Below are 144,179 nucleotides of genomic sequence, written 5' to 3'. Positions count from 1 at the left end.
CTGTTTTCACTGAAGAGAACAATAACAGCATGTGGATATCAGTTGTCAATGGGAATATTATGATCCTGTGTGGAACCAAAACTGTCTAGGACAGCTGGGGAGGTAACTAAGGGTCAAATAGCTGGTGGGAGTCTGCCCAATAGTAACAAACACGCACTTCCATCTTGTGAATAAAGAAAGTAAGCACTGAGCAGTTAGGGTGATGTGTTTTTACTGGTCCTCCAAACACACACACACACACACACACACACACACACACACACACACACACACACACACACACACACACACACACACACACACACACACACACACACACACACACACACACACACACACACACACAGTGATCTGTTAATGCTGTGACTACTCGGTGCTGTTTGGAGTAAGACTAAACTGTTTATCAGACCTCTCCTCTCTGCCATCGACTGACTGGACAGAACTCACATCTCTGTCTTGGCTTTAAGAAGACCACAGAGTGACTCACCCCATAATGAGGTTGATTCTGGATCCCAGAAACACACCACTCAGAAGGGTCCCTACACCACTGCATTACATAAACATAGTGATACAACCCCCAGTCCTGAAGGAGGTATATCCTGTCCTGGTTTCCTAAAAACAGAGAAACTTGGCGAGTGCTGCCTTTTCCTTGACCCCCTTCCACAACCCTGAGCCCATTCCCATTGAAAGTCCCAGTAACACAAGCTGCTTATCTATGTGTAGTAACACTATAGTTAAACTACTAACAGGTTCAGGCTACAAGGTGATTGCAGCTGGTAAAAAAAAAAAAAAAGTAAATTATACATAGAATATTTTAAAAACGGTGAAACAATATATGAGAAGGAATAAGACATTGATATAAAGTGTAAATGAAGCCAGTTCCATCAACAACACTCCAAGCCACTCCCTAACCTCAATGTAGTCTTCTGGCACTAGTCCAACCTCTCCTTTGGAATTCTGTGCTTCTATCCAGCCTCCTCCAACACCCTGAAACAAAACACACCAATAAGAGAGACTGTGATTGGCTTTGTGAGAAGAAAGTGGGTTTCATGATATGACGTGATTGGCTGATGACAGATTTGATGATGATACAGTTACAGTCACTGCAGTGACCTTTGAACTGCCGTTCCCACATGATAACAGTGACATCACGTTGGCTCATACTACAGAGAGGAGCTTTTATTGTCTATGTGATCATGTGAGATTTTGATCATGTGACTTTACAGGGCTGATGTAATTCCAACAGGACACAGAATATAGGTGAGCCAGCAAAACATGATATTTTTATACTCACACAAATGCACACAGAACTGATGATGTGCGTAGTGTGGTGTCAGGGGGAAAGATGAGAGAAAGTTAGATGGGGGGTAAGAGCCCGCACGAGAGAAAGGGGGTTCGAGAGAAAAAGATACTGTATGAGGACAAAAATAGAGACAGATGGAGAGATATGTGGAAGAGAAAGAGAGCGATAGAAAAAGAGATGGGTAACGATAGGTATAGAAAGAGAGAAACGGGGTAATGAAGGGGGGGACAGTCACGTGCTCACCTGATTGGTGATAGTGACTGTCTCTCCCTCTCTCACGGTCAGCTCGTTGTTTCCAGGCTCAGCAGTGAAGTCATACAAAACCTGTACCTGAGAGAAACACAACAAGAGTCAACACAATCAGTGCCAGGGCAATCAGGCCAAACACAGACACACATCATCGTTTATCTGCTGAGGAGTGGAGTGAGGAAATCTCTACCTCAAACAAGCTGAACTAGTTCTGCTGCCAAGGACTTCTGCTGTGCTGACTCGACCTCAGCACCTGTATATACATCTCAAACACAGAGCTTGAACCCTGATAGGCCCATTCCGACGGCCTTAACTCACCCTAGTGACTCAGTCCACTCGACCAGTGGTTCTCAAACTGTGGGGGTGGGGGTTTATATAATTACTCTTGAAAGTTGTAATAGTAGAATGCACAAGGTGCAATTTCTAAATTGGGTAGTGCATAATCAGTTGCTCTTGTCATGTCAGTCATTGCATACTTATATATTTATAGATATTGATAACTTGTCAGAAATGTCCAGATCAACTAGCCCATGTTAATGTTATTTAGCTATGATTTTTTGCCCATAGATTGTTGTAATGTTTGAGTCACTCAAATGTCACACGAATACACATTAGACTTGGAAAAATGTGCAGAATTAAAGGAAATAAGCTTTAAACCTGCTAAATGTTCTCTCTGCCAACAAGAGGGGTGTGAACAGTTTGTGAGATAAACAGAGCTTGTGCCCATAGAAATAAGCACGTGTGCAGGGGGGATCTGACAGTGGGAACAGTGCTCTTGACAAGGGGCTCCTTCGAGAAACAGTAACCCCCCCCCCAATTCCCTCTACGCCTCTCTAAGAGGGAAGTGAGAAAGAAACAAGTGATCATATCACTCCAAGATTAACCTCTTTCACTTCTTCACTGACGCTGTTTTTAGACAGCTCAGCCTGACCTCTGCACAGATTGGTCTATTGGTAACCCCAAGGCTACAGCAGTAACTACAAAGAACATTGTAGCATTTCAGTATGAAAGGCCTCGAGGAGAGTTAGGAAGCCATAGCTAGGGCCAAGAGTTATTCTTGGTTAGGTCACATGGTCAGGGAAACCTCCTGGCCTATGCTATGTACAGAAGATAAAAGAGGGGATGAGAGTCTCGGACAGAAGAGGGAATGCTATTGTCATAATGGTGTAGAATTCACAGAGCTACGTCAGTGCTTGGGCAGCTAGCGTATCGCTTAGACAGACTAAGGAAATGTCTGTGGGCAATTCCACGGTAACGGAATTAGAATGACTCAGTTTTTTCACTTTAAAATGTACTAAACAACAACAAAAAACAAACAAACATTGATTCCAAAGTTCAACAACTTAATAACTTCCACAGAAAATGTTAGAAAAACTAATTTAGTGGAAGAACTGTGCCAACGCAAACTTTGGTAATGGAATTACGGTAAAATCTCCATCAGGTTTTAATGGGACCAGATTTTTGATGTACTCTAAATTAAGATTTAAAGATGTCTGCAGAACGAATGATGTGTCAGCAATGACATGGCACCTTGAGTAAAAAAAAATATATATTTTGGTTATTGAACTACAGTAAGTGAAGTGGATTTACACCCTGCAACAGAATTACGGTAACGGAATTACATCATGGGTCCCTGATCTGTAACTTTGGACATCACAGCCCAGTGCAGCGGAGCACAGTAGAGTGCAGTACAATACAGCACAGCAGAGTAGGGTAGAGTTCAGTACAGTAGAGCATAGTTCAATACAGTCCAATAGACTGTACTATACCACATTGGACTTTACTCTACTCACTATACTGTATTGCTGTGCCCTACTCAATATTGTACAGTACTGTCATGTACTCAGTACTGTATTTGACAGTGCTCTACTGACAGTATTGTACTCAATACTGTACTTTACTCACTGTACTGTCCAAACTTGTGAAACATATAGTACCAGTCAAAAGTTTGGACACACCTACTCATTCAAGGGTTTTTCTTTATTTTTACTATATTCTACATTGTAGAATAATAGTGAAGACATCAAAACTATGAAATGACACATATGGAATCATGCTATTTATTTAACCTTTATTTAAAAAGGCAAGTCAGTTAAGAACTAATTCTTGTTTACAATGACCCTAACAACCCTGGGCCAATTGTATGACACCCTATGGGACTCCCAATCGAACCAGAGTCTGTAGTGATGCCCACATGTAGTAAACAAAAAAAGTGTTACATAAAAATATATGTTAGATTCTTCAAAGTAACCACCCTTTGCCCTGATGACAGCTTTGCACACTCTTAACCAGCTTCACCTGGAATGCTTTTCCAACAGTCTTGAAGGAGTTCCCACATATGCTGAGCACTTGTTGGCTACTTTTCCTTTACTCTGCAGTCCAACTCATTCCAAAGTATCTCAATTGGGTTGAGGTCGGGTGATTGTGGAGGACAGGTGATCTGATGCAGCGCTCCATCACCCTCCATCTTGGTCAAATAGCCCTTAAACAGCCTGGAGGTGTGTTGGGTCATTGTCCTGTTGAAAAACAAATGATAGTCCCACTAAGTGCAAACCAGATGGGATGTCGTATTGCTGCAGAATGCTTTGGAGCCATGCTGGTTACGTGTGCCTTGAATTCTAAATAAATCACTGACAGTGTCACCAGCAAAGCACCCTCACACCTCCTCCACCTTGCTTCACGGTGGGAAGCACACATGCAGAGATCCTCCGTTCACCTACTCTGCGTCTCACAAAGACACAGTGGTTGGAACCCAAATTTGAGATTTTTTAGTCATCAGACCAAAGGACATATTTCTACCGGTCTAATGTCCATTGCTAATGTTTCTTGGCCCAAGCAAGTATCTTCTTATTGCTGTCCTTTAGCAGTGGTTTCTTCGCAGCAATTCGACCATGAAGGCCTGATTCACACAGGCTCCTCTGAACAGTTGATGTTGAGACGTGTCTGTTACTCTGTGAAGCATTTATTTGGGCTGCAATTTCTGAGGCTGGTAACTCTAAAACTTATCCTCTGCAGCAGAGGTAATTCTGGGTCTTCCTTCCTGTGGTGGTCCTCATGAGAGCCAGTTTTATCATTGCGCTTGAAAGCTTTTTGCGACTGCACTTGAAGAAACGTTCAAAGTTCTTGAAATGATCCGGATTGACTGACCTTCATGTCTTAAAGTAATGATGGACTGTCATTTCTGTTTGCTTATTTGAGCTGTTCTTTCCATAATATGGACTTGGTATTTTACCAAATAGGGCTATCTTCTGTATACCACCCCTAACTTGTCACAACACAACTGTTGGCTCAAACGCATTAAGGAAAGAAATTCCACAAATTAACAAGGCACACTTAATTGAAATGCATTCCAGGTGACTACCTCATGAAGCTGGTTGAGAGAATACCAAGAGTGTGCAAAGGGTGGCTACTTTGAAGAATCTCAAATATATAATATGTTTTGATTTGTTTAACAGTTTTTTTGGTTACTACATGATTCCAGGTGTTATTTCATAGTTGATGTCGTCACTATTATTCTACAATGTAGAAAATAGTAAAAATTAAATAAAAACCCTTGAATGAGTAGGTGTGTCCAGACTTTCAACTGGTGCTGTATTTGAGATTCTTCAAAGAAAACAATTATGAGCTGAACAGTATGCCAATGGAAGGGAGGACAGTACAGGTAACCCAACTGTGGTTTGTGACTATTATGATTTCCCATTGTAGCAAATTCAGTTGCAGTAATTCCGTTACTGATTTTTTGGTAATTCCGTTAACAATTTAGTAATGAATCAGTTAATAATTCAAACAAAGAGGAGTAAAATTATCAGTAAAATTTCTATAACTAATTGGTAGGTCTACTATTACAGTGCCTTCATTAAGTTTTCCTACCTCTTGACTTGATTCCACATTTTGTTGTGTTACAGCCTGAACTCAAAATTGATTACATTTGAGTTTTTCACCAATATACACACACACAATAGCCCATAATGACAAAGTGAAAACATGTTTTAAAAAAATGTTACCAAATGTATTGAAGATGAAATACAGAATATCTAATTCACATAAGCATGCACAGCCGAGGCAATACTTTGTAGAAGCACCTTTGGTAGCGATTACAGTTGTTAGTCTTTCTGGGTAAGTCTCTAATAGCTTTCAATACCTGGATTGTGCAACATTTCCCATGACTATTTTCAAAATTCTTCAAGCTCTTTAAAATTGGTTGCTGGTCATTGCTAGACAACCATTTGTGTCTTGCAATAGGTTTTCAAGTATATTTAAGGAAAATCTGTAACTCGGCCACTCAGGAACATTCACTCTATTCTTGGTAAGCAACTCCAGTGTAGATTTGGCGCACATCTCCCAGTGTCTGGTGGAAACCACCCTGAACCAGGCTTTCCTATAGGATTTTGCCTGTGCTGAGCTCCCTTCTGTTTCTTTTTTATCCTGAAATCCTCCCCAGTCCTAAACAATTACAAGCATACCCATAACATGATGCAGCCACCACTATGCTAGAAAATATGGAGAGTGGTACTTGGATTTGCCACAAAACATTACTTTGTATTCTGGACAAAAAGTGAATAGCTTTTTACACCTTTTTTACAATTTTACTTCAGTGCCCTGTTGCAAACAGGATGCATGTTTTGGAATATTTTTATTCTTTTCACACTGTGAATTAGGTTACTATTGTGGAATAACTACAATGTTGTTTATCCATCCTCAGTTTTCAGCTATCACAGTCATTAAACCCTGTAACTGTTTTAAAGTCACCATTGACCTCATAGTGACATCCCTGAGCGGTTTCCTTCCTCTCCAGCAACTGAATTAGGAATGATGCCTGCATCGTTGTAGTGACTGGGTGTATTGATACACCATCCAATGTGTAATTAATAACTTCACCACGCTCAAAGGGATATTCAATGTTAGATTTTTTATTTATCTATTAATAGTTGCCCTTCTTTGTGAGGCATTGGAAAACTTCCCTGGTTTTGTGTAGGCCGGTGACAAAAAAAAATCTAAATTTGATCAATTTTACATTCAGAATGTGTAACAACAAAATGTGAAAAAAGTCAAGGGGTGTGAATACTTTCTGAAGACACTGCATTTGTTACTTCTATGAACTTTCATTATTGTCCCTCTTCATAAGGGCATGAAATTAGAAAATATTTTAAAGATACAGTGTGTGGGGTTTTGGTAACGGAATTTAAAGGCACAAGGCAATAGGTCTTGAATTTACAGAAGGTAAGGAATTTCTCAAAAACAAAATATAAGTGTTGATATTAGTTGACAGCGGTCTTTATCTATTTCTGATACCTTTTAAGACTTTCTGGTAGATGTTTTCTAAGACCCATTTTCCATCTGTTTATCCAGAAATCAAAGCCTTTACTTATTCCTCATTTTTAGGATGGAAAATGGTTGAAAAACATATCTATGCCTTCATTTCCCAAAAATATATACTTTCAATTTGACACCCAATTTGATATGCTCCTATGAATTTCACATGTTGGTGCTCATGGGTCCTTTTCGATGGAAATGCCCCTGTCTGTCTCGGTCTGTCTGTCTGTTTAGCACCTTCAGCCTCTGAATAGAGGTCTATTTTAATGTTAGCCTCCCAGCCAACTTCCACGAGACCGGGAGAAGACGGGGGTTAGAGAGGGAGAGGAAGAAAGAATGATACCGTAGACAGAGTGAGTCAGTCAGTTTTGGCAGCAATGCAAGTTGTCAGAAGACTTTTGGCTGCTCTTTAGCTCAGTGTCTGGATCTACAGTTAGGCTACACACTGAAGCTGATGGAAGAGAATAGCGTTGGTTAATACAACATTCCTAATGATTCATAGAATGGATTACAATGAGACGAGAGGGTGGAAGCAAATAGCCAACATTCTTTGGAATGTCTGGACAGACCATAAAAAGGAATGCAGAACTTAGGCTATATAATATGATCTATTTGATGTGGCCTTCGTGTAGCCTACATCCTCTTGCTGATGATAAAAGTACAGGAATGGCTGACATGTTTCAGTTGAATACTCCATAGAAAGGCGGAACCAAATAGTCAAGATTCCTTAGAATGTGAAATCAATTTCAATTCTGTCCTTCAAACGCTACCCCAAAAGGAAGCACGCAGTCTCAAGAGAAATCACCAAAGATGAACTCAAAAGACAGCATGTTTTATACAACGTACACCTCCATAGAATTCTAGGATGCTCCATTATAGAATGTTAGAGGAGGAAGCCAGTCCACTTCATGCCTAGCCTCATCGTAGCATTTTGCACATAATAATAACAGCTATAGATTACCTAGTACCCTGCATAGTGCAATGTTAGTAACTTGGTACCTTAGTTATCTTTAGTGGGCTTTTATGTGTATCAATAAGCGTTTAACATTTTCACCCTCTGCCACAAAGTTCTGTGCTCAAAGCACTACACTTCCCAGAGTTCTTAGCGTAAAGAAATGACCCGCACTGGAAGGGTAATAAAATGTCACAAGACACTTTTTAATGATACATATTTTCCATGTTTATATAAAAGCGTTCATAAGCCATTTTGAAGTACGAACAACAGAGAAAATAAAATGTCTTCTCCCCTGTCTTAATACCGGGGAAATAGTTCACAAATGTAACATTTCGAGGTGAGCGCCAGACTGAAAATATAACTCTCCCAGCCCTGATATTCTCCTTCTCCGACTAACTCTGGTGCTAAAATAATTTCAAATGGATAGATCGCCAGCTTTCAGAAAAAAACACTTCTGTAAAGATGTCATCCTACCTTGTTTGCCATTGTCGGTGCATTAATCTATCATTACAAAACGGGCCAAGGTTTTCGTGGTTTACAAATCCTCAGCCAGACATTTCCTCGCAGCTCAACTGGGCGAAAACAAGGTACTTCTTGGGGCGAGTCGTCGCAGAACAAATTTTAATACATCACTAAATACAAGATGCCCTTTAACCTCAAACCTGAGAGAGACAGCTGAAATGGTTGAGTGCGAAAAAAATCCGCGACAGTCAATCCCAATTGAGTATATCCAGTCAACACAAATTTGACATTTCTTTATAGCGGGTAAATAGCTGAATTGACTCCAGAGCCCGGGGAGCAAGATTCCTGTAGCCTACCGGTAGTAAGAAACCGGAAAGATAGTGGGCTCTGTCCAATGGTTTTCTCAAGACAAGCAGGCCCATAGGCTATGTATATAACAAGTTAGTTGTGTGAGTTTGCAGATCCAGGTCAGGACTCTCCTATCACTAGTAGCCTTGGCCTAGCTAAAAAACAATAATAATAATCAAACGTATAATAATAATAATACTAACAACAACAATAATAGTAAGGCCTAATAATAACATAATACTAGCGCTACTACTACGTCTACTTCTAATAATAATAATTTATTTTAATACATTTAGGTATGTTGTCTTTTATTTTGAAATTGTATTTATCATACAGAAGGATCAGTGAATAGCATTAATTGTATGTCAAATTAGAATCAAATAAGAATTGGTTAGTGCCATGATGTTTCAATATAATAATTTAATTGTTACAATGTATCCTTGTGAAAAAGTTTTGACAGTTTGACAGCACATGACATAAAGGTGTGAAGGGAACTGTTCAAAAGAGGACTAATAAAATCCAATGTCGCCATCTGCTGGACAGAAGTATGGTTAAAGGTCCATAGGCCTAATGAATTTACAGTCAGTCCAGTAGAAACCCATTCAAATTGTTTTAAGGTTGACACAGGCGTTTCTTCCTTCCTAGATGAGTTTGCTCAGGAGTTTGTCCCACTGCTTAAAATGATTTTGAGTAATAGTTATAGGTAGATTCTGGAAATGTAATACAAATCTTGGGAGGAAAGTAATTTAATAGTTGAAGTTATTCCTGTTAGAACAAAGGTTCTAGCGATGAACGTAGCCTTAATATGCTTTTGGGAAACTGAGCCCAGTTCAGTTTGTGCTTGGTGATGCCACGGGGCGGCTCAACGTTGAGCCCAGTTCAGTTTATGCTTGGTGATGCCACGGGGCGGCTCAACGTTGAGCCCAGTTCAGTTTATGCTTGGTGATGCCACGGGGCGGCTCAACGTTGAGCCCAGTTCAGTTTATGCTTGGTGATGCCACGGGGCGGCTCAACGTTGAGCCCAGTTCAGTTTATGCTTGGTGATGCCACGGGGCTGCTCAACGTTGAGCCCAGTTCAGTTAATGCTTGGTGATGCCACGGGGCGGCTCAACGTTGAGCCCAGTTCAGTTTATGCTTGGTGATGCCACGGGGCTGCTCAACGTTGAGCCCAGTTCAGTTTATGCTTGGTGATGCCACGGGGCTGCTCAACGTTGAGCCCAGTTCAGTTTATGCTTGGTGATGCCACGGGGCGGCTCAACGTTGAGCCCAGTTCAGTTTATGCTTGGTGATGCCACGGGGCTGCTCAACGTTGAGCCCAGTTCAGTTTATGCTTGGTGATGCCACGGGGCGGCTCAACGTTGAGCCCAGTTCAGTTAATGCTTGGTGATGCCACGGGGCGACCCTATCCTTACTCCTTCCAATGTGTGTGATATGATGAAATACGTGCCCCTTGTTATTGTACTGTTTGGAGAAATGTAAGCACTAAATAATAATATATATACAGTATATATATTTGTTGCCCTACGTTATATCCCTTTGATACTCATGTCATCAGTTTGATAATGCGAATTACTCCTTTGTTATGTTTATCCTGGCAGTCTCCTGGGTTGGATGTTATATGTTAAGCCAATTCCCCATAGTCACCTGGCACTACTTTGTCATGTCTGCACTTCTATGTTATGTGTTGATAAAGTTTCCCTTTTGTATCTTCCTTCCAGATCATCACATCCTTGTTATCCACATCCTATCTCCAAGGCCTTACAAGCCACCACCCCTAAAACATCCTTCCTAACCTTCCCACCGGCCTTACAAGCCCTACAAAACCTCCATTCCAAACCCTCTCCCAACGTGCCTCTGTTCGTTCCTGTGTTCAAGTGTGTTTGTGTAATAAATACCCCTAAACCTGGATTCCTGCTCAATCTCCTCATTTGCATTCTGACCAATGTGCTATGGTGGAAACAACAGTCCTGAAACTAGCTTACAGTCTGTCCTTGCCCTAGTCCTTTTCTTCACTACTACTATTTGGATAGATAGGAGGTGGAGGATAAAGGTAGATCATGTCTACAGTATCTAATTCTATCGTTGCAAGTCATTACTTGGCACTGATTCTCCTCAGTACTAATATGAGTTTGACCTAAATGTAATGTTACTGTATGAATTGCATCCCGATTCCCCACCTTTTTCCCAAAGCACACTTTCTTGTACAGATTTAGCAAAGCAATGCTGGAAACTATCCTATGCTTTTAAATCCATGACGAGGAGTGTGCAAATGCACACTTCAGGAGAAGGGTGGAGAAGAGCCCTTGTAGTTGAAGCCTACAGTGCTCTCTCAACCACCTTCTATGCCTATCCTGTATCTGAAGCCTACAGCAAAATATTCTGGATGTAAATGCTACTCTACAGCATGGTAGTGTTCAGGTTATTGTAGTCCCATCCTCCACCACAGTTCTTGTGACATTTTGTTTGCAAGTAAAGTTTCTGTTTGCGTACAGTAGTAAATATTGTCAATTGTCAACACTACAGTAGTGAGTTATTATATCTCACAGGGGACAATACCAGAGACTCTGTAAGGGGACTGATCTATGATATGGACTGTAATCAATCTGATTCTTCTGAATTTCTGTTGTCTAAAGGGTACAAAACATTTTTGGGGAAGAAAAGCCTTTCCTATATTCACTTCTTTGCTCCAGTCCAGACCTTACATGGTGCTTTTCAACTCATCTATTTTGTGATCTTACACTTTGTAAACTATGAGAAGGGAGTGGTTCACCTGACTAACGTCAAAGATCTGTAGGCCTATATAATGACGAGATGTTTATGTCTCCGCCCTAACAATGGGAATCATTGTCCCAAAAGCGGGAAGGCAGGGAACAAGCCCATAGGTCCAAAATAAGCCCATAGAAACACATTGGGCTTATTTTGGACAGATTTTTTCAAAAGTGAAACCTCTGGCTTCGCCTCTTCCTCTCTGCTAACGTCATTGTTATGTGCAGGCAAACCACAGCAGCTTTTCCAGCAGACTGCCCCCTCCTGCCTTCCAGATGCTGCTGACCAAGCTGCCCCCAATCAGCCAGGTGAGGATGCTCTCCCATGGGAAGCAAGGGCTAGAGTGGCACCAAAATGGCAGAAAAATGCCTTAGTGCCCTAAACACCTTCTTCCAATGGTCTGCACTTGTTAACTAATGTTAACTAGCTCTAGCTAGCCAGTCAGTGGCGCAGACAAGTTGAAACTCATTTAGTTTCACGCTATCCCATAAAATGTGACATTGCTAACCATGTATCAATCAGACAATAACATTTGAAAGTTTATTGGGAAGTTTAATGAATAAGTTAGACACTCACCTGACAACTTTGGTAGGTACATAGATCACTTCATTTACATTTCCAACAGATTTTTCTTCTCCCCTGACTGGTCGTCAACGGTTACTTGTCTTGAAACGCATGTGTACTTCTGGTAAACTGTTTGCCACTTGTGGCAATACATATTGTTGCCACATTTTTGCCACAGATTGAAACAGAATTTCGATAGTTTTTTTCTGGCAAATAATTCTATGTCAAACTGTTTGCAACTAGTGCCAATACATTTTATTGTTGCCAAAGGTTTGCCGCAGATTCACCACTAGTGGCAACATTTGCAAACTTATGGCAACGTTTTGTGGCACACCATTTAGTTTGCAGCAAATTTGCCACAAACTTGCTGGAAGTTTGCAGCTAAAATGTACTTTTGTAAGGGTATCCATTGCTATTGAACTGTGTTCAGTCAAGTTTACAGTGTCAATTTGTTAGCCATTAGTCACATGTTCAATAATTCTGCAAATACAGTTGAAAGGAAAAGTATGTGAACCCTTTGGAATTACCTGGATTTCTACATAAATTGGTCAAAAAAGTGATCTGATCTTCCTCTAAGTCACAACAACAGACAAACACAATATGCTTAAACTGTATTGAATACATAATTTAAACATTCACAGTGTAGCTTGGAAAAAGTATGTGAACCCCAAGGCTAATGACTTATCCAAAGGATAATTGGAGTCAGGAGTCAGCTAACCTGGAGTCCAATCAATGAGATGAGATTGGAGATGTTGGTTAGAGCTGCCCTGCAATGTTAAAAAACACTTACAAAATGTCAGTTTGCTATTCACATGAAGCATTGCCTGATGTGAACCATGCCTCGAACAATAGAGATCTCTGAAGACCTAAGATCAGGAATTGTTGACTTGCATGAAGCTGGAAAGGGTTACAAAAGTATCTCTAAAAGCCTTGATGTTCATCAGTTCACGTTAAGACAAATTGTCTATATATTGAGAAAGTTCAGCACTGTTGCTACTTTCCCTAGAAGTGGCCATCCTGCAAAGATGACTGCAAGAGCACAGTGCAGAATGCTCAATAAGGTTAAGAAGAATCATAGTATCAGCTAAAGACTTACAAAAATCTCTGGAACATGCTAACATCTCTGTTGACGAGTCTACGATACGTAAAACACCAAACAAGTGTGAACAATGATGTTCATGCGAGGACACCACGGAAGAAGCCACTCCTCTCCAAAAGGAGAGTTCGCAAAAGTTCGCAAAAGAGCCCCTGGATGTTCCACAGCGCTACTGGCAAAATATTCTGCGGACAGATGAAACTAAAGTTGAGTTGTTTGGAAGGAACACACAACCCTATGTGTGGAGAAAAAAAGGCACAGCAACATCGAAACCTCATCCCAACTGTAAAGTATGGTGGAGGGAGCATCATGGTTTGGACTGCTTTGCTGCCTCAGGGCCTGGACAACTTGCTATCATCGACGGAAAAATGAATTCCCATGTTTATCAAGACATTTTGCAGGAAAATGTAAGGCCATCTATCTGCCAACTGAAGCTCAACAGAAATTGGGTGATGCAACAGGACAACGACCAAAAACACAGAAGTAAATCAACAACAGAATGGCATCAACAGAAGAAAATACGCCTGACCTCACCCCGATTGAGATGCTGTGGCATGACCTCGAGAGTGGTTAACACCAGACATCCAAAGAACATTGCTGAACTAAAACAGTTTTGTAAAGAGGAATGGTCCAAAATTCCTCCTGACCGCTGTGCAGGTCTGATCCGCAACTATGGAAAAGTTTGGTTGAGGTTATTGCTATCAAAGGAGGGTCAACCAGTTATTAAATCCAAGGGTTCACATACTTTTCCCACCCTGCACTGTGAATGTTTACACAGTGTGTTCAATAAAGACATAAAAACATATAATTGTTTGTGTGTTATTAGATTAAGCAGACTGTGTTTGTCTATTGTTGTGATTTAAATGAAGATCAGATCAAATTATATGACCAAGTCATGCAGAAATCCAGGTAATTCCAAAGGGTTCACATACTTTTTCAATACAAAAATGTTCTTGTTCTTTCGTGAAGTTCTTCCAATCTTATGTTGTAAATCATTATCAAGGTAAACTAGTTGAAATTCTAACCTGTTTCTTGAACACCAGTGATTATTTTAAGAACAATAACAACAGTGTTACCTGTAGGACAATGTCTCTATCATAGATCTCCAAGTGTACAGTGAGGGGTACAGCCTTCATCAAATAATTTGTGATGGTTAATTGTGCAGACTGATTGCTACGGTATGGACATGACAAATCGGTATGGACATGACAAATCAATGAATTAATTGAACACTGTTATCTGCTTTATGCCTCTCAATTTCCAGTTTACATTAGCAAGGAAAAACCTGCAATTTAACAGTATTGAGTTAAGAAACAGCTTTGTTAACTGCCTCACCGAGGACTAACTCAACTACTCAAAGAATGTTAAGGCCAAGGTTATGTAATCTACTCTGATGATATTGTTACTGGATATATATTCATAGATTGATGTGTTTAGAAAAAGTTGGTTTTGGCTTTGGTTATGTTGCACTGCAGCTATTTAGCTAAATGACCACAGACATTTGTGTGAATCAACTTGCCAGCTAGCTTCTTAGCCCGTTAGCTAGCTAACATAGTTAGGGGTTGAAGATAGTAGTTCAGGGGATACAATCGACACATCTAACTTCTGGAATTAGCAATCAAGCTAATTTATATGTAGTGGACTTGAGTCGGTCATGGTTGCTCATGGTCACGCAATGAGGTAGCCCCACCTGCAACTTCAAAATCAGTGTTGGTGTCACGACTTCCACCGAAGTCGGTTCCTCTCCTTGTTCGGGCGGCTTTCGGCAGTCAGCGTCACCGGTCTTCTAGCCATCGTCGATCCACTTTTAATTTTTCCATTTGTTTTGTCTTGTTTTCCTACACATCTGGTTTTCATTTCCCACATTTATTGTTGTGTATTTAACCCTCTGTTCCCCCTATGTATTTGTGTGTAATTGTTTGTTGTAAGTGCTTGTGCACATGTTTACTGGTGCGCGTCGGGTTTTGTACCCATGTTGGTTATTTCTTTATGCCGTTGGTTTTGCAATTAAACTGCTCCGGCTATTACCTAGTTTTGCTCTCCTGCGTCTGACTTCCCTGCCACCAGTTACGCACCCCTTACAGTTGGCCATGAGCCCAAAAGGTTACTTAATAAGGTAGCCCCGCCTGCAACTTCAAAATCAGTCAAGCTAGTTCATACAGTGTGTAGCGGACATGAGTCGGTCATGGTTGCTCAAGGTCACGTAATGAGGTAGCCCCACCTGCAACTTCAAGATCAGTGTTGGCCCTTTTTTTAAATGTAAAAATGCCCACAGTCATCAAGCTAGGTAAGAGATCATTATTACATACAGTACCAGTCAAAAGTTTGGACACACCTACTCATTCCTGGGTTTTTCTTAATTTTTTACTATTTTCTATATTGTAGAATAATAGTGAAGACATCAAAACTATGAAATAACACATACGGAATCATGTAGCAACCAAAAGAGTGTTAAACAAATCAAAATATATTTTACATTTGAGATTCTTCAAAGTAGCCACCCTTTGCCCTGAGACAGCTTTGTACACTCTTGGCAAATAAAGAAAAACCCTTGAGTAGGTGTGTCCAAACTTTTGACTGGTACTGTACCTCCAGCATATTGACTGATCTAGCCCATTAATACAGATAGCCAAATATAAGAGCCATGTAAGAATCTCTGTTAATTTAACCTATTTATGAAGTTATTTTTGTGCCTTTGATATTGCCTATAGGGCGTAAAATTGCTGGGACAATGGCTGGCAAGTGAGCTCTGTCACATACGCCTAAAATAACATTGCGGGACTGTGGTTGGGTTTGGGACCAGTTCTTGAGTTAGCGGGTGGGAGTTGGACAGGAAGTCTGCGGGAGCAATATGAAAAGCTGTAGGTGCAGGCAGGTGCAGGATGAAGAAATCTCTACTGTACACCATGACAGTGAAGCCTGTAACGTTAGAGCTGTTTATTACTGTGTCAGTGTGAAAAGTAGGGCATTAGCTGGGGAAACTGACAGATTAATAACATTACATTGCCATACTGACTAATAAAAACTCACATTGCACTGAAAAAACATCACAATATCAATCTTCAATCGTTTGGCCTATGGTTTCATCGTTTGATTCAAGTCTAGTGTGATTGTGGCAAAAATAATAGCTAATGTTTGCCAACTTTTGGCCAGCTCTCTCTCTAACTGTACATCAACTGGCGAAAGCTAGCCAAGTTCATTTACTTTTGTTGAAACTGGACAAAACAAAGGATTCAAAGCATGTCCAAACAAACAACAGCTGTTAGATAGTAGTAATAGCCACCTCATATTGCTATCTGACATATAGCTAGAGGCTAGACCTGGCTGTGGTAGCTGTACTAGCTAGCGTAGCTAATTCATTCTCCCCAGTTGAGAGGGGATGAAACATTTGCTAATGTTACATGACAGTTAAAATACTAGCTCAGCGCTGTCAATAAACACTAGTTTCGTTTTTTTCTGTTAAACTTCTTCAGGATTGGTGGGTCCCTTGCGGAAGAGTTGAGCTAACGTAGGCTAATGCGATTAGCATGAGGTTGTAAGTAACAAGAACATTTCCCAGGACATATACATATCTGATATTGGCAGAAAGTTTAAATTCCTGTTAATCTAACTGCACTGTCCAATTTACAGTAGCTATTACAGTGAAAGAATACCAAGCTATTGTTTGAGGAGAGTGCACAGTTTTGAACATGAAAAGTTATTAATAAACAAATTAGGCACATTTGGGCAGTCTTGATGGAAAATGAGAACAGAAATGCAATGCATCATTGGATCAGACTAAAATTTTGCATATACACTGCTGGCATCTAGTGGCCAATATCTAAATTGCACCTGGACTGGAATAAATCATTATGGCCATGCATTTCAAAGAGGATGATGGTACAATGAAAATACAAAAAAACTTTGTTTTTTTCTTTCTTTGTATTATCATTTACCAGATCTAATGTGTTATATTCTCCTACATTCCTTTCACATTTCCACAAACTTAAAAGTGTTTCCTTTCAAATGGTACCAAGAAAATGCATATCCTTGCTTCAGTGCCTGTGTAACGGCTTTCCTCCTCCTCTTCATCAGACGAGGAGGAGCAGGGATTGAACCAAAATGCAGCGGAGTTTGTAGACATTATTATTTATTAAAGAAAAACACGAACTCGACTATACACTAACAAAACAAATAAACGGTGTAGACAGACCTAGACGACGAACTCACATAACACACGAGAACGCACGAACAGGGAAAAAGCCTACACATAAATGACACTGAACAAACAAACCGAAAACAGTCCCGTCTGGCGCAACGACATACACAAACACAGGAGACAATCACCCACAACGAACACTGTGAAAACACCTACCTAAATATGACTCTTAAATAGAGGAACGCCAAACACCTGCCGGTAATTAAGAGCCATACCAGGCAGCCCATAAACCAACATAGAAACAGAAAACATAGAATGCCCACCCAACCTCACGTCCTGACCAACTAACACATATAACAAACTAACAGAAATAGGTCAGGAACGTGACATAACCCCCCCCATAAGGTGCGAACTCCGGGCGCACCAGCACAAAGTCTAGGGGAGGGTCTGGGTGGGCATCTGACCACGGTGGTGGCTCAGGCTCCGGGCGAGGTCCCCACCCCACCATAGTCAATCCCAGCTTCCATCTCCCCCTATGAATGTCCACCCTCATCTTACCCCCACAAAATCCTTTTGGTAACATCAACAACCAGGGCAGCACCGGGACAGAGGGATAGAACAGGATAGAGAGGTAGCTTAGGATAGAGAGGTAAATCAGGATAGAGGGGCAACTCCGGACTGAAAGGCAGCTCCGGACAGAGAGACAGCTCTGGACTGCGGGGCAGTTCTGGGTAAATAGCCGCTCCGGGCTAAGGGACAGCTCATGACTGGCTAACGGCTCTGGACGCTCATGGCTGGCTGACGGCTCTCGACGCTCATGGCTCGCTGACGGCTCTGGACGCTCATGGCTCGCTGACGGCTCTGGACGCTCATGGCTGGCTGAAGGCTCTGGACGCTCATGGCTCACTGACGGCTCTGGCAGATCCTGTCTGGTTGGCGGCTCTGGCAGATCCTGTCTGGTTGGCGGCTCTGGCAGATCCTGTCTGGTTGGCGGCTCTGGCAGACCCTGTCTGGTTGGTGGCTCTGGCAGATCCTGTCTGGTTGGCGGCTCTGGCAGATCCTGACTGATAACTGGCTCTAGCGGCTCCTGACTGACTATCGGCTCTGACGGCTCGGGACAGACGGGCGGCTCTAATGGCTCAGGACAGACGGATGGCTCAGACGGCGCTGGGGAGACGGATGGCTCAGACGGCGCTGGGGAGACGGATGGCTCAGACGGCGCTGGGGAGACGGATGGCTCAGATGGCGCTGGGGAGACGGATGGCTCAGATGGTGCTGCGGAGACGGATGGCTCAGACTGCACCTGTCTGGCGGAAGGCTCTGGCTGCTCCTGTCTGGCGGAAGGCTCTGTAGGCTCATGGCAGACGGGCAGCTTTGCAGGCTCATGGCAGACAGGCAGTTCATGCGCCGTTGGGCAGACGGCAGACTCTGGACGGCTGAGACGCACTGTAGGCTTGGTGCGTGGTGCCGTAACTGGAGGCACCTGACTGAGGACACGCACTTCAAGCCTAGTGCGGGGAGCAGGGACAGGGCACACTGAACTCTCAAAGCGTGCTATAATCCTGGTGCCTGGTACCGGCACTGGTGGCACCGGGCTGAGTGCACGCACATCAGGACGAGTACGGGGAGAAACAACAGTGTGCACAGGACTTAGGAGACGCACATGTGGCTTAGTGCGCGGTGCCAGAACTGGAGGCACTAGGCTGGAGACACGCACCATAGGGAGAGTGCGTGGAGGAGGCACAGGGCTCTGAAAACGCACTGGAAGCCTGGTGCGTGGTGTAGGCACTGGTGGTACTGGGCTGGGGCGGGGAGGTAGTGCCGGAAATACCGGACCGTGAAGGCGTACTGGCTCCCTTGAGCACCGAGCCTGCCCAACCTTACCTGGTTGAATGCTCCCCGTCGCCCGACCAGTGCGGGGAGGTGGAATAACCCGCACCGGGCTATGTAGGCGAACTGGGGACACCCTGCGTAAGGCTGGTGCCATGTAAGCCGGCCCGAGGAGACGCACTGGAGACCAGACGCGTTGAGCCGGCCTCATGACACCTGGCTCAATGCCCAATCTAGCCCTACCAGTGCGGGGAGGTGGAATAACCCGCACTGGGCTATGCACTCGTACAGGAGACACCGTGCGCTCTACTGCGTAACACGGCGCCTGCCCGTACTCCCGCTCTCCACGGTAAGCCTGAGAAGTGGGCGCAGGTCTCCTACCTGCCCTTGGCCCACTACCTCTTAGCCCCCCCCCCCAAGAAATTTTTGGGGTCTCCTCTCGGACTTCCAGCCACGTCTCCTTGCTGCCTCCTCATACCAACGCTCTTGGGCTCTCGCTGCCTCCATCTCCTCACGAGCGCGGCGATATTCTCCCGACTGTGCCCATGGACCTTTCCCGTCCAATATTTCCTCCCAAGTCCATGATTCCTGTGTATAATCCTGCTTGACTTCACGCCGCTTGGTTCTGGATTGGTGGGTGATTCTGTAACGGCTTTCCTCCTCCTCTTCATCAGACGAGGAGGAGCAGGGATTGAACCAAAATGCAGCGGAGTTTGTAGACATTATTATTTATTAAAGAAAAACACGAACTCGACTATACACTAACAAAACAAATAAACGGTGTAGACAGACCTAGACGACGAACTCACATAACACACGAGAACGCACGAACAGGGAAAAAGCCTACACATAAATGACACTGAACAAACAAACCGAAAACAGTCTCGTGTGGCGCAACGACATACACAAACACAGGAGACAATCACCCACAACGAACACTGTGAAAACACCTACCTAAATATGACTCTTAATTAGAGGAACGCCAAACACCTGCCTCTAATTAAGAGCCATACCAGGCAACCCATAAACCAACATAGAAACAGAAAACATAGAATGCCCACCCAACCTCACGTCCTGACCAACTAACACATATAACAAACTAACAGAAATAGGTCAGGAACGTGACAGCCTGAGCTGCAGGCAGTTAGATTTGGGTTTGTCATTTTAGGCAAAAATTGAGCCGATCCTTAAGAGGTTTTAAGTTAAACAGCAGTTATCTTGCCAGCTACATCAGTCAACTAAAGAGTAGCCAGTTTCTGCTCTGCTTACTTTTACAACTCTGTGAAAGAGCGCAACACATACACACTGAACTATGCTCAACTCTCCCTTGCTGGTCCAGCTAGACTTCCAGAAGCTTTGCTTTCACACAGCCTATCAGCCACTCTGTGGTGTCCACTCAGTCCAAAATCCAGCCATCTCAACACTCCAAACAGCCTACCTGACCGCTCTAGGCGTCCGCATGGTCCTAAAGCACACCATTGCCTCTTTTTGTATCACATTGTTTTGATAAAGCTGGGGGGGACAAAAATGCAATTTCAGTATGTGGGGGGACATGATCCCATTGAATGTTGCGCCCCTGCTTCTCCCCATCATCTACACTAGTTGAAGTGTATTTAACAAGTGACATCAATCAGGGATTGTAGTTTTCACCTGGTCAGTCTGTCATAGAAAGAGCCGTTCTTAATGTTTTGTAAACTCAGTGTATATTCATTTTCATACAAGCTGCATACATTGTGTTTCCTGGTATTGTAAAGATATGGGTGTTTTGTTCCATGCTGTGTGTGTCGGCTACATGTGAGTGTTTCCAATGAGTGTTACGTATGTGAGTGTGTGTGTGTACTGTACAGTAGTATCCGCCCACATCCATTCAACTCACAAAGGGACAGGATGTTCTCGAAGGAGAACTCAGATCAGTAACCAACAGAAACAGAAGCACAGACAGCCACTGTCCTGAGAGTCTGAAAGAGAGACAACATAATGACAAAACATATCAATAACAATGTGAAGAATGTACTACTTCAATGGATTAGCATCTAGGTAGTGACAAAAAACCTTGAGTTAAGGAAACATAGAATAAATCATAACACTGACTGATTGGAGAATTGACTGCATGATGAATGTCTACCTCACGGAGTAATAACACTGGTGGGTTATGGTGAAGTATTTGAGAAACACAGTGACTGAGTTTATTTATTTTATTTTTCACCTTTATTTAACCAGGTAGGCTAATTGAGAACAAGTTCTCATTTGCAACTGCAACCTGGCCAAGATAAAGCATAGCAATTCGACACATAAAACAACACAGAGTTACACATGGAATAAACAAAACATACAGGCAATAATACAGTATATATATTTTTTTTTTTAAGTAAAAAAAAAAAAGTGATCGTCATTGTTTACCCAGGTAGTCAAGGAGCTCAGAGTAGGGCTGTGGTAGTCCATGAAATTGTGTCAGCCGGTTATTATGTTGCAAAAGACTAACTAACATACTAACATAAACACGTTTAGCATCTCCAGGCCTTCACACATACAAGCCGTTGATGCGCGCCTTTGGAACATCTACATTTTAAAAGTCTATTAAAGCAGTTGAATACACACCATCACAATAAATCCATTATTTATCTTAGGCAGGTCAAAACAACTATTGATTGAGAACCACAGAGTTACGGCAAGTCGCAATGAAAACAGGCGCTGCCTCCACTATTCCAGCACCATTTCAACTTCAATATTTCAACATCATCAAATCACCTCTGCTTAGTCTAATACAGTGACAACTAAAGATACCATAAACAATTTAGTCCAATCAACGTAAAGCTAAATATGATGTGGCTGTCCATGGTTCTGATTTCTGTGTGCGTGTGTGTTTGTGTGTGCGTTCATGCAGGTAGCAAGTTGACTCACCCTACTTGTAGAGAAATGCCAATGCCATCCGCCTCTCTTTCATGTTGATGAAACGTCTATCACTCTGTCATACAGTACACGCTTTTATTTGTTGTTGTCCTAGGCTACCTGGCTAAAATGCTTGCTCGCAAGCGTCTCTTCCATTCATGGGCAATGTTAGCTACTGTAGTTAACATTAGCCTTCTACATCTAGCTACATACTGAACTTCCATCCTCTGTCATCAAGGCAAAGGGTGGCTACTTTGAAGAATCTCACATATAAAATATATTTAGATTTGTTTAAGACTTTTATGGTTACTACATGATTCCATATGTGTTAGAAGCTGTTTAGAAGCCTCTTGGAACTAGACTTGGTGCTGCGGTACCGCTTGACTAGGGTGGCTGGAGTCTTTGACAATTTTTAGGGCCTTCCTCTGACACCGTCTGGTACAGAGGTCCTGGATGGCAGGAAGCATGGCCCTGGTGATGTACTGGGCCGTACGCACTACCCTCTGTAGTGCCTTGTGGTCGGAGGCCAAGCAGTTGCCATACCAGGCAGTGATGCAACCCGGCAGGGTGCTCTCAATGGTGCAGCTGTTAAAACTTTTGAGGATCTGAGGATCCATGCCAAATCTTTTCAGTCTCCTGAGGGGGAACAGATTTTGTCGTGCCCTCTTCACGATTGTCTTGATGTTCTTGGACCATGTTAGTTTGTTGGTGATATGGACGCCAAGGAACTTGAAGCTCTCAACCTGCTCCACTACAGCCCCATCAATGAGAAAGGGGAGGGGTGCTCGGTCCTCCTTTTCCTGTTGTCCACAATCATCTCCTTTGTCTTGATCACGTTGAGGGAGAGGTTGTTGTCCTTACACCACACGGTCAGGTCTCTGACCTCCTCCCTATAGGCTGTCGAATTATTGTCGGTGATTAGGCCTACCACTGTTGTGTCATCAGCAAACTTAATGATGGTGTTGGAGTTGTGCCTGGCCATGCAGTCCTGAGTGAACAGGGAGTACAGGAGGGGACTGAGCACGCACCCCTGAGAGGCCCCTGTGTTGAGGATCAGCTTGGCGGATGTGTTGTTACCTACCCTTACCACCTGGGGGCGGCACGTCAGGAAGTCTAGGATCCAGTTGCATAGGGAGGTGTTTAATCCCAGGGTCCTTAGCTTAGTGATGAGCTGTGAGGGCACTATGGTGTTGAACGCTGAGCTATAGTCAATGAATAGCATTCTCACATAGATGTTCCTTTTGTCCAGGTGGGAAATGGCAATGTGGAGTGCAATAGAGACTGCATCATCTTGGTGCGGTATGCAAATTGGAGTGGGTCTAGGGTTTCTGGTTCTGGGATAATGGTGTTGATGTGAGCCATGACCAGTCTTTCAAAGCATTTCATGGCTACAGACGTGAGTGCTATGGGTCGGTAGTCATTTAGGTAGGTTAACTTAGTGTTCTTGGGCACAGGGACTATGGTGGTCTGCTTGAAACATGTTGGTATTACAGACTCAGACAGGGAGAGGTGAAAATGTCAGTGAAGACACTTGCCAGTTGGTCCGCGCATGCTCAGAATACACGTCCTGGTAATCTGTCTGGCCCCGCAGCTTTGTGAATGTTGACCTGTTTAAAGGTCTTACTCACATCGGCTGTGGAGAGCGTGATCACACAGTCATCCGGACCAGCTGATGCTCTCATGCATGTTTCAGTGTTACTTGCCTCGAAGTGAGCATAGAAGTTATTCAGCTCGTCTGGTAGGCTCGTGTCACTGGGCAGCTCTCGGTTGTGCTTCCCTTTGAAGCTCTATCCAACAGCCCAGCTGGATAGATCTAGCTAGCTATCATACAAATGTGTAGGCTATGGATAGCTATGTTATGTATATGATTGTAACAGAAATAATAATGTACTTTCGTTACCAGCTGCAACACCGTTTTAGCTAAAATATTACAAAAGACCTCCTCCTCCACCCACCAACAAACTGTTCAAACGGTGAGTTAGTTAGATAATCACTTTCACAGGCAAGTATACAACAAAAAACAATGGGGATCCTCAGGACCCTTCACTGTAAACAGGTCTAACTAGCTAGATGTTAGCTGAGGAATGTTCACCTCTGTTCTCTTATATTGATATACATTCAGTGGCAAGTTTATTAATTACACCCATCTAGTACCGGGTCGGCCACGTTGCCCCCAGAACAGCCTGAATTCTTTGGGGCATGGACACGTTGCTCAATTGGTGTCAAGGGACCTAATGTGTGCCAGGAATATATTCCCCATACCATTACACCACCGCCACCAGCCTATACTGTTGACACCAGGCAGGATGGGGCCATGGACTTAAGCTGCTTACGCCAAATCCTGACTCTGTATGATGTAACAGGAACTGAGATTTCTCTGGACCAGGGGATGTTTTTCCACTCCTCAGTTGTCCAGTGTTGGTGATCGCGTTCCCACTGGAGCCTCTTCTTCTTGTTTTTAACTGATAGGACTGGAACCTGGTGTGGTTGTCTGCTGCAATAGCCCATCCGTGACAAGGACCGACGAGTTGTGTGTTCCGAGATGCCATTCTGCACACCATTCTTGTACTGCGCCGTTATTTTCCTGTTTGTGGCCCACCTCTTAGCTTGAACGATTCTTGCCATTCTCTCCTCAACAAGCTTTTCTCGCCCACAGGACTACTGCTGACTGGATGTTTTTTGTTTGTCGCACCATTCTCTGTATACCCTAGACACTGTCGTGCGTGAAAGGCCCAGGAGGCCATCAATTTCTTAGATACTGGAATTGGCGCGCCTGGCACTCAAAGTCGCTTAGGTCACTCGTTTTGCCCAGCCTAATGTTCAATCGAACAGTAACTGAATGCCTCAATGCCTGTCTGCCTACTCTATATAGCAATCAATGGAAACAGGATGCACCTGAGCTCAAATTCGAGTCTCATAGCAAAGGGTCTGAGCACTCATGTAAATAAAGTATTTCTGTTTTTAATTTGATTTAATTTGCAACAATTTCTAAAAACCTGCTTTCACTTTGTCATTATGGTGTATTGTGTGTAGATTGATTAGGGGGGGGAATTATTGTATAAATTTGAGAATAAAGCTGTAACGTAACAAAATGTGGAAAAAGTCAAGGGGTCTGAATACTTTCCGAACCGCCTCAATATAAGAGAACGGAGTTAAGCGTTCCTGAGTTAGCTAGTTGTTGTTAGAGAACCAGCTGTGCTTATGGCTTAACACAATTTAGTTTGCCGTGTAAAATATCAACGCTATGACAACATTCTCATGGCCAAATCAGTGAACCAGTAATATATCACACTAGCAAATACCAACGCCATATACCATGATCGAAATAATTATGAAAATAGCTAGCTTGTTAACTTCATCTATCTACGTCAGCGTCCCCAATATCAAACGACTTTGTTTTGAAGGTAACAATAACACAATAACAACAAGGATTAACTAAATAAACCCAGCTAAGCTAGCACACACTGCAATAATAACAATGCTACCAACAATAGTGAACTGTTTTTCTACGCATCCCAAAGGCATAAGTCTGACCATGCTCTCACAAGAAATCACACAGCGACAAAGGACGGTCCGGGACTGGGATCTATTTATAACCTTGTAAGAGCATGGGTCGGACCAACTGGCCAATCAGAGGCTAGAAACACTGTATGCCCATAATGTCCAGGAGGCGGAATTCTGTACAGTGCCAATGTACAGAATTTTGGTGTGAATGTTTACTGAGAAAAGATGGGGGCTGCCATCACCAGATATGGGTTTCCCACACTCGGCTCATGCCTTGGGGGGTAATGTGGAACCTATGAGCAAAGGTGCATTGTCCCAATGTGAACATGTTTGTTGGGATTCCTTCCATTCTTTTGGATCAAAACCTACAGAACTGTTCACCTGTTCTCCAACTCCAAAACAAAGGCATCCCTCCTCTCCTCCTCATATCATATATCACTCCTACGGAATATGACTCCAGACTCAGGACTTCCAGTAATCCACTGACAGTGTCATTTGTGTAGGAACAGGTTTATATGAGGGAGGAGGTAGGAACGACTAAGGAGGAGGAGAGGAGGGTGGCAAAAGGAGAGAGAACATCTCAGAAAGGTTAGAGCTAGGGAGTGTGAGTGTGTAATGACCCTGAAGGACTCTGTTGTTTGAGTGAGTGAGTGAGTGAGTGTGTATTAGAATCTTAGCGGTGCTCCGTAGCTAGACAGCTGTTTGTTTGGGAGTGTGTGTCTCTCATCAGGTAGAGGTCTCAGGGTCTATCTGTGGGTGACAAGACAGTATGATCCCTCTACTCCTCTCCCTGCTCCTGGCTTGGCCTCCAGGGACAGGGGCACAGCAGGACACACTCATGCCCTTCATGGAGAACCTCGACGCAGACAGTAACGTCATTCTGAAGTGGGGGTTCAGTGAGGTCCAGGGCACCATCATGTTCCAGCTCACCGTCAAGACCACTGGCTGGTTGGGATTCGGGTTCAGCCCAAATGGAGGCATGGCTGCATCGGACATCGTTATGGGAGGGGTCGGACCAAATGGCACCTATTTCATGGTATCTAAACTATTAACCTGTTATTATTAACTAGTTTCTAATCATTAGTATTAGACACAAGAGAATGAGTGGTAATGTATTGTAGTAGTTGTTGTTCTGTTACGTGCAGGAATAGCAGTAGTTATATTGTAGGGATAGAAGTAGGCTACTGTAACAGTAAAGTGGCTATAGTAGTAGCAGTAATCATGATCATCTAGTTCAGTGTTTCCCAACTCCAGTCCTCAAGTACCACCAACAGCACATTTTTGTTGTTGCCCTGGTGTCACACCCTGGCCTTAGTATTCTTTGTTTTCTTTATTATTTTAGTTAGGTCAGGGTGTGACATGGGGAATGTTTGTGTTTTGGGTGGTTATATGGTAAAGAGGGTGTTGGGTTTAGTGTATGGGTTTGTGTTGAGTGAATGTTTCTAGGTATGTCTATGGTTGAGTGTATGTTTCTAGGTATGTCTATGGTTGCCTGAGTGGTTCTCAAACAGAGACAGATGTCTTTCATTTGTCTCTGATTGGGACCCATATTTAAGGCAGCCATAGGCATCATGCATTTGTGGGTAATTGTCTATGTGTAGTGTTTGTGTCAGCACTATCTGTCTGTATAGCGTCACGGTCGTCAGTTTTGTTATTTTGTTAGTTCGTGTATAGTTGTTCGTTTCTTGTTTGTTTTTCTCTCTTCTTTAATAAAAGAAGATGTATTTTGCACACGCTGCGCCTTGGTCCAATCTCTCACAGCAAGACGATCGTGACACCTGGACAAGCTTATCTGATTCAACTCATTAAGAACTTGATTAGTTGAAAAGTTGAATCAGGTGTGATTGTCTGGGGTGCTACAGCAAAAATGTGCGCTGTTGGGGAACACTGATCTAGTCATATGGAGTTTTTTTAAACCTTTATTTAACTAGGCAAGAACAAATTCTTATTTACAATGACAGCCTACAATGGGTTAACTGACTTGTTCAGGGGCAGAACGACATATTTTTACCTTGTCCGCTCAGGGATTCAATCCAGCAACCTTTTGGTTACTGGACTAATGCTCTAACCGCTAGGCTACCTGCCGACCCAAAGAAGGAGTTGTAGGTGTTTTGGTTTTCAACACCTGCAAACCGTTGGAAGATTAAATGACTCATTAAAGTTACCTGTGAATGTGTTGCTCCTTCAGAAACGCCACAACATTTTTGTTTAATAACACAGAACTCTATTAACCTTCATATAGACTCCAGATAACTTCAGTATTTCTGTGTTGTCTCTCTTTCAGGATTATCATGCCACAGGGAACTCATTTCCCCTGGTGGATAAGAAACAGAGCTACACCCTCCTGTCCCTGACCGAAGCAGATGGTCAAACCACCATGACCTTCAGGAGGTCCATCCAGTCTTGTGACGAGGAAGACTTCCACATCACCGTAAGTCAACTGTTTCACACAGAGACACAAACTGTTAACAAGTAATCTGTACTAAAAGTCTTGAAAGGATTGAAGAGGAAGATCATGTTCCGTTATCATGATTGACTATTTCTATTCATAAAAGGTTATTTTACAAATATCTAAGCAACCTAAGCCGGGTTTGAGAGTTGTTCCCTTTTAACCTAAATAAATGTATTCTGTCACGAATCCCGCCGAGGATGGTGCCTCTTCCTGTTCGGGCGGAGCTCGGCGGTCGTCGTCACCGGCCTACTAGCTGCCATCGATTCTTTCCTTTTTGTTTCTGTTAGTTTGGGCTGATTGGGTGCACCTGTTTTGAGTTTAGTTTGGTGGGTAGGCTATATAAGGTTAGGTAGCTGTTAAGGCTGTCGCTTTCCTCATCCTCAGATGAGGTGAGGAGAGAAGGATCTTCTAACCAAAATGCGGGTTCAGGGAAATATGCCATCTTTATTATATATTTGACAGCAACACGAAACAAAACAAAACACTTTCAAAACTACAAAATAACAAAACGACGTAGAACGGAACCTGAACATAAACTCACATCACAAACGTAAACTCACGAACAGGAACGTTACATCAAAACACACGAACAGCCAAACAGCTCCGAAAGTGAATAACATCGACAACGACGAAGACATCACAGGAGACAATCACCCACAAACAAACAGTGAGAACGCCCTACCTAAATATGACTCTTAATTAGAGGAAAACGCAAACCACCTGCCTCTAATCAAGAGCCATACCAGGTAACCCAAAACCAACATAGAAACAGATAACATAGACTGCCCACCCAAAACACATGCCCTGACCATAAACACATAAAAAACAACATAAAACAGGTCAGGACTGTTACAGAACCCCCCCCCTCAAGGTGCGAACGCCGGGCGCACCAGCACAAAGTCCAGGGGAGGGTCTGGGTGGGCAGTTGACCACGGTGGTGGCTCCGGCTCTGGACGCTCTCCCCACACCACCATAGTCACTCCCCTCTTCTGTCTACCCCTTCCACTGACCACCCTAAAACTACCTTCCCCTAAATAAACAGCCAGCACCGGGACAAGGGGCAGCACCGGGACAAGGGGTAGCACCGGGACAAGGGGCAGCACCGGGACAAGGGGCAGCACCGGGACAAGGACCAGCACCGGGACAAGGGGCAGCACCGGGACAAGGGGCAGCACCGGGACAAGGGGCAGCACCGGGACAAGGGGCAGCACCGGGACAAGGGGCAGCACCGGGACAAGGGGCAGCACCGGGACAAGGGGCAGCACCGGGACAAGGGGCAGCACCGGGACAAGGGGCAGCACCGGGACAAGGGGCAACACCGGGACAAGGGGCAGATCCCGGCTGAAGGACTCTGGCAGGTCCTGTTTGGACGGCTCTGGCAGGTCCTGGCTGGACGGCTCTGGCAGGTCCATGCAGGCTGACGGCTCTCGACGCTCATGGCAGGCTGACGGCTCTCTACGCTCATGGCAGGCTGACGGCTCTCTACGCTCATGGCAGGCTGACGGCTCTCGACGCTCATGGCAGACTGACGGCTCTCGACGCTCATGGCAGGCTGACGGCTCTCGACGCTCATGGCAGGCTGACGGCTCTCGACGCTCATGGCAGGCTGACGGCTCTCGACGCTCATGGCAGGCTGACGGCTCTCGACGCTCATGGCAGGCTGACGGCTCTGGCTGCTCATGGCTCTCTGACGGCTCTGGCTGCTCATGGCTCTCTGACGGCTCTGGCTGCTCATGGCTCTCTGACGGCTCTGGCTGCTCATGGCTCTCTGACGGCTCTGGCTGCTCATGGCTCTCTGACGGCTCTGGCTGCTCATGGCTCGCTGGCGGCTCTGGCAGATCCTGTCTGGTTGGCGGCTCTGGCAGATCCTGTCTGGTTGGCGGCTCTGGCAGATCCTGTCTGGTTGGCGGCTCTGGCAGATCCTGTCTGGTTGGCGGCTCTGGCAGATCCTGTCTGGTTGGCGGCTCTGGCAGATCCTGTCTGGCTGACGGCTCTAGCGGCTCCTGTCTGGCTGACGGCTCTAGCGGCTCCTGTCTGGCGGATGGCTCTGTAGGCTCATGGCAGACGGGCGGCTTTGCAGGCTCATGGCAGACGGGCGGCTTTGCAGGCTCATGGCAGACGGATGGCTCAGACGGCGCTGGGGAGACGGATGGCTCAGACGGCGCTGGAGAGACGGATGGCTCAGACGGCGCTGGGGAGACGGATGGCTCAGACGGCGCTGGGGAGACGGATGGCTCAGATGGCGCTGGGGAGACGGATGGCTCAGATGGCGCTGGGGAGACGGATGGCTCAGATGGCGCTGGGGAGACAGATAGCTCTGTAGGGAGGAGAAGGAGAGACAGCCTGGTGCGTGGTCTAGGCACCGGCTGCGCTGGAGAGGAGGAAACAGCAGGAGAGAGAACCCGGAGAGACAGCCTGGTACGGGGGGCTGCCACCGGAGGACTGGTACATGGAGGTGGCACCGGGTCTACCGGACCGTGAAGGAGGACACGTGCTCTTGAGCACCGAGCCTCCCCAACCCTACCAGGTTGAATGAACCCCGTAGCCCTGCCAGTGCGGCGAGGTGGAATAGCCCGCACTGGGCTATGCAGGCGAACCGGGGACACCACCTGTAAGGCTGGTGCCATGTACACCGGCCCGAGGAGACGTACTGGAGACCAGCTACGTTGGGCCGGCTTCATGGCACCCGGCTCGATGCCCAACCTAGCCCTCCCAGTGCGGCAAGGTGGAATAGCCCGCACTGGGCTAAGCACGCGTACTGGGGACACCGTGCGCTTTACCGCATAACACGGTGTCTTACCAGTACGACGCCTTCTACCTCCACGGTAAGCACGGGGAGTTTGCTCGGGTATCCTACCCGGCTTTGCCACACTCCTCGTGTGCCCCCCCCCAATAAATTTTTTGGTCTTACTCACGGGCTCCCAACCGCGTCGTCGCGCTGCCTCCTCATACCAGCGCCGCTCAGCCTTCGCTGCTTCCAATTCCTCCTTTGGACGGCGATATTCCCCTGGTTGAGCCCAAGGTCCTCTACCGTCCAAGATCTCCTCCCAAGTCCAGAAGTTCCTGTTGCTCCGTCGAGCATTCCCATACCGCTTGGTCACTGTTTGTTGGTGGGTGATTCTGTTAAGGCTGTCGCTTTCCTCATCCTCAGATGAGGTGAGGAGAGAAGGATCTTCTAACCAAAATGCGGGTTCAGGGAAATATGCCATCTTTATTATATATTTGACAGCAACACGAAACAAAACAAAACACTTTCAAAACTACAAAATAACAAAACGACGTAGAACGGAACCTGAACATAAACTCACATCACAAACGTAAACTCACGAACAGGAACGTTACATCAAAACACACGAACAGCCAAACAGATCCGAAAGTGAATAACATCGACAACGACGAAGACATCACAGGAGACAATCACCCACAAACAAACAGTGAGAACGCCCTACCTAAATATGACTCTTAATTAGAGGAAAACGCAAACCACCTGCCTCTAATCAAGAGCCATACCAGGTAACCCAAAACCAACATAGAAACAGATAACATAGACTGCCCACCCAAAACACATGCCCTGACCATAAACACATAAAAAACAACATAAAACAGGTCAGGACTGTTACAGTAGCCCGCTGGCTGTTGTGCGGGCTTACTTTCTGTTATGTTGGTGTTGGATCGTGTAGTGGATTTTGTATTTCCTCGGAACAGTTTAGTCCGGTGTTTTTGGACTTCTTTCTCATGCGCCCGTATGTTTTAGGGCATGATCTTTTTCCCTGTGCATTGGAAATAAATCCACGTTCCTTAACCTTGCTCTCTGCGTTTGACTCCATCCACCCAGTACTCCTAGTAGCTCTGACAGAAGCCCGCACCAACTATGGAGTCAGCAGGAGCCGCGACCACCCCTCTCCCAACTATGGAGGAGCGTGTCCAGCATCATACAGCTGTACTTCATCGTATCGGATCAGCGATGGACCAGATGATGGAGAGGATGGAACGATGGGAGAGGAGTGGTCTCCCGACGCCCCTTACAGCTCCCCTGCAGACGACACAACCCACTCCCACAGGGTCATCGGCTGGGACCAGCTCATTGCGTCTCACCCCCCCGAGGGAGTACGATGGAGCAGCGGCTGGTTGCCAGGGATTTTTGCTCCAGCTTGAGCTTTACCTGGCTACCGTGCGTCCGACTCCCTCGGAGGAAGAGAGTGTAAGCCTCCTTGTCTCCTGTTTGTCGGGGAGAGCCCTGGACTGGGCCAACGCGGTATGGAACAGCCCAGACTCAGCTCGGGACCATTATGCAGAGTTCACCCGCCGGTTTCGGGCTGTGTTCGACCACCCACCAGAGGGCCGAGCGGCGGGTGAGCGTCTATTCCACCTGAGACAGGAGACGAGGAGCGCCCAGGAGTTCGCTTTAGAGTTCCGGACCTTGGCTCCTGGTGCGGGGTGGAATGACAGGGCCTTAATAGACCATTACCGTTGTAGCCTTCGGGAGGACGTCCGTCGGGAGCTAGCTTGTCGGGACACCACACTATCTCTAGATGAACTGATCGACATGTCGATTCGACTAGATAACCTGCTAGCTGCCCGCGGGCGTTCAGAGGGGGTCCTGTCCATTCCACCTCCCAGCCCTCCCGCTCCAACTCCGATGGAGTTGGGAGGAGCTGCATCTAGGGGGACCGGAGGAGGTGGCTCTTCTTGCACCTACTGTGGCCGGAGAGGACACACTTCGGACCGGTGCTGGAGGAGTCCATCTGGGAGTCGGGATGGCAGGCGGAATACTCCTCGGCCACCTCAGGTGAGTAGGCACAAGACTCACCCAGAGCTCCCTGTTGGTCATATGTTTTTGGTTATTTTTTTCCCTGCGTTTTTTCCCTCTCTTCAGCATAAGGCGCTAGTCGACTCAGGCGCAGCTGGGAGTTTTATGGATCGCGGACTCGCCCGTAGGTTGGGTATTCCGCTGGTGCAGATAGACCCACCTTTTCCCGTGCACTCCCTAGATAGCCGACCGTTAGGGTCAGGGCTGGTCAGGGAGGCCACGATTCCGCTGGACATGGTAACCCAGGGGGATCATAGGGAGCAGATCAGTTTTTACCTTATTGATTCACCTGGGTTTCCAGTGGTGTTGGGGATTCCCTGGCTAGCCATTCACAATCCCCTCATTTCCTGGCGACAGGGAGCTCTTCAGGGGTGGTCAGATGAGTGTTCAGGTAGGTGTGTGGGAGTTTCCATCGGTGCCACATCGGTGGAGAGTCCAGACCAGGTTTCCACTGTGCGCATTCCCCCAGAATATGCCGATTTGGCTATCGCTTTTAGTAAGAAGGAAGCGACTAAATTACCACCTCATCGACGGTGGGATTGCGTGATAAACCTCCAGGAGAACGCTGCACTTCCCAGGAGTCACGTGTACCCTTTGTCACAGGAGGAGACGTTGGCTATGGAGACATATGTCACGGAAGCTCTGGGACAGGGGTTCATTCGGCCCTCCATGTCACCCGCCTCCTCGAGTTTCTTTTTTGTGAGAAAAAAGGAGGGAGGACTGCGTCCGTGCATTGATTATCGAGGTCTAAATTCAATCACAGTGGGATTTAGTTATCCACTACCTCTGATCGCTACGGCGATGGAATCATTCCACGGAGCGCGTTTTTCACAAAACTGGACCTCAGGAGCGCGTATAATCTGGTGCGTATTCGGGGAGGAGACGAGTGGAAAACAGCGTTTAGTACCACATCAGGCCACTATGAGTACCTCGTCATGCCGTATGGGTTGAAGAATGCTCCAGCCGTTTTCCAATCCTTTGTAGATGAGATTCTCAGAGACTTGCAGGGGCAGGGTGTGGTAGTATATATTGATGACATCTTGATCTATTCTGCCACACGCGCCGCGCATGTCTCCCTGGTGCGCAGGGTGCTTAGGCGACTGCTGGAGCATGACCTATACGTCAAGGCTGAGAAATGTGTGTTCTCCAAACCAGCCGTTTCCTTCCTGGGTTATCGCATTTCCACCTCGGGGGGTGAGGATGGAGTGTGACCGCGTAAACGCCGTGCGTAATTGGCCGACTCCAACCACGGTAAAGGAGGTGCAGCGGTTTTTAGGGTTTGCCAATTACTACCGGAGGTTTATCCGGGGTTTTGGTCAAGTGGCGGCACCCATTACCTCACTGCTAAAGGGGGGGCCGGTGCGTTTACGGTGGTCGGCTGAGGCAGATGGAGCCTTCAACCAGTTGAAGGCAAGGTTTACTGAGGCTCCCGTGTTGGCGCATCCGGACCCTTCGTTAGCGTTCATAGTGGAGGTGGATGCGTCCGAGGCTGGTGTTGGAGCCGTGCTATCCCAGCGCTTGGGCACGCCACCGAAGCTCCGTCCCTGTGCTTTCTTTTCAAAGAAGCTGGAGCCGGCGGAGCGGAACTATGATGTGGGGGACCGGGAGTTACTAGCTATGGTAAAGGCCCTGAAGGTGTGGAGACACTGGCTTGAGGGGGCCAAATACCCTTTTCTCATCTGGACTGACCACCGAAATCTGGAGTATATCCGAGAGGCGAAGAGACTGAGTCCACGTCAAGCTAGGTGGGCCATGTTCTTTACTCGTTTTAGATTTACGATCTCTTACCGACCAGGTTCCCTTAACACTAAGGCCGACGCGCTGTCACGTCTTTATGACACGGATGACCGGTCCATCGATCCGACTCCCATCCTTCCAGCCTCGTGTCTGGTGGCCCCGGTGGTATGGGAGGTGGACGCGGACATCGAGCGGGCGTTAAGGGTAGAACCTGTGCCATCCCAGTGTCCAACTGGCCTTAGGTACGTACCGCTTGGTGTTCGTGATCGTTTGATTCGGTGGGCTCATACACTACCTTCTTCGGGTCATCCGGGGATTGAGAGAACAGTGCGGGATCTTAGGAGGAAATACTGGTGGCCCACCTTGGCTAAGGACGTGAGACTCTATGTCTCTTCCTGCTCGGTATGCGCACAGAGTAAGGCTCCTAGGCACCTGCCGAGAGGGAAGTTACAACCCCTCCCGGTTCCACAACGGCCATGGTCTCATTTATCGGTAGATTTCCTGACTGATCTTCCCCCCTCTCAGGGGAACACTACCGTTTTGGTCGTTGTGGATCGGTTTTCTAAGTCCTGTCGTCTCCTTCCATTGCCTGGTCTCCCTACGGCCCTACAGACTGCGGAGGCTCTCTTTACCCACGTCTTCCGGCACTACGGGGTGCCGGAGGACATCGTATCTGATCGAGGTCCCCAGTTCACGTCCCGGGTATGGAGGGCGTTTATGGAGCGTCTGGGGGTCTCGGTCAGCCTTACCTCTGGGTATCACCCTGAAAGTAATGGGCAGGTGGAAAGAGTGAACCAGGAAGTGGGTAGGTTTCTGAGGTCGTATTGCCAGGACCGGCCTGGAGAATGGGCAAGGTACGTCCCGTGGGCAGAGTTGGCCCAGAACTCACTCCGCCACTCCTCAACTAACATGTCGCCATTTGAGTGCGTATTGGGGTACCAGCCGGTCCTGGCTCCGTGGCATCAGAGCCAGACCGAAGCTCCTGCGGTGGAGGAGTGGGTCCAGCGCTCTAGAGAGACCTGGCGGGCAGTCCAGGCCTCTCTCAGGCAGGCCAGTGAGCGACAGAAGAGGAGCGCTGACCGCCACCGCAGTGAGGCCCCTGTGTTCGCACCAGGGGACAGGGTCTGGCTCTCGACCCGAAACCTGCCCCTCCGCCTGCCCTGCCGGAAGCTGGGGCCGCAGTGTGTGGGGCCATTTAAAGTCCTGAGGAGGATAAACGAGGTGTGTTATAGATTACAACTCCCTTCTTACTATCGTATTAACCCCTCGTTTCATGTGTCTCTCCTCAGGCCGGTGGTAGCTGGTCCCCTTCAGGAAGGTGAGGTGCCGGAGGTCCCTCCGCCCCCTCTGGATATCGAGGGGTCCCCGGCGTACGCTGTACGAGCTATTCTGGACTCGAGACGCCGGGTGAGGGGCCTGCAGTACCTCGTTGACTGGGAGGGGTACGGTCCGGAGGAGAGGTGCTGGGTAACGGGGAAAGATATTTTAGATCCTTCCCTCTTGGCTGATTTCCACCGTTGCCACCCGGATTGTCCTGCGCCTCGCCCTCCGGGTCGTCCTCGAGGGGTACTGTCACGAATCCCGCCGAGGATGGTGCCTCTTCCTGTTCGGGCGGAGCTCGGCGGTCGTCGTCACCGGCCTACTAGCTGCCATCGATTCTTTCCTTTTTGTTTCTGTTAGTTTGGGCTGATTGGGTGCACCTGTTTTGAGTTTAGTTTGGTGGGTAGGCTATATAAGGTTAGGTAGCCCGCTGGCTGTTGTGCGGGCTTACTTTCTGTTATGTTGGTGTTGGATCGTGTAGTGGATTTTGTATTTCCTCTGAACAGTTTAGTCCGGTGTTTTTGGACTTCTTTTCTCATGCGCCCGTATGTTTTAGGGCATGATCTTTTTCCCTGTGCATTGGAAATAAATCCACGTTCCTTAACCTTGCTCTCTGCGTTTGACTCCATCCACCCAGTACTCCTAGTAGCTCTGACATATTCTTTATAACAAACATAGAGTTCGTTAGTTTCTCAAGTGATGGTGGGCCAAAATATCCTTCCCCATCTGTTGCCATGGTAATAATGGTATGGTCTTTAGGCGTTCACACCCCTGAGAAATAGGATCTGCTCCTATGGCCGTTCCCATGGTTCAATGCCTAGATTAAGGTGTGATACGTTCCATTGTTTGGACCAGAATCTTTTTACACTATTGTGGTCTGGCATTTCATTGTTGTGCTTCATTGTTTGTACTTTTACATCTTCTCATAATCTCACTACAGGCCTCCATGCAAAGCTCCAGTTTCCTCCTAATCCCCTGATTCATTTATATTCTGTTCAGTGTGTTCAATCTAATGTACCTGCTGTTTGAAAGCACTCTGGAGACCATCTCTGGTTTACATGCACCTACTGATTATTTTATTTAGAGTAATTCAACACAAATAATCCGGTGATTGGAACAATGGCCTATACACAGGGATGCAGGCAAACATTTTCAAAGTGAGCAGTTGTAACCCTAGATGGTTCACAAAAACAGCATTAATAAAGACAATGGTGACATAACAAGTGTCAAAACACCAATGTCACTAAATGATGCAGACCCTACTAAGTGTCTACTGGCTTCTAGGCCTTTTCTTCACACCTAGTCTTCACTCTGTGATTTTTGTTCTTCTGTGCTCTTGTATGTTTTATGTCAATTGATGTTGTTTTGTTCCATCCCCCTCTTCTCATAGGACAGTCCAGTGAAGCTGATCTATGCCTATGGTACGTCTGATGACATAAGGTACCATGCCAAAAGAAGGGGGACCAAGGAGGTCAATCTACTCAAGTTCATGCCCAGATCCAGCCCCCCAGACAGCAACTATCTAGACTTCGTGGGGGAGAATGTAAGAGTGACCTCACACTCATGTCCTGAAGGGGGGTCATCTATTTCCTCTAGATCAGGCACAGCAGGACTTTTAGTTTGAAGTAAAATATTTTACTTTACTCCTGGGGTGGAACAGGTCAAAGATGAATGAATTAAATTAATTTGAATTAAGATTGTGATATTGAATATACAGGAGGTGGTATCTTTAGTCTACAACATGTGACTGTGGAACAGAATGGACTGGCAACACTTATACTATTAAAGTGATGCTCCAGAACTTCTGTATAATTTCAGCCAGTAGTTTTGAAAGTGGTGCTCACGAGCCAAGATGGGTCCCTGTTTTTTGTGTACTACCTCATCCATTTTGTATGATATGTTATGTCCTGCAAATTATTATTATCATCTGTTATTTTTTTTGCAATTCGTATGATAGGTTATGAATCCAATTCATACAATATGTTACAAATCTGTTGTACTTACGATCCCGGACTGCATCGTTAACACAGTAGTCCTTCTTCCATTGCAGGTTACTGTCCCTGCCGAACGTACATACTACCACTGCAAGGTCATGAAGGTGCCAAAGCTCAACGGCAAAAATCATATCTATCGGGTAAATGAGCCCTCTATCATTTCATGGTCTAATCATTTTGCAATTACATCATAAGTTTGTCATTGGAGTCATCTCTTCCCTCTCCCTGCTTCTTCTCTCTATGCCTCCTTCTCTCTCCCTGTCGCTCAGATTGAGCCGGTGATTGAGCACCTGGACCTGGTCCACCACATGCTTCTCTATGGCTGCCCCTCCTCTGTGAACCAGACCTATGAGAAGAAATGCTACACGGAAGGATCAGGGGAGGACTGCATCAGAGTGGTGTCTGCCTGGGGGGTGGGAGGAGGGGTGAGAGACTGCCCCCTTCTGAAAACATTAATATACACGCATGCATGCATGGACACACATGCTAGTCTGATCTCTGTCTCTACATTGTCTTCTCCATTCCAGGCTTTTGAGCTTCCAGAAATAGCTGGGATCCCTATTGGAGGACAGAATAATGATGAGTTCTACAGGCTGGAAATCCACTACAACAACCTGGCCCAAGAAGCAGGTAACCATTCACTAGCTAGTAATTAAAATGTTCGAATCCACTATTATAGGATTAACAGGTTTACCCTGTGCCAATCTTGATGATTAGGTGAACCATGTGCTAGTCCTTGAACAGAACAAAGCCTGCACACCCTGAGGTTCTCCAGGACTTTGATTGAATTTAGTGATCATCTAAAGCCCCCATCATCACGTCTTCTCCTCTGTCTCCCCCTGCAGGCCGGAGGGATAGCTCAGGCCTGAGGCTGTACTACACTGCCCAGCTCAGGCAGCATGATGTGGGCATCATGACTACAGGCCTAATGGTGGCCATTGGCTGGGGCTACACTATCCCTCCCAATGCACCAGCATTCCACAGCTACGGCCTCTGTAACACATCACACTTCTCAGACGTACGCTCAGTGCCCTTTGACACTAGAATGAAGAAGGATGGCTGATGTTGATGACATTGTAGAGCAGATTGTCATCAAAAAAGGAAAGAGCCAGCTAACTCTTTCCTTTCTGGTATATTATGCATAGCCATCTCTGTTTCAACAAAACAGGATTTTGCTCAAAATGACCCTGCTTTCTGGCTTTCCCCAGATCCTGCCTGACCCTGTCCCTGACCTCTCTGTGTTCTCCGTGGCACTGCACACTCACCTGGCTGGGAGGAAGGTGCAAGCTGGCCACATCAGGTGAGAGAGAGCGGCAGGGTCGCAACTTTACCTGGGACATTCTGAAATTGCATTTTTGTCCCGCCCCAGTTCTATCATTGGAATGTGATACAAAACAGTGCATATCGGTGCGCTTTAGGACCATGCGGACGCCTCCGAGTGGTTGGGTAGGCTGTTTGAAGTGTTTATCCGACTGGAAAAAACAAACAAATATATATATATATATATATATATATATATGTCCCCCCCCAATTCTAAAACCAAAGTTGTGTCCCTGGAGAGAGGACACCCCAAAATATGATCATGATACCAGCCTATGATATGACCAATACGTGGTGTCATTGTCTGGATAATTAGCGATAAGCTTTGATGATCTTTCTGGATGATTCTTCACTCTCACCACTGCTCTTGATGCTAACCTCCACAGGAATGGAGAGCAGATTGACTTCCTGGGCTTGGATGAGAACTTCAACTTTGAGATGCAGCAGGCCACCAATCTGGGAAATATTAAGACCATCAAACCAGTAAGCATCCATGTACTTCTTGTATTTCAAATGGTTGTCATGGATGAGTGGTATTGTTAGTCATTAGATCTTTCTTAAAGCAGTATCTCTTCCCCACTGCAGGGCGATGAGATTGTTGTGGAGTGCACCTATAACACAACCAATCGCAAAGGAATCACACAGTTAGGGCTTGCCACCACTGATGAGATGTGTCTAGCCTTTGTCTTCTACTACCCAGCCATCCCCGTCACCAGCTGCTGCAGCCACCCTGACATGCATGCATACATGGCCATGATGGGGAAGACAGTCAACCAGTAAGAGCCTTCACATTGTCACAGTTTACACCCACACATTTACATTTTTAGACTGGTACTGTGCCTGTTTGTTTTAGTGGCTAGTTACGCATGACTGCATGAATTAATTAATTAATTAAATGAATGAATACAATTTTATTTTTGTGTCAAATTGGCAACCCATCCCTTATGGGATTACTTGATACAAAAACTAACATTACAAAAAATCACTGTGGTAATTAAATGATAATTCTTCTTCCGGCGTTCTCTGCATTGCACATCACATAAAGGGTGAAAAAAAATATAATAAGTAAATCAATACATAATAGTAAATAAGGTAATCCAAAGAATAATTACATCCCTAGAGCAGTAAAATCATATTAATGTAAGTCGCTTGGATAAAAGCATCTGCTAAATGGCATATATTATATTAAGTTGTTTCATGTAAACCAGAATGACTTTGTGTGTGCCCCACAGAGACATTGGGGAGATGTTTAAGACTGCAGCTTGGGACCAGTCGTCTACTGCCGTGCATGAGGCCACAATGAAGACGGTCCCTCAGATTGGGTTCATCATAGATGTCAATGTAAGCATCCACTCAATAAAAATGTAAATGCTCATGCTGTCATTTCAAAACATCCTCTCCATCCATGTCATGTTTGTTCCTTCTACAGAAAAACTACACCATGTATGAGGGAAACATCCGCAACATGACGGCTACTCTTTCAGTGAGTTGCAGGAGTGATCCATCCTTACAGGCTGGGCCCTTGAAGCCATTTAACTACAACACGTCCCCCAGAGGAAGCAGTTCCTGGGTCGTGACCTCTGCTGCTGGAAGTGTCTTGCTGATGCTTTGGATGACAATCCTATAAGAATCGGTCCAGGCCAAGATGAGAAAAAACATCAACATATGTATTACATTTTGCCCTGCTCTGGGTAGGTCCCTGAATGTTTTTTTTTGTCCATTATATACATATTTCTTTTGCCCCCATCATCATGCTCTAATGATTACAATCAATTAATCAAAATAGCCACTGGCTATGCCTATTTAGCATTGTTTGCTCTTTGATTTCGCTACATTAAATCAACCAAACTTTGATTTTGATGACAGGTCTTTGTTTATTCATGGCAATAAATATTAGCCTGGAGCTTCCATGTTATTTCTGTAAAGTAGGTCTATTCAATTTTACTGCATATTTCTGTACTTTTGTGATTAGATTAAAATGTGTTTCATCACCTTGACTCTCTTTGTGTCTGTCTTCTATTCTGTTTTATCTCATTGGTCTAAAAATCAAAATCATACGTGCATTGTGGCTGAGAAAAATATTGACTCATTAAGTGGAGTAAGGCACAGATTAAAGGTGTCATCTCTGGCATCTCGTCAGACATTGATGCTTCATGGTTTATGATGAACATGCCAGGAGGGGTAGACGCAAGTCACTTGACCCAAATGATAGACTTTCCTCCTTTCTGTCTATCTGTTCCCTTTCAGGGGAAAGGGGATACCTAGTCAGACACACAACTGAATGCATTCAACCGAAATGTGTTTTCCACATTTAATCAAACCCCTCTGAATCAGAAAGTTACGGGGGCTGCCTTAATTGACGCCCACGTCATCGATGCCCAGGGAGCAGTCGTTATTGGGAGAACAGCATATTTTTCCACCTTGTCGTCCCAGGGATTCGAACCAATGTTACTGTCCCAACACACTTCACCGCTAGGCTACCTCAGTAGAACACAGAACTATGTTGAGTCGCGTTCTCACGAGCTCGACTGAAGAACTTACAATCAAGCCTGACAAGGCAAATGAAAGCCGTGCCTCGCTAGAAGCCCCGCCTTCAACAGGTGATAACACTGAGGCTCTGATTCATTCCTTCAATTCTGCTCTTCACATTGAGCTGAGCAGAACAATTCAGCTACTTAAACAAACAGTCTATCAAACTTTGCTCCAACTAATCTCTCCTTTTGTGGTTGAGCCCCCCTTTGGACGTTCTGTGCTAGAGTTTGTATTTTGTTTTCATAGTTTCCTACCTAGCAACCAATTAGTTATTCTTCTGGTTGCTAAGCCTGGCTATAGCAATGAGTGAGATGGCTAACGCGAACGAAACGACAAAGGCCAACAAACCGGGTTCAGGTTAGCGACCATGCGCCCGGTCACACCATATCAACAAAAGATACTCATGTTTGTTGTTTTGTATGTCTCGGCTTGGTGCATGCTCAGGCTGCCCTTGCTTGAACCAGGACACCCTGCCTTCTGTGCCTGCCTTGGTAAAGTGCCACTTTCCTAATTTCCCAGACTTGATCAAAGAAGGGTCCGGCTCGCCTCAGTGATCTGGTTCTATGAGACTGTAAAGACAAGGTTAGATAAACACTGAAAAGCATGTTAACCAGGCTAGCTAACTAAGGCATGCTAGCTACTGCTACTAGCTATTCCTGCCCCCCCATTGGAATTGAAGAGGATCTCTGTCTTATCGAGGTTGAGCTTGAGGTGGTGGGCTGACATCCAAGCTGAGATGTCCGGCAGGCACGCAGAGATGCGTGTTGCCACCTGAGTATCAGAAAGGGAGGATGAGAAAAGTAGTAGAGTGTCATCCACATAGCAATGATAGGAGAGGACATGTGAGGTTATGATCGAGCCGAGTGACTTGGTGTAAAGAGGAGAGGGCCTAGAACTGAGCCCTGTAGTACGAACCCATGGTGCAGACACAGGACTACACAGGATGAGATGAGATGCCCAGTCCTGAGAGGGTGGAGAGAAGGATCTGATGGATAACGGTGGCGAGGCAGTGGACAGATCTAGGAGGATGAGAACAGAGGAGAGAGAGTCCGCTTTGGTAGAGCGGAGAGCCTATGTGACACAGAGGAGAGTGGTGTCAGTTGAGTGAGCCTCCTTGAAGCCTGACTGATTAGGGTCAAGAAGATCATTCTGAGAGAGATAACAAAGGAGTTGGTCATAGACAGCACTGTCAAGTGTTTTGGAAAGAAAATAAATAAGGGATAATGGTCTATAGTTTTTCATGTCACATGGGTTGAGTGTTGGTTTCTTGAAGAGGGAAGCGGCTCTGACCATCTTGAAGTCAGAGGGAATGCAGCCAATGGTCAGGGATGAGTTGATGAGGGAAGTGAGAAGGTCTGCAGAGAGGTCTGGAGAAGGCAGGAGGGGATGGGGTCAAGTGGGCAGGTTGTCGGGCGGCCAGACTTCACTAGTCACAGAATTTCATCTGTAGAGAGAGGGAAGAAAGAGGTCAAGGCGTAGGGTAGTACTGTGTGAGTGAGGCCAGTGGACTCAGTAGGCTGAGAGATGGAGGAGGTGGAGGATTAAGGAGGAAAAAGAGGAGAAGAGCAGGGGTTGGAACCAAAATAATTATCCAATCGTTTAATTCTATATTTATTTGTTCCGTTCCATTGTTCCGAGCACTAAAACAAAGTTATGAACCAGTTCAAACCCCCAAAATTGACAGGTTGAATTGTTCCTTTCTGTTATTTTTTTTTACATTTAGCTCAACATTAAATTACTTCACAATCAGTGCGGATAGAGCAGCTTGCTATGGAGCGGGCAAGCTATTTACATGCATTGGACAGAGAAGTGTAGGGCAAGAGATGTGACTGAAATTTTGCAGTGGGGAGAGAGTGAGAGAGGATGGAGGTCATCTTGTTGTTATGACATGCATTATCTGAATTACGCCCACAGAATTATACCTACGTAGGACCGGCTTCTATGAAAGAATTTTGAATGTCATTGAACTTCAAAACTAGCTAGATAGCTAACAAGCTTGTGTGTGCACAGCGGCGCCAGAATTAAAATAAAAACACGTCTTACCTTTTTGAAGTGAATAAATCTAATGTGAAATGTAGTATACTCAACCAGCGTTGAAAAAGTTAATCCTTTCTTTTCAAAAAAAAAAAATCTCTCTTCTTAAATACTGAATCACGCTTGTAACGTCAGTAGTAGGCTAATAGACTATGCTAAAATAAGACACTGGAATACGTTTCTGAGTGACAGAGTGACTAACTGGTTTCCTTGCTTTCAAATAACTTTTATTTTCTGGAACAGTGTATATCACTTTCATTTCCAGTGCTGATTCTGTTCTTCGAAAAAATTGGTTTTCTGTTCTGTTCCCTGAACCGGTTCCAACCCCTGGAGAACAGTTTCCCAGGGTTGGAGGCAGAGACTTGAAATGTTGATTGATAGAAAACGGCTTTAACAGTAAATACAGAGGAAGAGGAGGGAGTGAAAGGATGATAGGTCCTCCGGAAATGGAGTGTTCCGCCATTTCTGCTCAGATGACTGCAGCTGTGTTCTGTGAGTACTTAGTGAGTTACTCAGCCACGGAGCAGTAGGAGAGGACCGAGCCAGTCGGGACAGAGGACAGTGAGAGTCAAAGGATGCAGAAAGGGAGGAGAGTAGGATCGAAGAGGCAGAGACAGTAGGGAGAATGAATTAGCAGAAGGGAGAAATGATAGGATAGAAGTGGAGCGTAGTGGGAGAGAGAGAGGAAAGATTGGTGCATGACCATCTGGGTAGGGGGTGAGTGGGTAGAGTTGGAGGAGAAATGGTGAGAAAAATAAACAAAGTAGTGATCAAAGACCTGGAGGAAGGTTGCAGTGAGATTTGTAGGTGAACAGCCTATAGTAAAGATGAGGTCAAGCATATTGCATGCCTTGTGAGTGGTAGGGGACTGGGAAAGAGTGAGGTCAAAGTATAGAACAAGAAGGCCCGCACACTGTTAAAGCTCCCAATTCACCGATTTACTGACAATGTTCCGATCCGAAACAGATCTTTGTCTGGTCCAACAAACTGAGTGCTCCCAGAATATACACATTTCACTCACCCCCCTTTTGACCTCCTCCTTTTCCGCAGCAACCAGCGATCCGGGTCACGGCATCAATGTAACAGTATAGCTTCCGTCCCTCTCCTCGCCCCAACCTGGGCTCGAACCAGGGACCCTCTGCACACATCAACAACAGCCACCCTCGAAGCATCGTTACCCATCACTCCACAAAAGCCACGGCCCTTGCAGAGCAAGGGGAACAACTACTTCAAGGTCCTCAGAGCGAGTGACGTCACTGGTTGAAACGCTATTAGCGCGCACCACCGCTAACTAGCTAGCCATTTCACATCGGTTACAGGTGCAAAAATGATTTGTGTATCTCTAATAATTTAATAACATTGAGATGTGTACATGTAGTAGTTCCAGAAAATAATATATATTTACAAAAATACCAAGTGGGTAAGCTGGAAGGCAAGACAAATCAAAGTGACATATTCATGTAAGAAATGGTCTGACATCAAACTCTTGGTTCAGACCTCTAGGAGACATGGTACACAAATGGTGAATCCAATACAATTCTCTTCTAAATAATAGATTATCAGTACCCCCCCAGGAGTCTAAACATGTTCGATGCCAATGTATCTCAAAGAGCTAATGTTGTGACGAGACTCCATGAAATGCGCAGCTATAGGGTTTCTCTGGTCAAGGGTCCTGATTAGAGGTGGACTGACTATGATTTTTCAACGCTGATACCGATACCGATTATTGGAGGACCAAAAAAGCCGATACCAATTAATCAGCCGATTTTTATATATATATTTGTAATAATGACAATTACAACAATACTGAATGAACACTTTTATTTTAACTTAATGCATCAATAAAATCTATTTAGTCTCAAAAAAATAATGAAACATGTTCAATTTGCTTTAAATAATGCAAAAACAAAGTGTTGGAGAAGAAAGTAAAAGTGCAATATTTTCCATGTAAAAAAGCTAACGTTTAAGTTCCTTGCTCAGAACATGAGAACATATGAAAGCTGGTGTTTCCTTTTAACATCAGTATTCAATATTCACACGTAAGAGGATTTAGGTTCTAGTTATTATAGGAATTATAGGACTATTTCTCTCTATAGCATTTGTATTTCATATACCTTTGACTATTGGATGTTCTTATAGGCACTATAGTATTGCCAGCCTAATCTCGAGAGTTGATAGGCTTGAAATCATAAACAGTGCTGTGCTTCAAGCATTGCGAAGAGCTGCTGGCAAATGCAGGAAAGTGCTGTTTGAATGAATGCTTACGAGCCTGCTGCTGCCTACCACCGCTCAGTCAGACTGCTCTATCAAAATATCAAATCATAGACTTAATTATAATATAACACACAGAAATACGAGCCTTAGGTCATTAATATGGTAAAATCTGGAAACTATCATTTTGAAAACAAAACGTTTATTCTTTCAGTGAAATACAGAACCGTTCCATATTTTATCTAACGGGTGGCATCCCTAAGTCTAAATATTGCTGTTGGTTAGGTACACATTGGTGTAACGACAGTGCTTTTTTCGCGAATGCGCTTGTTAAATCATCACCCGTTTGGCGAAGTAGGCTGTGATTCGATGATAAATTAACAGGCACTGCATCGATTATATGCAACGCAGGAAGAGATATTAGATAAACTAGTAATATCATCAACCATGTGTAGTTAACTAGTGATTATGTTAAGATTGATTGTTTTTTATAAGATAAGTTTAATGCTAGCTAGCAACTTACCTTGGCTCTTGCTGCACTCGCGTAACAGGTAGTCAGACTACCACGCAGTCTCTTCGTGGAGTGCAATGTAATCGGCCATAATTGGTGTCCAAAAATGCAGATTACCAATTGTTATGAAAACTTGAAATCGGCCCTAATTAATTGGCCATTCTGATTAATCGGTCAACCTCTAGTCCTGATATTACTCCTGTGTTCTGCTATCCTTGTTTTCAGAGCTCGTTTTGTTTTTCCTACATAGCATAGACCACAAATACACTTGATCAGGTATATCCATTTTTTATGTGAGACATGTAATGATTCCCTTAACCTTAATGGCCTTGCTCGTAATAGGGTGATTAAACATTGTGCATTTGTTCGTAAAGTTACACTGGTTACATCCGCCACATCTATAGTTACCATCCGGCACATTGTCTAGAAAGGTACTACGTGGCTCTGATGGAAGATCAGACCTTCAGACGCGCCCCCAATGATGTGATCGAACTGTTTACTAAGTGGGGAGTATTGAAGGAAGCATTGAGCCCATTGGGCAGGAGGTCGGGGAGGTTTGGGTGTGAGGCTGTCATCCTGGGTCATACTTGACACATCCATATTTTAACTTCCCAAGTCTCAATGTACAAAAGAAAAAGGTGGAAAGAAATGATTCGAAGTCAGGCGTCGGGTGGTTGAATTCGCCCAGTACGATGAGTGGTGAGCCATCGTCAGGATCAGCTTATCAAGATGTCAAGCTAATTTAACACTCCAAGGGAACCTGGTAGGCAATAGAGTGGACATGTGACAGTGACAGCATGGAATTCAAATGAGGAGATAGACAGGTGAGAGTGGGAAAATAGAAAATCTCCACTTGAGAGAAATAAGTAGCCCTGTGCCAACCCCCGCAATGATCAGATGCTCTTGGACTATGAGAGAATACATAGTCAGATAACGAGAGAGCAGGTGGAGTAGCAGTGTTCTCTGGGGTAATACATGTCTCTGTCAGAGCCAAAAGGTGTAGGGACTGATGGGCAACATAGGCTGAGATTAACTCAGTCTTCTTGACCGCAAATCGGCAGTTCCAAACGCTGCCGGGGACTAGAAATTCAACATGGGTTGTGCGAGCAGGATACACTAAATTAGAAGGGTTGTAGCCAAGGGGTAGGGAGGGTCTGTACAACCTACAGGGAGAGAAGTGAACAGGGATAGGAAACACACACACACACACTTAATAACAAAGCTACAAAAGAGCAAAATGAGATTATCAGAAGAAAGATAAGATACTCAAGTGAGAAAGTGGTGTGGAGCCTTCCTCTCTATCCTTCTTGAAATAACCAAGTTATTAATGTTAATCTGAGTCCCTTGGGGTTCACGGGTTTCAAGTGGTCTTTGTCAAATTTCAACCCGATTAAGAACCAACCCCACAGACTATCGACAGAGTAAGTTCAAATGTAATTGTATTCAGTATTTGTGACAGACAAGGGATGTTTGGGTTTTCTTCTATGTTATAATGCGTGGCTATGCTGGACAGCCTGGACAGGCAATGGAAAGCATCTCCACATTGGGACTACCTGTAAGGGTGAAGAAGGTCGCAGGCTGTGGAAATAGCTGCAGGAGCGGGTGGAGATGAGATGGTAGTAAATACTGCTCAAGTTTGAAATAAGTCAAGAAAGATCGACATCATTGTTTCTGCAGCTGAACAATATCTGGGATTAAAAGATTTCACATCTGAAGAGCTCCATGGAGTACTGTCTCAAGTAGTCCCAGTCTGAGTAGGGAAGTTTGAGTTATTGAATGACTGAAGGAGTGGGAAGATTTTTCCTGATAATACTTTTTAGTTTTTGTGAATTAATGTTATTTTTTATCTTCCTGTAATGGAATTTACTTTTAATTTATGAATGTATCCCTTCATCCCTGGTCCAGTTGGTGTGGGAATGCAGCTCTAACTTTTGTTTGCAGACTGCCATAGTACCGAAGAAGACTTTGAGGGGCCGATCTTTCGGCGTGTCATTTTGCAATTTGCAGCCAAAGATTTGAATAACTAACGCAAGATAGTTATAAAAATCTGTCATAGTGGGCCATGCAAGCACGAACTAATGAGATCCTATTGGCATTTATTCGCATATTTCCGTTAGGGAACGCCTACTTTGAAGTGTGCGTGTGCAATAACTCAGTTCGCCCTGGCACTCCTAAACGACACATTTTTTAAACTGTTTGTTACAGATTTTAGTTTCGGAAACAGTTTTGGAAACTGTATGGAGATTAAATGTTTCATCGATGAGAAAATTATCTGAATGTCGGCAAAAATCCATCTCACTCCATATTCTTCCACTGCTGACCACAGTTGTTGGGTTTATTCTCGTCCCAATATTTGGTTGTGAGTGGAAACGCCCACCGGATACTTCACATTCCTACATCCGGTGAATTATCTGGCTCTTTGTTCTATCTCTGTGTAGCAGCGGCTATCTGGAACGAAGCAAAGCAGCCCCGGCTTTTTAGACTGGGAATCAGCTGGCTAGCTAATGGCTATGCTTCAATCAGAATGATATCGCAGCGGGAACGAGGAGAACTCGCACGTTTTTATACTGTTACGGACCCTAAAAAGCATAAGAAAGGCTATACAGTGTACAAAGTCACTGCAAGGGTAAGTTGACAGAGGCTGTGTTGTTGACAGGCGGCTACCGTGACGTTAGTTAGCAGCTAGCTAGCTAACGTTATCATTGTTGTTTTATCCTGTCGTAGCTACAACTGCAAATACTATTCATACGATATGTTGTAGTTGATAAATAACGACATTGTAAACCTTATGTTGGCTGCTAATATGTGTGACATATTTCAGTTCACCTGCTAACTTGCTCCCATTATTCAGCTAACGTTAACTAACTAGCTGTCAAACTAGTGCCTAGCTTGCGCTAACTAATAACTAGCTCGTTTATGTCTGACAATGGAGATAGAAAGCTGCCTAGTTAGCCAATCTCGGTGATAACAAGATCAAGAGAGGAGATTACATTGAATGCCACCTTCTGTCATAACACTATATGCTAACTAGGTAGTTAGCTAACGTCAGTTAGCTTTATTGTCAATAACAGTTAGTTAACTGAAGTGTGCAATCATGAGACCAGTAAGAAGCTGCCACTTATAAGTCTACCTTACTGCTGCCCCAGTATCTGTGCAAGCCTTTAGAGCTGTCGACAATGAGTATGACGTGTCTCCTCTCTAAAGCCCAGGAAGCCCCCATTTCAAATTTCCATTAGATAACTCCGCATGCGTTATAATGTCAAAATACTTTAGTTACTCACCAAATATGGTGTTTCGCTGAGTAACTATCTTAATTTACTCCTGTTATGGCTGGTTTGTACTTCCAAAAAGGTCAAGCAACCGAAAAAATGTACAAGCAGCTGAAAAATGCCTCTTTGGCAGTGGTGGAAAAACTACTAAATTGTCATACTTGAGTAAAAGTAAAGATACAGTACCTTAATAGACAATTACTCAAGTAAAAGTCACTCAGTAAAATACTACTTGAGTAAAAGTCTAAAAGTATTTGGTTTTAAATATACCTAAGTATCAAAAGTAAACGGAATTGCTAAAATATACTTAAGTATCAAAACTAATAGTATAAACCATTTAAAATTCCTTATATTAAGCAAACCAGACAGCACCATTTTAATAATTTTTTTTTTGACGGATAGCCAGGGGCACACTCCAACACTCAGACATAATTTACACATGAAGCATTTGTGTTTAGTGAGTCTGTCAGATCAGAGGCAGTAGGGATAACCAGGGATGTTCTCTTGATAAGTGAATTGGACCATTTTCCAGTCACAATGTAATGAGTACTTTTGGGTGTCAGGGAAAATGTATGGATTAAAAAGTACATTTTATTTTGGAATGCAGTGAAGTAAAAGTTAGCAAAAATATAAATAGTAAAGTACAGTTGCCCCCAAAAAACGACTTAAGTACTTTGCACCACTGATCCTCGACACCTAATGTGTTGGGCTGTTGTAGACTTTCGAGCTATGCTTAACAGTAAGGTTTTTGCTCCTCAGAATCCTTGGGACGTGAGTGCTTATACAGTTTAATTTAGACCTTATTTGGAAGTACAAAGTACATACTGGCCGTGACGCTTGCAGAGCTGTCTAATGGGAGTTTCAATCAGAGCTTCCTGAGTGTTAGAGAGGAGACACGTCATACTCATTCATCGTCGACATTTCTAATACACAGATACTGGGGCATCTAGTTGCATACATTTTACTAATCAGTCTCAGTAAGTATGTCTATGCAGCATGAGAGAAACTGCAGTTTATGCAATTTATTGTGTAGCAAAAGGAAGTCCATGGCAACAACCCAAAGTTACCCATTGTGCAAAAGTAATCATCATCGTTGCATCCAGACCCACTCCCAGAGATGTTGCCGCTCTACCTTTTAGTTTGTATTTCACATCCGATTCAGAATGGTCACATCCCAGCAACACAGATGTTTTTATTATTTTTTTATTTTTTTTTCACCTTTATTTAACCAGGTAGGCAAATTGAGAACACGTTCTCATTTACAATTGCGACCTGGTCAAGATAAAGCAAAGCAGTTCGACACATACAACAACACATAGTTACACATGGAGTAAAACAAACATACAGTCAATAATACAGTGAAAAATAAGTCTATATACAATATGAGCAAGTGAGGTGAGATAAGGGAGGTGAAGGCAAACAAAATATATATATAAATAAATAAAAATATAAAAAGGCCATGGTGGCGAAGTAAATACAATATAGCAAGTAAAAAAACTATCAGAGATTATTCTCCAAAGGGAACTATATCATGTTTTTCCAATGGCTACAATACCACACAACCAGTTCAGTGTCAGACACGTGCACCTATACAAATGAAAAAGGGTTGATTTTGTCACAAAGGTGCTGATGGGAGAGAGAAATCTTTATATAATTTCCTCCGTTGTCCGTCTGTCTGGCTCTGTCACTGTGAGTGGTGCAGGAGGTCAGAACACTACAGGGTTTTGAAACTGGGACACTATCAGACAGAATGAGTCGTCAGTCTGCCCACAATGTTCTAAGGAGAGGGACAGAAAGAATGAATAAATAGATGCTTCCATACCCACTACTGCAGTTTTTTTCTGTATCAGAAATGGGCTTAGGAGGTGGGTGTGACAGGGGGCGTGGCAGAGGGCAGGGCAATGAGCATAATTGGTCGTTTGCGCGGCTACAGTTAAGAAAGAATTTGAGGCCCCCAACTTTGCGCTGTAGAGACATTTTTGCATTTAAGACAATTTCCTGTAATTCTACTATTACTCCATGGAGCTGAGATATTTAGTACATTTTTAAGTTCATTTCCTGCAGTTCTACACATTTTGCTATGCAGCTGAGAGAAAATGTAACAATTTTAAAGCTAGTTTCCTGTAATTCTTTGCATTTTGACATGTCTATTGCTGTTCTTTTGCTCGACAATAATAATAAAATGAATATTGCTAAATTGATATTTTTTTTGCATTTTCAATTCTCTGACTGTCTAGCTTTTATTTGGGTGATTGTTAGTTCTCAAATGTTATATTCCAAAAAAAGGTATATGTCCATTATCTTTTCTACATGCTTTATATCTGGTTTTAGTGGTTTAAGTTTAAACTCAGTGTTTTTCTATCCTGAAAAGTAATAATAATAATTTAAAAAACATATTTTTTTACGCTCTTTGGACTTAGGTTACCCCAAAAAACGCTAAAGTCAAAACAAACTTTATTTGTCACATGCGCCGAGTACAGCAAGTTTAGACTTTACCGTGAAATGCTTACAAGCCCTTAACCAACAGTGCAGTTCAAGAAGAGTTAAGAAAATATTTACCAGGTAGATGAAAACAAAAAGTAATACAAAGTAACACAATAACGAGGCTATATACAGGGGGCACCGGTACCGAGTCAGTGTGCGGGGGTACAGGTTAGTTGAGGTCATTTGTACATGTAGGTGGGGGTGAAGTGACTGTGCATAGATAATAAACAGCGAGAAGTAGCAGTGTACAAAAGGGAGGGGGGAGGGTCAATGTAAATTGTCCGGTGGCAATTGTATTAATTGTTCAGCAGTCTTATACCTTGGGGGTAGAAGCTGTTGAGGAGCCTTTTGGTCCTAGACTTGGCACTCCGGTACCGCTTGCTGTGCGGTAGCAGAGAAAACAATCTATAACTTGGGTGACTGGAGTCTCTGACAATTTTATTGGCTTTCCTCTGGCCTATTGTATAGGTCCTGGATGGCAGGAAGCTTGGCCCCAGTGATGTACTGGGCCGTTCGCGCCACCCTCTGTAGCGCCTTATAGCCAGGTGCCGAGCAGTTGCCATACCAGGCGGTGATGCAACCAGTGGTGCACCTCGATGGTGCAGCTGTAGAACCTTTTGAGCATCTGGGGACGCATGCCAAATATTTCAGTTTCCAGAGGGGGGAAAGGTTTTGCCCTCTTCACGACTGTCTTGGTGTGTTTGGACCATGATAGTTTGTTGGTGATGTGGATACCAAGGAACTTGAAACTCTCGACCCACTCCACTACAGCCCTTTTGCTGTTAATGGGGGCCTGTTCAGCCCGCCTTTTCCTGTAGTCCACGATCAGCTCCTTTGTCTTACTCACATTGAGGGAGAGGTTTTTGTCCTTGCACCACACTGCCAGTTCTCTGACCTCCCTATAGGCTGTCTCATCATTGTTGGTTATCAGGCCTACAGTGCTTCCTCCTTTAAAAGTTGCGAGCTTGCACTGCGGGACTTAGAGGTACCCAGCGTCCCGGCGTCATTGCTCCAGACCACCACAAGGGGGAGTTAGAGCACTCATTATGCATTTGGTCATATAAAAACCTCTGTCTGTATTTCAATGTAAAGCATCTCTTTAATAATACTTATTTTTGACCCAACCAAGTGACCTCTCACCTATTATAATGCAGTGCCCTCTGTGTCAGCCAGTTCAGATGAGGGACGGGTTCACCAAAATCGCTGATATAACTTAGAGGATTTAGGGAGAAGGGGGAGAGGGATGAAGTGAAGAAGAGGAGACTGTTATTGTGTGTGTGGTCTCACCTGATGTCCACACGAAGTGGCTGCAGAGTACTTTATGCTGAAAAACAGACATATGAGGACAAACAATAGAAGATAATGTCAATAGAAGATACTGTATGTGACCCAGACACCTATCAGAGTGAACCTGAAACATTTAAATATAGAGGGCTATATGTCTCACCACTTGGTTATTGCAATGCTAACAAACCCCCAGGGAAACCATGACTTGGCAGCAACAGATAGTCCAGTGAAAATGGCTGCGTTTATGTGGTGTAAATCTGAAAATTAGCCTATTGAAGTGTACCTATGATAAAAATTACAGACCTCTACATGCTTTGTAAGTAGGAAACCCTGCAAAATCGGCAGTGTATCAAATACTTGTTCTCCCCACTGTAACAATTTGTCTGTGAATAACCACACCTTCATACAAACTCTCTACTGTATGCAGAATTCTTGACGCACAACCGAAAATGCTACAATATCCTGCCAGCACGCCCACAAGCGAGCCACTCAGGCGCAGAATGATGAACAAGATGGGAACAACAACAATTTGTTGCAAGTTGGGGAGAGGGGATAATAGCTGAACAATAGACTATTCAAGCTTTACTAAAGAATAGTCGAGCTAGTTGTGAACCCCCCCTATCACAGACCAGATTTGCCCTGATGCCCAGGGGGTAGCTTGCTGCTCAATGTAATAAAGTAATGACCTTTCAAATAAGTTACCTTACACGTTATGTTGGCTGACAATTTGTTATGTTGGCTGACAATTTCTGACAATATAGCTACGCTGTCCTTACGAACCACAGAGCATATTACAGCATTATGTACCGGTATGTTAGTTAGCTACCTAACGTTAGTAGTTAGCCTATAGTTAATATACTGGCAAGTTTGATGTCTAACTAACTATCCAACGTTTATTGACTTGATTATTCCCGTCATTCTTAGCTTAGCTAAATGTTATAGTTGTTGTGCGTTCTCAATGGACATTCGGGTGCTTTCGTAAATCCGCTCTGGCTATCTACATCGATTTCAGAGCACTCTCGTCTGAGTGTACCAGAGTGCAGAATAATACATTTACGAGCGCTGAACACCAGTTCAATATGGCCGGAAAATGGTCAGCGTGATCTCATTTGTGTCTAGGAAGTAGCTAGCAAGCTAGCCAATGTTAGCTTGGGTGCTTGACTGCCGTTGTAAGGCCAGAACGCTCAAATCAACCTTACTCCTCGGCACGAACATCCAGTGTGCGCTCCGAGAGCGAAACGGTCTGATTTTTACAAACAGACAATCTGACAATGCTCTGAATTTATGAGCGCCACGTTGTACAGCGCCATATTTTCTGTTCCATCCTAATGGTGACCCCCATGTTTTTTTTTTTTTCATGGAATAGAAACACCATAATATTCATCAAATTAATTAAGCTTGTACAAGTCAAAAGTTTGGACACACCTACTCATTTCAGGATTTTTCTTTATTTTTACTATTTTCCACAACTATGAAATAACACTGTCTCCATTTTGTAGTACAGACTTGGCCTGCTCTCCTTTATGTAAGGATTTAGGCACTTTCCCAAGTTTACTACAGTGTGTATTGTAGACTGCACAGTAGCCTAATAAACAAATAAACACATTTCGTTAATAAAATATTGATAAAAAAATACTCTTTCAAATTGCAGATGTTGATTTAGTTATGGATCCATAACAAATTACTATGGGAATAAATATCACTGATTTACACGAATATGGGAACAAAGTTGTCTAATGAAGGTAAACTATTTAGAATCCTCCACTCCTGTAGGCTACTCTCTACCGTAACGTTGTACAGCACCATATTTTCCATTCCATCCGAACGGAAACCCTAAGGGTTTAGTTTTTAGTTTTTCTCTGAATAGAAACACCATAATATTAATCAAGTTAAGCCACATTTAAATCAATCCCATATACAATGTTATTACAAAAAAGGTTTTACGTTCTCTGGTAATGCCAATATGGAATACTATCAAATGCTTCTCAAAGATGCCCTCTGGTGGTCAAACTAGCAATAACTTGCAGTAACAGAAAAAATGGCAGACATTTTAAGGATGTGCCATAGAATTCTGTGAATTCACAGAAAGGAAAGGTGTGCCGCAGTATGACGCTACTTTTAAAGAAGGAACCACTGTTCCACTGTGTCATCAGAAAACTTAATGATGGTGTTGGAGTCGTGTTTGGTGCGCAGTCGTGGGTGAACAGGGATTACAGGAGGGGACTAAGTACACACCCCTGAGGGGCCCCAGTGTTAAGGATCAGCGTGACAGACGTGTTGTTGCCTACTCTTACCACCTGGGGGCGGCCCGCCAGGAAGTCCAGAATCCAGTTGCAGAGGGAGGTGTTTAGTCCCAGTGTCCTTAGCTTAGTGATGAGCTTCGTGGGCACTATGGTGTTGAACGCTGAGCTGTAGTCAATGAATAGCATTCTCACATAGGTGTTCCTTTTGTCCAGGTGAGAAAGGGCAGTGTGGAGTGCGATTTGAGATTGCATCATCTGTAGCTCTATTGGGGTGGTATGCGAATTAGAGTGGGTCCAGGGTGTCCGGGAGAATGCTGTTGATGTGAGCCATGACCAGTCTTTCAAAGCACTTCATGGCTACTGACGTGAGTGCCATGGGGCAGTACCAGGTTACCTTCGCCTCCTTGGGCACAGGGACTATGGTGGTCTGCTTGAAACATGTAGGTATTACAGACTCGGTCAGGGAGAGATTGAAAATGTCAGTGAAGACACTTAACAGTTGGTCCGCGCATGCTTTGAGTACACGTCCTGGTAATCCGTCTGGCCCAGCGGCTTTGTGAATGTTGACCTATTTAAAGGTTTTGTTCACATCGGCTACCGAGAGCGTTATCACACGTCGTCCAGAACAGCTGGTGCTCTCGTGCATGCTTCAGTGTTGCTTTCCTCAAAGCGAGTATAGGAGGCATTTAGCTTGTCTGGTAGGCTTATGTCACTGGGCAGCTCGCGTCTGGTTTCCCTTTTTAGTCCGTAATAGTTTTCGTGCCCTGCCACATCCGAGCGTCACAGCCGGTGAATCCTACTACAATCTTAATCCTGTATTGACGCTTTGCTTGTTTGATGGTTCGTCTGAGGGTATAGCGGGATTTCTTAAGCGTCCGGATTAGTCTCCTGCTCCTTGAAAGCGTTAGCTCTAGCCTTTAGCCCGATGTGGATATTGCTTGTAATCCATGGCTTCTGGTTTGGATATGTACGTACAGTCACTGTGGGGACGACGTCGTCGATGCACTTATTGATGAAGCTGATGCCTGAGGTGGTGTACTCCTCAATGCCATTGGATGAATCCCGGAACATTTTCCAGTCTGTGCTGGCAAAACAGCCCTGTAGCGTTGCATCCACATCATCTGACCACTTCCATATTGACCGAGTCACTGGTGCTTCCTGCTTTAGTTTTTGCTTGTAAGCAGGAATCAGGAGTATAGAATTATGGTCAGATCTGCCAAATGGAGGGCGGTGGAGAGCTTTGTATGCATCTCTGTGTGTGGAGTAAAGTTGGTGTTTGAATTTTTTTCTCTGGTTGCACATGTGACATGCTGGTAAAAAATGTGGCCAATATACCACGGCTAAGGAGTGTTCTTAGACAATCAATCAAATTGATTTATGAAGCCCTTTTTACATCAGCCGATGTCACAAAGTGCTATACGGAAACCAAGCCTAAAATCCTAAACAGCAAGCAATGCAGATGTAGAAGCACGGTGGCTAGGAAAAACTCCCTAGAAAGGCAGGAACCTATGAAGAACCCTAGAGAGGAACCAGTCTCTGAGCGGTGGCCAGCCCTCTTCTGGCTGTGCCGGGTTGAGATTATAACAGTACATGGCCAAGATGTTCATAGATGACCAGCAGGGTCAAATAATAATAATCACAGTGGTTGTAGAGGGTGCAACAGGTCAGCACCTCAGGAGTAAATGTCAGTTGACTTTTTGTAGCCGAGCATTCAGAGTTCGAGATGGCAGGTACCCTAGAGAGAGGGAGTAGAAAGCAGCAGGCCTGGGACAAGTTACCACGTCCAGTGAACATGACAAACTCGGAGAGCCTGGATATAGCTGTTTGGCCATACACCACAAACCCCCGAGGTGTCTTATTGCTATTACAAACTGGTTACCAATGTAATTCGAACAGAAAAAAGTCATTTTTGTTCATACCCATGGTATACGGTCTGATATACCACGGCTTTCAGCCAATCAGCATTTGCGGATCGAACCACCCGGTTTATAATATGCTATAATGTCTGTATAGCAGTTATTTTTTTCCATGATACCAATGACTCTTTATTGAAGGTAGCGCAAACAAATGTTTAGGTTGTCTGTGTGCCTTTTGATAAAGCTGTTTTCCTTCATCCAGCGATCTTGGAGTTGCTGCCCTTTGTGGTGTGTGTATGTATAGTGCCCTGTGCGTGCGTGCGTGTGCGCGCTCGTGTGGTGACATCTCGTTTGTGCACTGCTCCCCCACCGTGTCGCTGTATAATGTCCTCATTGTCCAGCGGCTAGAACTCTGAACCCCCCTCCGCTATCTGTGAATGACTCCGCTCTCCACAGCAGAACAGGGAATGTCTACTACAGTTCTACAAGGCCCATCCATCCAGGGTCCCCATTTTCGGTCTGTAGTGCAATGAAGAAGAATAACTTTTGGTGGCGATGATGGTGGTGGGGCTTAAGGTTGCTTGCTGATCCTAACCCCTTTTTTTCTTTCCTGCTCAGATCATCTCCAGAAAGAACCCGGAGGACGTCCAAGAGGTAAGAACTACAGGATTATCTGACAGTGATGGGACGAAAGTGAGAAAAGAAGGGATAGAGGGAAAACTTAGAACGCGTGCGAGAGAGGGGCTTTGGATTTTGCTCCTATGGCTGGTCATGTTGCAGAGGTTAGTGACCACGGTTATAATGGTGGTGACCATGTTGACCTTTGTAGTAGCTGTGACAATAACAACTGTTATCACAAACCAATGACATTTTTGGTCCACCAGCCACTTTGACAGCCACTCTGATTTTTTTTTACCAGACAAAATATTTTTCTTCATAATTACACAAAAAAATCACAAAAATGAGTATGCTTTCTAATGTATTACCAGTCAGAATAATGGGGTATATTGCTGAATTTCATTTCATTTTGTGACTTGTGTCTTTTAACCAATGTATGTTAAACCTGTCCAATGTATGTTAAACCGCCAATGAAATAGCAGGGCGACAAATACAAATCAACAGACATCTAATAAATCAAATTTCTCAAACATACAAGTATTAGGCACCATTTTAAAGATACAATTCTCGGTAATCCAGCCACAGTGTCTGATTTCAAAAATGCTTTACAGCGAAAGCTCCACAAACGATTATGTTAAGTCACCACCAAGTCACAGAATAACCCAGCCATTTTTCCCACCAAAGAGAGGAGTCACAAAAAGCACAAATAGAGATAAAATGAATCACTAACCTTTGATGATCTTCATCAGATGACACTCATAGGACTTCATGTTACACAATACATGTATGTTTTGTTCGATAAACTGCATATTTATATCCAAAAATCTAATTTTACATTGGTGTGTTATGTTCAGTAGTTCAAAAACATGCTATGATTTTGCAGAGAGCCACATGAATTCACAGAAATACTCATTATAAATGTTGATAAATTCAAGTGTTATGCATGGAACTTTAGATACACTTAAAAAACTTTACGGAAAAAGCATAATCTGAGAACGGTGCTCAGAGCCCAAACCAACCAGAGAAATATCCGCCATGTTGGGTAGTCAACATTATTCATAAATAGCATTATAAATATTCACTTACCTTTGATCTTCATCAGAATGCACTCCCAGGAATCGTAGTTACACAATAAATGCTTGTTTTGTTCGACAATGTCCATAATTTATGTCCATTTATGTCCAATAGTTTCTTTTGTTAGGGCGTTTGGTAAACAAATCCAAAAGCGCGATCTGGTCCATTCGGACGAAATGTTCAAAAAGTTATATTACAGGTCGAAGAAACTTGTCAAAGAATCAATCTTTAGGATGTTTTTATCATAAAAGTTCAGTAATGTTCCAACCGGAGAATTCCATTGTCTGTAGAAAAGCAATGGAATGAGAGCTAACTCTCAAGTGAAAGCGCGTGACTGAGAACGAGGCTGTAGGCAGACCCCTTAGTCAAACAGCTCCCATCCGGCCCCCCTTCACATGAGAAGCCTGAAACAACGTTCCAAAGACGGTTGACATCTAGTGGAAGCCTTAGGAAGTGAAAATGAACCCATATCCCACTGTGTATTCGATAACGGTGAGTTCTCAAACTACAAACCTCAGATTTCCCACTTCTTGTTTGGATTTTTTTCTCAGGTTTTTGCCTGCCATATGAGTTCTGTTATACTCACAGACATCATTCAAACAGTTTTAGAAACTTCAGAGTGTTTTCTATCCAATACTAATAATAATATGCATATATTAGCATCTGGGTCTGAGTAGGAGGCAGTTCACTCTGGGCACGCTATTCATCCAAAAGTGAAAATGCTGACCCCTATCCCAAACAAGTTAAAATAAATCATTTAGATCCAATAATAAAAACAAATAAGCACTTCAACAACTGACCATCAAGAGTAAACAAAGTGCCTGCCCTGCCACAAAAGTGAGTGAGTGATGCAGGCTATTTATTAGTATAGTTCAGGTCTCTACGCTGATATTTTTTTACAAGGAGTACATGATGTGCTCCTAAGTAGAAATGTAGAAGCACACACATACATCTAGGATAACAATGACTTTTAGGAGGGATCTATGCTCAATCAAGCACAATTAGGTGAGACACATTGTCAACTGGAACTTTAATGGACAGGCCGTTACCATGATAACTTGGGCACTCGCTTGTCTGTGATGGAAAATAATCTGACTGTGATGTCTTCCTAGCAGCAGACAGTTGCAGCAAACTCATACTTACATTGAAATACAACCTAGCATGTGAACAAAATTATGTAACTGTCCAAGAAACATGAGAACAAAGTTACACTTTAGTAGCCTTTGTCAATTCGACCAACTTCTACATGTGGGCTTAAAAATAAATATAAAAAAAAATCGCAAATGCTTTATGTGCCCACCTGCCAACGTGGCTGGTGAAATTTACATTCTTACGGCCCATGTACACTGTGCAGTGAACCCGCTTCCCATTCATTTTCAATGGAAGGAACACGGTGTGAAGCGGAGTGGTCTGGGGACTGTTGGGTGGCGGGAACGTGCCGTGGGAGGCGGTGAAAAGTAATGCATTTCCCAACTTTATGAAATCACCAGCGGCTAACGCTGGGCAACGATCGATCATATCGAGTGGTTCCCATGACGAATTTGACTCTCTGCGACCCAATGCTAGAGACTTTCTTCAGCAAAGATGGCTGACAAAAATACTAGAATGGAAGCAAATGTAAGTAATTATAATGTCATAACTAATTATGAAAAAAATGTACAGTCCAGAGGAATAAGTTAATGTAGAGACGATTATGCATGAATTTGTGTCAAAGTTAATTTAGGAAAAATCTTTAGCAAGCTCGCTGACTAGCTAACATTAGCCAGGTAGCTTTATGAGCGTTTTTTGAATTTTTTGGGATTCCTGAGAGAACCAGGCTGTTGTCTTGGGAAAGAGTCGATGTAAATAATCTAGCTAGCTAAAGCATTTACTGCAAATTTAAAGTACAATTTTGTAAGCCTGTCTTGCTGATATTTGCTATGCAATGCAACTAAAGTAATGTAGTTAGCTAACTCTTTTCTTATTGCGTAGTGGAAGATAAAAATACCTGTATGCAAATCAAATCAAGTTAATTTTATATAGCCCTTCGTACATCAGCTAATATCTCGAAGTGCTGTACAGAAACCCAGCCTAAAACCCCAAACAGCAAGCAATGCAGGTGTATGCCTATGGATGTGTAGCTAGTTTTGTAGCCGATCTGTGTGTAGACCCTAAAACATTTGGTATACATATTAGTTCAGAACAGTGATTTTAATTGCTTCCACCAGTTGATCATTAATCCCCAAGAAATTGCAGAAAATTACTGTTACACACATGTGTAACGGCAACCTTCCCTCTCTTCATGAGAAGAGGAGTTGTAGCAGGGATCGGACCAAGACGCAGCGTAGCTCAACATGATTTTAATTACGTAAATACTGAACACTAAACAAATACAAAATAACAAATGTGGCTTACCGATACAGCCCCATCTGGTGCAGAGAAAACACAGAGACAGGAAACAACCACCCACAAATCCCCAACACAAAACAAGCCACCTATATATGATTCCCAATCAGGGACAACGATTGACAGCTGCCTCTGATTGAGAACCATATTAGGCCGAACACAGAAACGGACAAACTAGACACACAACATAGAATGCCCACCCAGCTCACGTCCTGACCAACACTAAAACAAGCACAACACACAAGAACTATGGTCAGAACGTGACAATATGACTGTTACATGCTAATATTATAATGTCAATATTAGCTAGCTAGCTATGAACCACAGCAATCATAGCCGGTTGTATTAACTTCAAGACATTCTGAATGGCATCAATGAAGCCTATGGATTGAGTAGAATATAATATAACTTTGTTGTGCCAAGGATGCAAGTCGTATATACATGTAGTTATTACCAAGCATGAGTTCCCCAAATACATTGAATGTATTCTCTGATCTTGTACTCTATCTTGGCAAATAAAGGTGTGGTTCAGGTATGAATGTCTGTGAGACATTCTTTTTTCAGTCATATCCAAAACCAGGAGTATCAAACTCCAGTCTTTGAATGATGCTGTGTCTGCATTCACCGTATTTATTACAATTATACACTTCAACAGTGTTTACCATTCCTGGTCCTAGGACATCAATGGTTACACATTGTAACATTGCCTTAGACTAGAGCACATTATTTAACTAGTTAAAGGCTGATTTGTAATTCATACATATAGGACCAGAATTACAAAAACAGTACACCACACTTCTTATGCATCATGTAAATAATGTAAAACAGGTTCTTCTCGCCAGCTCATTTCCTTAATCTACACTGATCTGAGGACACAGGATAGGTGTAGTATTTAATCAAATTAGAGACTTAATTTCAACTAGTGGAGAATGTGAAAAGCTTTATTGAAAAGTTCTTTATCCAAGTGTTATAAATACATAATTCATGCATTATAAATATTATTTTATAAATACAAGTTCAATCGGTACTTCAATGCACATCTGGTCTGAATTATAAAACAGAGGAAGAAAGAGGTGGGGAGAGAGGGAGGTGTGAGTGTGACCGACAAGGGGAAAGAGATGAGAACAGAGGAGCAGGGAAGACTGCACATGAGTAATGAATTACAGTGCTACCAAACGTCATTCTCTCAGGTCATCAGAATTACTTAAGTGTCTCTAACCGTCTCTAACCCTCCTTGGACCCCAGTTGGCCCGAGGGTTATCTTAATGTGATGGAATGGTGATGATGCGACTGGGGGTTGGTATCCTCTCTCACATCAAAAGATACCTGCAGATGAGAGGGAGAGAGATGGGATGATTAAGCCTAGTCTTTTTAATTCTAACAATATGTCAGTCATCATAATCATCAGGAGGTGAAATGCAAACTGACCATGGATCATTAACTCTGGGACTACTACATCTCTATCTGTATTTCAATGTAAAGCATCTATTTTATAGTGCATCATGTTGACCCGACCAAGTGACCTCTCAGCTCTGATCATACTGTTCCCTCTGTCAAGCAATTCAGAAGTGGAAGGGGTTCACATATAAAAAGAGACTGTTCAAAAGAGACAGTGTTCAACAGGAATCTGTATGTGTGTGGCCTCACCTGGTGTCCAGTGTCCACACTGAATGGCTCCAGAGTACTTTATACTGAAAAACATGCACAGACACCCGAGGACAAACAATATAGCGTAGTAATATAAATAATGAGATGTCTTAATATTCTCCATGGTTGGTCCTCTTGCCTATTCTTTGAAGGTGGGTGGACACCTGAACCTGCTTACCCTATCAATCAGATTGATATACCAGTGTGTGGGTTGTAGGGCGTCTAATTGTTGATAAACATTTTCAGTATGGGTGACTATTAACAGCCTGTTTTGTTTTTGTGCAGACATCACCCTTATCTGAGAAGTAGAAATTAAAGGGAGAGAAACTGGGAATTGTAATAACTGGAGTTGACAGCTTATTAAATGTAAAGAATACTCTTTATTGCAATGTGGGCTTCTCTTAAAATAGCCTTTGGTTGTGCATAGTGCAGTCTATGGTGTTGCCAGGGAACAGCACCCTCTTTGAAGAAGTAGGAGGTGAAGATCTCCTCCACATTGATTGCCTCCCGTGTTGCATTGTTTACCCCGTCCGTGCAACATCCTGTAGAGCAGCAGACCTCTGGTCTGGCACACGGCAGAGAGCTGCATGTCCCCTCCTGGTCCTCATTTTCACACGCTGTATATAGATTTTTTTATATTGTGTTATTGACTGTGTGTTTGTGTATCCCATGTGTAACTCTGTGTTTGTGTCGCGCTGCTTTGCTTTATCTTGGCCAGGTCGCAGTTGTAAATGAGGACTTGTTCACAACTGGCCTACCTGGCTAAATAAAGGTGAAATAAAAAATAAAAATGTCCATCATGAAGTTATGCAGGACACAGGTAGCCTTCACACATGCTTGAATTCCACCATTCCCAGGTGGCCCTGGTCACACTCGTGACAATGCACCCAACTGTGTAGTCCCCTACACCGTAACTGTAGGTCATCGTTTTGAAGGAATCTCCAGTTGCAAGGTATCTGTAAGGAATATGGAAGGTAATGTCATTATTAGACTTTCACATCAGCAGGTCATTGTGTATTACTAAAGTATAATATATCTTATAACAAATCATGATAACATTGGATAGATAGATAGATGCATGTGCACACACGTGCATATGACAGCAGGATCATATCAAGGAAAATTAATACATAAATACCACTTGAAGCTTGATGATGAGTTGATCATTTGTAGTGCTAAGGCAGAAACTTATTTGACAGCTGGAGCTGCTGTCCTTTCACCCTCTCATGGCTGTTAGCTAGCTACCTACACATGCATTTGTTTGTTTTTAATTTACAATTATAAATACATCAAGATAGCTAGCTAATATGAAGTTATTTAATTCACCTAGCTAGCTATACAGTATTTAATGTTGGCTAGTTAACTAGCTACGTTAGTAGCTAATTTAATCGACCGCCTCGATTCGGTCTTATGTAGCAAAATTTGAAATGGTGTTATTTACACTGGATAAAAGTAGAGGCTCATAGATAGAAAATTGTATCATATACTGCATTTGAGGAACAAATGGGAAAGTAATTCTGCTTTGGAAGTTGATAAATTTGTAACACCACTTTTGAGAAAATGTGCCTTTGAATGTTTTGGTACACCTACTGGAGAGCTCTTTGTCTACACCCACTCAGCATCATTCACACCCTCTTGATCCTTAGCCCCACCCATCTCTTTAACGATTCACATGTGAGACCATGTGCTAAACAGTGAGTACAAGTGTACAACCAAAGATTTCATGACTAAAGGCTGGTTTATACTACTACTATCGAAATGTCTGTATACAGTTGTTGCAGTGACATCATGAACATCTATTGTCGTCCGACATTAAAGTTGTCGTTATGGAAAAAGTACACACAAAAACGACAGGGTGCGTGACATCAGCAGCCTGGGGGTCCAAAATGGCATAACTGGTGCATTTTAACACCAATAAACCCATCAGGTTTAAAAATGAATTTAGTATATGTCAATCTAGCAAACCAGGCAACTAAAAGCAACTTTCTCAACAATATTTTTGATTAGTTTCTAAACTCAAAAGCAAAACATTAAACTGTCTTTCAAAGATAATTCGTAAAAATCCAAATAACTTCACAGATCTTCATTGTAAATGGTTTAAACACTGTTTCCCATGCTTGTTCAATGAACCATAAACAATTCATGCTCCTGTGGAACGGTCGTTAAGACACTAACAGCTTACAGACGGTAGGCAATTAAGGTCACAGTTATGAAAACGTAGGACATTAAAGAGGCCTTTCTACTGACTCTTAAAAACACCAAAAGAAAGATGCCCAGGGTCCCTGCTCCCTGGCCAGGGCAATAATTTACAGCTCATTGTCCTCACAGTGGCCACGTGTAACGATAACTGAACAAGATCGTTACAGGATGGCAACAACAACTACCCGAGTTACACCAGGAATGCACAATCCCTCCTTCAGTGCTCAGACTATCTGTAATAGGCTGAGGCAGACTGGACTGAGGGCTTGTAGGCCTGTTGTAAGGCAGGTCCTCACCAGACATCACCAGGCAAACAACGTTGCCTATGGGCGCAAACCCACCGTCGCTGGACCAGACAGAACTGGCAAAAAGTGCTCTTCACTGATGTCGCTTTTTTGTTGTCGAAGGAATGAGCCTTACACCAAGGCCTGTACTCTGGAGCGGGATCGAGGTGGAGGGTCCGTCATGGTCTGGGGTGGTGTGTCATAGCATCATCGGACTGAGCTTGTTGTCATTGCAGGCAATCTCAATGCTGTGTGTTACAGGGAAGACATCCTCCTCCCTCATGTGGTACCCTTCCTGCAGGCTCATCCTGACATGACCCTCCAGTATGACAATGCCACCAGCCATACTGCTCGTTCTGTGTGTGATTTCCTGCAAGACCAGAATGTCAGTGTTCTGCCATGGCCAGCGAAGAGCCCGGACCTCTATCCCATTGAGCACGTCTGGGACCTGTTGGATCGGAGGGTGAGGGCTAGGGCCGTTCCCCACAGAATTGTCCGGGAACTAGCAGGTGCCTTGGTGGAAGAGTGGGGTAACATCTCACAGCAAGAACTGGCAAATCTGGTGCAGTCCATGAGGAGGAGATGCACTGCAGTACTTAATGCCGCTGGTGGCCACACCAGATACTGACTGTTACTTTTGATTTTGACCCCCCCTTTGTTCAGGGACACATTATTCAATTTCTGTTAGTCACATGTCTGTGGAACTTGTTCAGTTTATGTCTCAGTTGTTGAATCTTGTTATGCTCATACGAATATTTACACATGTTAAGTTTGCTGAAAGTAAACGCAGTTGACAGTGAGAGGACGTTTCTTTTTTTGCTGAGTTTAGCTTGTTAGATGGTGTAAACGGTACAGTGAAATGGTTACTTGCGTAGTGGAGTATTTTGTTTAGACCTGTAGCTAGCTAGCTAAACAATTAACTATTATCCCAACTCATAACGATACTACCCTACATGAATCTACAGGTAGCTAAGCTAACCATTTGCAATCAAACGCCTGAATTTTCTCCTTAGCTGTCATGCTCTGCTTACACTGGGCATTGCACTGATTTCAAAACTCGCTCTTCCAGAAGGTGGAGAGCATTAGCAACACTTGTGCAGTTAGTGATCTCTCTCAAAAAAGCTGCTTACCTGCACATACTAAGCAGCTCATGTTACAGACAGAAGCGTGCTACATGGCAGACCAATCCAAACTCATCTCTGAGTGTTGATAATGTTATTATCAGTCGTACACACACTACGCAGATTATTAAAAGGTGCCTATTTTGTACCTTCCATTAACTCAGCCAATCATGGCTAGCGAGAAGGTTCCTGACTTTTTCCGGAGCTAAATCAGCTAGCTTCATAATGTTACAATTTTATTTGTGTTTACAGATGGCATACAAGTTTGTTTTTAAGGCACATGAAAGGTCACATTTCAGAAGGTTCCAGAAGGTAATTCTGCCAAAAAAAAGCATTTTGATTAAAAAAATGATCAAATGCCTCTCCTGTGAAGTAGTGACGCGCGACATACGCCTAGTTTCCTGAAACGAGTCACATATGAATTGGCCTGCACTGTAGCTAGCTAGCTAATAATATGTTTGTTTGTTTTTTTAAATAAATCTATTTACTTAATTGGATAGGTTTTCCCAGCCATGTGGACGATTGGAAACGGGGTAAGAAAGTTAGTTTGTCACCGAGTGGTTTAGAGCATATTACTAGATTACTGTGAATAAATTAATGAAAAGGAGGATGGATTAAACTATTTACCCATTTAATAACTAGACCTTCATACAAACTTGCTATACTGAATTATTGATGCACAAACAAACGTGCTGCCAGCATGCCCACAAGTGAGCCACTCTGGGCGGCCGCCTCGGCACACAGAAATTTACCACTTCCTAGTGTACACTGGCCGTTACCCGCCAATGACAAAATCTACTCGCATTTGGCGGGTGTTAATTTCCAACCCTGGTGTGAACCCTGGTCAGTCAGAGAGTCAGGGTTTAGCAGAGCCTATTAGTACGTGTTTACATACACCCACTCTAGTACTAGCTACTTAATCTGTTAGTATCAATGTCTCGCGGTTAAGCTATATAGCTCCGTGACCGCTAAGTTAGCGTCAGCATACCTAAAGAGGGAATAATGGCCATAAGTTGTGGGCATATAACGTTCAATTGCTGTTATTTAGATGGTGGTGCGTATTCATGGATGCCATGGGAAGCCAGGCTTCAAAAATGTACTAAGACATTTTATTTTATATCTTTCGTCGCTCTCGTCTCTGTTATACTTTTCCTTCAATTCGCAAGAGACTGGATTTATGGCTGCATCCGAGCGAGCAAAACAGTGCCCCTTTGTCTCTGTATGTATAGTCCATGCTGTCTGGCCAAAAAGAGTATGACATTGTTGCCGCCCATAGCATTGAATGAATGCAAGGGAAGCTAAGCGAATTTGGCCTCCCTAAAAAATAAAGATAATAGCCAATCAGCGTTGAGCTAAACTGAGTCCTGGCACACAAAATAAAGTGTCCAGGATAGCCATTTTGGATTTTGCTTCACATCAAAAGCCAAACGTTATTGACAAAAAAAAATATTTAAAAAAATTCTCCGTACTGATCAATGATTATAACGGCGATTGATCCAACCATAAATTCATACACTGTGCCCCTGGCCTGAGAGAATGGAAGTTCACTATGTAGCTAGATGTAGATTATTGTTAAAGCTGCAGTATCTAACTTTTTGGGTGAACCGACCAAATTCCCACAGAAATGTGAGTTATAGATCTGTCATGTTCATTGGAAGCAAGTCAGAGAAGCGGTAAATCTGATTTATGTGCGCTATTTCTATGCTTCCCGTTCTCAAGTTTAGTTTTTTGCATTTTTTAATTTTAGTTTTGTACACCAGCTTTAAACAGCTGAAAATATATTTCACAGGGGTTTAGATGGTACAATGATTTGCCTAGGACAACAACAACTAAAAGTGTGTGCTGTATGACAGTCAGAGACCGTTTCGGCAACATGAAAGTGAGGATGGCATTGGCGTTTCTCTACTTGTAGGGTGAGTCAACATGTTTTTTCTACTTACATGCATGCACAGAAATCAGTACCATGGACAGCCACATCATATTTAGCTTTGGTTGATTGGACTGAATTGTTTTTGGTATCTTTTAGTTGTCACTGTGTTAGACTACGCAGAGGTGATTTTATGACTTTGAAATGGTGCTGGAATAGTGGAGGTGTAATGGATGTGAAATGGCTAGCTAGATAGCGGTGATGCGCGCTAATAGCGTTTTAATCGGTTACGTCACTCGCTTTGTGACCTTGAAGTGGCTTTTGTGGAGCGATGGGTAACGATGCTTCGTGGGTGACTGTTGTTGATGTGTGCAGAGGGTCCCTGGTTCGCGCCCGGGTCGGGGTGAGGGGACGGACGCAAAGTTATACTGTTACAGAGGCAGCTCCTATTTTCTTTGGGACTTGTGGTAACTCTGGTTCTAAATCAAGTTGTTTAACCTCTAACGCCTACCAAACCCGGATCCGGGAGCACCCCATCACAAAAGCTGACTAGCCTAGCCTAAAGCCACAGGGATATCATATAATAAAATGTTCATGAAATCACAAGTCCAAGACACCAATTGAAAGATACATATCTTGTGAATAAAGCCATCATTTCTGATTTTTAAAATGTTTTACAGGAAGACAAAATATGTAAATCTATTAGCTTACCACGTTAGCAAAAGACACCACTTCCATACTCCACCATTTCTTTACTCCATCAGTAGCTATCACAAATTCAACCAAATAATGATATAAATAGCCACTAACCAAGAAACAACCTCATCAGATGACAGTCTGATAACATATTTATTGTATAGCATAGGTTTTGTTAGAGAAATGTGCATATTTTAGGTATAAATCAGAGTTTACTATTGCAGCCCCCATCACAACTCTCACTAAAACGACTAGAATAACTACAGAGACCATCGTGTATTAGCTAATTACTCATCATAAAACATTTCTTAAAAATACACAGCGTACAGCAGATGAAAGACACAGATCGTGTGAATCCAGACAATATTTCAGATTTTCTAAGTGTCTTACAGCGAAAACACAATATAGCGTTATATTAGTTTACCACATGTGCAAACATCACCCCAGCATTGATTCAAGGCAAAAAGAGCGATAACGTGTAAACCACCAAAATATATTACTTTTTTCACTAACCTTCTCAGAATTCTTCAGATGCCAGTCCTGAAACATCATATTACACAATGCATATAGAGTTTGGTCGAAAATGTGCATATTTAGCGGCACAGATCGTGCTTATACAATGAGAAAAGTAGCCAAAAGCTCAAGCAATCTGTCCGGCGCCATCTTGGAAAGCCACCTATTCTTATCGAAAACTATTCATAAACTTGACTAACAAAATACAGGTTGGACAGCAATTGAAAGACAAATTAGTTCTTAATGCAATCGCTGAATTACATTTTTAAAATTAACCTTACTGCGCAATACAGGCTGCGATAACACAATGCTACACTGCAAGAAATGGCGTCTCATGCATTTTACTTTTTTCAACAGAACAATGAATTATCAGCATAAATAGTGATTACTTTTCGATGAACTCTCATCAGAATCTTGGGATAGGTGTCCTTTGTCAAAAAGAATCGTTGATAGGTTGGAGAACGTCGTCTTCAGAGTTGCAATTAGCAGTAAACATTAGCACGAAAGAGAGAGAGACCCAAATTCCTACAGCGCCAAGGAAATAAATACCCGAAAATCGCAATATACTGACATAAACTGATATAATTCGGTTCAAAATAACAAGATTATGATGTCTTTGAAGCCTATATCGAATAAAAACAGCCGGAAATGTCTGAGATCTATAACCGATGTTTCCAAAAGAACGTCCCAAGGTCCTCAATGCGCCCGAGCGAAGGTGAAAGGAATGAGCCACCTCGTTCCCAATTAATTTATAAACTTTGGGATCTACGTAGAGACTCCATTTCAATTCTCCCTTTTCGCTAACAACCAGGGGAAGGCGTATGCAGTGCATCTCAACCAATAGAAGACAGTCAGAGTTATCCACAGGTCTGGGAACAGCGAGCAGATTTCAGCATTTTCAAATCCTCATAGGAGAATTGCTCTAAGTCCAGTTCTGTTTCACTTACAGACATAATTCAAACGGTTTTAGAAACTAGAGTGTTTTCTATCCAATAGTAATAATAATATGCATATTGTACGAGCAAGAATTGAGTACGAGGCAGTTTAATTTGGAAACGAATTTGTACTATGTCGAAATGGCACCCCCCTAGTGGCAAGAATTAATGGTACAAAAATGTCGGAAACATTAACTTGCTTTGAACATTCTGTAGGTGATGTAACTTTGTTATATGCAATATGCTTTGTGGATTTCACAGGACAAATGTGGCTCTCCGGTTTTGTGATGAAATAAAGGTGTGGTTGAATATATTCTGCCAGTGTGTCTCCTTATTGTCTCGGCCTTAGGCCTATATATCACGGTCGCAAGGTATATGAACTAGAGGTCGACCAATTAATCGGAATGCGCGATTAATTAGGGCCGATTTCAAGTTTTCATAACAATTAGAAATCTGTATTTTTGGACACCGATTTGGCCAATTTTATTTAAAAAAAATATTTTATTTTTATTTTTTTCCCCACCTTTATTTAACTAGGCAAGTCAGTTAAGAACACATTCTTATTTTCAATGGCGGCCTAGGAACGGTGGGTTAACTGCCTTGTTCAGGGGCAGAACGACAGATTTTTACCTTGTCAGCTCGGGGATTCAATCTTGCAACCTTACGGTTAGCTAGTCCAACGCTCGAACCACCTTCCTCTCATTGCACTCCACGAGGAGCCTGCCTGTTACGCGAATGCAGTAAGAAGCAAAGATAAATTGCTAGCTAGCATTAAACATATCTTATAAAAAACAATCAATGAATCAATCATAATCACTAGCTAACTACACATGGTTGATGATATTACTAGTTTATCTAGAGTGTCCTGCGCTGCATATAATCGATGCGGTGCGCATTCGCGAAAAAGGAATGTAACAGGAATATTTAGACTTATGGATGCCACCCGTTAGATAAAATACGGAACGGTTCCGTATTTCACTGGAAGAATAAACATTTTGTTTTCAAGATGATACTTTCCGGAATCGACCATATTAATGACCTAAGGCTCGTATTTCTGTGTGTTATTATGTTATAATTAAGTCTATGATTTAATAGAGCAGTCTGACTGAGCGATGGTAGGCACCAGCAGGCTCGTAAGCATTCATTCAAACAGCACTTTCGTGCGTTTCGCTCTGCTTCAAGCATTGCGCTGTTTACGACTTCAAGCCTATCAACTCCCGAGATTAGGCTGATGTAACCGATGTGAAATGGCTAGCTAGTTAGCGGGGTGCGCGCTAATAGCGTTTCAAACGTCACTCGCTCTGAGACTTGGAGTAATTGTTCCCCTTGCTCTGCATGGGTAACGCTGCTTCGAGGGTGGCTGTTGTCGATGTGTTCCTGGTTCGAGCCCAGGTAGGCGTGAGGAGAGGGACGGAAGTCAAAGGTATATGAAATACAAATCGTATAGAGAGAAATAGTCCTATAATTCCTATAATAACTACAACCTAAAACTTCTTACCTGTGAATATTGAAGACTCATGTTAAAAGGAACCACCAGCTTTCATATGTTCTCATGTTCTGAGCAAGGAACTTAAACGTTAGCTTTTTTACATGGCACATATTGCACTTTTACTTTCTTCTCCAACACTTTGTTTTTGCATTATTTAAAGCAAATTGAACATGTTTCATTATTTATTTGAGGCTAAATTGATTTTATTGATGTATTATATTAAGTTAAAATAAGTGTTCATTCAGTATTGTTGTAATTGTCATTATTACAAAAACAATAAATAAATTGTCCGATTAATCGGTAGCGACTTTTTTTTGGTCCTCCAATAATCGGTATCGGCGTTGAAAAATCATAATCGGTTGACCTCTAATATGAACTAACAGGTTATAGAGAAAACAACAATTATCACAACACCGGTTGTAATGGCTTTTTATTTGTATTTTTTGGCTTGGCTTCCCCATTGATTTTACCCACACACAGCTAATGCATATAGAACTATAGGTAGGAGATATGCTGGAAAAGGTTGCAGCTTATGCCTGTACACACACAGCCCTGAGGCCTGCTCTAATACAGCAGGCATGATCCCAATTACTTTTGTGTGTGTGGTCGGGAGAGAGAGAAATGGGAATACACACAGCTCCATTGTTGAGTAGTCCTTCTCTCTGGGAGTGGTGCTGTGTCTCGTGTCCCTCACGCACTGGACCGGCAGCCCAGACCAGAGCAGTCCGAGTTGGGGTTCAGACCTCTCTGTCTGCCCTATACTACCTCTGGACCTGGGCCTGGATGTCTGGAGCTGGTCTGGGGCTGTTCAGGTTGGGTAGAGGGGTTTTACTGGAGTTAGCGAATGTGTGTCTGTCTGTAGAGAGACAGAAGGGGGGGATGTGAATGTTCTTGTGTGGAGATTTATATAAGAGGTGTGTGTGTGTGTGGAGGTTTCATCGTGTGTGTGTGGAGGTTTCATCGTGTGTGTGTGGAGGTTTCATCGTGTGTGTGTGGAGGTTTCATCGTGTGTGTGTGGAGGTTTCATTGTGTGTGTGTGTGGAGGTTTCATTGTGTGTGTGTGTGGAGGTTTCATTGTGTGTGTGTGTGGAGGTTTCATTGTGTGTGTGTGTGTGTGGAGGTTTCATTGTGTGTGTGTGTGTGTGGAGGTTTCATTGTGTGTGTGTGTGGAGGTTTCATTGTGTGTGTGTGTGGAGGTTTCATTGTGTGTGTGTGTGGAGGTTTCATTGTGTGTGTGTGTGGAGATTTCATTGTGTGTGTGTGTGGAGGTTTCATTGTGTGTGTGTGTGGAGGTTTCATTGTGTGTGTGTGTGTGGAGGTTTCATTGTGTGTGTGTGTGTGTGTGTGTGTGGGGAGGTTTCATTGTGTGTGTGTGTGTGGGGAGGTTTCATTGTGTGTGTGTGTGTGTGTGTGTGTGTGGGGAGGTTTCATTGTGTGTGTGTTCCTAGAGTAGTGATATTGAGTCTTACTTTTTTTCTTGCTAAGACCTTTCTCTCTCTCTCTCTCTCTCTCTCTCCTTCCCCTCTCTCCTTCCCCCTCTCCCTCTCTTCTTCCCCCTCTCCCTCCCTCCCCCTCTCCCTCCCTCTCTCTAGATCACGGTGTGGAAGAGGTACAGTGATTTCCGGAAACTTCATCACGACCTCTGGCAGCTACACAGGAATCTCTTCAGCCAATCAGAGCTCTTCCCACCATTCGCCAAGGCCAAAGTGTTTGGTGAGGGGCCGCTATTAACATATTACCTGACATGGTGTGTGTGTGTGTGTAAAATAAACACAGTGTAATAACATATTACATGACGTGTAATAACATATTACATGACGTGTAATAACATATTACATGACGTGTGTAATAACATATTACATGACGTGATGTGTGTGTAATAAACCCAGTGTAATAAGTGTGTGTGTGTGTAGGTCGTTTTGATGAGACGGTGATTGAGGAGAGGAGGCAGTGCTCAGAAGATCTGCTCCAGTTCTCTGCTAACATCCCAGCCCTCTACAGCAGCCAGCACATTCAGGACTTCTTCAAGGTACACACACCACACACACACTCATCATAAAGGCTGCTGCTACTCTGTTTATCCTGATGCGTGGGCATCTTACCCCTATACATATCTACTTCTATCGATCCAGTATCCCTGCACATGGTACTGGAACTGACCCTGTATATAGTATGCTTACTTTCTTGTGTTCTTATTTTTTATATCTGGTGTGTTTTTGTTATACCTTGTTAGTTTTAGTATTACATTGTTATTGATTACTGCATTGTTGGGGTTAGAGCTAGCCAAAAAAGGCATTTCACTGCACTGAAACGCATGAACACACACACACAAACCTTCAAGGTATTGGTCCACCTAGCATCACGTTGCTAATAAACATCTGTCCCTGACTCCTCATAGGCTCACTGTCCAATGGGCTCCCTCTCTGATTGGTTGTTGGTTGTGTTTCAGGGAGGGGAGGTCAGCGACGGCTCAGAGCTTATTGGACCGGCCGAACCCTTCTTGGACTTCCTGGCTGACAGCCTATCAGACTGCGGCTCTGAAGGTAGGGCAGGACCTGAGGAGTATTCATTACAGTTTCATCCCAGTTTAACCTCATATTTGAGGGAAAAGGACACCTACCCTCGTATCACTCATTGTCTGTGTGTTTCTCTCCCCAGTTCAGAGGGATCTCGGTGGAGTAGATGATTTGACCATTACCAGTCAGTCTGAATATGGAGGTAAAAACAATATTGTCTGTGTGTGTGTCTACCCTCCTGTATTTGTGTGTTGTCTGTTCTGATGTCTATGTGCCCCCTCCCCAGGTCCGTCCAGTGACAGTGACCTGACTTCCCTGGCCGTAGACATAGACTCTTTGGCTGAGCTGGACGATGGCATGGCCTCTGGCCGTAGCTCGCCCAACCAGCCACTGGGAGGCTCCAGCACCATCACCAGTACCCACAGCAGCCCCTCTCTGCCCCCCCTGTATGACTACCAGCAGCACCACCATCAGCAGCACACCTCAAGTCCAGCCCCCGGCTCCCCAGCCCCCGAGGTCAGCCGAACTAGCAGGACAGCTCTGTTCCCCTCCAGTCTGAGGAGAGGTAACGCTAACGCCAGGGAAACCAAGAGAGACTACCTGGACAGGGCTAGCGAACACATCCGATTGGCTGTGCAGAAGGAAGCAGAGCAGGACTACCAATCAGCTTTCTCCTACTACAGGAGCGGGGTGGATTTGCTTCTGCAAGGGGTGCAAGGTAAGGTACCTTGGAGGGAAACACTAGGTACTTTGTTGAGGAGACAATATGTTTGTTTGTTTGTTGTGCTGTGTTAATGGGTTCTGTTGAGAGGAAGCGATGGCCAGCCATTTGTCACTAATGACTGTTATTAACTCAACACCCCTTAAAACGTCAATTACAGCTCTTAGTCCAGACACACACTGCTACACTACACAATACCTCTCACACTCTCTCGTTTTCTCTCTCCCTTTCTTTCTTGTCTTCGCTCTTGCTCGTATTCATACAAGCACTTGCACTCCCTCAGAGTTCTGCCCGATTAGGGGGAAATTGTGTATTGGTGCAAATGCGGCACGTGATTTCATTTTTTACATTTTGATTTTAACTTTTATTTAACACGGCAAGTCAGTTAAGAACAAATTCTTATTTTCAATGACGGCCTAGGAACTGTGGGTTAACTGCCTTGTTCAGGGGCAGAACAACAGATTTTTACCTTGTCAGCTCGGTGATTCAATTTTGCAACATTTCGGTTACTAGTCCACCGCTCTAACCACTAGGCTACCTGCTGTCACAATTTGATTGATTGGCTTTGCAATCTGAATTGGCTGGTTCTATTGGCTGGTGTTTGTATCTTACGTAATTCTCCTTCCCTCCATCTCCCCCTCTCTCTCCAGGCGAGCCCAGCCCTACGAGGCGGGAGGCTGTGAAGAGAAGGACGGCTGAGTATCTGATGCGTGCTGAGCAGATATCCAATCAGCATCTGAGAAACAGCATGGGTCAAGGGTCAACACAGACAGTGGTCAGTGGCTACAAACAATCTCATTGGCTCACTGATGCACCCTTATAATCATTATTGTAAAAGACAACATTTCTTCTCAATGACTTGCCTGTCTTTATATAAGGTTATATAAAATCAATCTTGTCCATCTATCTCAGGCCATGGGGGCACAATGCTCTACCGCCACATGCAGAGGGGGTCAGCAGAGTCCAGCCGAGGAGCTCAGGGCCTACATGGTGCTGGGGGTCATCGATAAGGTCAGTCTGGGGAAGGATGGGTTGAAAAGCAGTCATATAGACTGTTTGTTTTAGGTTGGTGCAGATGGAGAGGAAGCCACTTTAGACTATAGATAAGCATCCTGTGGGCAGTTATCATCAGTTTGAAGTGGTTTCCTCATCTCCTTTCCTGGTTCTAAGTAGAAAGACTACTGTGTTACCTGTTTTCACCTATCCATGTCTTTTTAAAATCAGCTAGGATCAAGGAAAGGAGATGAGGAAAGGAAGCCAGTGTGTGTGTGTCGGGATGCCACAAGGTCAGTTTAGGTTACTGGTCCTCTCAAACAGCTGCTGGCAAAGTGACTCCAGCACTGGAGCATGAAATGACTTGGCAGGCAGAGCGGACATCGCACAACACAGAATCAATGGAGCTCAGCACAGGCCAGAGCCACAGCTCTTTACACAACCAAACACATATCAAATGGACACAGTGTAACACATGTGTTAGTGTAGCCCTACACACAACTAAAACCATACTATGTTTGCACACAACTCAGCAACACAACTAAGCACCTGCGGGTATTTGCTCCCTTATTCTGTGCATATAAAAATGGCGGCCAACGAAAGACAACAAAAACATTTTTTTTTCACCTAATGGACAATGACATACACAGCTCTTCTCCTTCTCCTCCCTCCTTCTCTCACTTTTAATTGGGGACAGGGGGACAGATGGAGAGAGCTCCTCACCCCTGCGCCTCCTCTCCTCTCCCCCGTCCCTGATGTTGGTGTGTTAATTATATTAGCGTCCTGGCTAGCACTTTCACTCTGTTTACTCACAACTCCATTCATATCCATTTAGCCTGCACCTGTTTGGGCCCAGCCAGGGTCACAGAGAATAAAACACACACACACACACCCCGCCACATATGCTCCAGCTCTCCCCTGAGAGAGGGAGCAGGAGAGAAATGGAGATGTCAGAGAGAGGAGGAGAAGTGAAGGAGAAAAGAAATGAAGATGTCAGGAAAGAGAGAGGAAGGGAGGGGGTGCAGGGAGGTGAAACAGACATGATTTAAGAGGGAGGGAGGCAGGGAAGAGATGGAGGGATACTGCAATGTTATGTCTGGATTTTAATTTAGTCTTTCCCCTCAGGTTCTTCTGGTTATGGACAAGAGAACCCAGGAGACCTTTATTTTGAAAGTAAGTCTATGTGGTGAAATAGTAGTCCTACTAGTGTGTGTGTCAGTCCCTAGTATTCAGGCTAGCGGTGTGTGTGAAAGCCACCATGTGCCCTGAGTGTAACGGTGTGTATGTGAGAGTCACCATGTGCCCTGAGTGTAACGGTGTGTATGTGAGAGTCACCATGTGCCCTGAGTGTAACGGTGTTTATGTGAGAGTCACCATGTGCCCTGAGTGTAACGGTGTGTATGTGAGAGTCACCATGTGCCCTGAGTGTAACGGTGTGTATGTGAGAGTCACCATGTGCCCTGAGTGTAACAGTGTGTATGTGAGAGTCACCATGTGCCCTGAGTGTAACGGTGTGTATGTGAGAGTCACCATGTGCCCTGAGTGTAACGGTGTGTATGTGAGAGTCACCATGTGCCCTGAGTGTAACGGTGTGTATGTGAGAGTCACCATGTGCCCTGAGTGTAACGGTGTGTATGTGAGAGTCACCATGTGCCCTGAGTGTGACCTGTGTAATTGATTCTAATGGCCGTGTCCCTGTCAGCTCTCCTGCTCTGGGGCGAGACGTGTGCCAGATGCCATCCAACAGCACGCCACAGGCACAGACGACAAACACACACACACGCACACACTCTCACTCATTCCTGCACTGAAGCCTAGAATAACTCAGATGTACTGTATACGTCTTAATGAATACAGACACAGGGAGTCGGGTTGGCAGGGCAATGTTTGCACAACCTCAATGCAATGTTTCTCCTTCATCCCTCCTCTTGGCCTCCCTCCCTCAGGGCTTGAGGAAGAGCAGTGACTGTGGGAGACCCAAGCGGACCATCATGCCTCACTCTGTACCCCACATGGTGCGGCTGAGGAAGTTCATTGTCTCAGAGGACACTGTGTTTCTTCTGCTACATTACGCTGAGGGTATGATGCACACTTCTTTTGTCTCCCTCACTCTATCTTTCATATCTCTTCTCTCCTTTATCTCCCTCCCTTCACTCACTCCCTGCCTGCCTGCCTACCCTTGTTGTAGACAGATGTTTGATAGAGTTGGGTGTATGTCACAGGTCATTATTCTGAATACCAGGTGGTGCTGCGCTTCATCAGCTATGCTAACACCTGGGCCTCCTTATTTTCCACTCACCAACGTGTGTGTGTGTGTGTGTGTGTGTGTGTGTGTGTGTGTGTGTGTGTGTGTGTGTGTGAAAGAGACAGACTCTGATAGCAGTTAGAGTAACTGCTATCCTCACACTTGTATTACTTGCGAAAAGACACATAAATAAAAAAATGTTATGCACCTATTGATTTTTGTTTACCATCATTTAGAAAATGAATGAGTTTTTCATATGGCATTTAAATATTTGATTGGCTGGCGCAATATTTGATTTGGAAAACTAGATAAAATGATATGATGCTTCAAATGGTAGATACAATCCAAGTCTAAGAAAAGCACAGCTGAAACTAGTGCGTTACAGTATAGCGAATCTGTCCCACATGGGAAGAGCAGACAAACAGCCAGCAAAGTAGTTGAGAGCAGACAGAGGGAGGCAGTGACCTGAGTGACATTCTCCAGTCCAACATGTGGTTGTTTTTCCTCCTAAGTGATCGTGCTGCCCTACTATCATTATCACCGCCAGCAGCACACACCCTATTCAGTCTCATCATACACAACAGATGCTGTCCTACAATCACTCACACCACAGCTGGATTAGAGTGTGTGAGTGTGTGAGTGTTTGGGGAGGAGTGTGCCCGTCTCTGCCTGCCAAGGACAGTTTCTAAATGTTATCATGACCCTTGTGGTAATTGAGTCCCCAAAACAATTAAACTGTTTTCACCATAATGTTGTTTTTTCCTTCTATTTACCTTTTGAGCAACCCACCTTGCCAACCAAAACGTTCTTACTTTGATCATTCAACAAGTTTCAATTCTCCCCATCTCTTTGTCTCTTCTCTCTCTCTCCTCTGTCCAGGTGGGAAGCTGTGGTCTCACATTGGGAAGTTCCTGCGTAACTCCAGCCCGGAGGACAGCTTCGACATTCCCTTCATTCAGAAAAGCCACACTACGGCAGTCTACTCTGCCCAACATGCTGCTCCCAAGCTGGGCTTGGACTCTGGCAGCTCTGGGTCTGGGCCTGGAGCTGGGTCTGGTTCTGGATGTGTGCTCCAGAGGCAAGAGGAGTCTTCTCTTGTCCTCCCCCAGAAGAGTGCTCTGCCTCCTGGACTGGCTGACCGCCTTAGGCCCCAGCCGGACTCTGGAGCGACCTCTGAGTTAGAGGAGTGCACCGACAGTTATCTGAATCTCTGTAATGAGTACGAGCAAGAAAAGGTAGAACCAGAAGCTCTAGGAGAGGGGGAAGAGAAGGAGGGAGAGGGGTGTGTGTCGAGAGGACAGGAAGCATCGTCGCTGGATGTCACCGTCACCACGACGACCACTTCCTCCAGGACTCGCTCACTGCTTAGCAACGACAGCCTCTGCTCTCCAATCAGCGCCCAGGAGCTGCGTTTCTTTACTCAGACGGCCGGGGATCACAACAACGGGCATGGCCAGGAAATCGGGCAGGACCACGGCGAGGTGTTCAGCCCCTTGCTCTCCCCCGCCGTTCCCCTCTCGTTGGACCAGTCCAAACGCACCCCCATGGAGTTCTTCCGTATCGATAGTAAGGACAGTGCTAGCGAGGTGACGTGGTGTCCTGACTCGGCCGAGCTGAGGCCCAAACCAGACCCTTCCAAGCCACTCCCCTTCCTGTCCACCTCTGACCTGGGCTCTGAAGTCACAGACCTGTCGGACTTTGTGGAGGAGGTGAAAGGTCATGGAGGTGGGTCTGACCGGTGGGGTCTGGATGGTAGTGACCAGGGCTCTAATGAATCGGTACCAGTCATCTCCTTTAAAGAGGCAGTGGTGGAGGACGAGGGTCGACCCCCTGACCTCCTGGTCAACCTGCCTGGGGTCATGGGTGGGGAGGGGTTGGTGGGGGTAACTGGGGAAGTGGAGGCCCTACAGGAGGAGCTGGTGTCCTCGGGGGTGTGTCTGGCCCAGGAGGCCAAAACCTCCCCTAAGTTGACCCAGCCGGACGTGCTGCAGCTCCACCATGAACTTGAGGAGGGGGAGGAGCTGGCTGTGGTGCGGGCCCTCCCCTCGAGGGACAAACACACCACCTCTTCCTCTCCCTGCGCCTCCCTGGGGGACGACTGTGGCCTGGCCTTCGGACAAGATGTCAAAATGGCTTCCGGAGCTCCCGTACTCCCGAATAAGGACTTCCTTCCTGCCAGCGCTGTGTCTATAGCCCCGCTCTCTTCCTCCAACACAGACATTCCATTCGCTGACTCACTTAGCTCACTTCCTGAAAGATTAGAAGCCATTTTGAACCCACAGGTACACCCTGACAGTTTGGTTCTTAACCCAGACGGGACGATAGCTGGCTCCAACTGTGGTCAGGATGGGACAGGAGCTAGCTCTGGGGCAGAGAGTGCACTAGGCGTTGAGTCCCAGTTCCAGGCCTGTAAGGCTGGTGTGTTTGGTGTGGAGGACGTGGTAGAGTCAGATAAGGATGTGTCTCGGCTGTTTGCAGAGCTTGACCAGTTGTCTGCTGTAGCGTCCCAGGCCAGGATTCCAGAGGAGTTTGTGAGGTGCTGGGCGGTGGACATGGTCTCTGCCTTGGACTCACTCCATCAGGAGGGCATCGTCTGTAAGGACCTCAACCCCAACAACATCCTCATCAACAGCAAAGGTCAGAGGTCACACAGCTCTACTGAAGCAACAGGGCTTTGTGATGGGTGTTTGTATATAGCGTTTATCCATCAAAAGTGAACGCCCATCATACGTGTTGTGTAGACCCCGTTATATGCATTAGGAGAAATATGCAGGCCTCAATCTAAGTTCCTCTGTCGACTAGAAGAGAAGTTATGAAGCAAAGTACTAAGTATTTCACACTGGTGGGGAATTTTCATTATCTTTCACTTTTCCTTCAAAGATTAAACTACTAAAGTTCTGCCAGATATATTCATATAGATAGGACACGCCACTCATACGCCTATCTGTCTGATACCAGTGGTTTGGAATCTCCCTCCAAAGCATTATCTTTGTTTTACACCGACCGAAGCTTGAATCTCTCTCCTTCCCTTTCTAGTCCCATCATTTCTCTGTACCTTGTTATGGACACTTGTCTAATTATCTGAGTGGCTGTTTTGGTCTCCCTGTGTTCCCCTCTGTGTGTAATTATTGTTCTGAAGTGCTATCAACAGCCTAGGAGTAGTGTAGTGCATCAGTCTGGTTAACTCCGGCTGATGCCACCGGCTAGCTAATGGCAACATTAGTCCTAATGATACTGGTAGCCGTTAGCAGCTAAACAGGAGTAATCACTGGGGCCGTGTGCTGCTGGAATAGCTCTGTTAGAGAGAGAGGGAGGAGGTAAAGAGGTGTGTAAGTGTTCTAGAGGTCAGCTGAGTGGACTGTTGTGTGCAGAGAGAGCGAGGGAGTCAGGGTGACACAAACACTGTTTTTGAAAGTTGGAGACGTGTGTGTACGTGTTGACATAAGTTGGAAAGGGTTCTTTTTTGGGTTTGTTGACATGACTCATTTTTCTCTCTCTCGCTCCTTCGTTCCTAGGCCATGTTGAGCTGACGTATTTCTGCAGCTGGAGTGACGTGGAGGACTCCTACGACAGGGAGGCCATCGCTAACATGTACAGTGCACCAGGTGAGAGAGACACACAGAGAGATCAGATCAAGGCAACACATTAGCCAAGTTTTCAAAGCAGTTTCCTCCATTTGACCTGACTGCATTCGTTGTGTTTCCTAATAGTCCGCCTCAGTGGACGCGTCATAAAACCACGGAAATGGTTCCAATGGTTTTTTCGCCGTTCATTTTTCACATTGTGAATTTTACGAAAAAATACATTTGTGTGTTTGGTGTAGGCTTGCCGTGACATTTTGATAGCCGTGTAATTCTCTCGGACAAGGTGACTTTCATCAATATATTGGGCTGAATTTACTTACAAAAATGTGCTATGCTAATTATTGATTGAAGTGACCTTGTCCGAGAGATTTGCGCACTTCTCAAAACGTCACGCCTGGGTAAGCCTACAAACATTATATGAAGTAGTTCTGAAATCCCAGAGGCAAAAAACGATTGGAACCATTTCCGGGTTTTATGACTGTGGTACTCAATTGTTCAAAAATGTGTGTGTGTGTTTCCAGAGCAGAAGGCCTCAGTAGTTTAGTAGTGAGGCTGTGTAGAGGTTCATGTTATGCAGACACAGGCAGAAGTAGGCCACTCTCCCTCCCATCTCCCACAAAGGCCTCATTCATACAGGAGCAAGGCCACGTAAACAGTTCACTATGTATGTGGGGCCTCGGGAAAGTGGGTTTAAATGGCAGTAGAGCCAATTCATTCATACGTGTAGATCTACAGATAACACACGTCGTTTTGGTGTGCATGCCTTGAGAGTTCTCATTCAGTGATGTCTTTTTTTTAATTTTTTTTTTTTACTTCTAGGCAAGTCAGTTAAGAACAAATTCTTATTTAAAATGACGGCCTACCAGGGAACAGTGGGTTAACTGCCTTGTTCAGGAGCAGCACGACAGATTTTTACCTTGTCAGCTCAGGGATTCGATCCAGCAGCCTTTCGGTTACTGGCCCAACGCTCTAACCACTAGGCTACCTGCCGCCTCATAACATGAACAAGTTTTAAACCAACACATTTCCCAGAGAATTAAACCTAGTCACAGATGCACAGAAGACCAACCTTTTCTGTGAGTATTAATGACACGCGATTACTGTCATCTATAGTTTTGACATATTTTAAAAGGCTTAAAATGGACTGAAAAAAATGTATAGATTTAGGAACTGAATGTAGTTCCTGGAGTGTCCTGTAGAGGGTAGTATGGCGCCAGCCTGTGTTGGTGTGGTGTGACTGACCTCTCCTGTGGCCTGAGCATGCCTGTGGAAGCCCTGGCATGCTGTTTAAAGGCTGACTAAACACACTGCTGTTACACACAAGACTCTACCGCACCTTGTATGTGTGTGTGTGCGTGCGTACGTGCAACACTGATGGCGCATGGCGCTGTACTGGAACACCAGACGACGTGCAACAAATATAGTTAACATACTGAGTGCGTCGCTTTGGATTAAAGCAAAAATGACAGATGTATATACTTTTATATACTTTTAAGTTCTCTCTCCCACCCCCTCCTCCCAATCCTTCTTGTCCAAACCAAATGTATGGCAGAGTGCAATATGTATGAAAGCAAAGCTCCATCTCTTTCCACTCATGTTATATTCCAGAAGCCCCAGGCAGGCAGACAGGCAGGCAGACGGGCAGGCAGTCCAGAGCAGCAGAACACCGTCTGTGTGTTAAGGCATTATAATGGAGATAGGAACTCGACACCGAGGGACATACACAGAGTATACCAAACATTAACATTAATGAACACCTTTCAAATATTGAGTTGCACCCCCCCCCTTGCCCTCAGAACAGCCTCAATTCGTCAGGGCATGGACCCTACTAGGTGGCAAGCCTTTCACAGGGACGCTGGCCCATGTTGACTTCAATGCATCCCACAGTTGTGTCAAGTTGGCTGGATGTCTTTTGGGTGGTGGACCATTCTTGATACACACAGGAAACTGTTGAGCGTGAAAAACCCAGCAGCGTTGCAGTTCTTGACACTAACCGGTGCGCCTGGCACCTACTACCATACCCCGTTTTTGTCTTGCCCATTCCCGCTCTGAATGGCACACATACACAATCCATGTGTCAATTGTCTCAAAGCTTCAAAATCCTTCTTCAGTCTATCTTCTCTCCTTCATCTACACTGGGTGAAGTTGATTTAACAGCTGACATCAATAAGGGATCATAGCTTTCACCTGGTCATTCTATGCCATGGAAAGAGAAGGTTTTCTTAATGTTTTGTATGCTCAGTGTATGTCAAATGATCAAGCCCCAGAGGTCAGCAGGAGAGGCACTAAGAACAGATGAGGGAGTAATAAGCAGGCAGAGGGAGTGTGTAGGGTTGCTGTTCGCTGTACTACTTTCATTTGTGAAAGATATTGGGTTATTTTAAAAGGGTGTGGTGACTACCGATTAGTTTCTGCGTAGATGGACTTGTAGGTCCATTATAGGTGTATCTCAGATCTCAAAGTGTATCTCATTTATGTGTCTGTGGTTACTTCCGCATCTGGTTGAGCACTGTTCATTGGGCAGCATGTGGTAGTTGTATTAGCCATGAGCATCCAGCAGGGGGATTCATGCTCTGTCTGTGAGTGTCTGTCTGACTTACCTATCTCTGCTTTATAGCCTTCACTCTCACTCATTTTCTCTCGTACTTTTCACTCTCTTTCAATCTCACGCTCTTTTTCCATTCTGTCTTTCATTCTATCTACCTCAATGTCATTCTGTAATCCCCCCCCCCCCTCCCACAGATGTACTTACTCCACCCCCTTATGTATTGCTGTTTACCCAGACAGGGTCAGTCCCAGCTATGGTTCATTCCTGATGACAGATTTATGATTGTTTGCCAGAGAGCTTGCAGGGTGCCTGCTGTGACAGGGCGCTGTGTGTGTTTGTGTCAAGAGGGAGAGAGAGAGACAACATGTTTTCAACACACTCACACCCAAAAACATAGGAGGGGACTGGGAAAGTATTTATTTTATTTTGATCTATTAGTTGTTTATTATCTCTTTAACTGAGATTAGAACTGATTCTGTAAACACCAGAGTGCTTTTCTGTTTATTTAAAAAATCCCCCCCTCAAAATATTATTTTTCTTTTATATCCCTCCTCCCCATCAAACTAACAGCATGTTATTTAGTGACAATGGTTTTGATAATAATATGTGCATTGTCACTTATTGTATGATTCACTTAAAGATAGGCCTTAGATTCCCCTTCTCCCTATTGTATTCAACACCACAGTAAGTACATCTGTGGTTAACGTTAACTGCTTCTACCTGAAGCGTGAGAAGCTCCAGACTCTCCGGCCCTCCTCTCTTCACTTCCTCCTACATCACTTCCCCTTCGAACAATGGCAGTCGGTTGGTTTTGGGGAAGTGGAGAAGAGAGAGGAGAAGAGAAAATGTTCCTCCTGGCCCTAAGAGATGAGAGGAGAGAGTGCTTTTCTTAAACAACTGACCGAGGAAGAGGGAACTCCTTTGCTGTAGAGAGAAGGGAAGTTGTGTTCCGATTCTGCCGTTAGACATCACACCTGGGCTGAGAACACTGTGTGGCTCCACTCACTGTCTCTTAGCTGGCTTGGCCTTCCCTTGACTTCACTCTTTTTGTAAAGATCAGCAGAGGCTCCCATCCCTTTAGATGAAATAAGAAAGACAAGGTGGAAAGGAGCCATTTTTAATGAACTCACGTGTGTATTATAGTCATATAAAACGGAGGCATCCTGTACGAGTGGGTTTTGTTAGTGACCCACTCTTTCCCTCTCTCTCTCTTCCTGCCTTGCTCTGACAGAGCGGTAAGTGTAGCCAGCTCCGCTGTCTTCTCCCTGCAGCTCCTCAGACATTAATCCATTGTGATGACAATTGACCTTGCTGTGAGACGTGTGTGTCCAGTATCCTCCCCCCAAGCTCATACCCACGCAGGTATCACTAGTCTGTTCAATGACGATCTCTTCTCCTTGGCTGTCAAAACGGTGGTCATGGGGAGCCCTGAAGACTGGTTGCTCAGTTGTGTGCGAGAGCGTGTGAGCGAGCGCTGGCTGGATGTTCCTTTAAGGGCGGCCAGAGCGAGGAGTATCATAGCCCCAACTGGGGCTCTCTAACCTTGGCTGAAAGAGAACCCCCTGGAGCATCCTGGAGGAGAGGGAGCTTTGTCTCTCCTCCTCCCCAGCTGAGGAGCCTGGTCGCTGGGCACACGCGCTCTGACTCCTGGGCCCCGGCCCCAGGGTTACCAGGCCCCCCTCTGGAGAGAGGAGCGGAGAGAGACACAAGGGGCCATCTGGTGCCCAGTGGAACGCACGCACGCACAAACACACACACACACACACGCACGGACAAACACACACCCACATACACACAGACAAGAGCACTGACACACACATACACCACACACAAATGGCACATGCACCAGTGGCCCCCCCAGCCGACCTGCCTGTCACTCCGGCTGTGTGTCCCTGCTCCCCTAACCTCCTCTGTGGGAGAGAGAGCCAGGGGCCTGGAGAGCCCAGGGAGGAAGAGATGGAACAAGAGGGAGAGGGGGGGAGAGAGGGAGGTGGGGTTAGAGGAAGGACGCACGGCCGACACCACGTTCACCTTGACAGGGTCTTACAGTGTAGGGGGAACATGGAGGTTTGTCTTCAGTGGTAGAACAGAAAGACTAACGGAACAAGAGATACGGTATAGAGGTGGGAATTTAATGTGTGTGGATTTGCTTTTGCTTTTGCAGTTCCAGAAGACCTGCCTGGAAAATAGCATTAAATTGAAAACAATAGAAGACAGGACGACAGATCAGTGATGTTTAATACAAGGCAGCTGGAACTAACAGACAGGATGACAGACTAGTGATGTTTAATACAAGGCAGCTGGAACTAACAGACAGGATGACAGACTAGTGATGTTTAATACAAGGCAGCTGGAACTAACAGACAGGACGACAGACCAGTGATGTTTAATACAAGGCAGCTGGAACTAACAGACAGGATGACAGACCAGTGATGTTTAATACAAGGCAGCTGGAACTAACAGACAGTACGAAAGACCAGTGATGTTTAATACAAGGCAGCTGGAACTAACAGACAGTACGAAAGACCAGGGATGTTTAATACAAGGCAGCTGGAACTAACAGACAGGATGACAGACCAGTGATGTTTAATACAAGGCAGCTGGAACTAACAGACAGGACGACAGACTAGTGATGTTTAATACAAGGCAGCTGGAACTAACATGAGGATGAAATGGAGGGCAGGAGGGAAATGTTGACGAAGGCTTTAAGTGGAAGTGTATTATCATGTATTGTGTCTCTGGACTGGAGAAGTGTGTGCATTTCTGAAGGAGTGTCTGGTCGGTACCGTGTTTGTGTTTGTGTGTGTGTGTGTGTTACTGTGGGTTTCTGAGGGGTGTGTGCGCTTTTCAAATGTTTTTGTGTGTGAGGTCAGGTCATGCAGATGGTGTGAAGTTGCAGCACAGACGGTTTCCTCAATTTGACTGCTTTTTTATTATGCAAATCACCCCTTTACGAGACACACACACACACACACATTTGGCTCCTCACTGGTTTGTGTGTGTAATATGTTAATTAAATAAAATATTAAGTCGTTGTCATTTCATAGTGTTATTATGTGCTATTTTAATTTTGGGATAGTGAATTTAAAGGAATCGCGCTAATCACAAGTCAGAACGGATGTTTTGTCAGCTACATGTCCTATTATCACTTCTCTCTCCTTTGTTGTAGAGGTGGGCGGTATAAGCGAGGAGACGGCAGCGTGTGATTGGTGGAGTTTGGGAGCCATCTTGTTTGAGCTGCTCATAGGCAAGGTAAGAGGACAAATGGCATCTGTGTGTGTGTGTGTGTGTGTGTGTGTGTGTGTGTGTGTGTGTGTGTGTGTGTGTGTTAGATGGATGCCTGTGTGTGTGCGGGGGCAGTGAAGACATCTGTGGTGGTATATGTTGGCTCTCGCTGGCTATCGCTCTCGCTGTGCCAGGGTAGACATGTGACTCTATCTCTGTCAGGTGTGTGTGTGGAAGGTGTTTTGTGGTGTCTGTGTGTAGGTGCGTCTTGGATCTTCCCTTCTCTCCCTGGCTGGCTAGCTGTGCCAGGGTGGATGTGTGTGTGTGTGTGTGTGTATGTATGTATACATACATACATACATACATACATATATGCCTGTGTGTGTCTGTTGTTTGTGTGTGTGTGTTTGGAGGTGTCTGTGTGTAGTTGCGTCTTGGCTCCCGTCTCTCCCCCTGGTTCTCGGCTGGTGCCAGGGGCAGCGGTGTGACTTTCTCCCCCAGCCTGGGCTCCATCTGCTGGGGCAGGGGGTCACCTCTCCCTGGGCCCTCTCCTGGCTCTCTGTCCCTGGATCAGGGCTGGGATGGAAGAGAGAGCCAGCTCTCAGGACTCCTTGGGCTGAGCTGACTGACCTTAGATCAGTATAGAGGTGGGAGAACAGGGCAGATCTCTTGGTGATGTACTGCTGTGGCTGTTCCTGGGTCAGGGGTAGACGAGGACTGGTGAGGAGGGTGATATCACTGTCTTCTAGAACACAGACACACACTCGTGACAGGTCCAGAACACTCCTCAAACTTTTAATTGTCCTTAAATTTGAATAAATCCTAACTGACTGCCAGTGGCGTAGTTTCATCTGAACGATCTTTAGTTCCCATCACTAGCTGAAACAGATGAAACGAACAGCCAGGTTGTAAGTTTGTTTTAACATTGTGAATACACTTACTGGCAGAACTTCAACAAACCCACAGATTTCTCTTTTGAGGATTTTAGTTGAGGTATATTACACACACACACACACACACACACACACACACACACACACACACACACACACACACACACACACACACACACACACACACACACACACACACAGGCGCTCTTGATCCTTACACACACACACACACACACACACACACACACACACACACACACACACACACACACACACACACACAGAGGAGCTCTTGATCCTTGCAGGATAAGATTTTGCCCAGGGCGATCTTGACTGTTGCTGGGATCTGAGCCATATCTCCTGCAGCATGTGTTGGAAAGAGCAACCGATCTAACTGATGAACTAACAGGGTTTTTCCATGCTAATCTCACATACGCACACACACACACACACACACACACACACACACACACACACACACACACACACACACACACACACACACACACACACACACACACACACACACACACACACACACACACACACACACACACACACACACACAAATGACTGTATAAGGGGAAGCACACATACAAATATTTTATGCTGAAAAAAAATATAAACAACATTCAACAATTTCAAACATTTAACGGAGTTACAGTTCATATAAGGAAATCAGTCTATTGAAATAAATTCATTAGGCCCTAATCTATTTCCCATGACTGGGAGTACAGATATGCATCTGTTGGTAACAGATACCTTAAAACAATATATTAAGGTAGGGGCTTAGATCAGAAAACCGGTCAGCCATTTGCCTAATGTTGCGCCACGCATCTCCTTCACATAGTTTTTTTTTATTGTGGCCTGTGGAACGTTGTCTCACTCCTCTTCAATGGCTGTGCGAAGTTGCTGGATATAGGCGGGAACTGGAACACGCTGTAGTACATGTCGATCCAGAGCATCCCAAACATGCTCAATGGGTGGCATGTCTGAATATGCAGGCAATGGAAGAACTGGGAAATTTTTCAGTTTCTAGGAATTGTTTACAGATCCTTGTGACATGGGGCTGTGCATTATCATGCTGAAACATGAGGTGATGGCGGTGGATGAATGGCACGACAATGGGCCTCAGGATCTCGTCCCGGTATCTCTGTGTATTCAAACTGCCATCAATAAAATGCAATTGTGTTAATTGTCCATAGCTTATGCCTGCCCATATCATAACCCCACCGCCCTCATGGGGCACTATGTTCACATCAGCAAACCGCTCGCCCACATGACGCCATACATGGATGGGTCTGCGGTTGTGAGGCCGGTTGGACGTACTGCCAAATTATCTTATTAAATTATCTGTCAACAGCTCTGGTGGACATTCCTGCAGTCATCATACCAATTGCACGCTGCCTCAACTTCAGACATCTGTGGCATTGTGTTGTGTGACAAAATTGCACATTTTAGAGTTGCCTTTTATTTCCCCCAGCACAAGGTGCACCTGTGTATTGATCATGCTGTTTAAACAGTTTATTGATATGCCACACCTGTCAGGTGGATGGATTATGCTCACTAACAGTGATGTTAACAAATTTGTGCAATAAGCTTTTTGTGCTAATGGAAAATTTCTGGTCTTTTATTTCAGCTCATAAAACATGGGACCAAGACTTGTTGTGGTTATATTTTTGTTCAGTGTATTTACTTGGCTTATGTTTTTCCACATTTGGGCTGCGTTGGGTTTTTAAGTAAAATCTCAAGGGCTTGTTGTAACACAGTAATTATGACTACCTGTGGTGTAGGTGCACACACACCCAATTACATTACCACCTGCCTGACTCTGTTTGCATAGAGCTCTTCCCTTTGTAACGTATGTTTATAGTGACTTCAACAGAATAACTGTCTGTCTGAGTTCCCCCTTCCATCTCTTCCACTAACCTCTCCCCATGTGAAAAACAACCTTTTCCATTAGGTCACAAGGAAGAGCAACAGCCCAGTGAAATCACACTGATATTATCTCTGCTATGATCAGTATTATTTCAGGTGTTTTCTCCCTCTCTCTTGTCTTCTGTTTATCCAGTCAGCTTTTCTCCTGTAGTGGCCTCCGCAGGCTGGGGGTCTGTCTCTGTCTGCCTCTGTGGCAGCTTCACACAGAGAGTAGCCGAAACTTGAACAGCTTTTGTAGTGACGGAAGCAGATAAATAAACTGGGGTTTGTCTGATGTGTATCTGAGACCATGGAGGTTGATCCAGGCTGGATAACATTTCACCGTCTGAATGACACCGAGCTAGAATAATATGATCCAACCGGGTGTCAAATAAATACGTGTAATTGTGTGAGCATGTTTTTGATGTGCATAATGTGCGTTTCTCTTCCTCCCCAGTCTCTGCTGCAGTGCCACCCAGCTGGTATCAGTCGCCACACAGCCCTCAACGTCCCTGAGTTTGTATCTGAGGAGGCCATGTCGCTACTGGTGGAGGTCAGTACTCTTCTGTTCTATAATACACATTGTGGCTGCTCCTCCTTCTGTTGACTACTCATCTCTTCTATTCTCCTCTGTACTGATGAGTACTTCATGTACTAAAGTAAACACAGGCACTGTGTATAAATACATCCTATATTTAACGTAGCTCGCACAAGGCTAAAGTTCCCTTGCTAATTCCTCATTCCAATGTTTAATATAAACTGGGTAGCATTCATACTGCTCCTGTCTATCTATCTAATACAGCGTGTGTGATGCGTTTATAATAAAAAGTCACAATTGGTACCCCGTAAGTGAGAAGACACCATCTAATGACAGTCAGACTGACATTTTGATTGGCTCATGCCCGGGTTTAATAATGGATTACTATGGAATGTCCTATGGTGTGATGATAGGCATGGAGAACAGCCATTACACACATTTTAAAACTGTCTTATGTCACAAATACATTATCTAATGAATGCATAGATGCTATAATGAGTGAGCTAATGAATACATGGCAGATGTGCGATTTCACACCAGTGTGAGCGGAAAATAATTTTAGTATCTCGTATTGTTCTGGCAATTCTCACATAGAAACTTCATTGGGAGGAAGGATGTCTGAAATGCTTTTTACAAAATGCTTTTATGAAATGCTTTTCATGCGTTTTATTTTTTTGAATATCATTATGACAGTGGCCATTTTAGGCCCTTTTCAGACCTATATATGCCCTCTGTAAGACCTTATCATCCGTGAACCGTACATGATACATCTTGGAGTATAATGACAGCAAGATGTTGTCTGTATCATGTACGGATCATAGGGTCTTACAGGAGGTATGTATAGGTCTGAAAAGGGCCTAACATGGCCACTTTCATCATTATAAAAAAAATATATATACAGTGGGGAGAACAAGTATTTGATACACTGCCGATTTTGCAGGCTTTCCTACTTACAACGCATGTAGAGGTCTGTCATTTTTATCATAGGTACACTTCAACTGTGAGAGACGGAATCTAAAACAAAAATCCAGAAAATCACATTGTATGATTTTTAAGTAATTCATTTGCATTTTATTGCATGACATAATTATTTGATCACCTACCAACCAGTAAGAATTCCGGCTCTCACAGACCTGTTAGTTTTTCTTTAAGAAGCCCTCCTGTTCTCCACTCATTACCTGTATTAACTGCACCTGTTTGAACTCGTTACCTGTATAAAAGACACCTGTCCACACACTCAATCAAACAGACTCCAACCTCTCCACAATGCCCAAGACCAGAGAGCTGTATAAGGACATCAGGGATACAATTGTAGACCTGCACAAGGCTGGGATGGGCTACAGGACAATAGGCAAGCAGCTTGGTGAGAAGGCAACAACTGTTGGCGCAATTATTAGAAAATGGAAGAAGTTCAAGATGACGGTCAATCACCCTCGGTCTGGGGCTCCATGCAAGATCTCACCTCGTGGGGCATCAATGATCATGAGGAAGGTGAGGGATCAGCCCAGAACTACACGGCAGGACCTGGTCAATGACCTGAAGAGAGCTGGGACCACAGTCTCAAAGAAAACCATTAGTAACACACTACGCCGTCATGGAATAAAATCCTGCAGCGCACGCAAGGTCCCCCTGCTCAAGCCAGCGCATGTCCAGGCCCGTCTGAAGTTTGCCAATGACCATCTGGATGATCCAGAGGAGGAATTGGAGAAGGTCATGTGGTCTGATGAGACAAAAATAGAGCTTTTTGGTCTAAACTTCACTCGCCGTGTTTGGAGGAAGAAGAAGGATGAGTACAACCCCAAGAACACCATCCAAATCATGAAGCATGGAGGTGGAAACATCATTCTTTGGGGATGCTTTTCTGCAAAGGGGACAGGACGACTGCACCGTATTGAGGGGAGGATGGATGGGGCCATGTATCGCGAGATCTTGGCCAACAACCTCCTTCCCTCAGTAAGAGCATTGAAGATGGGTCGTGGCTGGGTCTTCCAGCATGACAACGACCCGAAACACACAGCCAGGGCAACTAAGGAGTGGCTCCGTAAGAAGCATCTCAAGGTCCTGGAGTGGCCTAGCCAGTCTCTAGACCTGAACCCAATAGAACATCTTTGGAGGGAGCTGAAAGTCCGTATTGCCCAGCGACAGCCCCAAAACCTGAAGGACCGTATGGAGGAGTGGGCCAAAATCCCTGCTGCAGTGTGTGCAAACCTGGTCAAGAACTACAGGAAATGTATGATCTCTGTAATTGCAAACAAAGGTTTCTGTACCAAATATTAAGTTCTGCTTTTCTGATGTATCAAATACTTATGTCATGCAATAAAATGCAAATGAATTACTTAAAAATCATACAATGTGATTTTCTGGATTTTTGTTTTAGATTCCGTCTCTCACATTTGAAGTGTACCTATGATAAAAATGACAGACCTCTACATGCTTTGTAAGTAGGAAAACCTGCAAAATCGGCAGTGTATCAAATGATGCTTGTTCTCCCCACTGGAGAACAAGCATTTGATACACTGCCGATTTTGCAGGTTTATATATATATATATATATATACACACAAATGTAAAAAGCATGTCAAACACAAGTTTCTATGTGAGTTTTTCCAGAACAATCTAAGATACCAAAAATGTTTTCTGTTCATGCTGGCGTGGAATCACCCAGATGTATATTATGTGTGCACGTTATATGACCTGTTTTAGATCAGGAAAGCTCTCTTCACTGATTTTCACTTTGCTTAGTTTGCTATGTGAGATATCAGCGAAATAGTTTGTTCTCCACCGCTTGAGTGTTAATAGCGTTTGTTTTTATATTTTGTGGGTGTAGCTTCTCCAGTTCAACCCCATAGAGAGGCTGGGGGCGGGGGTGGCAGGAGCAGAGGACATCAAATCACATCCCTTCTTTGGCCGAGTGGACTGGCCCAAATAAGCCCAGTGCATTGTGGGACGGTGGAGGTCAGAAATGAATGCTGTGGGCGGATCGAGCTGCTGACAGGGTGGGCACACACACACACGCACACACGTACACCCAGACATGGCCAGTGTCAACAAGTGAACTCTTGTTGGGGAGTTGGTCAAATCGTCTACACACCTACCTTGTACATGTTACTCTCACTGACGTTCTCTTTTTCCTCATGTTGAGCAGCTTAGACTGTTGAGACATGATGCATGTGGTGCAATAAACTAACTAGTGCTTTTATGGAAGGGTGGTTCACAAAGTCAATGAAACGTTTTATTATTTCAACAAGACAACCAACGGTCTTCTGACATTTCACAGTACATGTACGTTCCCCTGTATTGATAGGTTGCATACTGTTTTGTCCGACCTAAAATTGTAGATGCCCTCCTCTTGGCCGCAGAGCCAGAATGTTGCTGTTTTAAACCGTAATATCCTGCAATTCTACACTTTGCCATGGGGCGAACTGAAAATGTTACTGTTTTAAAGCTAATTCCCTGCAATTCTACACTTTTACTACAATTCTACACATAATTCAACACATTTTGCTGTGGGGCGGTGAGAACATTTTTTATTTTTAAAGCTAGTTTCCTGCAATTCTACACATTTTGTCATAGCATAAGAACACGGCATAAGCCATTTGAGTGACTCAAACATAACATCTATGGGGCCCCATGCCATTTTTTGACTTTTAGATTCTCCCGGACTGTCTAGTTTTTGTTTTGGTGATTGTTAGTTCTCAAAGATGATCTTATTTTAAAATATATAGCTCTTAGCTTTTCTACCTACTTTTATATCTGGTTTTAGTCATTTCCGTTTACACTGAAAACATTTTATCCTGAAAGTTATTTGAATTTTTGCATAAAAAAATAAAATAAAACTACATTTTTGGGAGTTTTGACAACGATTGGCCACTGCTAGATGAATATAGGGGAAACACTGGCATTGTACACAGGAGATGCATTGTATAACAGTTGCCATGGTTGAATGAAGGGTGAATATTGGTTGGATTATGGTTGAGTAATGTTTTTGTAGGGTTGTCTGAATGGTATAGTCGAAGGTGCGTTTTTTTTTTAGCCAGAGAAACCCACTGTACTGTACATCAGTGTTCTTCTGTGCATTTGATAATATATTATATATCATATTTAATGAAAAGACAACTATTGTAGATTCAATAATTGATGTTCATGCATTGATCTCGTCATGTCCATTGTCATGTAGCCTAAAACTCCCCATCTGTGTGTTGTCAAGGTAACTTGTAATGTCATTTATATTCATCTGTCTCACACCCAATCCTCATTGGTGTCCACTTCTACTCTGACCAATACCTACTATTTTCAATCACTCACTGCCTCTACACAATTTTTTTACAATGAATGTAGAGCTCCCATTGGATGACCTGACAGACTCCGCCTATTACAAGTCCCACTGTATGCTGCCTTCCTTGTTAAAATGGCAGAACACTGTCACCCCCAATGTAACTCCTGCGCATCACATACTGCCTCCTGCGCATCACATACTGCCTGTAACTAACCACAGATCTAGGATCAGCTTACACTAACCCAATATAACCATAAACTACTCAGAGGAAAAACTGACTATAGACCAGTACTTGGACACCTTGATGATTTGAAAATCCCTATTCAAACCTGATTGATTCCTCTATTTTGTTCTGGCTCTCTGGTTAATTGATTGACTAACGGCATGGCATGGACCTAGCAGTTAGCCGTACACTTAGTCACTATCCATGTCCTACAATGACCTATTCTCTGAGATGCCAAACACTACCAGTGAGAGATGTATGTATGCCTACAATAGTTGGTTTTGTATGTTTCTTACTGTATCTAGCTATTCTCACTTACACATGTTTTATGTATTAGTCTGTCTTCTCTGGAATACAACTTAATAAACACACATCTGGATCATCTATCAGTGGTGGGGATCTGCTTCTTAGTCCTGTATGTGTGGATATAACTGGGTGTGTGTTTTGTAGTGGACAAGTGGTTTTAGTCAGTGGTTTATCATCTGCCATTTGTACTCAGTTCATGGTGGATCTGCCGGGTGTGTGTTTCTGGGGATACAGTCCCTCTCTCTGATCAGTAGGAGTGATGACACTCCTAAAGAGCTGCTGTCAGTCCTGCTGAGTATCACCCTGACCCTGATAGAAGCCAACACACACACACACACACACACACACACACACACACACACACACACAAGGAATTTTTAGAATGGCCAGTGTATCAGGTTCAGTGACTAGTTCCAGGCTGTGCCTTAGTAAGAACTGATTATGGGTTTTGCTGGTTAATATCAAGACCTGACTCATTAGTTACACACAGGGTGAGAGGTTCCCTCCACCGCACTGACCACTGTGTGTGTGTGTGTGAGACTGTAAAGGAATTATCCACTGCTTACAAAAGTCTCAGAATATAGTCCCTTTTCCAGTTGGGACACAATCCACTAAGTGTATCAAGCCTTTCCAGGTTTGATGTCTTCAAAGGAGAGAAATGGTGTTCCTTACAGTGCTTACTACATGTCTCACCTTATGGACCTTATTGCTATCCTATATTGTTTTCATGTTGTACAGCATAGTTTGTTGAACTGTCCTGCCCTTGGAACATTCTAGAATCCTCTCAAAGCCGCCTTGCCCTGGGAACAATGGCTCCTCACACACAAAGGACCCTGATGCCTGTGTGTGTGCGTGTGTTTGTGCGTGCCACAGGGAAGGACTCATCTAGTCAGGGGCTAGATTAAGAGGACATGCCAAGGTCCTCCCATGATGCAACAGAATGCTATCAGCTCAAGCCTCAGAGCGGAGTGCCACCAAGACCTGCAGGGAGGAGATCAACCTCTGATCCCCAGCAACTTACTGTTCCACTCATCCCTCTCTTCCTCTCTCTCTTTGTCTTTCTCTCCCTCGATCCATCTCTCGCTCACTATCTGGCATCCACTGTTCTTCTGTCCTACACCCTGGCATCCTCTCCTTTTTGTATGAAACTCCCTTCTGGTGTCCTCTCTCTCTCTCTCTCTCTCCCATACATGCATGCAGCCAATTGGCTTGCCCTCTGCGTCATACTGCTGGTGGTCAGGTTTTGTTTTTGTCTTTGGTGGTTTGACTTTCCTCCACAAAGCACAGGAGGACTCCAAATAGCCCAGGGTGGGACACACAGCTGAAGAGTTCTGCCGCTTACGATCCCCGGGCATCTTCTCCAGCTTCTGTCAGAGCCATGATGTTATAATGAAGAGACGCAAAGCTTTTAGTAATAATAAAAAAATTGAATTTAACTTGTGTAGCGCTATTCATTATTCAAAAGAATCTCAAAGCACATTAAAAGCAGACAGACAACACACCTGCCTTTCTGACGGTCCCCTCCAAGAGTCACCCCTCCGTAGGTACAGGTGCTCTATTGATGAACATTTGGTGATGCCACAGCTGCTGAAAAGTGCACACAAAGTACCCCCATCACACCATGTACCCCCCCATCCACCCCATCACACTCACACCGACTTCCACCTCTTGGGATATATGCTACATGGTCAGAGTAGTAATATGAGGAAGGATGCGGGGGCTCTACAGGACTACAGTATAATAGAAACGGTTGAGGTTAGGCACCAAGTGTATAGTAGCAGGTGTTCCACTGTCTCATTCCCCTGTTTCACTATAACAATTACAGGACAGGGTCAAGACTGCAGTATTTGGCCCAATCACAGATCTAGGATCAGATAACATGACCTTGATCTTAACTGTTAACTGCACTTCAGGGTAGCATCTTACATTAGGGCACAGGGACATATAGGGCACGTTGTGACCCTGTGACAATTCCTTAGCCTCACGGTGTAGATCACTAGTTGCTCCCGGAGACAATTTCACAAGGTCAAAGGCAGTTCAGCGTAAACATTACAGGTCGTCCGGGTCATCGTTGTTAGCAATTGTAGGAATGTTGGGTGTGGAATACTTTATAGATATACAGTATTTGACCATTAAACCTGTGATACTTATACAGGCCACACTTCGTAACCCGAAAAATAAATCATACTGTTGGTTATTGCATAAGCAATGACACAATTGAATACATTTTTTTCTCAAAATTATTGTATTCTACTTTACATGCCTACATATGCCAATTAAAACACACCTTGCAGGGCTACGCTTTTTTTCAGTTTGTGCATGAAAGAGAACAAGAGACTAACCCTAGGAGATATCTCTGCTCTCTTCAAGCTGAGTTACACCAGGGTACTCTGTGAAACGTCCTCTAACTACTCCAGGTAGACAGGGCGGTTATTTTCTCCCTGAGCGCTGGTTATTCTACCTCACCTTCTGTGTCACATTGAATATGCAGACGGAGGACTTTATATAATACTATATCCATCCGTGAGTCATATGGACTGAGTCAGATGTTAAGGAAGTCTCAACTGGCTCCCAAAACACGTGTCACAAGTAATCTCTCCCCCTAGACCTGAGGTGTCTCCTTTTGTTGTTGTGGCAGTGTGTGTGATGAGTGTGGAGCACTCTCTGGTGTGTTTAGGCATGCCGTTAGCGTCCCAGTAACATAGCATTAGCTTCCCGGTCAACTCAATGGCCCGGCGCTGTCTCAACAGCTTGCTCACGCTCCGATACACACACCTTCTGTGGCTCTGCAGCACCGCTCATTAGTCCTCCTCTCCTCCTTTATCTCCTCTCTCTCTTTCTGCCTCTCTCCTTTCTGCTCTCGCTCCAGGCCAGGGCTGAGGAGGCCGCAGCAGGGGCCCGTGTTAGCACTTCCTCCCCCCTCTCTGTGTCATTGTCGCCGGTCACGGCTCAGAGGCACGGGTCCTTGACTTCCAGAGACAGCCAGAACGAGAGAGAGAAAAAGGGAGGGAGAGAGTGCCATCAGATCACTTTCCCCTCCGTGTCTTGGGCTGTCGCGGGTGCCGCAGGCTTCCTGGAGGGGAATGTGACGCCTGTTAAGGAGCTGCATTCCCAGGAAGGCGGGCTGGGAGCGACACAGCGCTAATCTGTGATTCTCCGAGGGGAACTCTTCCTGGCGCCGAGACGCATTCTGTCACTGCACCGCCAGGGCCCCAGACCACATCTCACACATCTAGGAGGAGAGGAGAGGGGGAAGAAAAGGAGATAGGGTAGTTAAGCTGATGGCACCTCTCACATACAAGGAGGATGGAAGGGGGGAATAGGGGGAGGTTATAAAGGAAGGCAGGTGACATCTTTCACATTCTGTGCATGGGGAGGTGAGGGTGTCTGGTGGGTGGGGAAGGAGGTTAGAGAGGAGGGAGGAGATGAGGGTGTCTGGTGGGTGGGGAAGGAGGTTAGAGAGGAGGGAGGAGGTGAGGGTGTCTGGTGGGTGGGGTAGGAGGTTAGAAGAGAGAGGCAGAGGTTAGAGGCTGGTAAGGAGGGAGTGAGAAAGGTGCAACCTGGGGGAGTTGGGGGGCTGAGCGGAGAGGGCAAGAGTGGGTTGGTGGGGGGTGAGTTGCGTCTGTGGGCAGGAGGCGGGGGTTAGAGGGCAGTCGTGAGGGGGTTCTTGAGGGAACACGGAGGTTCCTTGGTGCCCTGACACCTTATGGCATGGCCTGGAGGGAAACAGATGCTGCCAGCCTTGAGTAGGGCACAGATGAGACCGTTTAGAAGGGGAGGACGTGCCTTGTCTTACCAAGGAAGGAGAGAGAGTGTGTGTGATTATAATGCCCTTCAAAAGAAACATGGCTTAAACAAACCACAGTGACATACAGTAGGATTTTTGATGAGGAAATAATCACTTCCCAATATGTACATCTGTTAGTACTTTTTAGAGCATGATGTTGCAAAAGATTGAAGATGTGAGCTTGAGAGAATGAGAGAATGAGTCACAAAGGTTATTTGGGTAATAATGAGCCAAAGTTCAGAATGTGAATGTGAACTTAAGTAGTTTAGGACTGTAGGTTCCATGCCCACTGTCACTCTCAAAAGCTGCTGTATATTACCGAAGCGGCTCTAAGTATTTCTCTGTGTAAGTAATACATCCCCTAGTTACCTTCCTCTTCCGAGCCTGAGTGAGTAGCTGAGGAGGTGTGTGTGTGTGTGTGCGTGTGTGCGCACGCGCTTGTGTGAATTGTGTCTCACATTAGCCTTTTTCCATTAAAGCAATTTCACCGCCCATTGTATTCCTGAAGAGGACCTGGGAAGTCACTAATGGTGTCTCACACACACACACGCAGACACAGACACACACACCTCTCACGGCGTGCTATCATCACCTGTCACCTGATTGCTGTGTAAAACACACACATTAGCATTGAATGAGACACATTATCACTCCTGATTATGTGACGCTAAGAGGTTTCATACAAAAAAAGACCTCACACCTTCCCTCAACAATGCCTGGCGTTACTGAGATAAATGCATGTTTCAGAAAAGCTCTGGCACTCCAGAAGCCTGGAGACTGTGGTAATGGTTTTAATGGGCTCTTGTTATTCACATTCATTAGAGGCAATTTTATTATCAACGCTAATATAAATATTGACGTTAACATACCATTGTACATGTCACTATTTAAATAATTCCTGTAAAATAAAACAAAGAATGTAATGCATTGCTATTATATATGTACAGTACCATTCAAAAGTTTGGACACACCTACTCATTCAATTTTTTTTTTTACATTTTTACTATTTTCTACATTATAGAATAATAGCGAAGACATCAAAACTATGAAATAACACATATGGAATCATGTTGTAACCAAAAAAACTGTTAAACAAATCAAAATATATTTGAGATTCTTCAAATTAGCCACCCTTTGCCTTGATGACAGCTTTGCATACGTTTGGCATTCTCTCAACCAGCTTCAACTGGAATAATTTTCCAACAGTCTTGAAGGAGTTCCATGTATTGAGAACTTGTTGGCTGCTTTTCCTTCACTTTGCGGTCCAACTCATCCCAAACCATCTCAATTGGGTTGAGGTCTGGTGATTGTGGAGGCCAGGTCATCTAATGCAGCACTCCATCACTCTCCTTGGTCAAATAGCCCTTACACAGTCTGGAGGTGTGTTGGGTCATTGTCCTGTTGAAAAACAAATTATAGTCCCACTAAGCGCAAACCAGATGGGATGGCGTATCGCTGCAGAATGCTGTGGTAGCCATGCTGGTTAAGTGTGCCTTGAATTCTAAATAAATCACAGACAGTGTCACCAGCAAAGCACCCCCACACCATCACACCTCCTCCATGCTTCCCGGGGGGAACCACACACGCGGAGATCATCTATTCACCTACTCTGCGTCTCACAAAGACACAGCGGTTTCTCTTTGCTTATTTGAGCTGTTCTTGCCATAATATGGACTTAGCCCTATTTGGTAAAAGAACATCTTATGTATACCACCCCTACCTTGTAACAACACAACTGATTGGCTCAAATGCATTATCTTTAACAAGGCACACCTGTTCATTGAAACGCATTCCAGGTGGCTACCTCATGAAGCTACTTGATAGAATGCCAAGAGTGTGCAAAGCTGTCATCAAGGCAAAGGGTGGCTAATTTGAAGAATCTCAAATATAAAATATATTTTGATTTGTTTAACCCATTTTTGTTACTACATAATTCAATATGTGTTATTTCATAGTTTTGATGTCTTCACTATTATTCTACAATGTAGAAAATAGTAAAAATAAAGAAAAACCCTTGAATGAGTAGGTGTGTCCAAACATTTAACTGGTACTGTATATGTATGGCTTAAGGCGTAAGGAATAACCTAATATAGACAGACACACACACACCAGTCAGAATGACAGAGGTGACAGCGGGAGGTTGTGCAGGTGGTCTGCTCTTCCCCGTCTTGATGAGAAACAGGAAGTGTCGGACATGTACGCCGGATACGCTGGACACATGCTGGGGTCAGAGGTCGATGTTCTCTCCTCTCTGCCATGTTGTCTTAAGTCCTGCCTTCCTAATGAGGTCCAGTTACATCCACCATTCCTCGGCCGTTAAAGGGGTGGAGGGGGGACAGGAGGGAAGAGGCTGTCATTGAATCATTTTTTAACATCTTTTTCCTTTTTGTGTGCCCCTCCATCAGATAGAGGAGATCAGACCAGGGGGGGCTCCTTCCTCTGCGGCTCAGCAGGGTCACTGGGCGGTGGGGCTGGAGGGGTCCAGGTGGTGGGCTGAGGCTGGGGGATCATCCTGAGGCACAGACAGAACTGGAACATGGAAGAGCTCCTCTCCTGATATTCAGAGTCACAGGAACTTATTGTAGTTTAATTGCAAAATAGCCTCAGCACGTTGATTGTCGCACGGTGCCTATCATAAGTATTCACCACGCTTGGATTTCTTCACGTTGTGTAACAAAGTGGGATTCAAATGGATTTAATTGTCATTTTTTTTCAACGATCGACACAAAATACACTATTTACTCTGTAATACTCTAATGTCAAAGATGAATGAAAAACACAAATTTACCTTGATTAGATAAGTATTACCCCCCCTGAGTCAATTCATGCTAGAAACACTTTTGGCAGCGTTTACAGCAGTGAGTCTTCTTGGGTAAATTACTTTAGTGCCTTGTTGCATACATGATGCATGTTTTGGAATATTCTGTATATTTGTATTCTTCTTTACAATCTGTCATTTAGGTCCTTATTGTGGAGTCACTACGATGTTGTTGATCCATCCTCAGTTCTCTCCTATCACAGCCATTGAACTTTCTTGCTGTTTTAAAATCACCAATGGCCTCATGGTGACATCCCTCAGCAGTTTCCTTCCTGTCCTGCAGCTCAGTTCAGAAGGACGACTACATCTATGATGTGTCTGGGTGGTTTAATACATCATCCACAGCATAATTATTAACTTGACCATGCTTAAAGAAATATTAACTGTCTGATTTGTTATAATTACCCATCTACCAATCATTGCACTTCTTGGTCTTTGTAGTTGAATCTGTGCTTGAAATTCAATACTTGACTGAGGGACCTTACAAATGTTGTATGTATGGAGGGCAGAGGAAGGGGTAGTCAAAAATCATGTAAACCCCTATTATTTCACACAGTGAGCCATGTCACTGTGTGTCACATTGTTATATCATAATTTTACTCCTGAAATGATTTAGGCTTGTCTAAACATTGGGGGTGAATATTTATGCAAAAACTTTATTTTTGTTATTTCATGTACAGTGGGGCAAAAAAGTATTTAGTCAGCCACCAATTGTTTAAGTTCTCCCACTTAAAAAGATGAGAGGCCTGTAATTTTCATCATAGCTACACTTCAACTATAACAGACAAAATGAGAAAAGAAAATCCAGAAAATCACATTGTAGGATTTTTAATGAATAAGTATTTGGTCACCTACAAACAAGCAAGATTTCTGGCTCTCACAGACCTGTAACTGCTTCTTTAAGAGGCTCCTCTGTCCTCCTCTCGTTACCTGTATTAATGGCACCTGTTTGAACTTGTTATCAGTATAAAAGACACCTGTCCACAACCTCAAACAGTCACACTCCAAACTCCACTATGGCCAAGATCCAAAGAGCTGTCAAAGGACACCAGAAACAAAATTGTAGACCTGCACCAGGCTGGGAAGACTGAATCTGCAATAGGTAAGCAGCTTGGTTTGAAGAAATCAACTGTGGGAGCAATTATTAGGAAATGGAAGACATACAAGACCACTGATAATCTCCCTCGATCTGGGGCTCCACGCAAGATCTCACCCCGTGGGGTCAAAATGATCATGAGCAAAAATCCCAGAACCACACGGGGGGACCTAGTGAATGACCTGCACAGAGCTGGGACCAAAGTAACAAAGTCTACCATCAGTAACACACTACTCCGCCAGGGACTCAAATCCTGCAGTGCAGACGTGTCCCCCTGCTTAAGCCAGTACATGTCCAGGCCCGTCTGAAGTTTGCTAGAGAGTATTTGGATGATCCAGAAGAAGATTGGGAGAATGTCATATGGTCAGATGAAACCAAAATATAACTTTTTGGTAAAAACTCAACTCGTCGTGTTTAGAGGACAAAGAATGCTGAGTTGCATCCAAAGAACACCATACCTACTGTGAAGCATGGGGGTGGAAACATCATGCTTTGGGGCTGTTTTTCTGTAAAGGGACCAGGACGACTGATCTGTGTAAAGGAAAGAATGAATGGGGCCATGTATCGTGAGATTTTGAGTGAAAACCTCCTTCCATCAGCAAGGGCATTGAAGTTGAAACGTGGCTGGGTCTTTCAGCATGACAATGATCCCAAACACACCGCCCGGGCAACGAAGGAGTGGCTTCGTAAGAAGCATTTCAAGATCCTGGAGTGGCCTAGCCAGTCTCCAGATCTCAACCCCATAGAAAATCTTTGGAGGGAGTTGAAAGTCCGTGTTGCCCAGCAACAGCCCCAAAACCTCACTGCTCTAGAGGAGATCTGCATGGAGGAATGGGCCAAAATACCAGCAACAGTGTGTGAAAACCTTGTGAAGACTTACAGAAAACGTTTGACCTCTGTCATTGCCAACAAAGGGTATATAACAAAGTATTGAGATAAACTTTTGTTATTGACCAAATACTTATTTTCCACCATAATTTGCAAATAAATTCATAAAAAATCCTACAATGTGATTTTCTGGATTTTTTTTCTCATTTTGTCTGTCATAGTTGAAGTGTACCCATGATGAAAATTACAGGCCTCTCTCATCTTTTTAAGTGGGAGAACTTGCACAATTGGTGGCTGACTAAATACTTTTTTGCCCCACTGTATATTTATTTGTAAAAATGTGTAGAATTTTCTGTTCACTTTGACATTATGGAGTATTTTGTGTAGATAAATAACAAAAAATAATAATGGAAACTATTTCAATCCCACTTTGAATTGCAGCAAAACGTGAAAAAATCAAAGGGGGTGAATATTTATGATGCCTACTGAATATTGGAGCAGCTCATTCCTGCTGCACTTTAAATACCAAATAGCAAGAAAGTGAGAGAGAAAAACAGCGTACATACATTCACCGGACAGTTTATTAGTTACACCCATCTAGTACCAGGTCGGACCCCTCTTTGCCACCAGAACAGCCTGAACAATGTCAGAAACGTTCCACAGGGATGTTGGTACATGCTTTAGCGATGGCATATCGCAGTTGCTGCAGATTGGACGGCTGTACCTCAATTGTTCAGTGTTGGTGGTCGCGTGCCCACTGGAGCCGCTTCTTCTATCCTTTTTAGCTGAAAAGAGTGGAACCCGGTGTGGTCGCCTGCTGCAATAGCCCATCCATGACAATGTTCGAGTTGTGCGCTCCAAGATGCCGTTCTTCACTCTGCGCCATTATTTGTCAATTTATGGCCCTCATGTTAGCTTGCATGAATCTTGCTGTTCTCATTCGACCTCTCTCATCAACAAGCTGTTTTTGCCCACAGGACTGCCGTTGACTGGAGGTTTTTTGTTTGTCGTACCATTCTCTGTAAACCCTAGACACTGTTGTGTGTGAAAAGCCTAGAAGGCTGGCCTTTTCTTAGATACTGGATCCGGCGCGTCTAGCACCGACGATCATACCACGCTCAAAGTCGCTTAGGTCACTTGTTTTACACATTCTAACATTCAATCGAACAGTAAATTAATGCCTCGATGCCTGTCTGCCTGCTTTACATAGCAAGCCATGGCTCGTGACTCATTGTTTGTAGGAGCGATCTATTGTTGTGAATGGGGTGGTGTACCTAATGAACTGTAGCCTATATGTAGCCTTCAGAGAGAAAGAAACAGAAGAGAGACAGACAGAGAGAGAGAAGCAGACAGAGACAGAGAGAGGGAGAGTACTGGAACTCCTTGGATGTAAATGATTTTGCTTCCACACCTGTCACCCTGCACACATGCATACAGAGGTCTTTGATAATTACATAATCGTCCGGGAGTACAGAACCATGGAAATGGACATGATGAGTTGTGTTCCGATCCGTGGGTCTCCTCCATCTATTTCCATTATTGTAATGTACTGCTGCTGATGACCTGTACTCACACAATTAGCAGCTACTGAGAGGACTGCCCTCCAAAAGAGACCTGCACTGACACACGCCTTCTGGGAATGTGTGGACGTTTTCATTTGTCTTTTTCCTTACATATTTTTTTTGCATTTTATTTACCTAGAATTTACTCTAAATGTAAATCTATGGTTTGGGAGTAGGCCTAGTTGGTAGGAGGGAAGAGGTGCATACTGTAAATGTGTAACCCACAAGGTTCCATAGTTTCTTGAGATGTGTATAGTTTAGGCTGTGGGCTTCACACTGGTCACTCCCCAGCCATGCCCATAAGCACTTCCTGGTTTGCCAGGAAGGGGGAAGCCTTCTTGATTGAATGTGTGATCAGAAATGTTTGTAACTACAGTAGAACATTTTTTATAGTTTAAAAGACTTGATTCTCAACTCCATACAAGGGATAACATTCTCAAATACTTTTTTAAAGAGCGGCTGAACTCACCGATTCCGCATGTGTTTTTCTGCTGCTCATTAAGAAAAACAAGATTTATGGTTATTGTATTTTTTTGTCTCTTGAGGCACTATAGCAATAACATATCGACTACTGTTTTTCTCAAAATAGTCAGAATTAGGCCTCCCGGGTGGCGCAGTGGTCTAGGGCACTGCATCGCAGTGCTAGCTGCGCCACCAGAGTCTCTGGGTTCGCGCCCAGGCTCTGTCGCAGCCGGCCGCGACCGGGAGGTCCGTGGGGCGACGCACAATTGGCCTAGCGTTGTCCGGGTTAGGGAGGGTTTGGCCGGTAGGGATATCCTTGTCTCATTGCGCTCCAGCGACTCCTGTGGCGGGCCGGGTGTAGTGCGCGCTAAACAAGGGGCCAGGTGCACGGTGTTTCCTCCGACACATTGGTGCGGCTGGCTTCCGGGTTGGAGGCGCGCTGTGTTAAGAAGCAGTGCGGCTTGGTTGGGTTGTGCTTCGGAGGATGCCTGGCTTTCGACCTTCGTCTCTCCCGAGCTTGTACGGGAGTTGTGGTGATGAGACAAGATAGTAATTACTAGCGATTGGATACCACGAAAATTGGGGAGAAAAGGGGAGAAAATTTAAAGATAAATCAAGATATCTGTTATTAATTTTGGCTGTTTGGTGCAGTCTAAAAAAAGTGTGCATGAAAAACTATTCTATTACCAGAGTGTCTGTCTGATAGTGTTTCATAGTGAATCGTTTTACAAAACAGGTCACGGTGGAAGACAAGATGCTTGCGAATAGGTTTAAAATTTTGTAACATGATTGTTAGAATGCAAGTGCGCGTCGTCTTGAATTTACTTACATTTTTGCCAAAAACACTGGCAGACTGGCTGTTATGATTAGATAGAGCGCAATCACCGCAGTTAGTTCTCCATGCATGACAACTCTCCCTAAGCATTACCATCCCGTGTTAGTGGGCAAGTGGGCATGATTGTAATCCAAACTCAACCCTCGTGTAAATCGTGACGACCTGAGTTAGACAAATCTCACGAAACTCAGTTTTGGAATAGACTGACTTTATGACACAAATTATACTACTTACACTTTTTTGTCAATTTTGGCTCTGGAGTAAATGTTTCTGACTAATATTGATGCCACATAGGCTGTTTTCAACCAGAGAAGTAATTTTGTTGTGTTCAGTTGCCCTTATTGTATTGATTATCATGTGAAGTTTCCTCTGTGGACTATTGCTTCTGAAGACCAACGTTTGGAATGCTATTTCCAAGGTCTACTTATGTTGGGGTTCTCTTCTGTGGACTACTTTCCTTTGAAAATTATACTGAACTGCACAGCTGATCTGATTTCTTGCAGCAGGGACGGAATTTGATTTAACATTTTCTTTCATTGATGCACAGCAACATTGTTGCTCAACTGAAATAGAGACTTGATTTTGCATTTCCATTTGTGATTAAGAGACAGAGTTCTCTGAGAGTTCGGGATTTGTGGTTTGATTCTGTATGCCAGCTGATTCATTTGTAAATACACATTCTTCACATGACATTCGTGCTCTCAATAGTTTTTCTATTATTGGCGTTGAGTTTAGTGCTGACTGACCGTTGTAGATGTTTACAGTAAATGACAAGGCTTGAATCCATCTCTTTCCCTTCTTTATTCTCTTCAATGGCTCTCATCTTCTGAATCTCTTCTCTCTGTGAATATGTTTCCTTCCTCTCTTTCTCCCCCTCCTTCTCTGTGTCTGTGATCTTTGGAGAATAGGTTGTTGATTCTGGTCTGGGCCTTGGCTCCTGCTCTCTGGTCTTGGCCACACTTCGATCAGCCTCTGATTGGATCAGGGCTTTTGTGATGGCTGATGGGACAGATTTAAGCCAAGTGGCACACACTGAGCGTGCTCAGTAGCGGGCAGATGGACGCCGAGTGAAAGAGCTGTGATTTCTCATTGTGTCTCTGCGTCTTTAGGGGTGCGTCTCGTACCCCCAAAGCAGATCCAACGTCCAAAAGCACTATTCACAAATCAGTGGTGAGCGCTTTCCCAGTCCAAGGAAACGCCTCTCCAAGATCCCGTCCCTAAGTGTAACCAGGACTGGACCATGAGGAGTTTAGAGCGGAATGTAGAGGACAACACATACCTGCTCACAGGTATAAATGTCTGGGCTATAGGGATGGGCTCAATTTAAGAAAATAATTCAAATCCTCATAAATTATAATAATAATATTACTGTAATATAAGTGCAATAAATTTTCAATGAGGATAAAAAAATATATGGAATGTCCCTAAAGCCTGAACGGATTAAATTGTTAACCTTAACCCTAGTGTAATAGCTCTTTTGCAAGTCAAAGGAAAGTATCAATTTAGTCACAGTTGTCTCCAGCTGTTGACCATGATGTCAGAGGTAAGGGAGAGATTTGGGTACCGAAACAGCTGCACAAATGTCTATCTTTAAACACACCCCAACCCGCTTAGCAACGTAAAAGGGTTAAACGATTGGGGCTAAAAGTTAAAATATCAAATATCACAAACCTCTCATGGGTGAGCATAACGTAGTTTCTACTAGTCTGTGTGTGTGTGTGTGTGTGTGTGTGTGTGTGTGTGTGTGTGTGTGTGTGTGTGTGTGTGTGTGTGTGTGTGTGTGTGTGTGTGTTTGCTGATTACTGCAGATTACTTACACCCGTGTAAAAACAGGAATTAGTTCCTAATAAGAAGTGCTTAAGGCCTAAAAACGTCAAAGATAATCATTAGGCAGCAGGGGGAACATCTCCCTGTATCACGCAAGCCCTCCCTGGCCCTCCATCACACATTTAAAATGAGTAAATACCCCACCCCTCCTCTTTCTAGTCCTCCATTCCCTCTGCCCACCTCTCAAAACCCCCACAAACTGAGCCGTCCGTCGTAGTGCTTAACTGCTCCTCTGATCTGGACATTAGCAAGGGGGCTTTGCAGTTTTATTTCAGGGAAAAACCATGCGAAAGGGTTTCAGCCCTAAAACTTGGCATGTGTGAGTATAGGGCCAGGAAGGGTGGACGTTATTCCCTCCCTCCCCTGTCTATGACTTATTTAGAGAGAACCTCCACAATTTTTTGTCTTCTGTAGTGAGGCGTGGCGAACAGAGCCACAGCCAGCCAGGAGGCCTCACTGCACAGCGCTGCTGTGCTGCAGTACATAGTACAACTCTGCTCTGTGATTTACTTAGAAGGGCCATGGCTAGAGCCAGACCAGGCCGGCAGAAGGCAGATAGATGCCTGAGCACCCTGGCCCTGGCCCAGACACCCAGTTAAAGCTGCCGCTACGGCTAATCTCTAATCTGGAGATTTATTCTCTCTTTCTCTCCCCCTCTCTCTTTCTATATCTCTATATCCATCTCCCTCCCTCTGCTTCTCTGTCTCATATCTGTAAATGGACCAGTCTGTGAATACCCCCCCCCCACACACACACACACACACACATTTGCAGATGGTCACATAATGCAAAATCAGCCAGACAAGACGGCTGATTTTAGTGTTGAGCGCTGGACTTGCTTGCCTATCTCATGGAGGTTTCCTTGATGAAGATGCTATATTGTTAGCCGCTAGCTGTTAGCAGTGGCGATTTTAGCAAGGAAATCTTGGTGGGGCAAAAAAAAGAAAGAAAGTGGGATGCATGCCAGCAAAGCCACTACACAACACTAAACAATACATTAATTGCACTATAACGGTGACAGACGGTGCCGGCTAACTGTTAGGGCCTACACAAAGCTGTCCCAACAGCAGTCCCAATGTCTTACCACTGCTACACCTGGCTATCAGCAGAGCCTTGTCTGGCAGCGAAACAGTTCATTCAGCCTCATTTTGGACTTTTAAAAAACATAGCTGATATGGCTGACTTGCTTAAACAAATGTGGTTTCTAATGACAATTGAGATGGTATAAGGGGACGACAAGCGGATAAGAGGCAATCCGGAATTTCGATTAAGACATTAATGAGCAAGCTAGGATGGACGTAGTCAATTTAACTATTTGTTTAGCACTATTGAAATGTACAGTGACAGAATTCAGAACATGGGCCGTTCTTACAGTGTTCTCCCTGTACACCAAGTCAGAACCGTAGGATAAATAAAGGGGGAATATAAGCAGACAATGAAAGCTCTTACAATATTCAATGATTATGATTTGTTACTTTTATTTCTTACTTTCTTTAGGTATTTTCTTAAAACTGCATTGTTGGTTCAGGGCTTGTAAGTAAGCATTTCACTGTAAGGTCTACACCTGTTGTATTCGGCGCATGTGACAAATACAATTTGATTTGATTTGATTACATTTCTCTAAAACAGGTTATAGGCTACATGTGCACCAAGTCAGAACGGTAGGCAAAATGAAGAGGGGTAAATAGACCAAGTTATTAGGGTGAGGCACATGGGCTACTAACCTCTTACTACACAACACACACGTATTATTACTTTCTTAGCTACAGTATACATATCTCCCTGGCATATTACATAATTTATACAGCAGCATACAATACATTTTTGGACTCACCTTGTTGTGCTGTGCTCACTTGAACAGGAAGGTGGCGCGGCTGTACTTCGTTGACAAATTTTGTCATCAAAGTCTGTCATTCTCTGGATTTATGGTGCTTTCAAAACAACTGGGAACTCTGAAAAAAGCAAGGTTGAATCATGATGACGTCATTGGTCTTCAGGTCGTAGCTGTAGAAAGAGGCCAGATTTACAGTTCCGAGTTGGATGACCGTTCAACATGTATTTTCCCAGTCGGGGCTCGTTTATTCCCGACTTCCCAGTTGTCTAGAACTCACTGAAGTCAAGTATTCGCAGTTCCGAGTTAAGTTGTTTTGAGTGCGGCACAAATTATGTTTCATTGACAGCATGGCCAATGTTGAATGTTTATTATTTTAAACTTGGAAAATAAACCCTTAATCTTAGATTTGGGACCACACAGCCACTGTCACTGATTCCTTCCAAACCACTCATTGTTGAACTTGCGATTTCCAACTTGTTGTGTAATGTTTACGTACAATGGCCGATGAGCACCGACACGTTTTATCTATAATTTCTCTTCATATGACAAGAATTTAAAAGGATTTGCCAGTAAGTTGTCGACTTGATTCATGATGACTGCTAGCTAAGATTTTGAAAGTATGTTGACATGATCAGTCCAATCAAAGCTACTGTACATACTTGTCACGTTCGTTTGTAGTAACGGACCAAGGCACAGCGAATGTTGAGTTCCACATAATTTATTAATAGTGAAACTTAGCAAAAACAAGAAACAAAAAACTAACAACGAACCGTGACTACAGCGATGCTACATACACTTACTCAAAATACAATATCCCACAAACACAGGTGGGAACAAACACTACTTAAATATGATCCCCAATTAGAGACAACGATTACCAGCTGCCTCTAATTGGGAATCATACAAATCACCAACATAGAAACATGAAAACTAGAATGAAATAATAAACTAGACTAACCCCCCAGTCACGCCCTGACTTACTCCACCATAGAAAATAAGGACTATCTATGGTCAGGACGTGACAATACTGTATATCGTGATTTGACGTCATTTTATCTGTGGCCAATGACCTTGAGCCTTCTTGGATGGGCACTTCTAATGTAACTCTATGGCAGCACCCAAGGGACTAGAATTTTTTAAAGTCTTCTCTTAGACTTGGCAGTGACGTAGTGTCCCCATGAGTGACAGAACACTGAGCCAATCACTGCTACTGGCTCCATGCTATTGGAGCCAGCTTGACTGTTTTGCACGTTATTTTGGCATTAATACGTGTCACATATCAGTTTGCAAACAATGTAAAAAATACACATAAATATATATAAAACAAAAAAAAGGTATCTTTATTGAGTAAGGCAACTCCAAATGCAGTTGTTTCAGCCTAGCTCCGTATTTTCGCTGGCTGCCCCTCCACCACAGAAAGCAGTGAGCTAGGCTGAAACACCTGCATTTGGAGTTGCCTTACTCAATAAAGATACCTCTTTTTGTTTAATATATATTTTTGTGTATTTTTTTTTACATCGTCTGCAAACGGATATGTGACACGTATTCATTTCAAAATAACGTGCAAAACAGTCAAGCTGGCTCCAATAGCATGGAGCCAGCAGCACCAACTGCATTCAGTCCTGAAGATAGAACAAGGCCCAGCCCAAAGAATGAGGGAGGGTGTTTCAAACCAAGGTAATGGACATGAAAGTGTGGTCAGAGTTTAAATGTAAAATGGCTGCCGTTTATCCCTCAGGTAGCATATTGTAGTTGATGGTGATACCCAACTTGAATTCAACATGAAACACTTTATGACCTGCCAAGTGCTATGTTTGATTTATCATTATTAATAATCATAGAGAATATTTAGTGGCCATGTGGCCCAATTATCTTCCATTTTCACACAAAATATAAGTCTAAAAGATTTTTGCTCCAGTATCAACAAGCGTTTGACAAGATGACGGTTCTAAACAAGGCATGATGTGTCATAATCATTTCTAGGGCCGGCGGACAAAAGGAGCTACTGTTTAACATGCAAATTTATGCGGGGCCCAAGGTTTTCAGACGAGGCAGAATTTTAGTACTTTCTTTTTTGTTTTTGAGGGGTTGGACTTGATCAATTCATCTTCTTCATGGGCTCCATCAAGGTTCTGGCAAATGACCAGTGACACTAATGTAGTACAGGTCAAGAGAGGAAGGGTCTCACCTAACCCTCCCCAGTTCCCCCAAACCCACCCCCCCCCCCCCCAATTCCACTCCCCCATACTTAGGCCCTCGCTGCAATTACGGCCAATCACAGGGCCTCAATAGGAAGCGACCGGGGCTTGTTTGTGCCTCGGTGGTCATTAAGAGGGGAGTGAAGAAAGGAATTAATGACTTAATTGAGGAGGAGAAAAAGGAAAAATCACACCGACTCTGGGAGCTGGGGAGTGTATGAATGGGGCGCCTAGCTGGAACGCTCCTGGAGCAGGGGATTGTGGGATTGCTGAAGTGTGTCAAGATTTTGGTCGTCCTCCAGAGCAGATGGCGGCTCGGCGTTCACATACCATCCATTCTCGTCTTTGTCAACCCAGCCTGCCTCCTTTTGTTCTTCCCCATCGCTTTGATGCTAAAGTTCATAGAGAGGAAGAAAAAACTACACAACAACAACACAACTGAAATGTTTGTCTAGTTTACACAAGAGAATAACAGTCTCAAGTTATCTCTCTCTCTCTCTCTCTCTGTCTCTCTCTCTGTGTCTCTCTCTGTCTCTGTCTCTCTCTCTCTCTCTCTCTCTCTCTCTGCCTATGTCTCTCTCTCTCTCTCTCTCTCTGCCTCTGTCTCTCTGTCTCTGTCTCTGTCTCTCTGTCTCTCTGTCTCTCTCTGTCTCTCTGTTTCTCTCTCTGTCTCTCTCTCTCTCTGTCTCTCTGTCTCTCTCTCTCTCTCTCTCTCTCTCTGTCTCTCTCTCTCTGTGTCTCTGTCTCTCTCTCTCTCTGTCTCTCTCTCTCTCTGTCTCTCTGTCTCTCTGTCTCTCTATCTCTCTCTCTCTCTCTGTCTCTCTCTGTCTCTCTCTGTCTCTCTCTCTGTCTCTGTCTCTCTGTCTCTGTCTCTGTCTCTCTGTCTCTCTGTCTCTGTTTCTGTCTCTCTGTCTCTCTCTCTCTCTCTCTCTCTCTCTCTCTCTCTCTCTCTCTCCCCTGCCCACTCTTTTTCTCCCTCCCGCTCTCTAAAGTTAGACCAAATCAGAAAGGATGCTTGCTGTCTCCAGTGTTGATGTGGTGGTGTTCTCTAGCTCTGGCCAGGCTTGGCCATGCATCCGTATTCATTCCCCTCTAATGTGGCAGTGGCGTCCTACTGCCAAGCCAAGCCAGCCTCTCCAGCTCCAGCATCACAGCCTGATTATTGTGGATAAACATGCAGGAAGAGATTCTCTCTGGTTTCCTCCTTCTCTCAATCCCCCCATCCATACCAACAGAGACCAGAGTGCCACAGAACCTCTAAGATATCCTGGCTGATTTCAGCCTGATAGAGCTTAATCAAGATGAAAAGTAGACCGCTTGCAGTGGTTTGTTTGTTACTGTACCACCTAGAAAATGTCCTGTTGATCTTTCCAGAACATAATGCAACATCAGTTAAAGACTTTCTACTGTAGTTGCACCGAAGTGCGCAGATTCAATGAGGCTCCAAGTCACTTCCCTTTGAGCGTGTAGATAAATTTCCTTTTCATGGTATTTAATGGTATTTAATGTGCAAGAATTCCTGGACGCAGTTCTTAGTTACCATACTGTATCGCTGTGCGGATTTGGAAAATGGCTAACACCTTTTCCTTTCTAAATGATATATGCTAATACTAATGATGTATTAGTGATTCAAATGTGATCCTTTTAGACAACAGCAGTGTTTATTCTCTATTACTCCCTCTGATCATCCACTCCAAAAGAGAGGGGTGCACATGAAAGAGAAGAAAGCGAGGGAAGAGAGGAAAGACGAGTGTCTGTGACACCAACAGAGACCAGCCAACACAACAAAGACACACAGGGAGATTAGCATGACAGAGAATGCTAGCGCTTCACACATTAATACACAATATGACCCCCCCCCCCCCCCCCCCCCCAACCGACCACCGCCCTCAAGGGCCCAATGCAATATGCATCTCCTCTCCATCCTCTTCTCACTAACTCTTCCTCTCTTAACGTTTTTCTTTTCTTTTTTCTGTCCAGCTTTTCTTTCTTGTCTCCTTTCTCTCTCCTCTCTTTTTCCCAGCCTCTCTGCTCTTTCTCAGTAGACGTCTGAAGGGCCCTTGAGGGATGGGGAGACGGGGCCTTCCCCAGGGCAGGGGCCACGGTGGAGGGCGTTGGAGGAGAGGAGAGGGCCTCTGTCTGGAGGAGGGAAGGATAGATGGATAGATGGATCTCTGTATGAATGTGAGGAGATGGCATAGAGAGAGGGCCCCCCATTGATGGAGTAAGGACCAGGTTGGCAGCACTTGAGAGCCGCACGTCCCTGTCTCACCCGGGTGCTTAAGAGCCCAGCCACACAATTTACATTTGTTTTGTTTTGCTCTCAGTCGTTTTGGGAGGCCTTTACTCAGTCAGTCAAATCATCCAATACCTCTGGGCACTCTGTGGTCAAATTCAGCTCTATTCAATACACATACAATATGTTGTTCAATATATTTGTGTGGAGACTGTTAGTAGGGGTTGCTTTAGTGATAGTCACTGAGTTTGTTCCAATTAGAGGTTCTTTCCACCATATTTTGGTGTCAACCCCCCTCATTTGGCAGTCAGGGGAGGTAGGATCGCCTAGAGCAACCTCCTCAAGGTGATCCAGAGATCGGGGATATCTTTGAGCCCCCCTGAAGCAAGTACCGTCTGCACAAAAGGCCGGCCGATATGCGAGCGCTGCTGAAAATCCCTCTTCATCAAAGGTACACCCGAATTAGATGCAATTAAGGTGTTTCCAGTTTCTGGCTAAAACAAAAGCTGTGAGATAAAAATGTCACAGTATTACCATTACCCATATAATCATGATCATAACTCCACAGCTTGTCACTCAACAGCACAGGGGTCAAAGCCTGTGAGCCGACCTTTGGGGATAAAGTTACATGGCTTCCACGACAACAGAAAAATATCACGGAGGGGCCATGCGGAATAAAGTAATTTAAACGCTGAAAGCAAAAATAATGTTGATAATGATACCAGTGATAGAGTCTTTTGTTTGATAATGTGGGGGGTGGGGGGTCTTTCTGACAGGAATGAATAGTACTGGGTTATTACAACAGTTTCATCTGTTGGGACTGAATGAATAATAAGTCTCTATGCACTATTCACTATTAGAATAGAACACACATATGTTGCTAATTGTGGGGGTTGTGTGTAAGTGGACAGGGGTCAGGGAAAGGCTATATTGAGGGGAACCTACAGGCTTTTTCTTCCTATTGTTACGGACGCTCTAACAATGAAGTCCATTTGAACAGTTAATCATATGCTTTACTGCCCCGGCAGGTAACTCACGCTATGCGGTCTTATGTGTTTGATTCGACCTATTGGTGAGTCTATTTTTATGCTAATTGTACAGTGGAATAATAATTAGGGTAATGCTACAGAATTGTAGCTTTATTTGAGGTGAATATGTTTACAATGCTATTTACGGCTAGATGTGGTTTTAGTCTGCCCGATCTCAGAGCAAAACGTATTATATGTTACGAAATTCCCTGCCACTTCATTTAGTATGATATGTTAAGTTAGGTTACATTATTTGACCCGTTTGAGTATACGTTAAGTTTGATAAGACAGAATGCTACTTAATTAAGGCAACAACGAAAGGAGGGTGGTTGGTCAGGGTGGCTGGGTAGGTGTATAATATGAATGTCTAACAACCCAAAGGTTGTGTGTTCGAATCTCACAGACAACATTAGCCAATTAGCAACTTTGCAAGTACTTACTACCTTTTAGCTACTTTGCAACTACATAACATGTTAGCTAATCCTTCCCCTAAACCTAAACCTAAACCTAAACTTAACCCTTTAACCTAACTCCAAACCATAACCCTAACTGTAACCCCTAACCCTAATTCGAACTAGTTAACGTTAGTATTAGCCACCTAGTCACCTAGCTAACGTTAGCAACAACAAATTGGAATTCACAACATGTCATACGTATTGCAAATTCATAACATATTGTACAAATTGCAATTTGTAACATGCGAATTGGAATTCGCAACATACTATACATCCTATGATTTGTATTCTATTGTAATGAAACCTAGCGTAACGGAATATATCATACTAAATTGAGTACATGGATTTTATTAACATATAAATGTTCTGCTCAGAGTCCAGGTTGTTTTATTGAATCACTTATTCCCTTGCTGTTTGCATGAGGCTAGAATGTCAGGAAGCTAGTCAGGAATGTGCTGTGTTTTTTTTGTAAAAGATGTAACATGAAGGGAAATACAATAAAGCACTTTTTGGTCTGTCTTTGACTACAGCACGCGCAGTCTTGAAATTGACTATCCAACAGACATCCAACAGACATCTTTAATATCCAAGACAACAACCAAAACTCAAATGTCAAAAAGCAAACTCAAAAGATTCTGCCAATGCTTTAGCAGATGTTTTAGCCGATGCTTTAGCCGATGTTTTAGCCGATGCTTTAGCCAATGCTTTAGCCGGTGCTTTAGCTTACATTTCTCTCTTTTGTGGGTTGGACGATAACAGCTCAAAACAAAGAGGCGTCCTAGTAGAAATGGTTCAGTGCGACGACAAAAGCTCGTGCTGTGTGATTACAGCTGTGGCCGTCATTAACACGAGCCTCTTTAATGTAATTGATGGAGTGGATTCTTATATCAGACCTCAATAGACTGGGCAGGGTCCCCCCGCTTGTTTGGACTCATCTGTATTCACAGGGAGTGTGAGTGTGTGTGTGTGTGTGTGTGTCAGCAGAGAGAGAGAGACTGTGATAATTACAACTTCACACTCTTTAGACACTTAGAGAAAAGAGCAAAACAAAGCATGGGGATCGGAGTGTGTGTGTTTGTGTGTGTATGTGGGTGTGTGGGAAGGTGGGAGGGATGCATCTGTGGATATTTGGAAAGCGTATACTGTAAGTGTGTTTGTGTGAGTGTGTGTCCTTCTGTTCGCGTGCATGTGCGTGTGTGTGTGTCTCTATCCAGGAAAGCGAGACTGTTTGCATTCTCTCAAGGATCCTGACCCTTCCAAAATGACACGTTCCCCCCCCCACCCTCCCCACACATTAGGTGCTTACAAAAGACAGAGCACTAATGCATCATCTAATTGGCCGAGGCTCCTGCTTCTGCCTCTCCCTCCATCACTCTATTAGCTCAGTAATTACCCATATGCCTCGGCGAGGCGGACGTCCAGATAATGGCCGCCTCAAGGGCCCTCGAGCGCGGCAGAGAAGGGCCGCAGCCTGGCGCCGCGGGAACACCACGAGCTCTCCAACTATTTCAGCAGCTACAGCGCCGCCTGGGAAAACACAATGGTAGGAGTTTGGCAACTTCAGCACCAATTGGAGTTTGGAGTTTGGTACCCTTAGAGACTGCCTGCCTGCCGACGAGAGATTGGGATCCCGTTCTGTGTGCAGTATCTGTTTTTCTCTGCCTCTCTCTCGAACTCTTTCTCTCACTCTAATGTTCTTCCTAATGCTATTTACTGTTGCCTTCTGTCTTGTATTCTGTTTTCTCCCTTTAGCACTCTCTTATCTAACTCTCATTTGTTACATTTCGCTATATTATTCTCTCTCTCTTTCCCTCCCTCCCTATCCTTTTCGGCCTTTTCCCCTTTCTCTTTTTCTCTGTCTCTTTTGATGCCAACATCAGGCATAATTCACCAATCTTCAATCTTCAGCCTCTTAATTGAAATCACATAATCTTTACAGAATGGAAGCGTCCGCCATCCGATCATCCCCAAATCACTGTTTCTGAAAAGGACAAACAAAGACCTTCTTAAATAATTCCCTGGGTCAGGGAAGCATATAATATGGATTACAGAGTTCTCTCTCTGTTTCTGTCTCTCTCTGTCTCTCTGTCTCTCTCTATCACTCTCTCTCTTTCTATTTCACTCTCTCACTCTCTCTCTTTCTCTCTCACTCTCTCTCTCACTCTCTGTCTCTCACTCTGTCACTCTCTCTCAATCTGGATATTGTACCATCCCTCCATCCATCTCTCCAGATTGTCAGACTGTCAGCTGACCGGGCCTGGGCTGCATTATCTGTTTGTAAAATCAGAATAATAAATATATAAAGTGCCCAGTGGTAATGCTAATATAAGCCCTGAGAGGGTCTAAGACTCCAGATCCATGGACTTCATCCGGGTTTTGGGAGGCATCTTCTCCCGGCCTTTCAGAGATTTGTGAGATCACTGTCCATCCAGGGGAGGTTCGGCTGAATTATCTTTGCGTATTGTGTTAATCTGTTAGCATGCAGATTGTGGTGGACTAAGGTTCAAGTAGGGAGGGATTAGAGCAGATTGGACCAAAGCTGATGCAGGCAGGCTTCTCAAAAGGCCCTGGTGTTTTGGAGCTGGGTGGGTTTTTGACAGCCTACACGTCAGTCACCACAGGAACCACTGAAGCACACACACGCATGCAGGGACGCACGCACCCATGCCTGCATGTATGCACACACGAGCATACACACACACACACACGCACACATGCACTCACACACTCACACACACCAAACACCCAAATCGCCTTTACTTTCACCCTCTCCAGTCCTGATAATTCCCCTCTTAAAATCTCCCCTCAGACCAACCACTGTGAGAGCGGGACCCAAAATGCACCGCACACCGACGAGCCGCTTCACTCCACAAATCCCAAAACCTTTTAGAGCCACTTGACTGGGAGAAATCCATCTGGAGGGGATATTCACTGTCCATTACGTTGAGTCTAATGTGTAGTTTTAACCAAACAATATTTATTTACACAACATAATCTAAATACAGCAAGTTTTTGGCCAAATTGTGTTGTTATTGCCTTATTAACATGTTATAACATAACAACAAGAGCAGGACAAGGTTCCATAACCTGTTAATTGTTCATCCCGATGCAACAACCAACCACTTTGTTTTTTACCCTCTCTGATTATCTCTAGAGAGTGATAAAATCACTTGAGGTAAATGAGTGATTGGACTGGAGGACTGGTGAAGTACAACTTAGCAGTCCTTTACCAGATCCTGTTTGCAAATGGAGCCGTGGAGTTTGGAGGATGAGGAGGCTGGGGGTCAGAGTTCACCATAAGGACCAGCCATTGGAAGACTTGGAGGGAGACAGCCAATCACATTCTTTCAAAGCCCTTGACCCGAGCCCCGGAGACCCAACCGGAGAGCCGGGATTTCATTTCGACCAATCACTCACGTTTAATGAGAGCTAATTGAACAATTGAAAATCTCTCAACTGGCTTTATTTGGTTTAAGTCCCTCTGTGACAGAAATACAGTGGTTGAGGTGTACTTGTCTTTATGTAAATGGTCAAATATGTCTCTCAAGTTATCATTGTTAATTATTTCTCCTCTGACTGAATGATCTAGGCCCCGTTTCTCAATTTCTACAGTCCAGTTGGGTTCAGAGTTGCAGTATGTCACATGCTGCTGTCATCTAAACAGGTTTTTCTCTCAAAAGAAGCAACTACTCTGGAAACCTGGTAAAAGAAAGAAGTCGAATGAATGAATGAGAAATCAAACATAGTTTTCTCAGTAACTGACTGATATTTCTCCCAAAGGGAGACCATTACATGCTCGGGTGGAGTGGCACATAGAACATACTCAGCCGGTCCTCAGGTCAAAAGGCTAATGAGTCAAACTCTCATCATGGCCCCAGCTCCTACCCAAGACCCCCAAAAAGTTCAGAAACTCATGGGTGCGCTTAATTCAATCAACCAAATCCATATCTTTGTTTCTTTGTTTGTGTTCCATGTCACATCTCTACATGATTAGGAAGAATCTTGGGTAAGCTTTGCTGCCTGCGTTGATAAGAATAATGGGTGGGTACTACTGTAATGGGCCCAGCCAGGAAAGCTAAGAGACAAACTAATGTCAATTAAGGAGAGAATGCCTTGTTTCTTCTCTGTTTCCTCCCTGCAACTCAGGCCTTTAAATCATCTTCCAATGAGCAGACTTCCATCCACAGCAGTGTTTTGTCATCTCTCCAATTAAGCCATGGACAAGTGGACGTGCAGTTGGAGATGGTCACTGACTAATTCCTCAGAACAAGAGACAGTTTGCTATCCACGAGTCAGCATGAACAACTCTAATAATGGATGATTAACACTGACGTGCATGAACTCCTTGATTTGTTCCGAGCAGAACGATGTCATATGGTTTTTACTAATGAAATGCATTTCATAATGCAGATCCAATGCAGACCTTGAATTAATCCCTGAGTTCCCAAAAGCAGAGCTTGTAGCAAGCAGCAAGTGTAAACTGGGGCTACAATAGATTTTCAATGGTCTCAATAAACTGAAATAAAATACACTAAATTGCTCCATTTTCTCATCTTTTCATGTTTCTCTCTCTTTCTATTTCTTGAAATTGCTTAATATGAGTACGAAGTCATGTTTCTAACTCCAAATAACGTAAAAAGAGCCGTAGGGAAAAGAGAAACAAAACCAAAGTGTATCTCTGTCAGAATGGAAGAAATTAAAACAAAGGCTTGATTAGCATTAATAGAAGGATGATTCATCCAGGAGTCTTTAATACAGGGAACGATCTTATTATAATAGCCAGAGAAAGAGAGAAAGACCATTCCTCTGTATGCCTCTTAAGCCTGTGGATTAAATGACCTTCGGTGGCAGGAGAAACAATTAGTCTTTTAAAAGCTTGTTTAGGAGGAGAGTCTGACGCTCCATTACTGTGCTGTAAGCTGTTTAATAGGTGGCTGGGACAGGTCTTTAAGATCCTAATTCACAATCAGGACCACTAATGATTTGGGCCCGTCGTCTGCGGCCTCGCAGCTTCTTAGGGTCTGTTGCTCAGGAGATGGATGATGGGGAGTGTGTGGGGGGTAAAGCGGGGTTTAGGAAGAGAGAGGCAGAGAGAAATAATGAAATAGAAAGGGGGAGGATGAAGAGAAACAGAAAGTAGAAGAGGGTTTTAAAGCTGTTAAGTAGATCAGTTTCTTTGTGTGCGGTCAACAGAAGCACTTGAAACTTTTCCTGAGCTGCCGGCGGGGTCTGAGGAGTAAACTCATTCTTCCTTTCAGTTCTTTCACTCAGAAACTAAGAAGCTTTAGGAAATGGCAAGACATTTAGTCTATAAATTACAAAGCAGTTTTTTTGTCTACAGTTGCCTCAACAGTTTATGAAATATACATTTTTGTGTGTTCCAAATATTTGACTGGATAACATAACAAGGGATCAAAATGTTTCCATGACACCTGAAAATAATGTAAACATTACTAACAGAAGGGAGAAAAAAGTTGCTAACATCAGCAAAGGACTTTCCACAAACCCAACCAAAACATCAGACAGAAACAATCTCTGTTTATGTGTCCCGTTTATTTTTATTTTTTTTACCCTTTTTGACTCCTTAAAGCATTCTGTTTATGTTTACAAATTGATTAAAAAAGAACAGTCAATAATCTGTTTTCCCAAACGATTTTTAATCACCCTCTCAAATATTTGCTCCAGCATCGTAGCTCATGTCGAGTTGTGTCCTTTAGGATTTCAGATGGCCACAAACACACAAAAAAGACCCAGAAAAAAAAATCTACAAACAGACAGCAGTGAGACAGAACAGAACAGTTTGAGGATGAAAGGCGCTAATCCTGACCGCGGCTAATGCTAATGCATGTTTATCAAATATGTAATCGACATTAGTTATAAAAACAGTGAGGTGCTTTGCCAGCACTCTGCTCTTTGTTCCGTGATTGCAGAAGAGAAGATTAAGACGGGCTTTAGTGCCGCTCAGATGGAAGGATGGTTCTGGGAATTGTATTTACTGTTACTCAGAGGAGGAGAAGTGAGGGAGGAGTGACAGAGATTTATTTTCAGTATCATTGTTTTAATTGTATTCAGATAAATGCACAGTATGGTAACATGACCATTGGGAAGGTGTTTTGAATCAGTGAAGTGTTTGAATGCGAGGTACTGTAGCAGGTTGTTGATAATATATTCAAAGATGTGGGGGACTAGGAAGGGGTTAGAGTGTTGCCTGTAGTGTTTAACAGAGTAGGAGGGGAGAAAGTAGAGTGTTGTCTGTAGTGTTTAACAGAGTAGGAGGGGAGTAAAGTAGAGTGTTGTCTGTAGTGTTTAACAGAGTAGGAGGGGAGTAAAGTAGAGTGTTGTCTGTAGTGTTTAACAGAGTAGGAGGGGAGTAAAGTAGAGTGTTGTCTGTAGTGTTTAACAGAGTAGAAGGGGAGTAAAGTAGAGTGTTGTCTGTAGTGTTTAACAGAGTAGGAGGGGAGTAAAGTAGAGTGTTGTCTGTAGTGTTTAACAGAGTAGGAGAGCAATAGAGTAGAGTGTTGTCTGTAGTGTTTAACAGAGTAGGAGAGGAGTAAAGTAGAGTGTTGTCTGTAGTGTTTAACAGAGTAGGAGAGCAATAGAGTAGAGTGTTGTCTGTAGTGTTTAAAAGAGTAGGAGGGGAGTAGAGTAGTGTTGTCTGTAGTTTTTAACAGAGTAGGAAGAGGTAGAGTGTTGTCTGTAGTGTTTAACATAGTAGGATGGGAGTAGAGTAGAGTGTTGTCTGTAGTGTTTAACAGAGTAGGAGGGGAGTAGAGTAGAGTGTTGTCTGTAGTGTTTAACAGAGTAGGAGGTGAGTAAAGTAGAGTGTTGTCTTTAGTGTTTAACAGAGTAGGAGTTGAGTAAAGTAGAGTGTTGTCTGTAGTGTTTAACAGAGTAGGAGGGGAGTAGAATGTTGTCTGTAGTGTTTAAAAGAGTAAGATGGGAGTAGAGTGTTGTCTGTAGTGTTTAACAGAGTATATGGGAGTAGAGTAGAGTGTTGTCTGTTGTGTTTAACAGAGTAGGAGGAGAGGAGAGTGTTGTCTGTAGTGTTTAACAGAGTAGAAGGAGAGTAGATTAGAGTGTTGTCTGTCGTGTTTAACAGAGTAGGAGGGGAGTAGAGTAGAGTGTTGTCTGTAGTGTTTAACAGAGTAGGAGGTGAGTAAAGTAGAGTGTTGTCTGTAGTGTTTAACAGAGTAGGAGTGGAGTAGAATGTTGTCTGTAGTGTTTAACAGAGTAGGAGGGGAGTAAAGTAGAGTGTGGTCTGCATTGTTTAACAGAGTAGGAGAGGAATAGAGTAGAGTGTTGTCTGTAGTGTTTAACAGAGTAGGAGGGGAGTAGAGTAGTGTTGTCTGTAGTTTTTAACAGAGTAGGAAGAGGTAGAGTGTCGTCTGTAGTGTTTAACATAGTAGGATGGGAGTAGAGTGTTGTCTGTAGTGTTTAACAGAGTAGGAGAGGAATAGAGTAGAGTGTTGTCTGTAGTGTTTAACAGAGTAGGAGGGGAGTAGAGTAGTGTTGCCTGTAGTTTTTAACAGAGTAGGAAGAGGTAGAGTGTCGTCTGTAGTAATTAACATAGTAGGAGGGGAGTAGAATGTTGTCTGTAGTGTTTAAAAGAGTAAGATGGGAGTAGAGTTTTGTCTTTAGTGTTTAACAGAGTAGATGGGAGTAGAGTAGAGTGTTGTCTGTTGTGTTTAACAGATTAGGAGGAGAGGAGAGTGTTGTCTGTAGTGTTTAACATAGTAGAAGGAGAGTAGACTAGAGTGTTGTCTGTCGTGTTTAACAGAGTAGGAGGGGAGTAGAGTAGAGAGTTGTCTGTAGTGTTTAACAGAATTGGAGGGGAGTAGAGTGTTGTCTGTAGTGTTTAACAGAGTTGGAGGGGAGTAGAATGTTGTCTGTAGTGTTTAACAGAGTAGGAGGGGAGTAGAGTAGAATGTTGTCTGTAGTGTTTAACAGAGTAGAAGGAGAGTAGAGTAGAGTGTTGTTTGTAGTGTTTAACATAGTAGGAAGAGAGTAGAGTAGAGTGTTGCCTGTCGTGTTTAACAGAGTAGAAGGAGAGTAGAGTAGAGTAGAGTGTTGTTTGTGTGTTTAACATAGTAGGAAGAGAGTAGAGTAGAGTGTTGTCTGTAGTGTTTAACAGAGTCGGAGGGGAGTAGAATGTTATCTTTAGTGTTTAACAAAGTAGGAGGTGAGTAGAGTAGAGTGTTGTCTGTAGTGTTTAACATAGTAGGAAGAGAGTAGAGTAGAGTGTTTTCTGCAGTGTTTAATAATGTAGGAAGGGAGTAGAGTGTTGTCTTTAGTGATTAACAGAGTAGGCGGGGAGTAGAGTAGAGTGTTGTCTGTATTGTTTAACAGAGTAGGAGGGGAGTAAAGTAGAGTGTGGTCTGCATTGTTTAACAGAGTAGGAGAGGAATAGAGTAGAGTGTTGTCTGTAGTGTTTAACAGAGTAGGAGGGGAGTAGAGTAGTGTTGCCTGTCGTTTTTAACAGGAAGAGGTAGAGTGTCGTCTGTAGTGTTTAACATAGTATGAGGGGAGTAGAGTAGAGTGTTGTCTGTAGTGTTTAACAGAATTGGAGGGAAGTAGAGTGTTGTCTGTAGTGTTTTACAGAGTAGGAGGGGAGTAGATTAGAATGTTGTCTGTATTGTTTAACAGAGTAGAAGGGGAGTAGAGTAGAGTGTTGTTTGTAGTGTTTAACATAGTAGGAAGAGAGTAGAGTAGAGTGTCGTCTGCAGTGTTTAACAGAGTAGGAGGGGAGTAGAGTGTTGCCTGTTGGTTTTAACATAGTAGATGGGAGTAGAGTAGAGTGTCGTCTGCAGTGTTTAACAGAGTAGGAGGGGAGTAGAGTGTTGTCTGTAGTGTTTAACAGAGTAGGAGGGGAGTAGAGTGTTGTCTGTAGTGTTTAACAGAGTCGGAGGGGAGTTGAATGTTATCTTTAGTGTTTAACAACGTATGAGGTGAGTAGAGTGTTGTCTGTAGTGTTAACAGAGTAGGAGGGGAGTAGAGTGTTGTCTGTAGTGTTTAACAGAGTAGGAGGGGAGTAAAGTAGAGTGTGGTCTGCATTGTTTAACAGAGTAGGAGAGGAATAGAGTAGAGTGTTGTCTGTAGTGTTTAACAGAGTAGGAGGGGAGTAGAGTAGTGTTGCCTGTCGTTTTTAACAGAGTAGGAAGAGGTAGAGTGTCGTCTGTAGTGTTTAACATAGTAGGAGGTGAGTAGAATGTTGTCTGTAGTGTTTAAAAGAGTTAGATGGGAGTAGAGTGTTGTTTGTATTGTTTAACAGAGTAGATGGGAGTACAGTGTTGTCTGTCGTGTTTAACAGAGTAGGAGGAGAGTAGAGTAGAGTGTTGTCTGTAGTGTTTAACAGAATTGGAGGAGAGGAGAGTGTTGTCTGTAGTGTTTAACAGAGTAGGAGGAGAGTAGAGTAGAGTGGTGTCTGTAGTGTTTTAACAGAGTAGGAGGGGAGTAGATTAGAATGTTGTCTGTAGTGTTTAACAGAGTAGAAGGGGAGTAGAGTAGAGTGTTGTTTGTAGTGTTTAACATAGTAGGACGAGAGTAGAGTAGAGTGTCGTCTGCAGTATTTAACAGAGTAGGAGGGGAGTAGAGTGTTGTTTGTAGTGTTTAATAGAGTAGGAGGGGAGTGGAGTAGAGTCTTGTCTTCTCTGTAGTGTTTAACAGAGTAGCAAGGGAGTAGAGTAGATTGTTGTCTGTAATGTTTAACAGAGTAGGAGGGGAATAGAGTGTTGTCTGTTGTATTTAACAGAGTAGGAGGGGAGTAGAGTAGAGTGTGTTCTGTAGTGTTTGACAGAGTAGGAGGGAAGTAGAGTACAGTGTTGTCTGTAGTGTTTAACAGAATAGAAGGGGACTAGAGAATTGTGTCATCTGCAGTGTTTAACAGAGTACGAGGGGAAGAGAGTGTTGTCTGTTGTGTTTAACAGGGTAGGAGGGGGGTAGAGTGTTGTCTGCAGTGTTTAATAATGTAGGAGGGGAGAATAGTGGTGTCTGTAGTGTTTTTTATTTTTATTTTATTTTTTATTTTACCGTTATTTTACCAGGTAAGTTGACTGAGAACACGTTCTCATTTGCAGCAACGACCTGGGGAATAGTTACAGGGGAGAGGAGGGGGATGAATGAGCCAATTGTAAACTGGGGATTATTAGGTGACCATGATGGTTAGAGGGCCAGATTGGGAATTTAGCCAGGACACCGGGGTTAACACCCCTACTCTTACGATAAGTGCCGTGGGATCTTTAATGACCTCAGAGAGTCAGGACACCCGTTTAACGTCCCATCCGAAAGACGGCACCCTACACAGGGCAGTGTCCCCAATCACTGCCCTGGGGCATTGGGATATTTTTTAGACCAGAGGAAAGAGTGCCTCCTACTGGCCCTCCAACACCACTTCCAGCAGCATCTGGTCTCCCATCCAGGGACTGACCAGGACAAACCCTGCTTAGCTTCAGAAGCAAGCCAGTAGGGGTATGCAGGGTGGTATGCTGCTGGCAGAGTTTAACAGGGTAGGAAGGGTGTAGAGTAGAGTGTTGTTTGTAGTGTTTAACATAGTAGGACGAGAGTAGAGTAGAGTGTCGTCTGCAGTATTTAACAGAGTAGGAGGGGAGTAGAGTGTTGTCTGTAGTGTTTAACAGAGTAGGAGGGGAGTAGAGTAGAGTGTCGTCTGCAGTGTTTAACAGAAGAGAAGGAGAGTAGATTGTTGTCTGCAGTGTTGAACAGAGTCGGAGGGGAGTAGAATGTTATCTGTAGTGTTTAACAAAGTAGGAGGTGAGTAGATTGTTGTCTGTAGTGTTAACAGAGTAGGAGGGGAGTAGAGTGTTGTCTGTAGTTTTTAACAGAGTAGAGGGGAGTAGAGTGTTGTCTGTAGTGTTTAACGAAGTTGGAGGGGAGTAGACTGTTGTCTGTAGTGTTTGACAGTGTAGAAGGGGAGTAGAGTAGAGTGTTATCTGTAGTGTTTAACATAGTAGGAAGAGAGTAGAGTAGAGTGTTTTCTGCAGTGTTTATCGGAGTAGGAGGGAAGTAGAGTGTTGTCTGTAGTTTTTAACAGAGCAGAGGGGAGTAGAGTGTCGTCTGTAGTATTTAACAGAGTACGAGGGGAGTAGAGTGTTGTCTGCAGTGTTTAACGGAGTTGGAGGGGAGTAGAATGTTGTCTGTAGTGTTTGACAGTGTAGAAGGGGAGTAGAGTAGAGTGTTATCTGTAGTGTTTAACATAGTAGGAAGAGAGTAGAGTGTTTTCGGCAGTGTTTAACAGAGTAGAAGGGGAGTAGAGTAGAGTGTTATCTGTAGTGTTTACCGGAGTAGGAGGGAAGTAGAGTGTTGTCTGCAGTGTTTAATAATGTAGGAAGGGAGTAGAGTGTTGTCTGTGGTGATTAACAGAGTAGGAGGGGAGTAGAGTGTTGTCTGCATTGTTTAACAGAGTAGGAGGGGATTACAGCATTGTCTGTAGTGTTTAACAGAGTAGGAGGGGAGTAGAGTGGTGTCTGTAGTGTTTAACAGAGTAGGAGGGGAGTAGAGTAGAGTGTCGTCTGCAGTTTTTAACAGAAGAGAAGGAGAGTAGAGTGTTGTCTTTAGTGATTAACAGAGTAGTAGGGGAGTAGAGTGTTGTCTGCAGTGTTTAATAATGTAGGAGGGAAGTAGATTGTTGTCTGTGGTGATTAACAGAGTAGGAGGGGAGTAGAGTGTTTTCTGTAGTGCTTAACAAAGTAGGCAGGAAGTAGAGTGTTGTCTGCAGTGTTTAACAGAGTAGGAGGGGATTATAGCATTGTCTGTAGTGTTTAACAGAGTAGGAGGGGAGTAGAGTCTTGTCTTGTCTGTAGTGTTTAACAGAGTAGCAAGGGAGTAGAGTAGAGTGTTGTCTGTAATGTTTAACAGAGTAGGAGGGGAATAGAGTGTTGTCTGTTGTGTTTAATAGAGTAGGAGGGGAGTAGAGTAGAGTGTGTTCTGTAGTGTTTGACAGAGTAGGAGTGGAGTAGAATGTTGTCTGTAATGTTTAACAGAGTAGGAGGGAAGTGGAGTACAGTGTTGTCTATAGTGTTTAACAGAATAGAAGGGGAGTAGAGAATTGTGTCATCTGCAGTGTTTAACAGAGTACGAGGGGAAGAGAGTGTTGTCTGTTGTGTTTAACAGGGTAGGAGGGGAGTAGAGTGTTGTCTGCAGTGTTTAACAATGTAGGAGGGATAATAGTGTTGTCTGTAGTGTTTAACAGAGTTGAAGGGGAGTAGAGTAGAGTGTTGACTGTAGTATTTAACAGAAAATGAGGGTGTATAGTAGAGTTTTGTCTGTAGTGTTTAACAGAGTTGAAGGGAAGTAGATTGTTGTCTGTAGTGTTTAACAGAGTTGGAGGGGAGTAGAGTAGAGTGTGTTCTGTAGTGTTTGACAGAGTAGGAGTGGAGTAGAATGTTGTCTGTAATGTTTAACAGAGTAGGAGGGAAGTAGAGTACAGTGTTGTCTGTAGTGTTTAACAGAATAGAAGGCGAGGGGAGTAGACTGTTGTCTGCAGTGTTTAACAGAGTAGGAGGGGATAAGAGTGTTGTCTGTAGTGTTTAACAGAGTAGAGGAGTAGAGTGTTGTTGAAGATTTATGATAAAAACATCCTAAAGATTGATTCTATACTTTGTTTGACATGTTTCTACGAACTGTAATATGACTTTTCGTCTGAACTTTCGCCTGGACTTGCCCGCGCCTCGTGAGATTGGATTGTGTACTAAACGCGCGAACAAAAGGGAGGTATTTGGACATAAATTATGAACTTTATCGAACGTTTCAAACATTTATTTTGGAACTGGGATTCCTGGGATTGCATTCTGATGAAGATCATCAAAGGTAAGTGAATATTTATAATGCTATTTCTGACTTCTGTTGACTCCACAACATGGCGGATATCTGTATGGCTTGTTTTGTTGTCTGAGCGCTGTACTCAGATTATTGCATAGTGTGCTTTTTCGGTAAAGCTTTTTTTTAAATCTGACACAGCGGTTGCATTAAGGAGAAGTGGATCTAAAATCCCATGCATAACACTTGTATCTTTTATCAATGTTTATTATGAGTATTTCTGTAAATTGATGTGGCTTTCTGCAAAATCACAGGATGTTTTGGAACTACTGAACATAACGCGCCAATGTAAACTGAGATTTTTGGATATAAATATGAACTTTATCGAACAAAACATACATGTATTGTGTAACATGAAGTCCTATGAGTGTCATTTGATGAAGATCATCAAAGGTTAGTGATTCATTTAATCTCTTTTTCTGGTTTTTGTGACTCCTCTCTTTGGCTGGAAAAATGTCTGTGTTTTTCTGTGACTAGGTACTGACCTAACATAATCGTTTGGTGTGCTTTTGTCATAAAGCCTTTTTGAAATCGGACACTGTGGTGGGATTAACAACAAGTTTATCTTTGCCTCCCGGGTGGCGCAGTGGTCTAGGGCACTGCATCGCAGTGCTAACTGCGCCACCAGAGTCTCTGGGTTCGCGTCCAGGCTCTGTCGCAGCCGGCCGTGACCGGGAGGTCCGTGGGGCGACGCACAATTGGGCTAGCGTCGTCCGGGTTAGGGTGGGTTTGGCCGGTAGGGATATCCTTGTCTCATCGCGCTCCAGCGACTCCTGTGGCGGGCCGGGCGCAGTGCGCGCTAACCAAGGGGGACAGGTACAACTAACTGCGCCACCAGAGTCTCTGGGTTCGCCCCCAGGCTCTGTCGCGTGTTTCCTCCGACACATTGGTGCGGCTGGCTTCCGGGTTGGAGGCGCGCTGTGTTAAAGAAGCAGTGCGGCTAGGTTGGGTTGTGCTTCGGAGGACGCGTGGCTTTCGACCTTCGTCTCTCCCGAGCCCGTACGGGAGTTGTAGCGATGAGACAAGATAGTAATTACTAGCGATTGGATACCACGAAAATTGGGGAGAAAAGGGGATAAAAAAAAAAAAAAAAAAAAAAAAAGTTTATCTTTAAAATGGTGTAAAATAGTTGTATGTTGGAGGAATTTTAATTATGAGATTTCTGTTGTTTGAATTTGGCGCCCTGCACTTTCACTGGCTGTTGTCATATCGATCCCGTTAACGGGATCCCAGCCATAAGAAGTTAACAGAGTAGAAGGGGAGTAGAGTAGTGTTATCTGTAGTGTTTAACATAGTAGGAAGAGAGTAGAGTAGAGTGTTTTCTGCGGTGTTTAAAACCTTTCTATGACACACGTTCCGCTAGCGGAACCCCCCCACAACATTCCGCTGAAAAGGCAGCCCGGGAAATTCAAAAATATTTTTTTGAAATATGTAACTTTCACACATTAACAAGTCCAGTACAGCAAAATAAAGATAAACATTAACTTAATATGGCTGCAATTCCGGTAACGGGATCGATATGACAACAGCCAACATTTTAAAGGTAATCTTGCTGTTAATCTCACCAAAGTGTCCGATTTCAAATAGGCTTTTCAGCAAAAGCACCGCAAACGATTATGTTAGGTCACGACCAACTCAAAGAAAAATTCAGTCACAAAAACAGAAATAGAGATAAAATGAATCACTAACCTTTGATGATCTTCATCAGATGACACTCATAGGACATCATGTTACACAATACATGTATTTTTTGTTCGATAATGTGCATATTTATATCCAAAAATCTTAGTTTACATTGGCGCCATTTTCAGAAATGCCTCCAAAATATCCGGAGAAATTGCAGAGCCACGTCAAATAACAGAAATACTCATCATACACTTTGATGAAAGATACATATTTGACATTTAATTAAAGATACACTTGTTCTTAATGCAACCGCTGTGTCAGATTTCAAAAAAACTTTACGGAAAAAGCACACCATGCAATAATCTGAGACGGTGCTCAGATATAAATAACATTTCTCCACCATGTTGGAGTCAACAGAAATATGAAATTACATCAAAAATATTCCCTTACCTTTGATTATCTTCATCAGAATGCATTCCCAGGAATCCTAGTTCGACAATAAATTGTTGTTTTGTTCGATAATGTAAATTATTTATGTCCAAATAGCTACTTTTGCTAGCGCGTTTAGTACACATGTCCAAACGCTCGTGCAAGTGACGCATATTGTCGGACGAAAACATCAAAAAGTTATATCACAGGTCGAATAAACTTGTCAAACTAAGTAGATAATCAATCTTCAGGATGTTGTTATCATATATATCCAATAACGTTCCAACCGGAGCATTCCTTTGTGTCTGTAAAAGTTATTGAACGTAAGGCGATATCATGAGGAATGCGTGTGACCAGGAACTGGCAATCTGCCAGACCACTGACTGAAACCACCTCCCATCCGGTCCCACCCCACAGTATAAACTTCATTCAACGTTCTACCGGCTGTTGACATCTAGTGGAAGGCGTAGGAAGTGCAAACAAATCCATATCTTCCTGGGATTTGAATAGGCGATGAGTAGAAAAAACACCAGCCTCAGAATTTCCACTTCCTGTTTGGAAGTTTGCCTGCCATATGAGTTCTGTTATACTCACATACATAATTCACACAATTTTAGAAACTTCAGAGTGTTTTCTATCCAATAGTAATAATAATATGCATATATTAGCATCTGGGACAGAGTAGGAGGCAGTTCAATTTGGGCACGCTATTCATCCAAAGTGAAAATGCTGCCCCCTATCCCTAAAAAGTTAACAGAGTAGAAGGGGAGTAGAGTGTTGTCTGTAGTGTTTAACAGAGTAGGAGGGGAGTAGAGTATAGTGTCATCTGTAGTGTTTAACAGAGTAGGAGGGGAATAGAGTAGAGTGTTGTCTGTAGTTTTTAACAGAGTAGCAGGGGAGTAGAGTGCTGTCTGTAATGTTTAACAGAGATGGTGGAGAGTAAAGTAGAGTGTTGTCTATGGTGTTTAACAGAGTAGAAGGGGAGTAGAGTGGAGTGTTGTCTGTGGTGTTTAACAGAGTAGGAGGGGAGTAGAGTAGAGTGTTGTCTGTAGTGTTTCACAGAGTAACAGGAGAGGAGAGTGTTGTCTTCAGTGTTTAACAGAGTAGGAGGGGAGTAGAGTAGATTGATGCCTGTAGTGTTTCACAGAGTAGGAGGGGAGTAGAGTAGATTGATGCCTGTAGTGTTTCACAGAGTAACAGGAGAGGAGAGTGTTGTCTTCAGTGTTTAACAGAGTAGGAGGGGAATAGAGTAGAGTGTTGTCTGTAGTGTTTAACAGAGTAGAAGGGGAGTAGAGTGTTGCCTGTAGTGTTTAACAGAGTAGGAGGGGAGTAGAGTAGAGTGATGTCTGTAGTGTTTAACAGAGTAGGAGGGGAGTAGAGTAGAGTGATGCCTGTAGTGTTTAACAGAGCAGGAGGAAAGTAGAGTAGAGTGTTGTCTGTAGTGTTTAACAGAGTAGGAGGGGAGTAGAGTAGATTGATGCCTGTAGTGTTTCACAGAGTAGGAGGGGAGTAGAGTAGATTGATGCCTGTAGTGTTTCACAGAGTAACAGGAGAGGAGAGTGTTGTCTTCAGTGTTTAACAGAGTAGAAGGGGAGTAGAGTGGAGTGTTGTCTGTGGTGTTTAACAGAGTAGGAGGGGAGTAGAGTAGAGTGTTGTCTGTAGTGTTTCACAGAGTAACAGGAGAGGAGAGTGTTGTCTTCAGTGTTTAACAGAGTAGAAGGGGAGTAGAGTGTTGTCTGTAGTGTTTAACAGAGTAGGAGGGGAGTAGAGTGTTGTCTGTAGTGTTTAACAGAGTAGGAGGGGAATAGAGTAGAGTGTTGTCTGTAGTGTTTAACAGAGTAGAAGGGGAGTAGAGTGTTGCCTGTAGTGTTTAACAGAGTAGGAGGGGAGTAAAGTAGAGTGTTGTCTGTAGTGTTTAACAGAGTAGAAGGGGAGTAAAGTAGAGTGTTGTCTGTAGTGTTTAACAGAGCAGGAGGAAAGTAGAGTAGAGTGTTGTCTGTAGTGTTTAACAGAGTATGTGTAGACTAGAGTGTTGTCTGTAGTGTTTAACAGAGTAGGAGGGGAGTAGAGTAGATTGATGCCTGTAGTGTTTAACAGAGTAGGAGGATAGTAGAGTAGAGTGTTGTCCGTAGTGTTTAACGGAGTAGGAGGGGAGTAGAGTGTTGTCTGTAGTGTTTAACAGAGTCGGAGGGGAGTAGAATGTTGTCTGTAGTGTTTAACAGAGTTTGAGCGGAGTAGAGTGTCGTTTGAAGTGTTTAACAGAGTAGGAGGGGAGTAGAGTGTTGTCTGTAATGTTTAATGGAGTTGGAGGGAAGTAGAATGTTGTCTGTGGTGTTTAACAGAGTAGCAAGGGAGTAGAGTAGACTGTTGTCTGTAGTTTTTAACAGTGTGGGAGGGGAGTAGAGTAAAGTTTTGTCTGTTGTGTTTAAAAGAGTAGGAGGGGCATAGAGTGTTGTCTGTAATGTTTAACAGAGTAGGGGAGTATTGAGTGTTGTCTGCAGTGTTTGACTTAGTGGGAGTAGAGAAGAGTAGATTTTTGTCTGTAGTGTTTAACAGAGTAGGGGGGGGGGGAGAGATTTGGAGAGTGTTGTCTGTAGTGTTTATCAGAGTAGGAGTGGAGTAGAGTAGAGTGTTGTCCGTAGTGTTTAGCAGAGTAGGAGGGGAGTAGAGTGTTGTCTGTAGTGTTTAACAGAGTAGGAGTGGAGTAGAGTAGAGTGTTGTCTGTAGTGTTTAGCAGAGTAGGAGGGGAGGAGAATGTTGTCTGTAGTGTTTAACAGAGTTGGAGCGGAGTAGAGTGTTGTCTGCAGTGTTTATCAGAGTAGGAGGGGAGTAGAGTAGAATGTCGTTTGAAGTGTTTAACAGAGTAGGAGGGGAGTAGAGTGTTGTCTGTAATGTTTAATGGAGTTGGAGGGAAGTAGAATGTTGTCTGTGGTGTTTAACAGAGTAGCAAGGGAGTAGAGTAGACTGTTGTCTGTAGTTTTTAACAGTGTGGGAGGGGAGTAGAGTAAAGTTTTGTCTGTTGTGTTTAACAGAGTAGGAGGGGCATAGAGTGTTGTCTGTAATGTTTAACAGAGTAGGGGATTAGAGTAGAGTGTTGTCTGTAGTGTTTAGCAGAGTAGGAGGGGAGTAGAGTGTTGTCTGTAGTGTTTACCAGAGTAGGAGTGGAGTAGAGTGTTGTCTGTAGTGTTTAACAGAGTAGGAGGGGAGTAGAGTAGAGTGTTGTCTGTAGTGTTTAGCAGAGTAAGAGGGGAGTAGAGTGTTGTCTGTAGTGTTTAACAGAGTAGGAGTGGAGTAGAGTAGAGTGTTGTCTGTAGTGTTTAGCAGAGTAAGAGGGGAGTAGAGTGTTGTCTGTAGTGTTTAACAGAGTAGGAGTGGAGTAGAGTAGAGTGTTGTCTGTAGTGTTTAGCGGTTGCAGGGCTGTTGTTTTGCGGTTAAATGTTTACAGGATGGAGCGGGGGCACTTGTCCTGCCAGTTAGTTCTTAGTCCCCTGGGCGCGTCGAGGAACAGAGGTAACCTATTTTCTTTGGCAAGGTTGAGCAGTCACACAGACACTCTGTTTGTGTTGTTTGATTGCAGTTCTCTTTCTCTCTCTTTTCTCTCCCTCTCTTTCTCTCTCTTTCCCTCACAGTTTATCTCTCTTTGTGTCTCTGTCTTTCTCTCTCTCTCTCTCCTCCCAACATTCTTTCTCTTTTTTCTCTATTCCTCCCTATTTCTCTCTGCCTCCCTTCCCCTCTACCCCTATCTCTATCACACTGGGATGAAGGCTGTCTTGCTGTGCTGTGTGTTTGCCTGCCTCCCTGGTTCAAGGCTCTGTTGTTAGTAAATTGGGCCATTAGAAGACACTCTGACCTAACCAAAGGCATTTTGTTCTTTCTGCTGTGTTTTTCTCCTTCTCTCAGTATAAATATACACCTTTGATGGAACGGGAGAGACCGGAGAACCATTAACATATCATTAAATGGCCAACAAATTGGGGTGAACCTTGAAATGAAGGGAAGAGAAAATATTCTCTCTCTTTTACCCTCACGGTTTTTCCCCCTCATAATAATTCATAATGAAAATCAGATAGTAATTGTGACAGAGGTGAACTCCCACAACCACAAAGCCTGCCTCTTTTTCTTTCTCTCTCTCTCTCTTTTTCTATCTCCCTACCACACACACAGTCACTCTAATAAATGCTATCTCCTTCCCCATCCCTCTCTAATCTTCATCCCACCCATTATGTCCATACCCCCCCCCCCCTCTCTAAGTGCTGTGGACAGAGGAGGACCTCTTGACAGGGGGATGCCTCCAGGCGAGCCCCAGGCTTTTAGGCCTCATCTCTGTGGCATGGGACCAGATCCCAAATGACACCTGTGTGCCTTGGCATAGCTCCTGGCCAATAGTCACATCTGAAGCTCTTCGCTACAACAAAAGGCTAACTCAACATGGGTCCGCGCCCCAATGTTGCACTCTTTCACCTCAAAATCACCCCTAATGATTATACTAATTATAGTTTTGTCCATAATTCCAAACCGACTCTTTATCTCAAAATGGCAGCCACAGTTCCTTTCATGACGTGTGTGGAGCTGTAAACATCACAAGTGTATCTGTCTCTCTCCCTGTCAATGAGTTTTAATTATCAGTGAATGTCAAGGTTCAGCACACCTCATTTCTCTCATCCTGAAACACATGTCTTGTGTAACGCTGTCCTTTTGTCCAAGTACACTCATAACATCCTTCATATGCAGCGTCTCTGAAGTATGTTCCATTGTTCCTCAAGTACCCAGGAGTGTTCTGCACTCCAAACGGACAGGGATTGTGATGTTGGAGCATCAACAACCGTCTATCGACTGAAACAATACGAGCTGAACACCATATTACTCACCTGCATTTAAAAGCCTGGACCTTGACCACTTACACTGAGAAAGAAAATTACCCAGGCACAAAGCCCGCGCTCTCGTCTCCCCAAAACACATCACTGCACCCTTGTCATTAGAAGTGGAGGGTCTATTAAAAACAATTATTGTAGCCCTTCACTACAGCCAGTTTGGTCTTTGTGAGGTAGTGGGTTTGTATCACTGGAAAAGGACAGAGTGGAAACAATGGAGGAGATGTTCACTCAGAATAAGACCACGCTGTGATCTAAGAACATCATGGAGTGAAATGTGTGGAGGGAGAGATGGAAAGGGAACAGGTTTTTAACCAGGTATGTATGTGAAGACATCAGAGAAAATGTCCATGCGATTATACTTATATCACAGATAGAGATACACAGTATATTGATACCTGATTATCTTGTGCTATGTGTACATCTATGTGTTCATGTAGTTCATTGGGGTCATTATTGATTTGGACAATGTTATTGTTATGGTATTGGTGTGTGTGACTGGCCATTGGTGTTAGTGTGTGTGACTGGCCAGTGGTGTTAGTGTATGTGACTGGCCAGTGGTGTTAGTATATGTGACTGGCCAGTGGTGTTAGTGTGTGTGACTGGCCAGTGATGTTAGTGTGTGTGACTGGCCAGTGGTGTTAGTGTGTGTGACTGGCCAGTGGTGTTAGTGTGTGTGACTGGCCAGTGGTGTTACTGTGTGTGACTGGCCAGTGGTGTTAGTTAGTGTGACTGGGCAGTGGTGTTAGTGTGTGTGACTGACCAGTGGTGTTAGTGTGTGTGACTGACCAGTGGTGTTAGTGTATGTGACTGGCCAGTGGTGTTAGTGTATGTGACTGGCCAGTGGTGTTAGTGTGTGTGACTGGCCAGTGGTGTTCAATCAAATCAAATCAAGTTTATTTTATATAGTCGTTCGTACATCAGCTAATATCTCGAAGTGCTGTACAGAAACCCAGCCTAAAACCCCAAACAGCAAGCAATGCAGGTGTAGAAGCACAGCGGCTAGGAAAAACTCCCTAGAAAGGCCAAAACCTAGGAAGAAACCTAGAGAGGAACCAGGCTATGAGGGGTGGCCAGTCCTCTTCTGGCTGTGCCGGGTGGAGATTATAACAGAACATGGCCAAGATGTTCAAATGTTCATAAATGACCAGCATGGTCAAATAATAATCAGGAGTAAATGTCAGTTGGCTTTTCATAGCCGATCGTTAAGAGTATCTCTACCGTGTTAGTGTGTGTGACTGACCAGTGGTGTTAGTGTGTGTGACTGACCAGTGGTGTTAGTGTGTGTGTGTGTGTGTGTGTAACGGTTGTCCTCCTCCTCTTCGTCCGAAGAGGAGGAGTCGGGATTGGACCAAAGCGCAGCGTTGTGATATGACATAATGAATTTATTAAAGTAATGACAAAACACGAAAATACTTCAACAAACTACAAAAAACAAATAAACGATGTAGACAGACCTGAACGAGAGAACTTACATAAACACGAAGAACGCATGAACAGGTACAGACTACACAAACGAACGAACAAACGAAACAGTCCCGTGTGGTGCACAGACACAAACACGGAAGACAACCACCCACAAACAAACAGTGTGAACAGCCTACCTTTATATGGTTCTCAATCAGAGGAAACGTCAAACACCTGTCCCTGATTGAGAACCATATAAGGCTAATTACCAATGACCTAAACATAGAAACACAAAACATAGAATGCCCACCCCAACTCACGCCCTGACCAACTAAACACATACAAAAATAACAGAAAACAGGTCAGGAACGTGACAGTGTGACTGACCAGTGGTGTTAGTTAGTGTGACTGACCAGTTGTGTTAGTGTATGTGACTGGGCAGTGGTGTTAGTTAGTGTGACTGGGCAGTGGTGTTAGTGTGTGTGACTGGGAAGTGGTGTTAGTTAGTGTGACTGGGCAGTGGTGTTAGTTAGTGTGACTGGACAGTGGTGTTAGTTAGTGTGACTGGACAGTGGTGTTAGTTAGTGTGACTGGGCAGTGGTGTTAGTGTATGTGACTGGGCAGTGGTGTTAGTTAGTGTGACTGGGCAGTGGTGTTAGTGTGTGTGACTGGGAAGTGGTGTTAGTTAGTGTGACTGGGCAGTGGTGTTAGTTAGTGTGACTGGGCAGTGGTGTTAGTTAGTGTGACTGGACAGTGGTGTTAGTTAGTGTGACTGGACAGTGGTGTTAGTTAGTGTGACTGGGCAGTGGTGTTAGTTAGTGTGACTGGACAGTGGTGTTAGTTAGTGTGACTGGGCAGTGGTGTTAGTGTGTGTGACTGGGCAGTGGTGTTAGTTAGTGTGACTGGGCAGTGGTGTTAGTTAGTGTGACTGGGCAGTGGTGTTAGTTAGTGTGACTGGACAGTGGTGTTAGTTAGTGTGACTGGACAGTGGTGTTAGTTAGTGTGACTGGGCAGTGGTGTTAGTTAGTGTGACTGGACAGTGGTGTTAGTTAGTGTGACTGGGCAGTGGTGTTAGTGTGTGTGACTGGGCAGTGGTGTTAGTTAGTGTGACTGGGCAGTGGTGTTAGTTAGTGTGACTGGGCAGTGGTGTAAGTTAGTGTGACTGGGCAGTGGTGTTAGTTAGTGTGACTGGACAGTGGTGTTAGTTAGTGTGACTGGGCAGTGGTGTTAGTTTGTGTGACTGGGCAGTGGTGTTAGTTAGTGTGACTGGGCAGTGGTGTTAGTTAGTTTGACTGGGCAGTGGTGTTAGTTAGTGTGACTGGGCAGTGGTGTTAGTTAGTGTGACTGGGCAGTAGGGATACTTAAAGCAGTACTGCATCTGGTGCTGCCATTACAGCTGCTGGTTTGGGGTCTTGTAGACTGGTCTCCTGGCAGGGAGAGAGGAGGGAGAGACGGACAGGGACAGAAAAATACAGGGGGAAAGAGAGAGAGAGAGAGAGAGAGTAGGAAGAGGAAGGAATATAACAGGAGTGTAAAAGCATGAGAATGAGATGGAAGAAAGAGAAAGTGGCAGAAACGGAGTGGACATTGAGGCTTAATGAGAGGTGAGCCAGAGGAGAACAGAGCGAGAGAGAGAGAGAGAGAGAGAGAGAGAGAGAGAGACAGAGAGAGAGAGACAGAGAGAAAGAGACAGCTGAAAGAGAGAGAGAGAGACTGCTGAAGGAGAGAGAGAGAGAGACCGCTGAGAGAGAGAGAGAGAGAGAGAGAGCGAGAGGGAGAGAGAGAGAGAGAGAGACCGCTGAAGGAGAGAGAGAGATAGAGAGACCGCTGAAGGAGAGAGAGACAGAGAGAGAGAGAGAGAGAGCGAGAGGGAGAGAGAGAGAGAGAGAGAGACCGCTGAAGGAGAGAGAGAGAGAGACCGCTGAAGGAGAGAGAGAGATAGAGAGACCGCTGAAGGAGAGAGAGACAGAGAGAGAGAGAGAGAGAGCGCTGAATGAGAGAAGAAGTGAGTGAGTGATAGATGGGCCGAAGGGAGAAGGGAATTGAGAAAGAGGGAGGAAGGGAGTTGAAAAAAAGAGCTGGTAAACAAAACGCCAAGAATAGAGTTTCAGGGGTAGAGGTGAAGAAGAGGGTGAGCGACAAGGATAGAGGGACAGGTCAAGGAAAAATGGATGCAGAAAGGAAAAGCTTTTGTTGTTTTTTATTTAAAAAAGGAAAGGTTGTAGAAAGATAGTAGAAAGTAACAAAGGAATGAAGAAGAGACAAAATCGTCAAGAAAAATGTACTTGAGACAGTGAAGGGAGAAAACAGGGACTAGTGAGAACCTTACTCTACCCAAGAAAACAAGGAAATACTATTCAGCAAAATGCTAAATAAAGACAGCAGGAGTGAAGGAAAGTCACAAAGGAAGCCTGGAGTAAAACAAAAAACAAAGACTTGGCTCCATCCCAAGTTCTGAAGGAGTTTGGGACACTGGCACCAGCCACCTCGTCCCCCCACAACCCCCTCCCTGGTTTAGCTCTCCCCCATAAAGGTGATGTATGAGCTCAGAGCTGGATGTGCCCTTGTCAGGCCCTGCATCTGAAAATGGTGATGGATAGAGGGAGAGGGGGAGAGGGGGAGAAGGGGAGAAGGGGAAGGAAAGTAAGGAATGCAGGTGATGGAGGGATGACAGTGATGTAGCACTCCACTCTCATACTGCCGCGTCTCAGACAGCTGTTTAGCGACGGGGGAGCAAGGAGGGGGTGTTAGAGGTGGCAGGACGAGAAGTGTGTGTGTGTGTGTGTCTGTGAGGGGACAGACGATAGGTATTTGGGGGGGTTCCCTATGACTCTGAGACAGTGAGCAATGTAGCAAGATGAGAAGCAAAAATGTCAAGGAACAGAGGAGAGGACAGTGGAGAGGACAAGCCTTCTATACTTCCTGGCCTGCTATACATGGGTGACATTATATTTCTGTACTAGGCTATAACTCCTCTCCTGGCCCCACTGTGGCCTCCTCAGCCCTGCTCTGGCCTCTAGACGAGCCCCAGGCTCCAAGGCCTTCTCCCATTGGCTGGGGACCAGATCAGAGTCACAGACCCTACCACAGGCTACAAACTCCCCAAAGCCATATTAAGTGTAATTTGTCTATCGTTCCATCTGTGTATCCATCTTTGCCTGTGTGCCTGTATCTGTGTATGTGTCACTGTGTGTGTGTGACATTTAACCCCCACACAGCAGGTATCTGAGTCCCTTTCCCTATTAGCAACGAGGGCTTAGCCGGTCTCCCTCGGCGCCCAGTGGGTCTCTGACCAAGGACTCTGGGAATATCCGGAATATCAGTCATGCAGAGCGCTGTGGAACGTGGGAGCGTCAAGCATAAATCAAAGAGCTTGTCCAGGGCCATCGTCAGGTGGCGAGAATTTATGTTATCCGAGTTTCACTGAGCTGTAAATCATATGGATGGACTGCAGGAGAGGACAGGAGATGGGACGGTGTCACAGAGGTGTCACAAAAGAGTCTGCACCCTCACCATGGGGTTGGGTCACAATTCTCCTCGATGGCTTTCTTCTTTGTCTCCTTTCCCTAGAGACAGGACAAGGTGTCTGAGAGCCCTCAGTCTTCTTTGTCTCCTTTCCCTAGAGACAGGACAAGGTGTCTGAGAGCCCTGTCTTCTTGTCTCCTTTCCCTAGAGACAGGACAAGGTGTCTGAGAGCCCTGTCTTCTTGTCTCCTTTCCCTAGAGACAGGACAAGGTGTCTGAGAGCCCTCAGTCTTCTTTGTCTCCTTTCCCTAGAGACAGGACAAGGTGTCTGAGAGCCCTCAGTCTTCTTGTCTCCTTTCCCTAGAGACAGGACAAGGTGTCTGAGAGCCCTGTCTTCTTGTCTCCTTTCCCTAGAGACAGGACAAGGTGTCTGAGAGCCCTCAGTCTTCTTTGTCTCCTTTCCCTAGAGACAGGACAAGGTGTCTGAGAGCCCTCAGTCTTCTTTGTCTCCTTTCCCTAGAGACAGGACAAGGTGTCTAAGAGCCCTCAGTCTTCTTGTCTCCTTTCCCTAGAGACAGGACAAGATGTCTGAGAGCCCTCAGTCTTCTTGTCTCCTTTCCCTAGAGACAGGACAAGGTGTCTGAGAGCCCTCAGTCTTCTTGTCTCCTTTCCCTAGAGACAGAACAAGGTGTCTGAGAGCCCTCAGTCTTCTTTGTCTCCTTTCCCTAGAGACAGGACAAGGTGTCTGAGAGCCCTCAGTCTTCTTGTCTCCTTTCCCTAGAGACAGGGCAAGGTGTCTGAGAGCCCTCCGTCTTCTTGTCTCCTTTCCCTAGAGACAGGACAAGGTGTCTGAGAGCCCTCAGTCTTCTTTGTCTCCTTTCCCTAGAGACAGGACAAGGTGTCTGAGAGCCCTCAGTCTTCTTTGTCTCCTTTCCCTAGAGACAGGACAAGGTGTCTGAGAGCCCTGTCTTCTTGTCTCCTTTCCCTAGAGACAGGACAAGGTGTCTGAGAGCCCTCAGTCTTCTTGTCTCCTTTCCCTAGAGACAGGACAAGGTGTCTGAGAGCCCTGTCTTCTTGTCTCCTTTCCCTAGAGACAGGACAAGGTGTCTGAGAGCCCTCAGTCTTCTTTGTCTCCTTTCCCTAGAGACAGGACAAGGTGTCTGAGAGCCCTCAGTCTTCTTGTCTCCTTTCCCTAGAGACAGGACAAGGTGTCTGAGAGCCCTGTCTTCTTGTCTCCTTTCCCTAGAGACAGGACAAGGTGTCTGAGAGCCCTCAGTCTTCTTTGTCTCCTTTCCCTAGAGACAGGACAAGGTGTCTGAGAGCCCTCCGTCTTCTTGTCTCCTTTCCCTAGAGACAGGACAAGGTGTCTGAGAGCCCTCAGTCTTCTTTGTCTCCTTTCCCTAGAGACAGGACAAGGTGTCTGAGAGCCCTCAGTCTTTTTTGTCTCCTTTCCCTAGAGACAGGACAAGGTGTCTGAGAGCCCTCTGTCTTCTTTTCTCCTTTCCCTAGAGACAGGACAAGGTGTCTGAGAGTACTCAGTCTTCTTTTCTCCTTTCCCTAGAGACAGAACAAGGTGTCTGAGAGCCCTGTCTTCTTGTCTCCCGTTGCTTGTGATCACATGTAGATAAAAGGTCTGTAGAGTTAGTCAAGCACTCTTTTTCTTTCTTTCTGTCTTTTTCTCTTTCTTTCTTCCTTTTTTCTTTTGTTTGTTCTTTCTTTCTTTTTCTTTCAATCTCTCTTTCAGCCTCTCACGCTCTCTCTCTCTCTCTCTCTCTCTCTCTCTCTCTCTCTCTCTCTCTCTCTCTCTCTCTCTCTCTCTCTCTCTCTCTCTCTCCCTCTCTTTGTAATAGAGAGAGGAAAGACAGAATCTGTTGCTTCTCTGTAACTCTCCTAAAGTAGGGCACATAGCAGGAGTATGAGGGGGAGGGCGGGTTGGGTCAGGGTGACATGGGTGACATGGGTGGAGTGAGAGAGCAGGGGAGGGGGGGAGGGAAGTGGATTAGGAAGAGAGGGGTGGGGTAAAGAGTTGAAAGGAGGAGAGGAGGGGATGGGTGATGGAGGGGTCTGGGTATGGGACAGTTAGATGTGTGTGTGTGCGCGTTTGTTTATGTGTGAGTGTTTATGTGTGTGAGGTGCACATGTGACAGAGAGCAGTATTGACAGGCCAGGCCGATGCCCCTGAGAAAACCTTCTGAATTCAATCCTATCGATCTCACAGAGGAGTGGAGGACTCTGCCCCTGGACCTTACCCTGAGCCATTACACACACACACACACACACACACACACACACACACACA

General features: G+C 44.2%; 3 protein-coding genes across 8 annotated transcripts in view; 2 read left to right on the top strand and 1 right to left on the bottom strand.

The window, feature by feature from the left end:
* snx9b (sorting nexin 9b) overlaps positions 1 to 8,688 on the bottom strand; it is a 29,749-nt gene extending 21,061 nt beyond the window's left edge. For 2 of the 6 annotated variants that reach the window (XM_055885172.1, XM_055885173.1), the window contains exons 1-3: positions 8,295 to 8,688; positions 1,547 to 1,633; positions 913 to 987 (exon numbers count right to left, since the gene is read on the bottom strand). In XM_055885172.1, the coding sequence (XP_055741147.1) occupies positions 913 to 987; positions 1,547 to 1,633; positions 8,295 to 8,306 (174 nt within the window). In that variant the 5' untranslated portion in view covers positions 8,307 to 8,688. The remainder of the gene's footprint in view (positions 1 to 912; positions 988 to 1,546; positions 1,634 to 8,294) is intronic. The other 4 variants (XM_055885168.1, XM_055885169.1, XM_055885170.1 and 1 more) reach the window with 2 other exon arrangements.
* Positions 8,689 to 25,971: 17,283 nt separating this feature from the next.
* On the top strand, positions 25,972 to 40,989 carry moxd1l (monooxygenase, DBH-like 1, like). Its single transcript, XM_055885167.1, has 12 exons — positions 25,972 to 26,453; positions 27,702 to 27,848; positions 37,127 to 37,279; positions 37,787 to 37,870; positions 38,000 to 38,155; positions 38,258 to 38,360; positions 38,576 to 38,748; positions 38,939 to 39,030; positions 39,437 to 39,533; positions 39,636 to 39,826; positions 40,283 to 40,391; positions 40,480 to 40,989. Exons 1-12 carry the CDS (start codon positions 26,187 to 26,189, stop codon positions 40,675 to 40,677), a joined length of 1,770 nt encoding a protein of 589 aa, XP_055741142.1. The 5' UTR covers positions 25,972 to 26,186; the 3' UTR covers positions 40,678 to 40,989.
* Positions 40,990 to 48,730: 7,741 nt separating this feature from the next.
* Positions 48,731 to 96,367, top strand: rps6kc1 (ribosomal protein S6 kinase polypeptide 1). Its single transcript, XM_055885166.1, has 16 exons — positions 48,731 to 48,964; positions 58,096 to 58,131; positions 73,898 to 74,018; positions 74,219 to 74,334; positions 74,755 to 74,848; positions 74,964 to 75,023; positions 75,108 to 75,539; positions 76,193 to 76,317; positions 76,455 to 76,553; positions 77,661 to 77,708; positions 78,482 to 78,614; positions 79,660 to 81,417; positions 82,296 to 82,385; positions 88,082 to 88,164; positions 91,405 to 91,500; positions 94,312 to 96,367. The coding sequence occupies exons 1-16, from the start codon at positions 48,863 to 48,865 to the stop codon at positions 94,411 to 94,413; spliced, it is 3,495 nt and encodes a 1,164-aa protein (XP_055741141.1). The 5' UTR covers positions 48,731 to 48,862; the 3' UTR covers positions 94,414 to 96,367.
* Positions 96,368 to 144,179: the final 47,812 nt, after the last annotated feature.

This window comes from Salvelinus fontinalis, chromosome 27, assembly GCF_029448725.1.
Source record: "Salvelinus fontinalis isolate EN_2023a chromosome 27, ASM2944872v1, whole genome shotgun sequence".
Lineage (NCBI taxonomy): Eukaryota > Metazoa > Chordata > Actinopteri > Salmoniformes > Salmonidae > Salvelinus > Salvelinus fontinalis.
Note: the sequence above shows the minus strand (reverse complement) of the source record. Positions and strands in the feature narration are given on the sequence as shown.

Coding starts and splice junctions, on each gene's coding strand:
- moxd1l (XM_055885167.1), top strand. CDS start 26,187: ATGATCCCTCTACTCCTCTCCCTGCTCCTGGCTTGGCCTCCAGGGACA. Junction 26,454..27,701: donor CAAATGGCACCTATTTCATG/GTATCTAAACTA, acceptor TCTCTCTTTCAG/GATTATCATGCCACAGGGAA. Junction 39,534..39,635: donor ATATTAAGACCATCAAACCA/GTAAGCATCCAT, acceptor TCCCCACTGCAG/GGCGATGAGATTGTTGTGGA.
- rps6kc1 (XM_055885166.1), top strand. CDS start 48,863: ATGATATCGCAGCGGGAACGAGGAGAACTCGCACGTTTTTATACTGTT. Junction 74,335..74,754: donor ACATTCAGGACTTCTTCAAG/GTACACACACCA, acceptor GTTGTGTTTCAG/GGAGGGGAGGTCAGCGACGG. Junction 76,554..77,660: donor TGCTGGGGGTCATCGATAAG/GTCAGTCTGGGG, acceptor CTTTCCCCTCAG/GTTCTTCTGGTTATGGACAA.